This window comes from Pseudophryne corroboree, chromosome 6 (assembly GCF_028390025.1).
Source record: "Pseudophryne corroboree isolate aPseCor3 chromosome 6, aPseCor3.hap2, whole genome shotgun sequence".
In the NCBI taxonomy this organism is placed as follows: domain Eukaryota; kingdom Metazoa; phylum Chordata; class Amphibia; order Anura; family Myobatrachidae; genus Pseudophryne; species Pseudophryne corroboree.
Genome location: NC_086449.1, coordinates 801,729,181 through 801,873,359, shown reverse-complemented (window position 1 = coordinate 801,873,359; position 144,179 = coordinate 801,729,181). Strand labels below are relative to the sequence as shown.

Sequence of the window (144,179 nt, the reverse complement as noted above, 5' to 3'; positions counted from 1 at the left end):
TGCCCGAGGAGGTAGCAGGCTATGAATGAACCAGATGAGGGGGCTGGATATAGTACCTTCGCATGGGACACGGAGCAATGAAGAACGTAGGCGGGGTTTGAGAGTCAATGGAAAGTATTTATTATGTACAGGGCTGAGTTAGGGAACTGAGGCTGAAGCACAATGGTTAAAGACGTGGCTGGAGGTGAAGAACTGCGGACTGTGATTTGAAAGACGAGACTGTAGATGATGAACTGTGGAACTGTGGATGGTAGTTGAAAACGTGGCTGGAGACAAGGACTGTGGACTGTGGTTTGGAAAACGAGGCTTGAAGATAATAATCTGCAGGCTGTGGTTAGTGGTACAAAGGCGTGGCTGGTGAAGGAGATCTGTGGAGTGTGGCTTGAAAGACGAGGCAGAAGACCCGGGGCCGACTGTGCCCAAAGAGTCTTACTGGACCGGGTTTTCCAGGAGCGCTTCCACAGGCAGAAGCAGGCAAGAAACGGCAGGGCTGCAGCAGCAACAGAGAACCGACCAAGCAGGATCAGGAGGAACCAAGATACAGCAGGAATCCTGGGAACACAGGCTAAAGCACCTACAACAGGGTTGTAACTTGAAGCACTGGCATCCCTGTCCTAAACCAGCCCCCTTTTATAGGGAGAGCTTCCCCTGGATTGGCTGGAAGAAACAGGAAACAGGAACTATGCTTAAAACTTGGTCTCCAACATGGCGGCGCCCAGTAATGCAGACCTTTTTGCAAAGCCACATTGCTCACTGCCCCTGGTCTCCAAGCAACGGTTCAGCAAGACGAGCGGACCCCCTCACCTCCGCTACTGCTGCCCACGGATCCGGCGCAGCAGCCCACCTCCGCCGCTGCCCACACAACGCCAAGGAAGCCAGCCCCGCGGCCCCAGCGTACCGGTAAGACTCCGGACGCTGACACTCAGCAGGCACGACCTCCACCCGGGAGAGTGGGGACTTCATCAAGAAGTCTTCATGCAGATTGCAAGTCGGTGAGAACTGCCACAGGTGGACATGATGGCATCCCGCCTCTACAAAAAGCTGCAGAGATATTGCGCCAGGTCAAGAGACCCTCAGGCGATAGCTGTGGACGCACTGGTGACACCGTGGGTGTTCCCGTCGGTCTATGTATTTCCTCCTCTTCCTCTCATACCCAAGGTGCTGGGAATCATAAGGAAAAGAGGAGTGAGAACAATACTCTTTGTTCCGGATTGGCCAAGAAGGACTTGGTATCCAGATCTGCAAGAAATGCTCACAGAGGACCCGTGGCCTCTGCCTCTAAGACAGGACTTGTGCAACAGGTGCCCTGGCTGTTCCAAGACTTACCGCGGCTGCGTTTGACGGCATGGCGGTTGAACGCCGGATCCTAGCAGAAAAAGGCATTCCGCATGAGGTCTTTCCTACGCTGATAGAGGCTACGAAGGATGTGACGGCTCAACATTATCACCGTATATGGCGAAAATATGTTGCTTGGTGTGAGGCCAGGAATGCCCCTACGGAGGAATTCCAGCTGGGCCGTTTCCTTCACTTCCTACAGTCGGGAGTGACTTTGGGCCTAAAATTGGGTTCCATTAAGGTCCAGATTTCAGCCCTATCCATTTTCTTTCAAAAAGAACTGGCTTCTCTTCCGGAAGTCCAGACGTTTGTAAAGGGAGTGCTGCATATTCAGCCTCCTTTTGTGCCTCCAGTGGCACCTTGGGATCTTAACGTGGTGTTGAGTTTCCTGAAGTCACACTGGTTTGAGCCACTCAAAACCGTGGAGTTAAAATTTCTCACGTGGAAGGTGGTCATGCTATTAGCCTTGGCTTCAGCTAGGCGTGTGTCAGAATTAGCGGCTTTGTCACATAAAAGCCCCTATCTGGTTTTCCATATGGACAGGGCAGAATTGCGGACCCGTCCACAATTTCTGCCAAAAAGTGGTGTCATCTTTTCATATGAACCTACCTATTGTGGTGCCTGTGGCTACTCGTGACTTGGAGGATTCCGAGTTGCTGGATGTGGTCAGGGCTTTGAAGGTTTATGTAGCCAGAACGGCTAGAGTCAGGAAAACTGAGTCGCTGTTTATCCTGTATGCATCCAACAAGCTGGGTGCTCCTGCTTCAAAGCAAACTATTGCTCGCTGGATCTGTAACACGATTCAACAGGCTCATTCTGCAACTGGATTGCCGCTTCCAAAATCAGTAAAAGCCCACTCCATAAGGAAGGTGGGCTCTTCTTGGGCGGCTGCCCGAGGGGTCTCGGCATTACAGCTTTGCCGAGCAGCTACTTGGTCAGGTTCAAACACTTTTGCAAAGTTTTACAAGTTTGATACCCTGGCTGAGAAGGACCTTGTGTTTGCTCATTCGGTGCTGCAGAGTCATCCGCACTCTCCCGCCCGTTTGGGAGCTTTGGTATAATCCCCATGGTCCTTACGGAGTCCCCAGCATCCACAAGGACGTTAGAGAAAATAAGATTTTACTTACCGGTAAATCTATTTCTCGTAGTCCGTAGTGGATGCTGGGCGCCCGTCCCAAGTGCGGACTTCTTCTGCAATACTTGTATATAGTTATTGCTTAAATAAGGGTTATGTTGTGGTTGCATCAGGGTTGATCTGATGCTCCGTTGTTGTTCATACTGTTAACTGGGTAAGTTTATCACAAGTTATACGGTGTGATTGGTGTGACTGGTATGAGTCTTGCCCTGGATTCCAAAATCCTTTCCTTGTACTGTCAGCTCTTCCGGGCACAGTTTCTCTAACTGAGGTCTGGAGGAGGGACATAGAGGGAGGAGCCAGAGCACACCAGAATCTAAATTCTTTCTTAAAGTGCCCTGTCTCCTGCGGAGCCCGTCTATTCCCCATGGTCCTTACGGAGTCCCCAGCATCCACTACGGACTGCGAGAAATAGATTTACCGGTAAGTAAAATCTTATTTTTCTCCTTACGTCCTAGAGGATGCTGGGGACACTTCAAGAACCATGGGGTTTATACCAATGCTCAAGAACAGGCGGGAGAGTGCGGATGACTCTGCAGCACCGATTGACCAAACAAGAGGTATTCCTTAGCCAGGGTATCAAACTTGTAAAACTTTGCAAAAGTGTTTGAACCCGACCAAGTAGCTGCTCGTCAAAGCTGTAATGCCGAGACCCCCCGGGCAGCCGCCCAGGATGAGCCCACCTTTCTGGTAGAATGGGCCTTCACCGATTTCAGTAACGGCAATCTAGCCGTAGAATGAGCTTGCCGAATCGTATTACAGATCCAGCGTGCAATAGTCTGCTTGGAAGCAGGAGACCCAATCTTGTTGGGATCATATAGGACAAACAGAGCCTCTGTTTTCCTAATCTGAGCCGTTCTGACTACATAAATTTTCAAAGCTCTGACCACATCTAGAGACTTCGATTCCACAAAGGCGTCAGTAGCCACTGGCACCACAATAGGTAGGTTCATGTGAAACGATGACACCACTTTAGGCAGAAATTGCTGACGAGTTCTCAACTCCGCTCTATCTTCATGGAAGATCAAATAGGGGCTCTTGTGAGACAAAGCCGCCAATTCAGACACCCGCCTTGCAGAGGCCAAGGCCAACAGCATGATCACTTTCCAAGTGACGAGTTTCAACTCTACCTTACGTAAAGATTCAAACCAATGAGATTGCAGGAACCGCAACACCACGTTAAGATCCCATGATGCCACCGGGGGCACAAAGGGAGGTTGGATGTGCAGCACGCCTTTCACGAAAGTCTGAACTTCCGGAAGGGAAGCCAATTCTTTTTTAAAGAAAATTGACAAGGCCGAAATTTGTACTTTAATTTAGTCTAACTTTAGGCCCGCATCCACCCCTGCTTGCAGAAAATGGAGAAAACGGCCCAGCTGAAATTCTTCCGTAGGAGCCTTCTTGGATTCACACCAAGACACATATTTTATCCAAATACGGTGATAATGTTTCGCCGTTACCTCTTTTCTAGCCTGAAGGAGTGTGGGAATTACTTCACCGGGAATCCCCTTTCGAGATAGGATCCTGCGCGCAACCTCCAAGCCGTCAAACGAAGCCGCGGTAAGTCTTGGTACACGCACGGCCCCTGCTGTAACAGATCCTCTCGCAGAGGAAGAGGCCAGGAATCTCCTATAAGCAATTCCTGAAGATCTGGATACTAAGCCCTCCTTGGCCAGTCTGGAACAATGAGGATTGCCTGAACCCTTGTTCTTCTTATGATCTTTATCACTTTTGGAATGAGTGGAATCGGAGGGAACACATATACCGATTGAAACACCCACGGTGTCACTAGGGCGTCCACTGCTATTGCTTGAGGGTCCCTCGACCTGGAACAATATCTCGGAAGTTTCTTGTTGAGGCGAGACGCCATCATGTCTATTTGAGGAATTCCCCAACGACTTGTCACTTCTGCAAAGACCTCTTGATGAAGACCCCACTCTCCTGGATGGAGATCGTGTCTGCTGAGGAAGTCTGCTTCCCAGTTGTCTACACCCGGAATGAAGACTGCTGACAGAGCGCTTACATGCCTTTCCGCCCAGCTGAAAAATGTTGTGGCTTCTGCCATTGCCGCTCTGCTCTTCGTTCTGCCATGGCGGTTTACGTACGCCACTGCTGTTATGTTGTCCAACTGAATCAAGACGGGCAGATCGCGAAGAAGATGTTCCGCTTGTAGAAGGCCGTTGTAAATGGCCCTTAACTCCAGAATGTTTATGTGTATACAAACTTCCAGGCTTGACCATTTTCCCTGGAAATTTTCCCCCTGTGTGACTGCACCCCAGCCTCAGAGACTCGCATCTGTGGTCACCAGGATCCAGTCCTGGATCCCGAATCTGCGTCCCTCTAGGAGGTGAGAGCTGTGCAGCCACCACAGGAGTGAGATTCTGGTTTTGGAAGACAGGATTATCTGTCGGTGCATGTGCAGATGGGACCCGGACCATTTGTCCAACAGGTCCCACTGAAACACTCTGGCGTGGAATCTACCAAACTGAATGGCCTCGTAGGCCGCCACCATCTTCCCTAGCAACCGAGTGCATTGATGAATCGACACTCTTGCTGGCTTCAGAATCTGTTTGACCAGGTTCTGAATTTCCAGAGCCTTTTCCACTGGAAGAAAAACTCTTTGTAATTCCGTGTCCAGAGTCATACCCAAGAACGACAGTCTTGTCGTCGGAACCAACTGTGATTTTGGCAAGTTTAGGAGCCAACCATGTTGTTGCAGAATTGTCAGGGAGAGCGTCACGCTCTGCAGTAATTGTTCCTTGGACCTCGCTTTTATCAGGAGATCGTCCAAGTACGGGATAATTGTGACTCCTTGCTTGCGCAGGAGAACCATCATTTCCGCCATAACTTTGGTGAAAACCCTCGGAGCCGTGGACAGACCAAACGGCAACGTCTGAAATTGGTAATGACAATCCTGAACGGCAAACATCAGGTAAGCCTGATGTGGAGGATATATGGGGACGTGTAAGTAGGCATCCTTTATGTCGACGACACCATAAAATCCCCTTCCTCCAGACTGTAGATCACTGCTCGGATAGACTCCATCTTGAATTTGAAGTTTTTTAGATAGAAATTGAGGGATTTTAGGTTCAGAATAGGTCTGACCGAGCCGTCCAGCTTCGGGACCACGAACAGGCTTGAATAAAAGCCTTCTCCCTGTTGTGATGGGAGCACCGTGACAATGACTTGATTTTTACATAGTTTTTGTATAGCACCGCATACCACCTCCCTGTCCGGAAGAGAAACTGGTAAGGCTGATTTGAAAAATCGTCGAGGGGGCACGTCTTGAAATTCCAGCTTGTACCCTTGGGACACTATTTCTAATACCCATGGGTCTAGGGTCGAACGATCCCAGAAATTACTGAAGAGTAGGAGACGTGCCCCCACTGGTGCGGACTCCCGCAGAGGAGTCCCAGCGTCATGCGGTGGATTTGGTAGAAGCCGGAGAGGACTTCTGCTCTTGGGAACCTGCCACAGCCGATGACCTTTTTCCCTTTCCTCTTCCTCTAGAAGCAAGGAAGGAAGACCCTCGTCCTTTTTTTGTATTTATTGGGCCGAAAGGACTGCATCTGATAGTGGTGCGTTTTCTTTTGTTGTGCAGGAACATAAGGTAAAAAGGATGACTTACCTGCGGTAGCCGTAGATACCAGGTCAGCGAGGCCGTCACCAAACAAGACACCACCTTTATACGGCAGAGACTCCATAGCCTACTTAGAGTCAGCATCAGCATTCCATTGATGAATCCACAATGCTCTCCTAGCTGAGACTGCCATAGCATTGGCTCTTGATCCCAAAAGGCCAATGTCCCTCGCAGCTTCCTTAAGGTAGGCTGCAGCATCCCTGATATGACCCAGAGTCAAAAGAATGTTATCCTCATCCAGGGTATCAAACTCAGATGACAAGTTATCTGCCCACTTTTCAATAGCGCTACTCACCCACGCTGAAGCAACGGCAGGTCTGAGTAGCGTACTGTCAAAGTCGAAAAATATTGCAGAACACACATCACATTCAAACTACACACAGATGGCCTCCGTGCACGTACTTGCTCTGCTGTGCGTGCACATATTCGCAATTTGCGTATGGTTGCTCCAGCGGTCCTGCGCATGAGCGCGTGGTATGGGTATTTACGGTAGAGTTTGTGAGCGCATGGAAGGCTGTCAAAATACATTACATATTTAATCCAAATAGTGCACAATGTACACATAGCCTCCCTGCACCACATCAGAAAGTAACAACAGTTTAAATGGTTTCAGAACAAAGGGATTCACCTTTACAGAATAGGAGGGGACAGAACAAGGTTATAAGGTGGTGTTTGGTATCCAGCTGTAGGGTATTTTAAGGGTAACATTCCGGTGTTGGTTTGAGAAAGATCGCATGTTCCTGCGGATAGGTATGTGCAGGAGCAGAATATAGATATAAACTGTATTTACTGTACATTATGTATGCGGCGGGAATCCAGAGGAGACCACCCACAAGAGCAGTTGGGAAAGACATCGCCTACCTATTCAATCCGACCTATGACCTCTCCTGTACTGTAAATGTGCATCCCTGTGTCCAATGGACAAAGAGATTACAGTATCTATTGTATTGCTTTTTGGAAGAATTGTATAAAGAGAGCCTGCTGCAGGCCTGGTCAGACACAAGACTCACAACGTTATCTATCAGATGACGGAGGACCGGACCGGGTAGCGCAAGCGAATCCACTTACATATGTACCATTAAATGTAGCCATTTACTCTGTTATATTGTATTGTATTATTTGTATTGTAACCCCCTTTCAGCAATAATACCCTGTGGTGTCGGAACCCAGCGGTTTAATTACAATCTGGTGTCGTGTCTTCATTGCCCTGCTAAGGTTTAAAGTGTATTATCATTGCATTGCATTGCTGTAAAAGGTTTAAAGTGTATCTCTGGGTGTGTACGCGTTGTGAGTACTTTGTACCGTCAGCGCGGCATTTGTACGCTAAGTCCGTACACAGCACGGGACTTTGTACGCTAATAGCGTACAAAGTACATAGAGTGTGTATCAAGTACAGCGGCCGCAGCGGCTCCATGGTAAAATGTATTAAGGTGTGTTTAAGGTATAGCTTTCATTCCTAAGGATAAATCAGCATTATCAATTGGGGGCTCTTTCGGTTTTCGTCATACTTACTACCTAACAGGTCACAGCAGACTTAATCTATCAGCAAAGGGTGGACAGAAAGTTATCCTACGTATCCTTTTCTTGGTCGATGGATGCACTGAAAACCCTACTTGATTGTTGATTAGATGGAGTCTGCTCTGTATGGTTTGTAGAGATGCTGGTAGAACTCTTAAGGTAAACAGGAAAAAAGATATTTAAAATCTGTGATTTTTTTTTGGGCGCCAAAAGCGTACACGGCACACATACTTTGCATACTCTCTCACATTGTTGCCATAACATTCAGATTGCTAGATTCATTTAGACCTGTGTGAAACCGGAGATATTTGTTGCTATATAGTTAAAAATAAAATAAGTATTTAAGGAAGTAAGAGTAAAATCACAAAACGCATTTCTGGCCCAGTAGTAAGAGGGTTAAAACGGAACAAGTGTGGTTTGTGTTTAGTGGGCAATAGTAGTTTTATTGCTCACATTTATAGAATTGTATGATTTGTGCTATTGCGGACGTACGGTTTTGTACACGTGTCTCGGACACAGTACGGAACTGCACACGCGGCGTAAGCGACACGCACGGTAGTGTGTTTACGCAAATTGCGTAAGAAGTGCGGTCGCTAAGTACAAATTACACAATAGTTCATTTAGTTTAAAGGTGGGACAGTAGCCACGCTACAATAGCACAAAACTACCCGGTTTCTAAAAAAATTTAGTATAAAAGCAAAATTTAGTATAAATAATTTTTTTTTAATTGCCTCTGGGGGTAAAGCTGCCAACTTGAATGAATCCAAATTTTCTGTACAGAAAAATAAAGTGTATTTGAGTGAGCGAATGCAGGAGTGAGTGGATACTGAACCCAAGAACTGAAGTGGTCTGAAGTGGTAACACTGGGTTAGTAAAGGCCCGGTGGCGTAGGGTTCGCTACCCTGCGTTATTAGGAACTGAAGTGGTATCCCATACAACTGAAGAGGTCTAAAGTGGTCTGGAGTGGTCTAGGCTAAAGTGGTCTACAGCAATTGTAGGGCATATAAATAACTAGTATCTATAGGCTGTGCTATTGCATGTCCGTGTGTTCTGCACAGCACAACATGATACCATTGTGTCACATGTGCTGTGGAAGAGCATACGCAGACGTGATTGAATAGACAAAAGGGGTTTTTCTTTGACAACGTCGGGAAATCTCCCTGGTGGGCTTCACTGGAAAGGGTGAAGGATATTGTTGCAATTACTGAGTCATGGTGCAATAAGAATCATGACTGGGACATAGCTATACCAGGATACAATTTATTTAGGAAGGATAGAATGGGAAGAATAGGAGGAGGGGTAGCAATGTATGTGAAAAAAAGCATAAATGCTACTTTAATGCAAAATGTTGAGGACAAAACTGAGGCCCTTTGGGTCACCACGGAAACTGGGGAGAAGGACATTATTCGCATTGGGGTGATCTATAGACCACCAGGCCAGGGGCAGGATTTGGACAGGAACCTATTGTTGGACATCTCTAAAATGGCTTTAAAGGGAGAAGTTATAATCATGGGAGACTTTAATTTACCTGATGTAAATTGGGAGGGGTCCTTTGCAAGTTCAGCTACAAGTGGCAAATTTCTAAATTCCTTACAGGTAGCATCTCTCAAGCAATTGGTGGGGGAGACCACTCGCAAAGACTCAATATTAGATTTGATTCTTACAAATGGTGACAGGATATCAGACATATATGTGGGTGAGCACCTGGGATCCAGTGATCATCAAGCAGTATGGTTTAGTATAAAGACAGGATCCAACTCCTGTCACACAAAAACAAAGGTGTTGGATTTTAGGAATGCTGACTTTGCAAAAATGGGGAGATGTTTAAGTGATTCATTGGCGGACTATAGGAACTTGGAAGGAGTGCAGGAGAGGTGGGAAAAACTGAAAAGTGCAATACTAAGGGCAACAGACCTTTGTATCAAAAGGGTTAGGAAAAGTACCAGGAAAAGGAAGCCAATGTGGTTCACAAAAGAAGTATCAACTAGTGTGAAAGCAAAAAATATGGCTTTTAGGAAATACAAACAGACTCAAAATAATAATGACAAAGAGGTGTATCTTGACAGATGGAAGGATGCTAAGAAAGTGATCAGACGTGCAAAGGCAGAAGCTGAGGAGACAATGGCCCAGTCGGTAGATAAAGGGGGCAAAACTTTTTTTAAGTATATAAATGAAAGGAGAAAATCAAATGGAGGAATAATAAGACTTAAGACAGAGAGTGAGAATTTGGTGGAGGGAGACAAGGCAATAGCAGATCACCTAAATAATTATTTTTGCTCAGTATTTACTACATAAGGAGAAGGGAAGGGGCCACAGTAATGTTGCAAGGACATTCATAAAAATAAGGTAGATGAAAGTACATTTACAGAGGAGAAGGTCCTAACTGAACTTTCAAAACTAAAAGTGGATAAATCAATGGGGCCAGATGGGATACACCCAAGGATACTAAAAGAGCTAAAAGATGTGCTGGTGGCACCATTAACAGAATTATTTAACCAGTCACTAAATACAGGTGCCATTCCAGAGGACTGGAAAAGAGCAAATGTAGTTCCATTGTACAAAAGTGGAAGCAAGGAAGAAGCAAGTAACTACAGACCAGTAAGCCTTACATCAGTAGTAGGGAAAGTAATGGAAAAACTACTAAAAGAAAGAGTTGTGGAATATCTTAAATCAAACAACTTACAGGATCCAAAACAGCATGAATTTACTGGTGGGAGATCATGCCAAACAAATATTATTGACTTTTTTGAGTCTGTGATGAAAATAATAGATCAAGGGGGAGCTGTAGATGTAGCATATCTAGACTTTAGTAAGGCATTTGACACTGTCCCACATCGCAGACTGCTAAATAAACTTGAAAGTGTGGGGGTGGATTATAGAATAGTTAAATGGATAAGAACCTGGTTGCAGGATAGGAAACAGACAGTTGTAGTAAATGGAGTGCAATCTATGGAGGGAAATGTTACCAGTGGAGTACCCCAGGGATCTGTAGACCAGTTCTCTTTAATATCTTTGTTGGTGACATTGCAAATGGTATTGAAGGGAAAGTATGCCTTTTTGCAGATGATACAAAGATATGCAACAAGGTAGACACACCAGGAGGGGTAAAACAAATGATTGATGACCTAGCTAGGCTTGAAAAATGGTCAAGAACATGGCAACTACAGTTTAACGCAAAAAAATGCAAAATCATGCACTTGGGTCTCAAAAACCCAAAGGCTAAATATAGTATCAAGGGTACTATAATGGAAACTACTGAGGAGGAAAGGGATTTAGGAGTCACTATTTCAAGTGACTTAAAGGCAGGAAAGCAATGCAACAGAGCAATGAGAAAGGCAAGTCAGATGCTTGGTTGCATAGGGAGAGGAATTAGTAGCAGGAAAAGAGAAGTAATAATGTCACTGTATAGGTCATTGGTGCGGCCTCATCTGGAATACTGTGTCCAGTTCTGGAGACCATATCTCCAGAAGGATATAAATACATTAGAGAGTGTACAAAGAAGGGCAACTAAAATGGTGCATGGCATACATCACAAAAATTACCCGGAAAGGCTAAAAGATCTTAACATGTATAGTATGGAGGAGAGAAGGGAAAGGGGAGACATGATAGAAACTTTCAAATATACCAAAGGTTTTAACAAAGTTCAGGAGGGAAACATTTTTCAAAGGAAGAGAAGTATTAGAACTCGAGGACATACACTGAAACTGGAGAGAGGCAGGTTCAGGGGAAATTTAAGGAAAAATTATTTCACAGAAAGGGTAGTGGATAAGTGGAATAGCCTCCCATCAGAGGTGGTAGAGGCTAAGACTGTGGAGCAGTTTAAACATGCTTGGGATAGGCATGTGAATATCCTTACAAGGAATTAAGGTTCAAAGAGGGTTGCGATTACCTAAAGGATAAAAAAAATGGGCAGACTAGATGGGCCAAGTGGTTCTTATCTGCCGTCAAATTCTATGTTTCTGTGTTTCTATAGTTATCTAATTTCTCTGTTTTTCACCCTACAAACAATTCCAGTTGAAAGATACCGAAAAAGGAATTATTCGCTGCATCTCTAAGGAAAATATTCCAAACAGAACTTCCACCGAAATAAATTACGGTGTAAGGTCTGATAGGAGCCCTAAGTTGGGTACATTGCGATCCGCTACCAACAGTGTATCGTTGTACTGGCCAGCATGGGCGAGAGCGAGTGGAAGGCGCTCAGGTATACTTCCACCGTCTACTTATATTGAGTATTTTGGTGTTTGTGGGAATTTTTTTAAAGTTATTAGAAAAGACCCACAAATATGGGAGCCAGTTGCTCAAGTAAGAGACGTTTAGACAGGGTTCAGGCAGAATTGTGGCCAAAAGGCTCAGCAAGGTTTATCATGTGTGAAAAATATGGTTCACACACAGAAGTTTTATGCAATGAGTGGGTATGTATGACTAACAATGATAGGGTACCATTCCCTAGGGTGGGCAGCTTTGAACCAGAGGTATTACAGAACTTAAGGTTAAGGATATGTCTGATAAAATCCAAGAAACAAAGGATTAAACATACAGACTGTTTACATTTATGGCAACAGGAGGGGGATATGCAAAGGGTATTAGCTCGCGCAGCAGGTTCCAAACCTAGCGGGAAAGCTATGGCGACCGCACCACCACCACCATATATTGTGGGGGATAAAGTGGCTACAAGCAATGGTGCATTGGTACAGGATAGGAATGTGATTGATAAATGTACTAATGCTAACCCTTGCCAGTTGTATCCCATTTTAAATTTTCCCCAGGACTGCGAGCAGGAAGATGAGCCCAGCACGATATCGGCACTCTCTCTAGCAGCCACCATACAAGACACTCAGGTGGGCACGGCCCAACCTACAAGAGCAGTAGTCAGGCCTCCTAGGGGAGGGATAAGTGAGGTCGTGTCCACAGGTAAGTACGGTACCATACATTATGCAGAGACAATAGCACCTCACATTGTAGAATCAAACCAGAATGATGTAATTGAATTAAATCCTGTCAGGGTGATTGCAGTCCCCAATGGAAAGACTGACGCTCAGGGAGTCACTCCCATCAGGAACATTGCCATGCATTGTCCTTGGTCCCGGGCAGAGTTAAGGTCAATTATGTCAGAATTCCCCGATCCCAGAAAAGATCTAGTTGCATGCCAGAGGTTCATTAAAGAGTTAGGTAACGCCAACGAACCCACGAACAAAGATTGGTGAACAGTGCTACGGGTATGTTTACCCTCCAATATTGACCCCGTGAAATTCATAACCGACTGTAAGTTAGACGCAGAAGTACCTCTCACTGATGAATACAATCAGGAGAATGTACGGCAAATTAATCTGCAATTAGGAGTATATTTCCCTACTGTTGTCAAATGGAATAAAATCTTTTCCATAAGACAAAAGGAAGGTGAAACGGCATCCAAATATTTCCATCGAGCACTGCAGGAAATGGCTAGATACACTGGGATCGAGGACATTAGAGACAATGTACATCACATGGAGGTAGCTGTTTCAGTATTAATGGACGGGTTGAAGGAGGCACTGAGAACAAGGGTACAGACCTCTCTACCAAACTGGAGAGGTATCTCGGTGGCTGCATTGAGAGAGTCCGCTCTCGAGCATGATAGGAACATCAGTAAGCACAGGGAGTCACAGGGGAAAAAGCTGATGACGATAAGTATACAGGCCCTTACGGCAAAACCCCATCAGCCGAAAACCCAGACCCCTGCTGATTGGAAAAGACCTAGAGTATGCTACGCTTGTAAAAAGGAAGGACATTTTGCCCAGGATTGTAGGAATAGAAGTACACATAACGTAAACCGACCCCCTAGACCAGAATACGGACCTCACTACAATTCACATAATTGGGATCAGGGACCATATAGGAGAGGTTATGAGCCACATGCAGGGGAAACAAGGAGGTACCCACCAAGGAGAGACTGGCAGGCCTCCGAAAACTCACAGCTACCCCCCTCACATATTGTAGCTGCCAATGCGCTGCGGGAGGGTCTCAACACACAATAGGGATTGGGCCACACCTGTAGTCTGCAGCCAGTGAAGTTAATTGCTAGCCTTGGTAGTGAACCTGAGGTCACGGTTGATGTAACTGGTGTACCAATACCTTTTCTCGTAGATACAGGGGTGGCCAGGTCAGTGTTAAATTCAACAGTAGGTATAAAAACCACGGGTAAAACAATTTTGGCAATGGGAGTAACAGGAACTGTGCAGCAATACCCTTTGAGTAGACCGGCAGAGATTACGATAGGGCCCTTGCAAACCAAACATTCTTTTCTGTTGGCTGCAGCGGCTCCGACTAATCTACTCGGGAGAGATTTATTGTGTAAAATGCGGTGTGTCATATACTGTACTCCTGAGGGTGTCTTCTTGGATATACCTGGGAACCACGCTCAAGAAGTGCAGGATATATTAGACACCCCTCAAAGGCTAATGTCGCATTCTACTGTTATAGACAAGTGTCCATCAAAGGTAGAGGAAATTATCTCACAAATACCGGGTTCTCTTTGGACCAAAGATGGACAAGACACTGGATTGATGGCAAATGTAGCTCCAGTAGTAGTGCAAGTAAAAGATGGTAGGATAGCTCCAAAAATCCCTCAGTATCCTCTGAAGCCAGAGGTAGTATTAGGAGTGTACCCCGTCATAGAGCGGTTGCTACAACAGGGCATCCTAGTCAGGACGTCCAGCACTGCCAATATTCCCATCTTCCCTGTGAAAAAGAGTGGGGGGAGGGGTTACAGGCTAGTGCAGGATCTAAGGGGGATAAACAAGATAATTGAGAGCCAATTCCCCGTAGTGCCCAATCCAGCTGTCATCCTCATGCAAATTCCCTCTACTGCAAAATTCTTCACTGTCATTGACCTCTGTTCTGCCTTCTTTTCTGTCCCTCTACACCCTGACAGCCAATATCTTTTTGCTTTTACATACAGGGAGTACAGTACACCTGGACTCGTCTCCCCCTAGGTTTCATTGACAGCCCGAGTAATTTCTCCCAGGCCTTGCATGACTGTTTACAATCCTTTCAACCTGAGAGTGGATCAGTGCTAATACAGTATGTCGATGACTTATTGTTGTGTTCTGGCTCACTCGAATCGTCCTTGAAAGACACGAAACAGCTTCTGTTTCATCTTTCCCAAACGGGACACAAGGTTTCAAAGGATAAGTTGCAGTTGTGCCAGACCAGGGTAAAATATTTGGGACATTGCTTGACACAAGGACTTAGACACCTCACCGCTGATAGAATACAGGCGATTTGCGACATGACTCTGCCACAAACGCAGCAACAGATCCGCACTTTCCTTGGAATGTGTGGGTACTGCCGAAACTGGATTCCAGGGTTCTCTATACTGGCTTTACCTTTGCAAGAAATGGTCTCTTCAAACAAACCAGAACGGGTCTCACACACAGATGAGTCTGAACTGGCCTTTGAGAGACTCAAACAGTGCCTATCACAGGCACCTGCATTAGGAATGTCAGATTATGGGAAGCCCTTTGAATTATACGGTACAGAAAGTGCAGAGTGCGCAGCAGGAGTTTTAACCCAGAGACATGGTGATGCCAGCAGGCCGGTAGCTTACTACAGTGCACAGTTGGACACCGTAGCGCGGTCTCTCCCCACATGCTTGCGAAGTGTTGCAGCGATAGCTTTGCTAGTAAGTAAAAGTGAGGATGTAGTGTTAGGACACAACCTGACCATCCATACACCTCATGCAGTATCAGCCTTACTGAATTCCGCCCAAACCAGACATGTCTCATCTGCTCGGTTTACAAAGTGGGAATTATCACTGATGGCCCCTGTAAACATCACCATTAAGAGATGCAGCTCACTAAATCCTGTAACTTACTTGCCAAGTGTGCCTGGACAGGCACAAAGGGTGGAGGATGAGAATGATGATGAAGGAGGATTTAGTGCAGACACTGATACGCATGATTGTATGAAATACCTGAATCAGACTTTCACTGCGAGACCTGACATCAGTGACAACCCACTGGAAGGGGTAGACTTTACCTTCTACACTGACGGTAGTTGCCACAGACAAACGGACTCGGGAGACCTGTGTACTGGATATGCAGTTGTAGACGACAGAGGTATCATAGAAGCTGAACCCCTGGGCCCACCGCACTCAGCACAAGTTGCTGAGTTGGTCGCCCTAACCAGAGCGTGTGAATTGGCCAAGGGTAAGTCAGCTAATATATACACAGATTCTAGGTATGCCTTTGGAGTGGTTCATGATTTCGGGGCCCTATGGCGCCTCAGAAATTTCATGACGGCAGCTGGCACACCCGTAGCGCATGCGTCCCACATCAAAAGACTTCTAACAGTGATACAGGAACCAGACAGAGTGGCTGTTATCAAGTGCAAAGCACATACTTACAACCAAGACCCAATTTCACTTGGTAACAGCCGGGCAGACGAAGCTGCTAAATCAGCAGCCAGCACCCCCATACAAACGAACATCACATCACTGATGACATTTAACACGATCAACACACAACAATTAATTGAAATGCAAGATTTGTGTTCATTACAGGAAAAGGCAGTCTGGAGGTCAAAGGGATATGGCCAGAAAACCTCAGGACTGTGGACAGGTGGACAAGGTAAGCCAGTGGCCCCCAGTGCATATCGTCCAAGCTTAGCTGAGGCGGCACACGGTCTTACTCATCTGGGTAAAGAGGGTATGTGTAAGCTGGTGAGAGCCTACTGGTGTGCGCCAGTATTCTCTTCTCATACAGGTAAGAGAGCAATGACATGTTTTACTTGCTTGAGGAAGAATATTGGAAAGTCAATACCAACAGAGCCATCCCATATCCCTCCGACAGACGGACCTTTTCAGGTAATACAAATCGATTTCATACAGTTACCACCCTGTAGGAATTTAAAATATGTGTTAGTTTGTATTGACGTATTTTCTAATTGGGTAGAAGCGTTCCCTGCTGCCACAAATACTGCTACGTTCACTGCAAAGAAAATTGTGCAGGAATTTGTGTGTAGATATGGTATCCCTAGAATAATTGAAAGTGATAGGGGTACCCATTTTACAGGTGAAGTCTTGTGCAAACTGATGGGAATTAATAGCAAGCTGCATACTCCGTACCATCCGCAGGCGAGTGCAAAGGTGGAGAGAGTGAATAGCACTATTAAGAACAAGCTGAGCAAATTAATGGCTGAAACTGGATTGTCGTGGCCAGAAGCTTTGCCACTAGTATTGTACAGCATCAGAACCACTCCCAGGTCTCCCCTTAACCTATCACCCTTTGAAATTATTTTTGGTCGACAACCTCATGTAATGATAGACCCCCAGGATGATTTTAAATGTAATAATGAAGTGACTGTGAAATATTTGGTTGGGATGAGCCAGCAGCTGAGAAATCAACAAAGAAATTTAAAGCTGGTGATTCCTGACCTGCCGAACAGTAATTGTCATGACATTGAACCTGGGGATTATGTGATGATTCGAAATTTCTTACGCTCAGGTTGCCTCATAGACAGGTGGGAAGGACCGTATCAAGTCTTGTTAACCAGCACAACAGCATTCAAGGTCGCCGAAAGAGAGACTTGGATCCACTCGTCCCACTGCAAGAAGGTCGCTGACCCGGAGAGAACTCATGACAAAGAGCAGAGGGTAGAGAATCTTGTATCACTGGAGTGTCTGTTCCGGGAAAGTTGAGAAGCAGGACTGTTGAAGGGCATCTGAGCACAGAGAGTAACAAGAGATAGAACGGTTGTCGTACCACTTTCTTTTTTCACCTCCCCCTGCATATCTCCTTTCTTTTCTCCTTATTTTCCTCCTTTCCCCTAACGAAATGGATCGATCACAAGAGACTGCGTTTCGGGTTCTATTAGTAATTCTGGTTTTGATAAGGACAGTTTGTTTTTGTGAGGGTCCCAGAGAGGTCGAGCAGGGATCTGGAATGGGTACTGATGGCAAGTATGAATCTGTAGGATCTCAGGATCAGCACATCATTTTGGTAAAGGCTGGCATCAGTAAGCGCTCTGGTAGTCAGGGAGCTCGGAGGCACTGTGAGGGGTTATTGTCTGATGAATATTGTATTTGTAGGAATTGTGAGAATATAGTTGAGGATGGGTGCATCCAGAGATGTCAGTCCAACCTTAATATCGACATGGACCGTCATCTGCTGAGTGATTATCACTCACTAGTGGGTAAGGTCTTAAACCAGACAGAATGCTGGGTGTGCTCACAGGTACCTCAAGGTCAGAGCAAGTCAGGATTAGTACCGTATCCTTTAGCAATAGATGAGGTACTCGAATTACGGGGTGGGAGACCGGTGGACAAGAAATTCAATATTTCTAGGCCCCCTAGTTTGAAGCTCCACCAGTATCATGTAGACAGATCCTTATTATGTTTTAATATTTCCAATTACCGAAAACCGGGAAATTGGGAAGTGACGTGGAATAACCAGACAATGACCTTTTCACACAGAGCTGATAGGATACCCATAGACTCTGAACTTGTACGCCAAATAGCCAACAGTGGGAGGTATTTTCGGTATAGGTATATTCGTGGAAGCAAGACCATGTGGGTTGGAAAAGTATCGCCAGGGTATTGTGCTCATATCATCCAGCCCGATACTTGTACTGAGCAGATGGGAGAACTAGGGATAGGTTTCTTTACTTGGAAAGTTTGTAATATGGTGATGTTATATTTTGTCCCCTATGTTCTCCCAGATGATGCCTATTTCATATGTGGGAGGAAGGCGTACAAGTGGCTTGCCCCGAGCTCAGAGGGATTGTGTTATATTGGGAGAGTACTACCAGAGGTCATGACCATAACCCATGATAAGATGAAAGACGTTCACCGCAGTGCTCAGGCTCCTTATACTCATACTCACTATGAACACATTATCAAGAGACACCTCATAGATAGGACAGAGCACGCAGCCTCTGATTTGATCCACGAATCCACCGGGATTCAATTCCTTCTCGCATTAGACATCACCCGTATTGCCAGAGGAATTATAAATTATAGGTATATCCATGCGCTAGCGAACTTGATAGATAATATCACTGAGATGTATGACGACACCTTCAGGTATACGGGAAGGGAGTTACAAGCTTACAAGAAGGAACTGATTCAGCACAGGATGGTCCTAAATTATATCACAGCCGTGACAGGTGGGTACTGTGTTACTCTGGCAACTCAATATGGGGTGAAGTGCTGTACGTATATTACGAACAGTACTGATGATCCAACGGAGATTATCGATCAAAAGATGGACGATATCTTGCAGTTGAAGTGGGAGTTCAGGAGGAAACACAGCCTTACCTTGGCGACTGTGAGTAATGAACTGACCGGCTGGGTCTCATGGTTGAACCCACGAAATTGGTTCTCAGGTTTAGGAGAGTGGGCTCAAAATGTTATTATAGAATAAAAGATATGCAAGTGCGCAGCCAACAGCAGCAGGTATGAGGAAGGTCAAATCCTCAAATGAAAAACTATACCGTAAAAAGAAATATATACCAGCGCTGGCTGAACAAATTAGTACAAAGATGGCTTGCTTCTTGTATAAAATCCAAAACAATTTATTAACATATTTTATGTAAAACAATTAAAAAGAAAGGAATTCCTATAACCACTAGGTGGCAGTATAGATTAAGATTATCTTATCTGGATAAACTGATTGAATGATTTTTCACTCTCATATGTTAGCAATGTCAATTCCTTAGGGCTAGGACAGTCTCCCAAAGTGCATTCACTGTGGCCCTCATTCCGAGTCGTTCGCTCGGTAAATTTCATCGCATCGCAGTGATTTTCCGCTTAGTGCGCATGCGTAATGTCAGCACTGCGACTGCGCCAAGTAATTTTGCAATGAAGATAGTTTTTTTACTCACGGCTTTTTCTTCGCTCCGGCGATCGTAATGTGATTGACAGGAAATGGGTGTTACTGGGCGGAAACAGGCCGTTTTATGGGCGTGTGGGAAAAAACGCTACCGTTTCCGGAAAAAACGCGGGAGTGGCTGGAGAAACGGAGGAGTGTCTGGGCGAACGCTGGGAGTGTTTGTGACGTCAACCCAGGAACGACAAGCACTGAACTGATCGCAGATGCCGAGTAAGTCTGAAGCTACTCTGAAACTGCTAAGAAGTTTGTAATCGCAATATTGCGAATACATCGTTCGCAATTTTAAGATGCTAAGATTCACTCCCAGTAGGCGGCGGCTTAGCGTGTGCAATACTGCTAAAATCGCCTTGCGAGCGAACAACTCGGAATGACCTCCTGTGTTAGGTAGATAGTTACCAGATCCACAAAACGATGTGCATCAGCATTAGGACAAGTCCATTTACAGCTGCAGATGTGGATCAAACCAGTTGGGTGCAAATTGTCCAGTGATGGGAGAGGAGTCCAATTGTTGCCGGAGGACGACAGAGATCTCGTAGGTTAATTCAGGGAGTGGAGTCCAGATATATATGGAATGTTATTATGAGTGTAGGGAAGTTTCTCCTTTGTATCCTGGAAGTTGTCATAATTATTGGTTTGATATTTAGGTGTGTTCGAATTCTGACGCGGCGCAAGCACGGCACAAATTTGATGAGTCTAAGGAGCGAGGGCGCTGTTATAGCAGCAGACTTAATTTATGACCCATCCATAGAGACAGTGTTATGATAAGGATTGCAAATGAATTTCATGGCCTGTTTCTTTCACCCGTTTTTTTCTTTTGTTTCCCCCTCTGCCCAGATACATCCATCCGGAAAAGACATCTGCCCTACCCAAAATGTTTATATGAATGTATTTTAGATATGTGTCTTATCTTCACCTCTGCAACCTCCAGTTATTAGCACACATAGTCGACAGGTGATATCCACATATACTAGCACTCACATATGTTTCCCCCTCCATGTATCATCAAATAAATGTGCACCCCATTTGTTTTAACAAGAAGCCGAAAAGAGCTCGGTAGTGTTTGTTGGCTCATTTACAGACCCTTGATACGGGATGAGAAGGATTTAATGTATACTTCGCAATACCTCGAAGCTTATTTAGAACATATACGGCACGATGATACATGCCCCTCAGACATGGATTCATACATACATGCTTTTTACTATCCCACTAGGTCATACATTTCCTACCTACCACTCTCCCCCGACCATCCAAACTTCTGTAGATATTGTGTAGATATTTTTCTGTTTAGTGATTAGATAGTGGCAGTTATTGGTGACTGCCAAAGGGTGGACTGTCAAAGTCGAAAACTATTGCAGTACACACATCACGTACAAACTACACACAGATGGCCTCCGTGCGTGTACTTGCTCTGCTGTGCGTGCACATATTCGCAATTTGCCTATGGTCGCTCCCGCGGTCCTGTGCATGAGCGCGTGGTATGGGTATTTACGGTAGAGTTTGTGAGCGCATGGAAGGCTATCAAAACACATTAATATTTAATCCAAATAGTGCACAATGTACACACAGCCTCCCTGCACCACATCAGAAAGTAACAACAGTTTAAATGGTTTCAGAACAAAGGGATTCACCTTTACAGAATAGGAGGGGACAGAACAAGGTTATAAGGTGGTGTTTGGTATCCAGCTGAAGGGTATTTTAAGGGTAACATTCCGGTGTTGGTTTGAGAAAGATCACATGTTCCTGCGGATAGGTATGTGCAGGAGCAGAATATAGATATAAACTGTATTTACTGTACATTATGTATGCGGCGGGAATCCAGAGGAGACCACCCACAAGAGCAGTTGGGAAAGACATCGCCTACCTATTCAAACCGACCTATGACCTCTCCTGTACTGTAAATGTGCATCCCTGTGTCCAATGGACAAAGAGATTACAGTATCTATTGTATTGCTTTTTGGAAGAATTGTATAAAGAGAGCCTGCTGCAGGCCTGGTCAGACACAAGACTCACAACGTTATCTATCAGATGACGGAGGACTGGACCGGGTAGCGCAAGCGAATCCACTCACGTATGTACCATTGAATGTAGCCATTTACTCTGTTATATTGTATTGTATTATTTGTATTGTAAACCCCTTTCAGCAATAATACCCTGTGGTGTCGGAACTCTCAGGTTTAATTACAATCTGGTGTCGTGTCTTCATTGCCCTGCTAAGGTTTAAAGTGTATTATCATTGCATTGCTGTAAAAGGTTTAAAGTGTATCTCTGGGTGTGTACGCGCTGTGAGTACTTTGTACCGTCAGCGCGGCGTTTGTACGCTAAGTCCATACACAGCACAGGACTTTGTACGCTAATAGCGTACAAAGTACGTAGAGTGTGTATTAAGTACAGCGGCCGCAGCGGCTCCATGGTAAAATGTATTAGGGTGTGTTTAAGGTATAGCTTTCATTCCTAAGGATAAATCAGCATTATCAGTACCCGTAGTGACATAAATGGATTTCAATGTATTTTCCTGCTTACGATCCGCAGGTTCTTTTAGGGCTGCCGTGTCAGGAGACGGAAGCGCCACCTTTTTGGACAGCCGTGACAGAGCTTTGTCCACAGTGGGGGGTGACTCCCACTTTTCCCTATCCCCAGAGGGGAACGGATATGCCCCCGGAATTCTCTTGGGAAACTGAAACTTCTTGTCAGGATTTTCCCAAACCTTTTCAAAAAGAGCGTTCAGTTCATGAGACGGAGCAAACGTTACCTCAGGTTTCTTTCCTTTAAACATACAGACCCTTGTATCAGGAACAGCAGGGTCCTCCGTGATATGTAACACGTCTGTTATCGCCACAATCATGTATTGAATGCTTTTAGCCAGTTTTGGATTTAATCTGGCATCACTATAGTCGACACTGGAGTCAGAGTCCGTGTCGGTATCTGTATCTGCTATCTGGGTAAAAGAACGCGAGGGGGTCTGAACTTGTGACAACACATCCTCCACGGATTTCTTCCATGTCTGGGTCTGAGACTCAGACTTATCCAATCTCTTATTTAATAGAGCCACATTCGCATTCAAAGCACTCAAAACATTTACCCAATCAGGCGTCGGCTGTGCCGACAGGGTCACTCCCACAGTCGTTTCTTTCCCTAATCCAGTCTCCTCCTGGGAAGAGCACTCAGCCTCAGACATGCCGACACCACAAACACACTGGGCATATAGGGAACAGAGGGAAACACAGAGGGAGTTTGCCAGCTCACAACCCAGCGCCTATTCCGGTACTGAAACGTTTTATACAATGCCTCAGACCTGTTAGCGCTTTTATTATTATCAAAACAGCAACAAATTAACTGTGCCCCCCCCCCCCCCCCCCCCCCGTTTTGCACCCTGTTACTTGTACAGCAGTGTAGGAGGACAGGACCAGCGTCTCTGCAGCTCTGTGAGAGAAAATGGCGCTGATGAGAGCTGTGAGGGCTAAGACACGCCCCCTTAATGGCGCACTTCAGCCCCGCTATTTTTCAAATATTTATACTGGCGGGGGTTCAGATTCAGTGCCCAGGCACTATATACCACTTTTGCCAGTTACTTAAACCCTGTAGTGCCGCTGTGTGTGTGAGAGCATGGCGCGCAGCGCAACCGCTGTGCAGTACCTCAAAGCCGTCACTGAAGTCTTCTGTTCTTCTTCTACTCACCCGTCTTCTGACTTCTGGCTCTGTAAGGGGGGTGACGGCGCGGCTCCAGGAACTAGGCGTACCTAGCGCTCAGACCCTCAGGAGCTAATGGTGTCCTGTAGCCTAAGAAGTAGAGCCTTGAAACTCACAGAAGTAGGTCTGCTTCTCTCCCCTCAGTCCCACGATGCAGCGTGACTGTTGCCAGCAGGTCTCCCTGAAAATAATAAACCTAATATAAAGTCTTTTTTTTTCAGAGAAACTCAGGAGAGCTCCTCAGTGTGCATCCAGTCTCACTGGGCACAAAATCTAACTGGAGTCTGGAGGAGGGGCATAGAGGGAAGAGCCAGTTCACACCCCTTTTAAAGTCTTAAAGTGCCCATGTCTCCTGCGGATCCCGTCTATACCCCATGGTTCTTGAAGTGTCCCTAGGACGTAAGGAGAAGTATTTCTACTTGCACCACTGCTGCATGTGGAGATATGGGTGATTTCCGTGCGAATGTATTGACTTTAGCTGAAGTTCATTGCTTATCGGTAACGTGGGAATCACAGTTAAAAAGTTTCGTAAAAGCGGGAGTCTACAGGGAGAGCGAAAGCTTATAGCCGAATAACCATGCCTGTGTAATAGCAACACACAGTTGTTCTCGTTAACCAAGCTGAATTCAGCAGTATTTCTGGCCTTTGCTTTCACACTATTTGATGGTGTCTGCCATTAGAAATGGTAAAACACTACCATCGCAAGAAAAACATTGATGGAGGTAAACCATCAAAGTTCAATGTCCATCCCAAATTGTGAGTGGAGGATGAACCATACAGTAGCTGAGTACAGTATATATGTATATAGTATACAGTACATACTCCACACTCGCCTAATTACCCTCCACGCCGTATTCCACTTAAATTCAGGGAATGTTGGTTCTAAAATAGGATTCAGTATGGGATCCCAACAGCGAGCGCAGTGACTTCCCTCGCTGGCTCGCCAACGCTTCAGATCCGGTGGTGAACTATTCTATTCCCCCTTGGGTGGTGGCATGGACCACCACCCGAGGGCGAATACTGGGCTGTGGTCGGGATTCCGACCGCCGCCGTTTCCCCGGCTGTCAGGATTCTGGTGTCGGGATATTGAACACTGGGATCCTGACAGGCGGTATATTGATTGCATCCCCTAAAACATTGCAATACTTTGTCCGGCTGGCCAGCTACGTCAGCATTCCCTTCTGGCCGGTCCCTACACTCACTGGTCAGCATTAACTTCTGGCCGGTCCCTACACTCACTGTCAGAGGTGGATTGGCCATAGGGCTTACAGGGAAGATCCCCGGTGGGCCGACGCACCCATGGGGCCTGTTTAGTTTGAGGACATGTGGTCCTTTTTATAGACATAATGAATAAGATGCCAAACAATTTGCATATATGAAAATGACTTTGCCACTTAGCCTGTGATTGCAGATGATCTAGTGTATGCTCTGTCTGCCTGCTTGGCTGATATATAAGATTGAGTGAATAGTGATTGGGATACGGTTGGTGTAATAAGCAAGAAAATATATCTTTCTAAAGTATTTTATATAGTTTCCTAAATTCTGAAGGTGTATCATATAATGTGCTCATAATATTTAATTTTATTTCTTTTTAACTTCCCCCTTGATGCTGGACATGCCCACTATTTGGAAAGTCTTGGGGGGAGGGTGCTGCTGCCATGGCCCATGGCTATACCTTACACCTCTGGTGCTGCCCATGTGGGGCCACTAGTACAAATTCTTCCAGGGCCGCTTTTTGTTCCCAATCCGCCCCTGCTCACTGTGCATCATTTGCCACCGATTTTTTTAATTCAATATGGTTGGCCAGGTAGATAAAGTATTGTAATATTTAAAAACCAACATTCCCTGAATTTAAATGAAATACAGTTTGTAGTGTAATTAGGTGAGAGCAGAGTATGTATGGCTTTTTTATTTAAGTTTCGTGGTCATATACATCAGACGCCGCAGTGAGTGCCATGGATTAACACCTCTATCTATGGGTGTAATTCAATTGTTTATCGCTCCCGATCTCACATCTACAGCGATGGGAGATCGGGGTGGAGCGCGATATTAAATTGTGTTTTTTATTGCACACTTTGCGCCTAGTGAGGTCGGGTTTAGCAGTATAAAGACGCTAAACCTGACTGATGCGAAAAGTCCTGTTTAGGCACCCAAACGGGTCACTTTTCGCTCATTTTAGCTCTCCACCCCGGGGGTAGCGAGCTGAAATGCCAGTGCTGGTAGCTGACCGCACCCGTACAGAAATACAATTGAATAGCTCAGCTGGGCACAATCTACTGGCTGCTGGTGCCTAACACAATTGAATAGTGACCTTTGTATGTGTAATACTGTGAAATATTGTTTCTTTTGTACACCAGACCAGCTCTACAGCAGATGCTGTATTGCTACACGCTCCCAGTCAGTCTGCATCTTTTACACCTAGGAGAAATAGAATTACAGCCCTGATGTGTAACGTTCTATAGAGAGAACACTGTAACATTGCAGGTAAGAGGTAAATGCAGGTGATTTAGTGCTGACATGCATTGTGTTTGCTGCTTAGGGATATTTATCTGATACAGTTAACGCAGTCGCACTAAGCAAGCATGAATGTTTATACTGTATATTGACTTATATGTCACAGATTGGACAGCTGTGGTTATACAGCCTGCTCGCTGCTGCCCCCCTCTGGTGTCTAAGTGTAAACATTAAATAAGGCAATGAAAGCTGGTCATCGTACTGTCATGTGGAGGCCCAAAGCTCTCGTCCCATCTACCCCATTGCTAATCTGGCCCTTGGTATGGTATCTCTCACTGAAAGGATCCTGTCACTCAATGCCCTCCTCTTGGATTCTAGCTGTTTGATTCACCCTCATATCATTTATAGAAATAAGGGGAATTAATATACTACATTGATTACTGTGGAACATTCATGATAAGGATGGCCATCGACCATCCATGATTCAAAATCATCGATGGTTAATGGCCGATGCAGAATACTTTTGCCATCTATGGGGGCATACCAGATGGTTTCCCTCCATCGATGGAAAGGTGGAAAGGCCTAACCAAATTTTTTTATTTATGAGGCTCCGCGACACGGAGAATAGCTCCACCCCCCGACGCACGCAACCCCCCGCTCCTGTATTCTGATTGGCCCATGCAGGGCAGTCAAGAGCCGGGCTGGGCCCAAGTACTTTTCAAGGGGCGTGGCCTAATCACAGGAGGTGTGGTCATGTACACTTAGAAAAAAATACTGAAAAAAGTAGTATTTTTGAGCGCCTCCATTGCCACACTGCAGCCCAGTACACAGCAATGTGTGCTGGGCTGAGGAGAAGAGCTGCAGCTACCAGGTAAGGGGGCCTGGGCCCCTACTGGACCCTCACTGGGCCCCTCCATCAGACCTGGGCCCGGGTAATTTGTACCCTCCCCCCCCCCCTCTCTCGGGGACCACTGGGCCCATGGGCCAGTCGGAGAAAAAAACAAGGATGACCATCGATTGTGAGAACCATCCATGGTCATCCACTGTATAGTTGACTGCCATCGATGGCTACTTGCCCTATTGCCATCAATGCCAACCACAGCGATGGCCTGATCCCTAATTCATGTGTCCCCGGTGGGGGGGGGTGAGGTCTAGCCTTTAGCCTTCTCTTACCATTATTGTGCACCGATAGCATCTAAACAGTGCGGGGAGTGAGCCTAGGGGCTGCCCATCAGCTCAGGGATGACAAGGGCAAACACAGGGATGTGACATGAGGCCACTCCCCATTACTGAGGCCACACCCCTTTCCTGGCCCTGCCCGCTCCCATACTTACCCCGTTCAGATGATCTGCCGCATCCTATTCTCTGGCGCTGGCTCTGTCCCGTCTCCTTAGCAGTGGGAAGGGTGGCGTGCACCCCAGCTCTCACTGCATATGCATGGAGACAGGGTACAATCCTAAGAAAATTATTACACAGATGTAACCAAACCTTAACACGTGAACAAGAGAAACAGTCTCCATGTACTAGAGAGCCAGCAAACTAACAACCAAGGGCGCAGGACTGCGGATTATGCCGCACAGACCGGCGCTGTCACTGTGAGGAGCACTGCTAAACAGTTTTAGGATGGGCAATTTATACACAATGCCTAGTATATTGCACAGACATAGCCCCAAATGATGTGACACCTCTTATCCCCAAGTCTTCTCTATAATAGATACGCTATGTACAGTATATAACATATATGTGCAGTTTAAGACCCTAAAGCAGTGATTTTCAACCTTTTTTTTACTCGCGGCGCACCGAACAATATTTTAAAATTGCCAAGGCGCACCATCAGTTCCCCACAGGAAAAAAACAAAAAACACACATTGGCCCTCACAGTAAAAAAAAATCCACACATACATTGGCCTACACAGAAAACACAATCACATTTCTCCCCACATAAATCCTATTACTTCCCACATGAATTATTCACATTGTTCCCCCCCCATTAATCCTTATTCTCCCCACATAAATCCTATTGTTCCCCACAGGAGAAATAAAATAAATATTAGCCCCTACCGGTCAGCTGACCTCCTCCCTGTCCCTCAGTGTCGGGGGTTGTTCATAGTGGAGTGCTGCAAATACTGAGCAGCGGGCGGTCGGGCAGGTGTGTATGTGGGTGGGCAAGGAAATCTGTGGATGCGGGTGGGAACTGGAAGATGTGTATGCAGGCGGGTGGGCTGGCTGGGTGGTGAGATGCGGCGGCCGTGACCTATGATATCACACCGCTGCGTCATCAAGGCATAGGTCACAGCCGGAGCATGAATAATCCTCTAAGAAGAGCCCGGGCCAACAGTTCACTCTGAAGGTGCAGGAAGCTGCTCTGGCTCCACGGCACACCTTGCAACTGGTCGCGGCACGGCACACTGGTTGAAAAAGCCTGATCTAAAGGGAAGAACCACCTTCCTGCCAATAAATATTCCTTTGATACATTCTACATTCATTATAAACATGCATAAATAAGCTTTTTAATGTTACAGGTATATAGTAAGCAGGAGTCCCTAATTGCTGACATAGGAATGGTCTCATACAGATTCGGGAACGGCACGAGAGACCTTCCATATTGTTCTGTATTTTATGTGCGTATTCCTTTTAGTTTGAAAGAAGGACTTGGTAGCATGGATGATCTCCGTTTGCTACAAGTTACACATAACAGGTGAGGGCCGTGTGACTCTGTAACGCCAAGCGTCTTTTTTTGCATACTTTTCCGCAAAAATGCATCTTAGATGCACAGTAACGTAACAGGAATCACAAACCGCTTCTGCTGATTAAATAGATATGCAGCATGCCTATATCCAGTGTCTGACTGCAACTGTATTTGCATACAAAATGCCCTGCTACAGTGCTTTCCTGGAAAACACTGTAACGTGGCATGCCGGATGCAGATACAGCCACTATGACACACAGAATATAGGCATGCCGCATATCATTTTAATCAGCAGAAGCTGTCGTGGAAAAATAAGAATTTACTTACCGATAATTCTATTTCTCGTAGTCCGTAGTGGATGCTGGGAACTCCGTAAGGACCATGGGGAATAGCGGCTCCGCAGGAGACTGGGCACAAAAGTAAAAGCTTTAGGACTACCTGGTGTGCACTGGCTCCTCCCCCTATGACCCTCCTCCAAGCCTCAGTTAGGATACTGTGCCCGGACGAGCGTACACAATAAGGAAGGATTTTGAATCCCGGGTAAGACTCATACCAGCCACACCAATCACACCGTACAACCTGTGATCTGAACCCAGTTAACAGCATGATAACAGAGGAGCCTCTGAAAAGATGGCTCACAACAATAATAACCCGATTTTTGTAACAATAACTATGTACAAGTATTGCAGACAATCCGCACTTGGGATGGGCGCCCAGCATCCACTACGGACTACGAGAAATAGAATTATCGGTAACTAAATTCTTATTTTCTCTGACGTCCTAGTGGATGCTGGGAACTCCGTAAGGACCATGGGGATTATACCAAAGCTCCCAAACGGGCGGGAGAGTGCGGATGACTCTGCAGCACCGAATGAGAGAACTCCAGGTCCTCCTCAGCCAGGGTATCAAATTTGTAGAATTTAGCAAACGTGTTTGCCCCTGACCAAGTAGCTGCTCGGCAAAGTTGTAAAGCCGAGACCCCTCGGGCAGCCGCCCAAGATGAGCCCACCTTCCTTGTGGAATGGGCTTTTACAGATTTTGGCTGTGGCAGGCCTGCCACAGAATGTGCAAGCTGAATTGTGCTACAAATCCAACGAGCAATAGTCTGCTTAGAAGCAGGAGCACCCAGCTTGTTGGGTGCATACAGGATAAACAGCGAGTCAGATTTTCTGACTGCAGCCGTCCTGGAAACATATATTTTCAGGGCCCTGACTACGTCCAGCAACTTGGAGTCCTCCAAGTCCCTAGTAGCCGCAGGTACCACAATAGGCTGGTTCAAGTGAAACGCTGAAACCACCTTAGGGAGAAATTGAGGACGAGTCCTCAATTCTGCCCTGTCCGTATGAAAAATTAGGTAAGGGCTTTTATAGGATAAAGCCGCCAATTCTGAGACACGCCTGGCTGAAGCCAGTGCTAACAGCATTACCACTTTCCATGTGAGATATTTTAAGTCCACAGTGGAGAGTGGTTCAAACCAATGTGATTTTAGGAACCCCAAAACAACATTGAGATCCCAAGGTGCCACTGGAGGCACAAAAGGAGGCTGTATATGCAGCACCCCCTTGACAAACGTCTGAACTTCAGGAACTGAAGCCAGTTTTTTCTGGAAGAAAATCGACAGGGCCGAAATTTGAACCTTAATGGACCCTAATTTTAGGCCCATAGACAGTCCCGTTTGCAGGAAATGCAGGAAACGACCCAGTTGAAATTCCTCTGTAGGGGCCTTCCTGGCCTCGCACCACGCAACATATTTACGCCAAATACGGTGATAATGCTGCACGGTTACATCCTTCCTGGCTTTGATCAGGGTAGGGATGACTTCATCCGGAATGCCTTTTTCCTTCAGGATCCGGCGTTCAACCGCCATGCCGTCAAACGCAGCCGCGGTAAGTCTTGGAACAGACAGGGTCCCTGCTGGAGCAGGTCCTTTCTTAGAGGTAGAGGCCACGGGTCCTCTGTGAGCATCTCTTGAAGTTCCGGATACCAAGTCCTTCTTGGCCAATCCGGAGCCACGAGTATAGTCCTCACTCCTCTCCTTCTTATGATTCTCAGTACCTTGGGTATGAGAGGCAGAGGAGGGAACACATACACTGACTGGTACACCCACGGTGTTACCAGAGCGTCCACAGCTATTGCCTGAGGGTCCCTTGACCTGGCGCAATACCTGTCTAGTTTTTTGTTGAGGCGGGACGCCATCATGTCCACCTTTTGTTTTTCCCAACGGTTCACAATCATGTGGAAGACTTCTGGGTGAAGTCCCCACTCCCCCGGGTGGAGGTCGTGTCTGCTGAGGAAGTCTGCTTCCCAGTTGTCCACACCCGGAATGAACACTGCTGACAGTGCTATCACATGATTTTCCGCCCAGCGAAGAATCCTTGCAACTTCTGTCATTGCCCTCCTGCTTCTTGTGCCGCCCTGTCTGTTTACGTGGGCGACTGCCGTGATGTTGTCTGACTGGATCAGCACCGGCTGACCTTGAAGCAGAGGTCTTGCTAGGCATAGAGCATTGTAGATGGCCCTTAGCTCCCGGATATTTATGTGAAGTGATGTCTCCAGGCTTGACCACAAGCCCTGGAAATTTTTTCCCTGTGTGACTGCTCCCCAGCCTCTCAGGCTGGCATCCGTGGTCACCAGGACCCAGTCCTGAATGCCGAATCTGCGGCCCTCTAGAAGATGAGCACTCTGCAACCACCACAGGAGAGACACCCTTGTCCTTGGTGACAAGATTATCCGCTGATGCATCTGAAGATGCGACCCGGACCATTTGTCTAGCAGATCCCACTGGAAGGTTCTTGCGTGGAATCTGCCGAATGGGATTGCTTCGTAAGAAGCCACCATCTTTCCCAGGACCCTTGTGCATTGATGCACTGAGACTTGGCCTGGTTTTAGGAGATTTCTGACTAGTTCGGATAACTCCCTGGCTTTCTACTCCGGGAGAAACACCTTTTTCTGGACTGTGTCCAGGATCATCCCTAGGAATAGAAGTCGTGTCGTCGGGATCAGCTGCGATTTTGGAATATTGAGAATCCAACCGTGCTGGCGTAGCACTATCTGAGATAGTGCTACTCCGACTTCCAACTGTTCCCTGGATCTTGCCCTTATCAGGAGATCGTCCAAGTAAGGGATAACTAAAACTCCATTCCTTCGAAGGAGTATCATCATTTCGGCCATTACCTTGGTAAAGACCCGGGGTGCCGTGGACAATCCGAACGGCAGCGTTTGAAACTGATAGTGACAGTTCTGTACCACAAACCTGAGGTACCCTTGGTGAGGAAGGGTAAATTGGGACATGTAGGTAAGCATCTTTGATGTCCAGAGACACCATATAGTCCCCTTCTTCCAGGTTTGCAATCACTGCTCTGAGTGACTCCATCTTGAATTTGAACCTTTGTATGTAAGTGTTCAAGGATTTTAGGTTTAAAATTGGTCTCACCGAGCCGTCCGGCTTCGGTACCACAAATAGTGTGGAATAGTACCCCTTTCCCTGTTGTAGGAGGGGTACCTTGATTATCACCTGCTGGGAATACAGCTTGTGAATGGCTTCCAATACTGCCTCCCTGTCTGAGGGAGACGTCGGTAAAGCAGACTTTAGAAAACGGCGAGGGGGAGACGTCTCGAATTCCAATTTGTACCCCTGAGATACCACCTGAAGGATCCAGGGGTCCACTTGCGAGTGGGCCCACTGCGCACTGAACTTCTTGAGACGGGCCCCCACCGTGCCTGAGTCCGCTTGTAAAGCCCCAGCGTCATGCTGAGGACTTTGCGGAGGCGGGAGAGGGCTTTTGTTCCTGGGAACTGGCTGTTTGCTGCAGCCTTTTTCCTCTCCCTCTGCCACGGGGCAGAAATGAGGCGCCTTTTGCCCGCTTGCCCTTATGGGGCCGAAAGGACTGCGCCTGATAATACGGCGTCTTCTTAGGTTGAGAAGCTACCTGGGGTAAAAATGTGGATTTTCCAGCAGTTGCCGTGGCTACCAGGTCTGATAGACCTACCCCAAATAACTCCTCCCCCTTATAAGGCAATACTTCCATGTGCCTTTTAGAATCCGCATCACCTGACCACTGCCGCGTCCATAAACCTCTTCTTGCAGAAATGGACAGCGCGCTAACTCTTGATGCCAGTCGGCAGATATCCCTCTGTGCATCACGCATATATAGAAATGCATCCTTCAAATGCTCTATAGTCAGTAATATACTGTCCCTATCTAGGGTATCAATATTTTCAGTCAGGGAATCCGACCATGCCAGGCCCGCACTGCACATCCAGGCTGAGGCGATTGCTGGTCGCAGTATAACACCCGTGTGAGAGTATATACATTTTAGGATATTCTCCAGCTTTCTATCGGCAGGTTCCTTTAGGGCGGCCGTATCAGTAGAGGGTAGTGCTACCTGTTTAGACAAGCGTGTGAGCGCTTTATCCACCCTAGGGGGTGTTTCCCAACGTGCCCTATCCTCTGGCGGGAAAGGGTACGATGCCAATAACCTTTTAGGAATTATCAGTTTTTTATCGGGGGAAACCCACGCCTCATCACACACTTCATTTAATTCCACGGATACAGGAAAAAATACAGGCAGTTTTTTCTCACCAAACATAATACCCTTTTTAGTGGTACTTGTATTATCAGAGATATGCAATACATTTTTCATTGCTTCAATCATGTAACGTGTGGCCCTGGTGGAAGTCACGTTTGTCTCCTCATCATCGACACTGGAGTCAGTATCCGTGTCTGTGTCTGCCATTTGAGGTAACGGGCGTTTTAAAGCCCCTGATGGCGTTTGAGACCCCTGGACAGGCACAAGCTGAGTAGCCGGCTGTCTCATGTCGTCAACTGTCTGTCGTAAAGAGCTGACACTGTCACGCAATTCCTTCCATAAGCTCATCCACTCAGGTGTCGACTCCCTAGGGGGTGACAACTGTATAATAGGCAATTGCTCCGCCTCCATCTCATTTTCCTCCTCAAACATGTCGACACAATCGTACCGACACACCGCACACACACAGGGAATGCTCTGATAGAGGACAGGACCCCACTAGCCCTTTGGGGAGACAGAGGGAGAGTATGCCAGCACACACCAGAGCGCTATATATAGACAGGAATACCACTATAAATGTGCTTTTCCCTTTATAGCTGCTGTTGTTATCAAACTGCGCCAAATTAGTGCCCCCCTCTCTTTTTTACCCTTTTCTGTAGTGCAGGACTGCAGGGGAGAGTCAGGGAGACGTCCTTCCAGCGGAGCTGTGATGGAAAATGGCGCCTGTGTGCTGAGGAGATAGGCTCCGCCCCCTTCTCGGCGGCCTTTTCTCCCGCTTTTTTGGTGAGTTCTGGCAGGGGTTAAAATACATCCATATAGCCCTGGGGGTTATATGTGGTGTATTTATGCCAGCCAAGGTGTTTTACATTGCTGCTCAGGGCGCCCCCCCCCTAGCGCCCTGCACCCTGAGTGACCGGAGTGTGAAGTGTGCCTGAGTAACAATGGCGCACAGCTGCAGTGCTGTGCGCTACCTTGTTGAAGACAGATGTCTTCTGCCGCCGCTTTTTCCGGACCTTTTCTTGCTTCTGGCTCTGTAAGGGGGCCGGCGGCGCGGCTCTGGGACCGAGCTCCGAGGCTGGGCCTGTGTTCGGTCCCTCTGGAGCTAATGGTGTCCAGTAGCCTAAGAAGCCCAATCCACTCTGCACGCAGGTGAGTTCGCTTCTTCTCCCCTTAGTCCCTCGATGCAGTGAGCCTGTTGCCAGCAGGTCTCACTGAAAATAAAAAACCTAAAACTAAACTTTCACTAAGAAGCTCAGGAGAGCCCCTAGTGTGAACCCTTCTCGGCCGGGCACAAAAATCTAACTAACTGAGGCTTGGAGGAGGGTCATAAGGGGAGGAGCCAGTGCACACCAGGTAGTCCTAAAGCTTTTACTTTTGTGCCCAGTCTCCTGCGGAGCCGCTATTCCCCATGGTCCTTACGGAGTTCCCAGCATCCACTAGGACGTCAGAGAAAATATGCAAAAAAAGACGCTCAGTGCTACAGAGTCCTGCCACGGCATGGCGCGACTTCAAGGGCTGTTTGGCGTGACTGCAGCAAGGATGTAAGAGGACACATCTGTATGGCGCTGCTTATTGCGGTGTCCCTTCAGCAGGGGCAGCGCACACTCATCTCGTTTCTGAAATAATTTACAGCCGGCGGCTAATTATAAGTGCGGCTGAATCCGTAACCCAAATGCTGCTGCTCCCATTCATTACAGGCCAGGTAAGTACAAAAGTAACGCTGGTCCCCCCTCCAAGAAGCCGTGTAAGTGTATACAACCAATTATGTCCATTTCAATTATACAAACCCAATGATATGATTATACGTATAACCAGGATTGCACAATAAGCTGGAAAGCAGAACAGACAACAAACAAGTTCCTTTTATTTAAAAAAAAATTCTGCAGTGGAAACAGAAGCGGACAACTTGGCGTATTTGCTGGGACGAAGCAAGAAGCAGGTGTGAGTGGGAGAGGCAGAGATTGTTGTGTTGAGGCGTGTAAGATCACTAGGAGGAACAAAGCGAAAATCGTTAACTTTTGTTTTTTTTACTTTTTGGTATTTTAAATAACTGCTGTATAGGAGGCGTAAAGAGATGCACCACGGCCGTTTCCTAGCCTTGATGATCATTCTGGCTCTTGTACGCTTCAAATGCCCTCACCGCTGTGATGATCCCCAGCCTGCAACATAACATTACATTAGCCCAATGCCTTAACGGAGAGCAGAACTCCACCCAAGGGAACGGTTCTCCCAGGAAGCAGAGTGATGGGATCCCAGCTCTTATACCGGAGTTGGACAGACTCAGCCGGCTTTAGGTGCCTCCCTCTGCGGACACTCTCCTTGGGTCTATACACTCCTCTGCTTTGCCAACTGCTAGCAGAGTACAGGCATGTAAGTAGCTGTATTGATGTAACAATAAAGGGAAAGGGATCCCACATTTCTGCTACCCTGAGGGGGGATCGTCAATGGGTGTGGATCATAGAATCGACACTATCTAGGTCGACAATGTGAGTCGACCACTGAAGGTCGACAGGAACTAGGTCGACAAGTTCTATGTCGACAGTTCAAAAGATCGACATGAGTTTTTAACGTTTTTTTTGGTGTCGTTTACTCCATACAGTGACCGGGAAGCCGAATTAGTGCACCGTGTCCCCTCGCATGGCTCGCTTCGCTTGCCATGATTCGGGCAAGGTGCCTCGCTGCGCTCCGCACAGGTTACTATTCCCAATCGCAGTCCACATGGATCATTACGTATGAAAAATTTAATAAAAAGATTTTTATTTTTTTTAAACAACAACTCATGTCGACCTTGTGAACTGTCGACATAGACCATGGTGACCTAGGAACCATGTCGACATTCCATCACTGTGGTCAGTGGTCCACTCAAACATTGTCGACCTAGTGTCGACTTTCAGACCGGATCCCATCGCCAACGCCTAGAACAGTTTCCCAAACTCAGCCATTATAGTCCAGGTTTCAAGGATATCCATGCTTCAGCAAAAGTGACTTGGTTAGTACCGCAGTCAATTTGATTTAACCATCTGGACTCAAACATGGATATCCTTAAAACCTGGACTGTAATGGCAGATGTTGGGAAACTGTGAGTTTGCCAGGGGTGGAGTTCCCCTTTATGCAAATAATAATTAAGCGGTGGACTTTAGGGAGACGTAACAACCTGGTAATCAGCTGAAGCACAGTAAGGACTCATGGTAGGTCCAGGTATAAGTCAGGGTGGTGTATGTTCTTCCTCCTTATCGCGGTGTGTGGGTAAATAGACGGTTAGTGCAATAGTCAATAGGACCTCTTACAGATGGATACGGTATCAGCACTGCTGGGACTGTACCTGGTAATGCAGACATTGCCCATAGATCACCGCCCTTCTGTACTAATAAGAATATTTAGTGGTAGATAATATTTTCGGATTTATATCTGCCAAGCGGAGAGTAAAGCGATATATACAGTAATAGGAGACATGACCTACAGAGAGGACTGTGACAGCCTGTATTTGGATATTGCTGGTTGTATAAAGTCTAGGAAGCACATTTTCTGCAAAACGCCAGGATGTAGTTATAGGATGGCAGTCATGTGGCAATTGCTGGTTTCATCTAGGAACAGCGTGCTAAAGACATCGTTGAAGAAGGACGGGTGGTATTTACAGGCCCTGGCGCAGTCCGGGTTGAAGTTCACTTCTAGAATCTGCGGTTGCATCACCCGTTTACCTGTGAAGAGAATAAATAATAATATGTACTTGCTTGCATTTATTTACTGCTAGGAAAGGGAGCAGGCTTGAGACATGTGTCAGCAAGGTGAATCGTGTTAATCTTAAACCAGCTATTGAAAGCTAAGCAGCGCCACCCAGTGGCCAGATTACATTATGAATGGTAGAGAGCTTGATTGCACTACCAAGTCATTAAATACAGCATCTCTCATGGCAGCTATTATTCTTCAAGGGATTTCCCATTTTATTTGTAAAAAGTAGCTAAACCCGTTCCCGTTGGTGCGACCCCATTATATATTTAGTAGGGTACCGGAACTCGCATATTGCCGGGACCTGTGTCGGCAGTAGAAAACGCCATTAACTGCATATCGCGGCAAATACTCTACCGACTATGGGGGTGATTCAGAGTTGATCGAGCACAGTTACGATCAGGCACACTGACATGCGGGCCACAGGGCTAGCCCGCCCCGCATGTCGGTACCTGCTCCGTCGCAGAAGTACAAAAGCAACGCACAACGGCGATGCTTTTGTACTTCAGTAGTAGCTCCCGGCCAGCGCAGCTCCTGCGTGCTGGCCGGGAGCTACTCGTATCTGCCCGGGTCGCAGCGGCTGCGCGTGACGTCATGCAGCCCCCTCCCCCCCGCATGGTCTAGCCACGGACCGTGCCCACAAAACGGCGGCCAAACACCGCCGTGCCGCTCCCTCTAGCCCAGCGACTGCCTTTGCCTGTCAATCAGGCAGAGGCCATCGCTGGGCTACGACAGCCGTCGGCTGTCTGGCATGCGCCGGCGCATTGCGGTGCCGGCGCACTTCTGACCTGATCGCTGCGATGAACGGCCCCCTATAAAGGCAGCTTTGAATCCTAACGGAGGCATAACAGGAATTAAATCGCATTAAGGCCAGAATATAAATCCTCATTTAAAAGTACTTTGGGAGCAAAGTGCAATTAGGATCAGAAATGGCTTGCTGAACGTACAAAGGATCGCTTGTTTCACATTAAAAAAAGTCTGATACCTCCCCCCCACTAATAACACACAGAGGAAGGGTGGGGTTCCTGCCCTACAATATGTGGGCTCTCTGCATGCACATACAGGAATGAAACCTCACGGGATGAGCTGCCCCTAGGTGAGTGTAGAACAGTGCAATCCCAGCATATTACCTTCTCCATCAGTGTCCCACTTCAGCATGAGGTCAATGGCGTAGATGGCACGGGACGACGGGTAGTTACCGATGCCAAGCGGAGCAGGCTTGGATGCAGCTGCTCTGAAGAGTTCTCCAAAGGTTTTGAACAATTCGGCCTGGTGAGGACAGAAAGCTGGAATCAGCCCACTGGGCACACAGAATACGTGGCAGTCAGGGCATCATATATCACTATTGACAGGATAACCCTCTACAAGCTACTTAGGTATTTATTTACTAAGCCTTGGACGAAGATAAAGCACCAGCCAATCAGCTCCTCACTGTCATTTTTCAAACCCAGCCTGTGACATGGCAGTTATGAGCTGATTGCCTGGTACTAAGGGGGATATTTACTAAGTAGTGATAAGAGCGGAGAAGTGAGCCAGTGGAGAAGTGGCCCCATCAACCAATCAGCTGCTCTGTATGATTTTATAGTATGCAAATTATAGATGTTACTTCAGTGCTGATTGGTTGCCATGGGCAACTTCTCCACTGGCTCACTTCTCCGCTCTTATCACTGCTTAGTAAATGTACCCCCTCTCCGTCCACTTTCTCTCCATCCAAGGCTTAGTAAATCGACCCCTTAATACCAAGTGGTCTTTATATTGTGCCTTTACTGATTTTGTAGGACCTCAGGCTGGTAGGCTGAGGCTGTCTGTGGAGTGAATATGGACAGACAGACTGGAGTAGCATACTGTATAACATGTAAAAAGAGGTTATTCTCATTGCCGCCAAACTTCCCCCTGGGCAGCCGCATAACCACACAAAGGAACATTTCTGAAACGTGTGATGACTTTAGTTGGACCTTGGCGGAGTAAGTGAGCAGGGAACAGGTGGAATCGCTATAGACCGCAGCTCGAGAGAGAATTCCTTTGTTTCCTCTTTATGCAAAGCGCTGAGGGGCCGCACCCCGGAATCCTTGTGTCACAGTCATTTTATATCCGCAGCTCTTATAAATCTGCCCAGATGATAACTTCTGAATCTTATTATTTTTCTCCTTCATCCACTAGGGGCCACTGGAGCGTAGTTACAATGGGGAATAGTAGGCAGTAATTGGGAGCTGGCACTTTAAACAAAATTCTAACCCTGTGGCTAGCTCCTCCCCTACTATCTCCCCTCCAAGCCAGTCTTAGTTTAGTGCCCAAGGGAGCTGGTTCACTTGGGTTTAGCTGAAGAAATTTTTATTTTTTCTTTATTATTTTATTTTTTCTCACATACACACACAGACTGGCAGCTCTGCCACTGCCAGTCTGCACCGTGGGAGCTGCCGGCGGGGTCCCATCGCAGCTGCGTGCGGCTAGGGATGGGCCCCGGCTGAGGGAGACACTGAGCTCTCCTGAGTTGGCGGACACCGCTGCGTGCGGCGCGTGTCGCGGCCACTCCATCCAGCAGAAGATTCCGGCAGCAAGGCAGCGGTGAGTATAAAAAATGGTCGGACACCGCTGCGTGCGGCGCGTGTCGCGGCCACTCCATTCGGACACCGCTGCGTGCGGAGTGTGTCGGGGCCACCCCTGAAAGGTGAGTGTGTGCATACCCTCCACCCAGGCATGGGTTGAAGGGGTGACAAGGGGTTTTTTGCTGAGAGCCCTTCTATAGACTAGAGGGTTAGTGCTCCTTCTCTAGCTATAACTAGACTGTCAGTGACTACAGAAGTGCTTCTCCCATAGCCTAATGGTATGGTGCTCCGTATAGCATACACTGGGTTCCCAGCCCCATGATAAGATGTTTCTTAGCACCCTGACAACCCACCACCCCCCCAACCCCCCCCCCCCCCCTCCTCGGATTATTATTATTATTTTTATTCACTAAAAAAAAAAAAAAAAAAAAAAAAAAGCGCTGTGCCGCGCTCACATCCGCCCGACCGCCAGCCGCCCGCTCTCCTCGCTGCTCGGATCCCTGGCAGCGCGGCTCACAGAGCCGCTACAGGGATCCGACATAGGCGCGCATTGCAGTTTTAAATTTGGCGCCGTCAAGGAGGGGGGCGGGGCTTAATCCCGCTCTGCGCGCCCGGAAGTAACAGCGCGCCGGGGACCCGTTCTTCAGCAGCGCGGGACGGAGGCCACGCGTCACGGCAAGAGAGTTACAGTGGGGAAGGGGGGGCACTCGGGGGCACTGCAAGGTACAGGTTTTGTTTATTGCAGCCTGTCACTGCACACAGTATCGTGCAGGACAGATAGGCTGCTGTGGCTACGTTCTTCCCTGCTTCCCTCCCCTCCCTCCCATTCTGCCTATAGCTGTTTACTGTGGGGGAAGGGTATCAAGTTTAGGTGCTGCCATGGCCACTAAAGGCTCCAAGGCAGCTCAAAAGCAGGGTCAGGTTTTAAATGAGGAATCACAACAATCAGCCCAGACCTCCTCGGAACCCCAGAGCGCCCCGACATGGACGACACAACTCACAGAGGTGATGTCCCTGCTGACGGGGGAACTTAAAGCCTCTCGGAAAGATAGAGAGGCGGCCCAGTTCCGACAGCTTGTCCCGGTACCGGTGCCAGAACCTGCATGGGCAGTCTCATTGGCAAAGTCAGTGGAAGGACTTTCCAGGGCTGTAATACCTTCCCAAGCCCCGTCCTTTAGTCCCCCCCAACAGGCTGCAAAAAAGAGATTGCTAGCCTCGGTGTTACAGGACTTTGACGATGATATGCCTCAATTAGATGAGGCGGAGTTAGATGTGCAGGATATACAGGAAGTGGATATCCAGGATACTGACGATCAGGTATATGGGGACTCTGAACCAGTAGCACAGGGTATAGAGGCTCTTATTACTGCTATTCGCTCAGTGTTACAGGTGGAGGAGACGGAAGACACCTTACGCCCTTCAAGGTTTGGCACAGACCAATACCTGCCGGTGACTTTTCCAGTTTCGGAGGAGCTGGATGCGCTCATAACGACAGCCTGGAAGCATCCAGACGCAAGATTTCAGGTATCAAGAAAAATGTTGTCTTCCTATCCTTTTCCCGCAGATAGCAGAACGCGCTATGAGAACTCTCCGATCGTGGATCCTTCGGTGTCTCATCTGTCCAAAAAGACGGTCCTGCCTGTTCCGGGGGCAACTTCACTTAAGGAGGCGCCAGATAGGAAGTTGGAGTCTACCTTAAAGAATATTTACTCTGCGGCAGGGGTTTTGCAGCGCCCGGCACAGGTAGGTTGTTGGGTCAACAAGGCGATCGAAGCTTGGGCGGAACAATTGTCCTCTGGAATTCGTGACGAATTACCGGCGGATCAATTGATAGACCTGGCGGAGCACATCCGTGAATCAGCCCTTTATCTTTGCGAAGCGTCCAAGGACATAGGTGTTCTCGGAGCTAGAATTTCTGCTTTAACAATTGCGGCCCGCAGAACGTTATGGCTCCGAAATTGGCAGGCGGATACGGAATCCAAAAGGGCGGCAGAGGCGTTACCCTTTACGGGTGAGTTTCTGTTTGGTAAAGATCTGGATGCCTGGATCTCTACGGCTACGGGGGGTAAGTCGGCTTATCTTCCTTCTACTGCTCCAGCCGCTCGCAGACCATATAGGGGTCCCTCTTTTCGATCCTTTCGTGCCCCTTCCAGGTTTCGAGGACGGGCCAGGGGTGGAGCTTCTACCTTCCGTGGCCAGAGAGGTAGAGGTAGAGGCGGTGGCAGGGGTAGAGGTTCCGCAGCCTCAACCCAGTCAGACGTTAAGTCTTCTGGCACTGCCACCGCATGACGGGCCTCCCTCCCACCTGGGGGATCACAGGGTGGGAGCTCGTTTGTGGGATTTCAAGGAGGTCTGGATACAGTCCTGCCCAGATGCTTGGGTCCGGGATCTCATCACTTGCGGTTACAAGCTCGTTTTTCGGGAACAACCACCCCAGTGGTTCTTTACCACGGGTTTGCCAGTTTCCGACAACCGGGGAGTTGCCTTACAAACCGCGGTCCAGAAGCTTCTGTCTGCAAGGGTAGTGATCCCGGTTCCCTCGCATCATCGAAAACGGGGCTATTACTCAAGCCTGTTTCTTGTACCGAAGCCGGACGGCTCAGTCAGACCAATCCTGAACTTGAAGGACCTCAATCCGTATTTGAAGGTGTTCAAGTTCAAGATGGAGTCTCTCCAGTCTGTTATTGCGGGGTTGGAAAAGGACGAGTTTCTGGCATCCTTAGACATCAAGGACGCATACTTACATGTTCCCATTTGGCCTCCTCACCAGGCTTTTCTCCGGTTCGCAATACAGGACACTCATTTACAGTTCCAGGCCCTTCCTTTCGGTCTCTCTTCTGCCCCCAGAGTGTTCACAAAGATCATGGCGGTCATGATGGCCCTACTTCGGAAGCAGGGTGTGACAATTGTCCCCTATCTGGACGATCTGCTAATAAAAGCAAACACAGCAGAACGATTACTTCAGAATATCCAGATGACACAGGACTTTCTGATCCGACACGGGTGGGTCCTGAATTTCCCGAAGTCTCACTTATGCCCCGCACAACGGCTGTTGTTTCTGGGAATGATTCTCGACACGGTCCGTCAGAGGGTTTTCCTTCCGCGGGACAAGATACTTTCTCTGCAAACACTGGTAAGACTGGTCCTTCAGCACCATCGGGTGTCGGTATATCTGTGCATTCGCCTGCTGGGAAAGATGGTAGCGGCGTTCGAGGCTCTTCCGTACGGTCGCTTCCACTCTCGACCGTTTCAACTATGTCTTCTAAATCAATGGTCAGGATCTCATCTGTTCCTTCATCAGCGGGTGACGCTATCTCCAAAAGCACGGTCATCGCTACTCTGGTGGCTCCAGTCGACCCATCTGTTGGAAGGAAGACTGTTCGGCATATGGGATTGGACTCTCCTCACCACGGACGCCAGTATGCGAGGCTGGGGAGCAGTGACCCTGGGACATCAGTTTCAGGGGCGCTGGTCAATCCACGAATCCGCTCTCCACATAAACATCCTCGAACTAAGGGCGGTGTACAACGCCCTGCTGCAGGCACATCACCTCCTGCAAGGTCGAGCGGTCAGAGTTCAGTCCGACAACGCCACGACGGTAGCATACATCAACCGTCAGGGCGGCACTCGCAGCCGAGCAGCGATGAGGGAAGTCACCAACATCCTTCTTTGGGCGGAGAAGTATGCTCTGTCCTTATCGGCAATATTCATCCCGGGAGTGGACAATTGGGAAGCCGACTATCTAAGTCGGCAGGACATGCACCCGGGAGAATGGTCGCTACATCCCCAGGTGTTTGGGCAACTGGTCCGCCGGTGGGGAAGACCACAGATCGACCTCATGGCGTCCCGCCTGAACCATCAGTTGCCTCTTTACTACTCTCGGACAAGGGACCCGACGGCGGCGGGCGTGGATGCTCTAACGGCTCCTTGGAATTTCCAATTCGTTTACCTCTTTCCTCCGTTTCCGCTGTTGCCAAAGGTTCTGCAACGCATCAAGAGAGAAGACGCTCTGGTTCTCCTAATAGCTCCAGATTGGCCGCGCAGGGTTTGGTACTCCGCTCTACATCAGTTGTCGGTGGCCGAGCCTTGGACCCTACCACTACGAGACGACCTTCTACAACAGGGCCCCTTTTGTTATCCAGACTTACGCAGGCTACGTTTGACGGCGTGGCTGTTGAGAAAGCCATCTTGACAAGGAAGGGGATTCCTCGTACAGTTATACCTACTATGCTTCGGGCTAGAAAGTCGGTTACATCTTCTCACTACTACCGCATTTGGAAGGCCTATGTAGCATGGTGTGAAAGTCGACAGTATTCTCCTTCCGTGTATAGCTTAGCCCGTCTTCTCCGTTTTTTGCAGGCAGGTTTTTCAGCAGGCCTAAGACTAGGCTCACTAAAGGTGCAGGTCTCTGCTCTTTCGGTTTTCTTCCAGAAACGGTTAGCCTTGCTGCCTGAGGTTCAGACCTTCTTTCAAGGGATTCTTCGAATACAGCCTCCCTTCCGTCCTCCGACAGCACCATGGGACCTCAGTCTGGTCCTGTCCTTTCTGCAGTCTTCAATGTTTGAGCCCCTGGAATCAGTAGAGATAAAATATCTCACCTGGAAGGTGGTTCTGCTCCTGGCACTGGCTTCAGCTAGACGGGTGTCGGAACTGGGGGCTCTCTCTTGCAGGTCTCCTTACCTGGTGTTTCATGCGGATAGGGCCGAGCTTCGTACTCGTATGTCCTTTCTACCAAAAGTGGTGTCTGATTTTCACATCAATCAGCCGATTGTTGTACCGGCCCTCTCAGGGGACTCTCCAGATGTGAGATCATTGGACGTAGTAAGAGCGCTCAAGATCTATGTGGATAGGACTTCGACTATTCGGAAGTCTGATTCCCTATTTGTGCTGTACGACGCTGCCCGCCGTGGTTGGCCGGCATCTAAGCAGACCTTGTCTCGATGGATTCGACTGACCATCAGACAAGCTTATTTGGCGGCTTCTCGGGAACCTCCATCTTCTATTTCAGCACACTCCACACGCTCTGTAGGACCTTCTTGGGCGGCTGCCCGGGGGGTCTCTATGACTACTTTATGTCGGGCGGCTACTTGGTCCGGCCGTCATACTTTTGTCAGATTCTACAAGTTTGACACTTTTGCGGCCTCTGCATCTCACTTTGGCCGAGCGGTTTTACAGGACTCTCAGCGCTCTCCCACCCGTTCTGGGAGCTCTGGGACGTCCCCATTGTAACTACGCTCCAGTGGCCCCTAGTGGATGAAGGAGAAATCAGGATTTTGGTACTTACCGATAAATCCCTTTCTCCGATTCCACAGGGGCCACTGGACGCCCGCCCAGCGCTGTTCTTCCTTGTTGTTTTTTGTTTAACGGTCTGCGGTTCAATTGATGACCGTTGGTTGAGTTCAGGTTAACCTGTTTATGATTATTAGGTTCGATTCCAGGGTTAGTTTGGATTATCCTGGTTCAGTAGACGTCAATAACCTCCTCTACCTTTATAGGTTTCTCTATTACAGCTCTCCTTGGGCACAGTTTTACGTAGACTGGCTTGGAGGGGAGATAGTAGGGGAGGAGCTAGCCACAGGGTTAGAATTTTGTTTAAAGTGCCAGCTCCCAATTACTGCCTACTATTCCCCATTGTAACTACGCTCCAGTGGCCCCTGTGGAATCGGAGAAAGGGATTTATCGGTAAGTACCAAAATCCTGATTTAACCCATTAATGACAGCCGGAATTTTATACTTTAATCATCAGACTTATAAGCTTTTTTTTTTTTCTTAACGCTACACAACGGAATTTCATAGTGTTTAGTTTTAAGACATATAGGTGGTCATTCCGAGTTGATCGCAGCCAGCAACTTTTTGCTGCTGCTGCGATCAACTAGTACACGCCTATGGGGGAGTGTATTTTAGCTTAGCAGGGCTGCGATTGCTTGTGCAGTTCTGCTAAGCTAAAAAAAATTCCAACAAAACAAGACTAGGCCTGGACATACTTACCCTGTGCGATAGATCCAACGATGATGGGTGAGGCTTTGATGTTACTCCTCCGCCATCCGTTCTCCTGGGCACGCCTGCGTTTTACTCACCACTCCCCGAAAACTGCTCCAAACGGTCCGGATCCGCCCTGCACCGCCCCCTTCCTGTCAATCTTCTTTGCGGTCCGTCCTGCGACCGCTCTCTTCTTAAGCTGCGACGTAACCTGGCGACCCCTGTCGCCGGGCAATGTCGCGCACTGCGGCCGTCGCGCATGTGCATTCCGCACCCGTTCGCACAGCAGCGACAAACTGCTGCGTGCAAATGGGTCGGAATGTTCCCCATAGGGCGTTATTGTAGTGGCGCAGCATATCTCAGGGTTTGCTTTAAACTTCAATTTCAACTGCAATATAAGGGAAAATCTAAGCTATGGAAAAGGACCAAGGTTTCACGCAAACCAGGCAATCCAAAACTGAGAATCTAATGGTGACATGCCAACTGTGGGGCTGATTCATAGGAGCAAAGCAAAAAAAAAGGCAAGTAATGTTGCACCAGGGCAAGTATGTTGCAATACCAGAGGGCTAATACATGTATGTGTTTTGCATGCAGGGTAGATACTGTCTGCTTTTGCATGTAGCCCACACATGCTGGGCAGCTTTATTTTTACACTGCAATTAAAGTTTGGACACTCTCCTCCCACATCTAAATCTTTCTAAACATTTTTTTTTTTATCTGACCAAACAAACCCCAAGCCGCCCTTCTCTCCGTCCATAAACCCCCCCATCCAAGGTGCAAAGTAACTTTTTTCTATTGTACTGAGCAGGACATTCAGACCTGATCGGTAGGGTGCGTTTTTTGCGTCCCTGCGATCAGGTAGTCACCGCCTACAGGGGAAGGGAATTACCTTTGTGCAGGTGTGCGAACGCATTTGTTGGAGAGCTGCGCAAACATGAGTTCAGATCTGATCACAGGCCTCTTCCTGTCAGTCACCTTGTGATCACCCGTGCTATCGTTTTTTTTGCACCATCCCGTCGCTATGCCCCGATGCGTGGTGCAGTCGTCCGACGCGCCGACACACTGCGGTCCATACGCATGCGCAGTTCAGATCTGATCGCAGACTGTGAGAAAACGCAGCCTAGCGATCAGGTCTGAATTACCCCCGTTGTGCAATGTTGGGATAGTGTAATTCTCCGTGACAGGGGCAGCCTCACACGGCCAAGAACTGAGGGTCTCCCAACATTTTCTCTTCCATGTCCATTGTTTATAGACTATATATAGACCTGATGGACAGTTGGTATTACAGTCACCTGCTCCAGCAGCTCAGGAAGGCGGCATAAAAGGACAATTTGAATAGATAACATATTCTCAAACTCGGTCCTCAGGACCCCACACGGTCCATGTTTTGCAGGTCACCTGTAGATTTTTCAAATGTGGCAGTTGGTGATACACAGTGCACCTGCCGGGTGACCTGGAAAACGTGAACCGTGTGGGGTCCTGAGGACCGAGTTTGAGAACCACTGGAATAGATTAATCTTAAAACCTGTGGAGGGTTAGCTGGCTTCTAACTGAAAGAGTCCCGAGTGGCTGTGCTCCGGTGATTGGGATATTAGACTGTAAGCTTTGCGGGGGCAGGCGGTGAATGTACAGTATTGCACAATATGATATGTCACAATAATAACGGTAGGTTCACTTTAAAGCCAAATTGGAAGCGGGATGATAAAAACGAACAAATTATCACATTAAAAAAGACACTCGCTAACATGTCATAGTGCACAACACACACACACACACACACACACACACACACACACAGACACACACATACCTCTATAGATTTCCACGGATAGTCCGGATACTGCTTTTCAAACATGGTTACAAATTCCTCACAATGAATCTAAAAGACAAACAGCGGTGCATAGTGTCACATAATGTACATTGGGATTCTCCTGCTTTCCCAAACCATCTGAAATGTTGTAAGACCGGCAATTCACTGTCATCGTGTCACGTCTAGCACTGGAACACAGGAACGTCTATCATTAGGCAGCATACAGCATCTAGTACCGACAGATAAAGTGTCAGCCAATCAGCTCCTGTCATTTTTCAAACTTGCGGTCTATGGGGCTAATTCAGACCTGATCGCTGCGGAGCGTTTTCGTACAGCGGCCCGATCAGGTCTGAACCGCGCATGTGTCCCCATGCGCATGCTAGAGATGCTATCGGCATCTCAGCCCAGCGATCGCCTCTGCCTGACTGACAGGCAGAGGCGTTCGCAGGGCAGGAAGGAGCGGGCTGCCGGCGCTGGGCTGCCGTTTTGGTAGCGTGGTCCGGGTGGGCCGCAGCGGCTGCTTGACGTCACACGCAGCCGCTGCAACAAGTAGCTCCCTGCCAGCGCGCAGGAGCTGTGCAGGTAGAGAGATACTTGCCGCTGTGCGATGCTTTTGTATTTGTGCAGGGGAGGGAGTAGGGCCTGACATGTGGGGTGGACTAGCCCCGTGCTGGGCGTCCCCCCACATGTCCGAGTAAATGTAGCACATCTACGATCAACTCTGAATTACCCCCCCATGTACTAAGCATTGGAGAGAGACAGTACCAGCCAATCAGCTCCTAACTGCCATGTTACAGGATGTGACAGTTAGGAGCTGGTTAATTGCTACTTTATCTCTCTCAATGTTCAGCACATACACCCCAGTCTGTAACATGGCAGACAGGAGCCGACTGGTCGGTACTTTAGCTCTCTCCGCTTTATCTCTCTGCAAGTTTGGACACATACGCCCCATAGAGTGGAAGCAGCCATGTTGCTTTCTGCATACGAGTTCTGCCCATGGATTCGCCACGTAACAGTGTAAGGTCCCTAACGAAGGGTAGAGGCTGCATCCTCATAAACACTGGTTCAGAGAACAGCATGGCTGCCTGACCTGGGTATCGGCAGCCAATCAAAAGAGAAAACCAGGATAGCCTTGTAACTGTATTCGCCTGGAGGGGTTCACTTAGTCCAGTGTCCCAGGCCGATTCCCTCCAGACTGTAAAGCAGGAGAGCTGCGAGATACAGAGGAAGCTGGGCACAGGAGCTAGCTCTCTATGCCCACAGCCCAACCGTAGCGCTATGCACTATGCTCACTCCTGGGCCTGCTTCCTGATTGGTTCTTACCTGCTTCAACTGCACATTCGGAGCATAATTCATAACTGTGAAATGTTTCTCATAGTCATCCAGATCATTAAGTGCAAATGGCCTGTTGGGAACGGAGAAAGACCTGTGAAATCGGTGACGGGGAAAGGTGTGAGCGTCTGTGTTACTGCCAGCTATAAGTACACACAGGGGAGGCCACCGATCCCATTCTGTGCTTTATCATTGGTCAGACCCCTAGAGGTGGAATCAATACGGCTCTCTGAAACATGGGGGAGTAAACGCTAACTGTACCGTGATTGGATGGAGAGCAGGTATGTAAGTTACAGGATCTACCTGTTAGCGAATCGGAGCCAGAAGACATCGTAGACGTAGAGCTTCAGAGGACACACTGAGCGGAGAAGAACTATGTAACGGATGTCGAATTTCACCAGCCCAATGTCGTCACGCTTAAATAACACTGGATCCTCCACGTACTTGGAAACAACCTGATTAATAGGCAGAGAAAAGTGTAGCTTTGAGCTTACTATAAATCACCAACAAGCACTACACAAACATGGATAGAGAGGGGGGGAAGGGGGGAGAGCCAGTGATAGGGGGAGGGCGGAGAGAGAGGGAGAGAAAGAAAGCGAGAGAGAAAGAAAAAAAGAAAGAAAGAAAGAAAAAAAGAAAAAGAAAGAAAGAAGAAAAAGAAAAAGAAAGAAAGAAAGAGAAAGAAAGAAAGAAAGAAAGAAAGAAAGAGAAAGAAAGAGAAAGAAAGAAAGAAAGAAAGAGAAAGAAAGAGAAAGAAAGAAAGAAAGAAAGAAAGAAAGAAAGAAAGAAAGAAAGAAAGAGAAAGAAAGAGAAAGAAAGAAAGAAAGAAAGAAAGAAAGAAAGAAAGAAAGAAAGAAAGAAAGAAAGAAAGAAAGAAAGAAAGAAAGAAAGAAAGAAAGAAAGAAAAAGAGAAAGAAAGAAATACGGGGGGGGGGAGAGAGAGAGAGAGAAAGAGACAAAAAGGGAGAGAGAGAGAGAGAGAGAGAGGGGAGAGAAGAGAGGGGGTTGGGAGAGGAGAGAGAGTGAGCATGGGAGGGAGAGTGAGTGAGAGCATGGGAGGGGGAGGGAGAGAGAAAGAGAAAGAGGGGAGAGAGAGAAAGAGGGGGAGAAAAGGGGGAGGGAAGAAAAAAAAAAAGAAAGAGTTGGTGAGGGGGCAGAGAGTGTGAGATCACAAAGCTAAAAATTACTTTTTTAAATAATTTTGTGGTAAAATAGAGACACTCTCTATGGTGGATGCAGCTGACATAGAAACAGGGTTGAAAGGAAACAATGAACTGGGTGAACAAGCACCCACACTTGTGTACCTACATTAATGCACCAGTTGCCGACAAAGCATGCCGACATTTTGCGGGCTAAACTCCTATTCATTAGAGTATCAGTTCCTTAAGACTCGTCGGCGACAATGCAACTAATCTGTGTGAGCCAGCGACATCACTGAGATTCTATGGGACACTGGTGTCTAGCAAATTGAAAGACTGCATCTCATAAACATTAGTTCAGCACACAAAATGGCCACCTTTACTGAGGGAAGCCAGCAGGAGCACTTATTTATTTAATAATGGATTTACGGCTACCATACAATAATAATATTAAGCCTACATAACATGAAGCTGGTGACAGAGTCATGTGACGTGACAAACCTTCGGCGTGCTCTCTCTCTGGCGGATGATGTAAGGCAGGTTGGTTGTAACGTGTGTATCCAGACTCCTGGCCAGGTTCCACGGCTTGCAGATCCAGTGATTGTCTTCCCCCCTGCATGCACAAAAACAGGAGGGATGTGAAGCAGCAGCTCATCTTTGTTATTCTGGAGCATTCCTACACTGAGGGGGGAGTCGTTGTCCATAGCAACCAATCAGATTCTATCATTTATCCAGAATATTCTCCAAAATAGTAGCTAGAATCTGATTGGTTGAAAGAGAAGGTATTTGAATACAGTTGAAAAGTGACAGATTGTTGGTTGAATTCTCTTGCCCTCACCCTCCAGTATTACATCCATCATGAATTTTAATGGCATCTCCCCATATGTACCCCACAGAGATCAATAACACATTAACGGACTATTATGCTTCCTTCTTACCGCTGTTCGCGTTGCTTAAAGTAGTTAATAAACTGCGGAAGTTCGGTCTTCAGATTGAAAGTGCGTGGCAGCCATTTTGGACCTTCAGCCACGCCAACCCTTCGGGCAATGGATGCCAGGCAATCCTTAACAGTCAGGAGATTCTCACACGGGAATTGGCTGAGCAGGACGTGAGGTCTCTCGGCGCTGAAGGTTCTGTCAAAAATGATCAGCCGTTTCAAAGCTTTCCTCAGTCAGCCTCCTCCATCAAATACATATCTTACAGAACAGTAAATGCACTTATTGGAGAAACAGGACACACTATCTATATAGTAACTGTTTAATAATATAATGTCACTGCATGGCCACTGGTTGGCGAAGTATCCCCAGTATTCTTACACACATTTAATCTATAATACCTTACAGCCACCAGGCCTTGTAGCTATGTGTCAGTGATAGGCTGAATCTTCCGCCTAATGTGGCTCGCTGTAAAAGCACAGTGAAACAGTGGTTAGCATTGCTACCTCACTGCACTGGGGCCACATGTGCGCTTCCAACCAGAGCCGTAATTATGTGGAGTTTGTATGTTCTCTCTAAATTCATGTGGGTTTCCAATAGGTGCTCTGGTTTCTCTATACATATCAGCAGACTGAAATCAGACCTAGCAAGTGTATGTGTGGTCAGAAATTTAGATTGGGACCGAAACATCACTGTATCATCTGGTAACCTTTATATAATAAATGGATAAGACAACAGGTGTATTTAAGAGAGTTGGTTAAACATAAGCAGCCAATGGTTCTCTCTCCCAGGGGATAGCAGGTTAGGCTGTCCTGCAAGAACCTGTGTGACATTAGGTTGCAGGACATGGAGGGGCTCAGTGTTATATTTCTTTAGAGAAGTGTAGCAAAACATTTACATTTTTTTTTTAAACACTGTAATACTTCAATAACTGTCTGCGGTCAGCGGCAACAAATCTGCTGACTGCACGTAGGTTGACGACGTTCTCACACCAAGAGCTTGCTGGTTCCCATTACCATAACTGCACTCACCTATAATCCTTAATGTGAGAAAAGATGAAGAGAATGTCCGCCTCTTTCTCATCGTTGGTGAACACAAATCGGGGGTGGTTCACGCCGCTCAGCACTTGCTGCATATCTGTGTAAACTCTGAACAGAGATAATTATGGATTTAACAACTGTAAATCTTAAGAACGGCTTCTCTGGGGTGTTATACAATGCAGTGCTAGCAAACAGCAGTGCTGTGAAGCTCACCGTGTGACCTGTAACAGTGACTGGGAAATGCAGCGCCCTCATGTGGCCTGGAAACTGCATTTCCCATTTACTACTGTGTGCCAGAATACTGATCTCATAACACAGTGTTCTTCGGACAAGGAAACTGCGGCCATCGTACAGGGCATAAGCCTAAATTGTGTATGTACTGTAGTTGTTTAAAAGGGGACACCCTCCCCAATGTTTATTGGTGGTGTTGGAGGAAAGTAAACGTGTAAGTTTGGGCAAAGACATTACTGTGGGAGAGACCCGGGCCACGAGTGGTCCTCAGTGGTCCTGTCTGCTTCAGCACGCCTTTCCCTACAGAAATGTTTGGTGCAGCCACCTACAGTGCGGAAGTAGGGACGGGTGCAGACTGAGGTGGGCGCAAAGATTGGTATGAGGTCTTATATGGAAAGACCATAAGATGAATGGTGGGGATTCAGATCGGCTGCGCAATCTCACAGTGGGCACTGCCACACGCACAAAGCAATTTCTACATATGTTTTGATAATTCCACTGGAGAAGCGGGAGTGGTATGATAGGTGGACACCATAACGTCACCAAGTTGTGGATGTTGACATGTTCAGAATGTCGAAAAATTAACATTCACAGTTTCAACACTAACAAAGTTGACAAAGCTCTTTAGCTATTGCAGCTCGACATCCTGACTGGGATCCAGAGAAATATGGAAGAGGTTTTTCTGTCAGAAACTTCTTACCTCAGAGTGGTCTGTGCCCCGGTTGTCCTGGTAGCTAGAGCGCTTATTTGACAACCATTTGCTTTATGTGCAAATCAACTGTTTGGTCCACTTGTCCCTGCCACCTGAAGCGCACAATCATGTGACTTTTGTGGGTCAAAGGGGATCTCCGTTCACAATACGTTTTTGCATGAAAAAATGTACCCATCTTATCTATTGGTTTGCTATTATTATTCCTTACATGTGTCCTGGTAGAGGAGTGTGTGTTACACAGGTTACATGACTAAACTAGGCTGGCTACGTCCCCACTCGTTGGACTGCCTGTCCCAGCATGCCTTCTCTGAGGTTTGATGCCATCATCAATCAAGCTAAGAGCAATGCGGGCCAAACATCTCTGGCCCTGATTCCCCGTTCTACCACTCGGCAGACAATGGTGATCGGAGATCCGTTGGAGAATCGGCAAAAAAAAACAGCATGTTAAAAATTTCAGACTCATCGATCTCAATAATTTTTTGGTCGGAATCGGAGAATCAAGGATTTCCAACATATTGGCTTTCACCGATCCTCCAACCCCGGCACCTGCAGAACAGGGAATGGATGTATGGGCCCCATAAGGGCACAGGTAACCACCACTCAGTGATATTTACTCCAGAGAAATGGAGGAGCGGGGCAGCCAGGAAATGAGCGGGGACATACACAACACTCAAACATTAGGCTTTTATAAGGAGAACGTTTAGGTGTAGTTCAAGGTGTAGTTTAGTGCCCAAACTGGCCGGATTCTGTGGTCAGGTTATTTTATAATAAAGTGCAACAGACTAATATCGCAGTCTTGGACGTTATTTAGTGTAATTAGGATCTTCAGGAACGTACTTGAAGACTTTATTCTTGTCGTGTATTGAAGGCTCCACAGGAAGAGGCAACGTCTCCTTATTCTCCTCAAATATAGCCTGCAAGTGAGCAGATGAAGGAGAGAAGTTCTCAGAAGTCCTAGTCATGTATACGTCTGAGGTGACCACAATATAAAGCTTTAACAGACAATGGGGCTCATTTATCAACAAGTGATAAAATTCGCTGTGAATGGTAAACTCGTTGCGTATGATAAATGGTGCTCCAGCCAATCAGCTACCAACTGTCATGTGTTCAGCTCCTGTCATGTGCTTGAAAAATGACAGTTATGAGCTGATTGGCTGGAGCACCATTTAACATACGCAACAAGTTTTATCATTCACAACGAGTTTTATGATAAATGGCTTGTATATTAATATACAGATGAACACAAATCTGTAACACATAATCTCCACATAATCTGCATCCCCCACAACTTTAATAGAGTTTTATTAGGGGGAGATATATCAACGTTTAGAAAGAAATAAAGCAGCAGATTTAATAACGGGTGATATTCTTGTTATCACTCGTTATGAAAGATAAATTGTGCTCCAGCCAATCAGCTCCTAACGGTCATTTCTCAAACACATGACAGTTATAAACTGATTATCTGGGGCACCATTTAAGATTAGTAACGAGTGATAATAAGAATATCAGTCATTGTTAAATGTGTCCCAGAGTACCAACCAATCAGCTCCTAACTGCCATGTTACAGGCTGTGTCTGAAAAAGGAGCTGATTGGTTGGTACTTTCTCTCTCTCCACAGCAGACTTTCTGCTGGTTGAACTAACACTATAACTACGGACAATACCTCATGAATGTACAGTAAGCATCAAGTCAGTGGCTCCTGGCCGACTGTTACCGCAAAACGGCTGCTCCTACTGTGTAGACGGCAGGTCCACTATACAGACCACGTAACGAATGTCTATCGCACATTGAACGTCAGGAATGTGTATTAACCCAATTCATGGAAATATAACCCATCGATTCACGGTTTCCTTACCCCTACGCTGGACTCTGCCGTCTGAATACCCAATGCCAGGAACACTTGGATAATTCCAGTGTGGCCACTGAGAAGCGGGTCACTGTATTCACAAGGCACAGACTCGTCATATAATTCCAGCCCTCATCTCTACCGCATTAGTGGAAGGCATGAAAAGGTTCCTCACCTGGTAATGAGCTTCAGACGGTTCTGGGGTTTGGTGGCTAATGTGGCCTAGATCCAATGGCTGCCACGGAAGAAGCAGACAGCTCCTTATTAAGGGATCGGCCTCTCCATAGGCGTAGTCACGGGTAACCTCCTCTGCGCAGGTCCAATAATAATACATGCTTATTACAACACATCCCACACACATTCTAAGTGCCGCTAAACACCAAATTGCTCTATGTTGAAGAATATCCAGACCCTCTATCACACTGGTCTCTTATTAATAGAGACTGACATATTTACCTTAAATACATTTGCTACTATGAGGACCCATGGACTGGATGCTATGTAGGTCTGCACCCGCTTAGAGAAATTTAATTATTTTTATTTTAACATTCATTTCACCCAACTGATATTAGAACGGGGACATAACTGGCATTATGCCATTCTTGTAGGCTGAGCTAATATTCATGGAACATAACCCATCATCTCGCTAGGAGACTATGGGGGGTATTCATTTGTTTGAAAAGTTATTTGGGTGTCTGTTTTTTCCTATCTAACAGACAGACACTCAACCGACTTTTCAAACAATTGAATTTCCCCCTGTGAGGGAGATGCATCAAGCCACGGAGCAGTGAGACGACAGTTAGAACGTGACTGGTTGATTTTGGAAACGTCTCCACTATATCTGTCTCCAACGCTTGATACATCTACCCCAGTTCCTCATGGATGTAAGGTATCATCACTGGTTCCTGGGTGACGGAGGCATCTCACAATGTTTGAGTAAGGATGTAAATATCTAAGCGATCAAGGACATAAATATGTAAACTGTCATAATAAGGGAATATAAGGAGTTATATTCAGTACAAGATTAGCGATTCTATGCCCACTTACCTCCATTGCTCATGTCCCTGAGTGGCCACAGTATGGTATATGCCAGCTGATGGGGGAGGTAATAAAAAGGAGCCATGTGAAATGTCGCCTCATCTGAATGCTGAATCCTGGACCCAAATTCATCCATAATGTACCAGACTGGGAGCTTCTCCTCTGCAGACTGAAAAATAGGTACATGTGTATTAACCACTTCATGCCAGGAGGACTTTAACTTCTGGGGACTTATTACTTCAGCAGGAATAACTTTTACTTCCTAGTCTACCCGTACAACTTGTTCTTACGCCACAATTTAATGGGATAGCTCTCCCAAGTACAGCGACACCAAATGTACTTTATTCAAGGTCAGACATAGTATAGGAGACCAGTACATGTAAACCTAGATTTAAACTTCGCACCCTACAGCGAGCCAAATCCGCAAACACTTTCGCAGGCTGAGAAAAACTTGGGCAGATGGAGAACTTTTTGGTGAGTTAAGGATAACACGTGTGACACTCATGCAAAATGCATTTGAGCAGCGCAAGGCAGTATAATGCCCGAAGCTATGCAATTATTTAGACATTTCCCCAATCAGTAACACAATGATTCCGCATAAAATGCGCATTACTTGTCATAGGAACATTTTAATGCTATGTTTCCTCGCAGCTCCTGAAGCTGGAAGGAAAAGTGCACCCTCTGGTAATTAACGCTAATTGCATATGCCCCAAAGAGTTTCTTTTTTATATTTCAGAACTGCAAACAATGCCTTGTATTTTAAAGGGAAACTTTTCCCCCCTTTTGTCACAGATGAGACACTAAAGAAGTCTGACTTCAAAAACTACAAAAATATGAAAAACAGAGACGGCTGAGGAATAAATCAAACTTCACAGGAGAATAGTTTATCTACCTTTCAGCAGATGACCTGTAGACACGTGATCAGTTTTTAGCTCAATGGGACATTACGGACTTGTAAATGTTACTATTTCTGTATCATTCCTTGCATCGAGTCTTGTTTCACCTTGTAGATAATTATCTACCTTTATTCTTTCACTTATTTTCCCTGTATTACAGGTGGCGAGTACCCGAAAATTCCTTGAGGCATACCAGAATTATATGTACTGTACATATACACAGTAGCGGCTCTTGCCACGGGCAAGCAGGCTTTTTACCCGGGGCGCCGCTACCCTAAGGACGCCGCCGTGGCAAGAGCCGCTACTAATCCTCTCTCCCTCCCCGCTCCCGGCTGCAGCGAGCGCCGTGTGCGCCTGCTGCAGCCGGCGTCACTGACTCACGCTGGAGGTCAAAATTGACCCCTAGTGTCAGTGCGGCGCTGCTATGGGAGAGACGTCATGACGTCTCTCCCATAGAGAGGAGCCGGCGCCCGGAGACAGCGGCAGCAGCGGTCCGGAAGCAGGAGCGAGGCAGGTAAGTATTGTGATTTTTCTTTTAGGGTTTCAAAGCAGCGCTACTACAGAGGGCACATACTGGGGGCACTACTACTGTGGGCACATACTGGGGCACTGCTACAGGGGGAACAGCTACTGGGGACAAATCAACTGGGGGCACTAATACAGGGGACACTGCTACAAGGGGCACAACTACTAGGGGCACTGCTACAGGGGGCAAATTAACGGGGGGCAAATCTACAGGGGGGCACAAGTACTGGGCACACAAGTACTGAGGGCACTGCTACTGGGGGCAAATCAACTGGGGGGGCACAACTACTTGGGGCAAATCTGGGGGCACAGCTAGTGGGGGCATAATTGTGGCCACGACCTTCCCCTATGAAGCCACGCCCGCTTTGCCGCGGGGGGAGCGCCAGTGGAAACTTTCGCACTGGGCGCCACAATGTGTAGATCCGCCCCTGCATATACAGTATATGTTACTTGTCCAGTTATTGTAAATTAATGCTGGAGCTCCCCCTGGTGGCCATTCCCTGCTAAACTACACTTTGGTTGGTCTTTTCATACTACTTCCGGTTACAGATCTGCAGTTACAAAATGTTCACATAAAAGGAGAAATAAAAAAACGTGATTAAAAATAGGATTTTAATTACCTACCGGTAAATCCTTTTCTCGTACATAAAGTCTTCCCTCTATGCCCCCACCCACAAGCCAGGATGGACATACTTGAGAGAAGGAACATAAGTGCAATATGTGGTGAGATTCATACCAGCACACCATAACACACAAACCAGAACAACTGGAAATACATTTTAACACACTGGCCATAACATGAGGCAACTAGTCTAACAAACAGTACTACTGAACAGGATAACTTGAACAAGAACCTGCAGAAAAACTCCGCACCGAGGAGGGCACCCAGTATCCCATATGGACTACAAGAAAAGGATTTACCGGTAGGTAATTCAAATCCTATTTTCTCTAACATCCATATGGGATACTGGGGTCATTCCTTAATACGATAGGGATGTCCCAAAGCTTCCAAAACGTGCGGAGACGTCTGCAACACAGCCTGCCCAAACTGGGTATCCTCTTTGGCCAGGGTATCAAACTTGTAGAACTTTATAACGTATTCTTCCCCGACCAGGTAGCCGCTCTGCAAAGTTGTAAGGCCGATACTCCTCTGGCAGCCGCCCAGGAAGATCCCACCGCTCTTGTAGAGTGGGCTTTCAGAGACTTAGGCACCGGTAACGCTGCCGACACATACGCTTGTTGAATGGTCATCCGAATCCAACGAGCAATAGACTGCTTTGACGCAGGGCAACCCTTCTTTTGCGCATCGTAAAGCACAAAGAGACAATCCCTCTTCCTAGTCCAAGACTACCTTCGGCAGGAACTGTTGCCGCGTTCTGAGCTCTGCTCTATCCTCGTGGAAAATCAAATAAGGACTTTTACACCACAAGGCCCCCCAAGTCTGAAACACGCCTGGCAGATGCCAGGGCCAGTAACATTACCGTCTTCCACGTAAGGTGCTTGTCTTCCACTGACGTCAGAGGTTCGAACCATGATGACTATAGGAAATTCAACACAACATCCAGCTCCCATGGTGCTGTTGGAGGCACAAAGGGAGGTTGTATATGTAGAACCCCTTGGAGAAAGGTCTGCACTTCAGGCAGAACTGCCAATTTCTTCTGGAAGAATAGTGATAAGGGCGAAATCTGTACTTTAAGAGATCCCAGACGCAGTCCCAACTCCACGCCAGCCTGCAGAAAACGCAGGAAGCGTCCTAGTTTAAAATCTGCATGTGGAAGTCTCTCCTTCTCACACCAGGATATATATCTCCTCCAGATATGATAGTAATGTGACTATGTCACCGGTTTCCGTGCCTGGAGCATAGTGGATATTACTTCATTGTCCAGGCCCTTTTGAGCCAGGATCTGCCGCTCAACCACCAAATGAAGATGCCGTAAGTCCGGGTAGACGAACGGTCCTTGTTGAAGTAGATCCTCTCTTAGAGGTAGAGGCCAAGGATCCTCGACCAACATGTCCAGAAGATCCGCGTATCACGTCCTTCGAGGCCAATCTGGGGCCACCAGGATCGCCTCTGTTCTTTGACTTCTGATTATCTTTAACACCCTTGGGATTAACGGAATCGGAGGGAACAGATACACCAGTCGATAAGACCACCTGGTTGCCAGTGCATCCACTGCCACCGCCTGAGGGTCCCTGGTTCTTGAGCATTATTGGTTGAGCTTCTTGTTGAGCCGAGACGCCATTAGGTTGATCTGTGGACGACCCCACAACGCCACAATCTGATTGAACACTTGTTCATTGAGTCCCCATTCCCCAGGATGGAGGTCGTGACGACTGAGGAAATCCGCTTCCCAGTTGTCCACTCCCGGAATGAAGATGGCTGAAACAGCCCTTGCGTGTTTTTCCGTCCAGGAGAGTATCTTGGATACTTCTCTCATGAGAGCTCTGCTTTTTGTTCCACCTTGACGATTGATATATGCCACCATCGTTGCGTTGTCCGACTGGACCTGGATAGCCTGGTTCCGAAGTAGAGAATAGGCCTGAAGCAGAGCGTTGTATACAGCGCGCAACTTCAGAATGTTGATAGGAAGTCGGGCTTCCAGCGAAGTCCACCGGCCCCGGAACTGGACTTCTTGGGTTACTGCTCCCCATCCCTTCAGACTTGCGTCTGTCGTGAGGAGGATCCAATCCTGAATCCCGAAGCTCCGGCCGGCTAGAAGGTTTAGAGAATGCAACCACCACAGGAGTGACATCCTCGCTTGTGGTGAAAGACGTATGATTCGATGCATATGTAGCTGTGAACCTGAGCACTTGTTCAATACATCCAGCTGAAATGTCCTGGCATGGAACCTTCCGTATTGTATCGCCTCGTACGAGGCCACCATCTTGCCCAGCAAGCGGATGCAAAGATGGACCGAAATCCGAGTTGGTCGCAGAACATCTCTGACCAAGTCCTGGAGGGTTGTCACCTTTTCCTCCGGGAGGAACACCTTCTGTTCCACTGTATCCAGGATCATTCCCAGAAACTGGAGTCGTTGAGACGGTAACAAATGGGACTTCTGTAAATTCAGAATCCATCCGTGATGCGAAAGCACCTGAATAGTGCGGTTGACTTCGAGCACTAGAAGCTCCTCTGATCTCGCCTTTATCAGGAGGTCGGCCAGATAAGGAACCACGTTGACTCCCTGAGTCCTGAGTAGGAGCATCATCTCCACCATCACCTTCGTGAATACCCGCGGAGCCGTGGACAGTCCAAGCAGCAACGCCCGGAACCGATAGTGGTCATCTTGTAAAGCGAACCTTTGGTAAGTCTGATGAGTCGGCCAAATTGGTATGTGGAGATACGCGTCCTTTACTTCCAAGGACGCCAGAAACTCTTTTTTCTCTAACCCGAGGATCACTGCTTTTAGAGATTCCATATTGAATTTAAAAACCCCTAGCTAAGGGTTTAGTGATTTTAAATTCAGAATGGGTCTTACCGAGCCGGCCGGCTTTGGTACCACAAACTGGTTGCAATAATAACCCTGACCCTGTTGTTGGATTGGTACTGGAGCAATCACTCGGGAAGGACAATCTGAGAGTCTTCGTTGGGGAGGAGCTGTGTCGAACTCCAGCCTGTAACCGTGAGAAATAAGATCCCTGACCCAGGAATCTTGGCAAGAGTCTTCCCACACTTGCCTGAAGTGAAGTAGACGCGCTCCCACCTCGAGTGTCTCTCGGGAGGGGGGGGGGGGACACCGTCATGCTGAGATCTTGGAAGCTGCTGCACCATTGTTCTGCTCCTGAGATCCTGTAGTAGCTTACTTCTTAAGCTTACCTCTGGTGCCTCTAACTGCATTGGAGGCTCCCCTCGCTCTTGACCGAAACCTGGCAGACCGAAAGGACTGCTGCGACGGTCCTGGAAAAGAACGCCTGACCTGTGGGGTTCCAGACGGAAGGAAAGTGGATTTCCCTGCCGTAGCCTTGGAAATCCAGTCATCCAACTCACTTCCAAACAACCTTTCACCTGAGAAGGGAAGGGATTCCACGCTGCGCTTTGAATCAGCGTCCGCGGTCCACTGACGCAGCCACAGTGCCCTAAGGGCTGACACTGCCATGGCAGTATTTCTCGCATTAATAGCTCCTAGCTCTTTCTGCGCTTCGCACAGGACCCGAGCGGTATCCTGGATTTGTTTGAGCAATACGCCCGCTCGTGACAGAGACATGTCACCTAAAAGGCCCTCCTTAACCTGCGTTGCCCAGGTATATATAGCCTTTGACATACAGCAACTAGCTAGGACTGGGCGCTGAGATGCCCCGCTCGCTGAGTACATAGACTTAAGCGTAGCCCTCTAGTTTTATATCCACTACATCTTTTAGCGTCGATGCACCTGGGACAGTGAGCACCACCTTCTTTGACAGGCGTGCGACTGAGGCATCCACTACCGGGGGGCTCTCCCACACCTTCCTTCCTGACGGTTCAAAGGGGAAAGCAGATATGAACCGTTTTGACACATGAAATTTTTTCTCAGGATTTTGCCATCTTAAATGTGTCCTCTAAATCCTTTGACTCAGGAAAATATATTTTGGCCCTTTTCTGTAACATAAAAATAAGAATTTATTTACCGATAATTCTATTTCTCATAGTCCGTAGTGGATGCTGGGGACTCCGAAAGGACCATGGGGAATAGCGGCTCCGCAGGAGACTGGGCACAAAGTAAAAGCTTTAGGACTAGCTGGTGTGCACTGGCTCCTCCCCCCATGACCCTCCTCCAAGCCTCAGTTAGGATACTGTGCCCGGACGAGCGTACACAATAAGGAAGGATTTTGAATCCCGGGTAAGACTCATTACCAGCCACACCAATCACACCGTACAACTTGTGATCTGAACCCAGTTAACAGCATGATAACAGAAGGAGCCTCTGAAAAGATGGCTCACAACAACAATAACCCGATTTTTGTAACAATAACTATGTACAAGTAATGCAGACAATCCGCACTTGGGATGGGCGCCCAGCATCCACTACGGATTATGAGAAATAGAATTATCGGTAAGTAAATTCTTATTTTCTCTAACGTCCTAGTGGATGCTGGGGACTCCGAAAGGACCATGGGGATTATACCAAAGCTCCCAAACGGGTGGGAGAGTGCGGATGACTCTGCAGCACCGAATGAGAGAACTCCAGGTCCTCCTCAGCCAGGGTATCAAATTTGTAGAATTTAGCAAACGTGTTTGCCCCTGACCAAGTAGCTGCTCGGCAAAGTTGTAAAGCCGAGACCCCTCGGGCAGCCGCCCAAGATGAGCCCACTTTCCGTGTGGAATGGGCTTTTACAGATTTTGGCTGTGGCAGGCCTGCCACAGAATGTGCAAGCTGAATTGTACTGCAAATCCAACGAGCAATCGTCTGCTTAGAAGCAGGAGCACCCAGCTTGTTGGGTGCATACAGGATAAACAGCGAGTCAGATTTTCTGACTCCAGCCGTCCTGGAAACATATATTTTCAGGGCCCTGACTACGTCCAGCAACTTGGAATCCTCCAAGTCCCTAGTAGCCGCAGGCACCACAATAGGTTGGTTTAAGTGAAATGCTGAAAACACCTTAGGGAGAAATTGAGGACGAGTCCTCAATTCCGCCCTGTCCGAATGGAAAATCAGATAAGGGCTTTTACAGGATAAAGCCGCCAATTCTGACATGCGCCTGGCCCAGGCCAGGGCTAACAGCATGACCACTTTCCATGTGAGATATTTTAACTCCACAGATTTAAGTGGTTCAAACCAATGTGACTTTTGGAATCCAAAAAAAAAACTACATTGAGATCCCAAGTGCCACTGGAGGCACAAAAGGAGGCTGTATATGCAGTACCCCTTTTACAAACGTCTGAACTTCAGGGACTGAAGCTAGTTCTTTTTGGAAGAAAATTGACAGGGCCGAAATTTGAACCTTAATGGACCCCAATTTCAGGCCCATAGACACTCCTGTTTGCAGGAAATGTAGGAATCGACCCAGTCGAATTTCCACCGTCGGGCCTTACTGGCCTCGCACCACGCAACATATTTTCGCCAATTGCGGTGATAATGTTTTTGCGGTTACATCCTTCCTGGCTTTGATCAGGATAGGGATGACTTCATCCGGAATGCCCTTTTTCCTTCAGGATCCGGCGTTCAACCGCCATGCCGTCAAACGCAGCCGCGGTAAGTCTTGGAACAGACAGGGTCCTTGCTGGAGCAGGTCCCTTCTTAGAGGTAGAGGCCACGGATCCTCCGTGAGCATCTCTTGAAGTTCCGGTTACCAAGTCCTTCTTGGCCAATCCGGAGCCACGAATATAGTGCTTACTCCTCACCATCTTATCAATCTCAGTACCTTGGGTATGAGAGGCAGAGGAGGAAACACATACCCTGACTGGTACACCCACGGTGTTACCAGAGCGTCTACAGCTATTGCCTGAGGGTCCCTGGACCTGGAGCAATACCTGTCGAGTTTTTCCCAACGGTTTATAATCCTGTGGAAGACTTCTGGGTGAAGTCCCCACTCTCCCCGGGTGGAGGTCGTGCTGAGGAAGTCTGCTTCCCAGTTGTCCACTCCCGGAATGAATACTGCTGACAGTGCTATCCCATGATTTTCCGCCCAGCGAAGAATCCTTGCAGCTTCTGTCATTGCCCTTCTGCTTCTTGTGCCACCCTGTCTGTTTACGTGGGTGACTGCCGTGATGTTGTCCGACTGGATCAACACCGGCTGTCCTTGAAGCAAAGGTCTTGCTAAGCTTAGAGCATTGTAAATGTCCCTTAGCTTCAGGATATTTATGTGAAGTGATGTCTCCAGGCTTGACCATAAGTCCTGGATATTCCTTCCCTGTGTGACTGCTCCCCAGCCTCGCAGGCTGGCATCCGTGGTTACCAGGACCCAGTCCTGAATGCCGAATCTGCGGCCCTCTAGAAGATGAGCACTCTGCAACCACCACAGGAGGGACACCCTTGTCCTTGGTGACAGGGTTATCCGCTGATGCATCTGAAGATGCGACCCGGACCATTTGTCCAGCAGGTCCCACTGGAAAGTTCTTGCGTGGAATCTGCCAAATGGGATTGCTTCGTAGGAAGCCCCCATTTTACCCAGAACCCTTGTGCATTGATGCACTGAGACTTGGCTCGGTTTGAGGAGGTTCCTGACTAGCTCGGATAACTCCCTGGCTTTCTCCTCCGGGAGAAACACCTTTTTCTGGACTGTGTCCAGGATCATCCCTAGGAACAGAAGACACGTCGACGGAACCAGCTGCGATTTTGGAATATTGAGAATCCAATCGTGCTGCCGCAACACTATCTGAGATAGTGCTACACCGACCTCCAACTGTTCCCTGGATCTTATCCTTATCAGGGAATCGTCCAAGTAAGGGATAACTAAAATTCCCTTCCTTCGAAGGAACATCATCATTTCGGCCATTACCTTGGTAAAGACCCGGGGTGCCGTGGACCATCCCTACGGCAGCGTCTGAACTGATAGTGACAGTTCTGTACCATAAACCTGAGGTACCCTTGGTGAGAAGGGTAAATTTTGACATGAAGGTAAGCATCCTTGATGTCCCGAGACATCATGTAGTCCCCTTCTTCCAGGTTCGCAATCACTGCTCTGAGTGACTCAATCTTGAATTTGAACCTCTGTATGTAAGTGTTCAAAGATTTTAGATTTTAGAATCGGTCTCACCGAGCCGTCTGGCTTCGGTACCACAATAGTGTGGAATAATACCCCGTTCCCTGTTGCAGGAGGGGTACCTTGATTATCACCTGCTGGGAATACAGCTTGTGAATGGCTTCCAAAACTGCCTCCCTGTCCGAGGGAGACGTCGGTAAAGTCGACTTTTGGAAACGGCGAGGGGGAGACGTCTCGAATTCCAATATGTACCCCTGAGATATTACCTGAAGGATCCAGGGGTCTACTTGCGAGTGAGCCCACTGCGCACTGAAATTCATTGAGAACGGGCCCCCACCATGCCTGAGCTTGTAAAGCCCTAGCGTCATACTGAGGGCTTGGCAGAGGCTGGAAAGGGTTTCTGTTCCTGGGAACTGGCTGATCTCTGCAGCCTTTTTCCTCTCCCTCTGTCACGAGCAGAAAAGAGGAACCTTTTGTCCGCTTGCCAACAAAGGACTGCGCCTGATAATACGGCGTCTTATTTTGAGAGGCGACCTGGGGTACAAACGTGGATTTCCCAGCTGTTGCCGTGGCCACCAGGTCTAAAAGACCGACCCCAAATGTCCCCTTTCAAAGGCAATACTTCCAAATGACGTTTGGAATCCGCATCACCTGACCATTTTACTGGTAGAATTGGACAACGCACTTATACTTGATGCCAGTCGGCAATTATTCCGCTGTGCATCATGCATATATAGAAATGCATCTTTTAAATGCTCTATAGGCAATAATATACTATCCTTATCTAGGATATCAATATTTCCAGTCAGGGAATCCGACCATGCCAACCCAGCACTGCACCTCCAGGCTGAGGCGATAGCTGGTCGCAGTATAACACCAGTATGTGTGTAAATACCTTTTTTTGGATACCCTCCTGCTTTCTATCAGCAGGATCCTTAAGGGTGGCCATCTCATGAGAGGGTAGAGCCCTTGTTCTTACAAGCGTGTGAGCGCCTTATCCCCCCTAGGGGGTGTTTCCCAATGCATCCTAACCTCTGGCGGGAAAGGGTATGCAGCCAATACTTTTTAAGAAATTATTAATTGTTATCGGGGGGAAACCCACGCATCATCACACATTTTATTTCTCAGATTCAGGAAAACTACAGGTAGTTTTTCCCTCACCGAACATAATACCCCTTTTTTGGTGGTACTCGTATTATCAGAAATGTATAAAACATTTTCCATTGTCTCAATCATGTAACGTGTGGCCCTACTGGAAATCACGGTTGTCTCTTCACCGTCGACACAGGAGTCAGTATCCGTGTCGGCGTCTGTATCTGCCATCTGCCTGACGGCCTATGAGATGTCTGGACAGGCACAAGCTGAGTAGCCGTCTGTCTCATGTCAACCACTGTTTTTTTATATAGAGCTGACACTGTCACGTAATTTTCAACAGTACATCCACTCAGGTGTCGACCCCCTAGGGGGTGACATCACTGTTACAGACACTCTGCTCCGCCTCCACATCATTTTCCTCCTCATACATGTCGACACACACGTACCGACACCCAGCACACACACAGGGAATGCTCTGATAGAGGACAGGACCCACTTAGCCCTTTGGGGAGACAGAGGGAGAGTTTGCCAGCACACACCAGAGCGCTATATATGTATAGGGACAACCTTACAATAAGTGTCTATCCCTTATAGCTGCTTATATCTGTTATTTTGCCAAATAAGTGCCCCCCTCTCTTTTTTACCCTGTTTCTGTAGTTGCAGGATGCAGGGGAGATTCTGGGAGCCTTCCTACCAGCGGAGCTGTGTGGGAAAAATGGCGCTGTGTGCTGAGGAGATAGGCCCCGCCCCCTTCACGGCGGGCTCTTCTCCCGCTTTTTACTGGAAAACTGGCAGGGGTTAAATACATCCATATAGCCCAGGAGCTATATGTGATGTATTTTTCGCCAACTAAGGTAAATTCATTGCTTCCCAGGACGCCCCCCCCCAGCGTCCTGCACCCTCAGTGACCGGAGTGTGAAGTGTGCTGAGAGCAATGGCGCACAGCTGCAGTGCTGTGCGCTACCTTATGAAGACAGGAAAGTCTTCTGCCGCCGATTTATGGACCTCTTCTTGCTTCAGCATCTGTAAGGGGGCCGGCGGCGCGGCTCCGGGACCCATCCATGGCTGGGCCTGTGATCGTCCCTCTGGAGCTAATGTCCAGTAGCCTAAGAAACCCAATCCACTCTGCACGCAGGTGAGTTCGTTTCTCTCCCCTAAGTCCCTCGATGCAGTGAGCCTGTTGCCAGCAGGTCTCACTGAAAATAAAAAACCTATTTAAACTTTTACTCTAAGCAGCTCAGGAGAGCCACCTAGATTGCACCCTTCTCGTTCGGGCACAAAATCTAACTGAGGCTTGGAGGAGGGTCATGGGGGGAGGAGCCAGTGCACACCAGCTAGTCCTAAAGCTTTTACTTTGTGCCCAGTCTCCTGCGGAGCCGCTATTCCCCATGGTCCTTTCGGAGTCCCCAGCATCCACTAGGACGTTAGAGAAAAAGGGGTCCCCTTCCACAGGGCCTGCTGACGGATTTCCAATACCTCTCTTATAGCCGTAATTAAAGGCTCCGTGCCCTGTGGCAAGGACTGGGACTCCGTAAGCGAGTCCGGTTCCCCCTCCCCTTCTTCCAGCACTTCTTCCTCAGAATCTGAGGTAATGGCTGACAAACCACGCTTACGCGTTTGTCCTGGGGAAGGGGTAAATTTATCCACCCTGGCCGACAGGTCATTTAGGGCCTGTTGCATTTGCTGCGTCAGTTGCTCATGGACAGAAAACTGTGAGGACATTTTGTCTATCATGGATTTTATATTATTAACCCGTGGTGGTTCTTGCGACTCCCCTGCAGAAATCCCACTAAGCGGAGGGGACATGCACTGCTCACATGTTACCTGAGGTAGACATGGGGGAGAATTTTGCACTGCAAACCATGCAAGGAAGCTTTTTGACCATGTTGCAAAAAGTGTACACCCACACACATACACACTTATGCAGGCACTGTAACACCCCAGTGGTATGTGAATGGGAACCCAAAGGGAAGGGGAGACCAGCACACCAAGAAAACCTAGCACCCCCAGTGAGAGTGCTGGCTGCTGTGTTTGTCTATGGGAGCTCTAAATTATATAAAATAGGATTTTAATACCTACCGGTAAATCCTTTTCTCCTAGTCCGTAGAGGATGCTGGGGACTTCAAAAGGACCATGGGGGTATAGACGGGATCCGCAGGAGACATGGGCACTCTAAAGACTTTTCATTGGGTGTGAACTGGCTCCTCCCTCTATGCCCCTCCTCCAGACCTCAGTTATAGGAACTGTGCCCAGGGAGACGGACATTTCGAGGAAAAGGATTTTTGTTACACTAAGGGCGAGATACATACCAGCTCACACCACAAACATACCGTACAACTGGATTAGCAGGAATACCAGACAACAGTATGAACGAAAAAACAGCAACAAGCTGAACATAACCGATACACAACCTGTGTGTACCCGAAAACAACAACTAACAATACAACTGCAAGTAACAGTCCACACTGGGATGGGCGCCCAGCATCCTCTACGGACTAGGAGAAATGGATTTACCGGTTGGTATTAAAATCCTATTTTCTCTTACGTCCTAGAGGATGATGGGGACTCCAAAAGGACCATGGGGTCTATACCAAAGCTCCAGACCGGGTGGGAGAGTGCGGACGACTCTGCAGCACCGATTGAGCAAACATGAGGTCCTCATCAGCCAGGGTATCAAACTTGTAGAACTTAGCAAAAGTGTTTGAACCCGACCACGTAGCCGCTCGGCAAAGCTGAAGTGCCGAGACCCCTCGGACAGCCGCCCAAGATGAGCCCACCTTCCTGGTAGAATGGGCCTTCACTGACTTCGGCAACGGCAATCTAGCCATAGAATGAGCGTGCTGAATCGTATTACAAATCCAGCGTGCAATAGTCTGCTTGGAAGCAGGATTTCCAATCTTGTTGGAAGCGTACAGGACAAACAGAGCCTCCGTTTTCCTAACAAGAGCCGTTCTGGTGATATAAATTTTCAAAGCTCTTACGACATCGAGAGATTTTGGCACCGGCACGGCATCCGTAGCCACAGGGACCACAATAGGTTGATTTATGTGAAACGAAGAAACCACCTTTGGCAGAAATTGTTGACGAGTCCTCAATTCCGCTCTATCCACATGGAAAACCAAATATGGGCTCTTGTGAGACAAAGCCGTCTATTCCGACACCCGTCTGGCGGACGCCAAGGCCAAAAGCATGACCGCATTCCAAGTGAAAAATTTCAACTCAACCTTTCGCAAAGGTTCAAACCAGTGAGACATAAGAAATTGTAAAACACTATAAATTGGAGGGTTCTGCGCAGAGTGTCTTTATTCTATAGCTAGCCGGGGTGTGCTGCTCGTTCTGATTGGTGTTCCAACCCACCTATACGTAAATGGAGAAGCTTAGTGGATATACCACAATAGAACTGCGCTCAACCCCTAAGGTGTGTGTGTTTAGCTAACGAATGCACATCAGATGTAATAAACATAGAAACATAGAATTTGTCGGCAGATAAGAACCACTTGGCCCATTTAGTCTGCCCCCTTTTTTTTTTTTTTTTTAATATTATTTTTATCTCTAACCTTATTTGATCCTTATTTCTTTGTAAGGATATCCTTATGTCTATCCCATGCATGTTTAAATTGCTCTACTGTCTTAGCCTCTACCACCTCTGATGGGAGGCTATTCCACTTGTCCACTACCCTTTCTGTGAAATAATTTTTCCGCAAATTTCCCCTGAACCTCCCCCCCTCCAGTCTCAGTGCATGTCCTTGTGTCCTATTGCTTCTCTTCATTTGGAGAATGTTTCCCTCCTGGACTTTGTTAAAACCCTTGATATATTTGAAAGTTTCTATCATGTCCCCCCTTTCCCTTCTCTGCTCCAAACTATACATATTGAGATTTCTTAGTCTTTCTGGGTATGTTTTGTGATGTAGGCCATGCACCATTTTAGTTGCCCTCCTTTGTACAGTTTCTAATGTATTAATATCCTTTTGAAGATATGGCCTCCAGAACTGAATACAGTATTCTAGATGAGGCCGTACCAATGACCTATACAGTGGCATTATTACTTCTTTCTTTCTGCTGCTGATTCCTCTCCCAATGCAGCCAAGCATCTGACTAGCCTTCCTCATTGCCTTGTTACATTGCTTACCTGCCTTTAAGTCATCTGAAATAGTGACTCCTAGATCCCTTTCCTCCTCAGTAGTTTCCAGTATAGTGCCATTAATACTGTATTTAGCTTTAGGATTTTTGAGACCCAAGTGCATGATTTTGCATTTTTTGGCATTAAACTGTAATTGCCAGACTCTTGACCATTCCTCTAATCTACCTAGATCCTCAATCATTTGTTTTACCCCACCTGGTGTGTCTACCCTGTTGCATACCTTTGTGTCATCTGCAAAAAGGCATACTTTCCCTTTAATGCCATTTGCAATGTCACCAATAAAGATATTAAAAAGCACTGGTCCAAGTACAGATCCCTGGGGTACTCCACTGGTAACATTTCCCTCCTGTGAATGCACTCCATTTAACACAACTCTCTGTTTTCTATCCTTCAACCAAGATCTTATCCATTCAATAATCCTAATATCCAATCCCAAACTTTCAAGTTTATTTAGTAGTCTGCGATGTGGAACTGTGTCAAAAGCCTTACTAAAGTCTAGATAAGCTATATCCATGGCTCCACCTTTATCCATCACTTTAGTCACACAATCAAAAAAGTCAATAAGATTTGTTTGACATGATCTCCCCCCAGTGAATCCATGCTGTTTGGGATCCAGTAAATTGCCGGATTTGAGATAATCTACAACTCTTTCTTTTAAGAATGTTTCCATCAATTTCCCTACTACTGATGTAAGACTCACTGGTCTGTAGTTGTTTGCCTCTTCCTTGCTTCCACTTTTGTGCAGTGGGACTACGTTTGCTCTTTTCCAGTCCCCTGGAATTACTCCTGTAGCTAATGACTGGTTGAATAATTCTGTCAATGGTGCTACCAGCACCTCTTTAAGTTCTTTTAGTATCCTTGGATGTATCCCATCTGGCCCCATAGATTTGTCCACTTTCAGCTTTGAGAGTTCTGTTAGGACCTTCTCCTCTGTAAATGTACTTGTTTCATTTTCCTGAATATCCCTGCAACTTAACTGTGGCCCCTTCCCCTCTCTTTCAGTAGTAAATACTGAGCAAAAATAATCATTAAGATGATCTGCTATTAAATTGTCTCCTTCAACAAGACTCCCAGTGTCCGTCTTTAGTTTTATAATTCCGCCTTTTGTTTTTCTCCTTTCGCTTATATACCTAAAAAAAGTTTTGCCTCCTTTACCCACTGACTGGGCCATTTTCTCCTCAGCTTGTGCCTTTGCACATCTGATTACCTTCTTTGTCTCCTTCTGTCTAACAAGATATATCTTTTTATCTTCATTATTTTGTGTCTGCTTATATTTCCTAAAAGCCATCTTTTTTGCTCTCACAATATTTGCTACTTCTTTTGCAAACCACACTGGCTTCCTTTTCCTTGTGTTTTTCCTAACAGTTTTGATACAAAGGTCTGTTGCCTTCAATATTGCACATTTTAATGTTTCCCACCTCTCCTGCACTGTTTCCAAGTTCCTCCACTCTGCCAAAGAATCGTTTACACATTTTCCCATCCCTACAAAATCAGCCTTCCTAATATCCAACACATTTGTTTTTGTATGGGACGAGTCAGTCTCTGTCTTAATGCTGAACCGTACTGCTTGATGATCACTGGATCCCAGGTTTTCACCCACTTTTACGTCCGATAATCTGTCTCCATTTGTAAGTATTAAGTCTAATATTGCGTCTTTCCGAGTGGGCTCCCTCACCAATTGGTGGAGGGATGCTCCCTGAAGGGAATTTAAAATGTTCCTACTTCTAGTGGAACTAGCAACAGACACCTCCCAGTTTACATCAGGAAGATTAAAGTCTCCCATGATTATTACCTCTCCTTTTAATGCCATTTTAGTTATGTCCTGCAATAGGTTCTTGTCAAGTTCCTCTTCCTGACCTGGTGGCCTGTATATCACGCCAATACGAATAATCAACTTTTCCCGTTTCTATGGTCACCCAAAGGGCCTCAGTTTTTTCTTCAATACTTTGTATTAATGTAGTATTTATGGCATTTTTTTGCATACATTGCTACCCCTCCTCCGATTTTTCCAATTCTGTCCTTCCTAAATAAAGTATATCCCGGTATAGCTATGTCCCAGTCATGATTTTCATTGTACCATGACTCTGTAATTGCCACAATGTCTAGATCATCCCTTGTCATTATTGCAGTTAGTTCTGGGATTTTATTTCCTAAGCTATTAGCATTTGCACACATAGCTTTTAGAGTTTTGCTTGTGCTTTTTCTGTTCCTAGCTATGTTCTTCTCTCTGCCTATTTTTATTTGGTTTTGATCTGAATTATCTTCTGTTGCTGTGGATATGCTTCCTATTCCCTTTGCCTGCAGAAACAATACCTCTGTGTTGGGGGAGCAGATTTCTTTATTCCTGTTTGGTTCACTGCCCCCCTTTGTTAGTTTAAATAGTTCTTGATGAAGCATCCAAACTGTTCAGTTAGTATTCTTGTTCCCCTTGAAGATGGGTGCAGGCCGTCACTTTTGTATAAGCTCCTATCTTGCCAGATGGTGTGACTGTGGCCTATAAATCCAAATCTCTCCTCATTGCACCATGTCCTTAGCCAAACATTGAAGTTCTGATGCAATGAGTTCTGTCTTCCCCTCTGTGTACTGGCAATACTTCTGAAAAAGATACAGTGGTTGCCACCTGCTTCAGAGCAGTCCCTAACTTCCTAAATTCATCTTTTACAGCCATGAGTTCAGCATTTGCCAGGTCATTTGTCCCTAGGTGGACAATGACATCCACCTCCCCATCTTTTCTTCCTGCCTTTACAATTCTTAGCATGCGCTCTTTATCCCTTGGAGCTGTGGCTCCAGGTAAGCACCTTACTTGTTTCTCTACTTCAATTGCATTTCCCAGATGTATTCCTCTAATAATGGAATCTCCCAAGAGAAGTGCAGTCCTTTTTGGAGATGCAATTTTCCTGTTCCATTTCCTGTTCCTATAGTTGGTAGAAGTCCCCATATCCTCCTGTTCTGTAGTGCCTCTATTAGTTGTATCTTCCAGCCCTGCAAGAGTAGCATACGAGTTTTGCAGTGTCACCGCTTGCGGGAGGTGTCTGTGTCCCTCTGGAAAAGTATAATGTATGAACAGACCCAAATATGAGTTTGCACTTGGATATAGAAATCACAAAAATAACAATATGATGCGAATTAATTGTTGTGAGCCACTGTATTTATTGTATACTGGCCAATCTAAAGGTGTGCGGTTAATGCCCAGGGTGGGCGATATTGTCTCTTAGAAAGTTCATGCAGGTTATAATACAGACTGCGGCGTCCCGCACATCTGCTGTTGAAAAGTTGTTAGGAAAAAAATAATAATAATAACAAATGCTGGTGTTGGTAAAAAAAATCTTTAAAACCTTCACGATGCCCTGAGCTTACGGTGGTGGCATAAGTGGGGTATAAAAAGGGGTCTACGGACTGGTTTCCCCTCTCTGCCCCTGCTGCCCGTGGTGCGTCCTTGTTCAGACGCCCCCCGGGTGCAGGTCGGTCAGAGAGGTGGACCTGTCTAGCGGTGGGGAAAGGATTCAGATGCCGCTCTGCAGAGCGGCTAGCTGCGCCTCTCCTACCGCTTACAGAGAACTCACCTGTCGCCCGCTCCAGCCGCACGCCGCGCTCCGTCACCGGCTTCCTCCGCTGTCTGGTATCCTAGCAGCGCTGCTGGCTTCCGGGTTGGTCCGGTCACGTGACCGGGTCTTTTCGACGTGGGAAAGAGTCTTCCTGATGAAGTCTTTGAATCTGTAGTGGTTCTTCCTTTGTAGTTCCTCCAACGCGTTTCAACCTTTCGGTCTTCCTCTGGCAGTGCTTGAAGTGTCTAGATTGACAGGATTTATATGTTTCTGAGGGGGCCATACCAGTTCTGATTGGATGAAGGATTGTATCACTGATTGGGCCTCTGACCTGTCTATCAAACCAGACCTGTTCTGATTTGTATGTTTCTGAGGGGGCCATACCAGTTCTGACTGAATGAAGGATTGTATCACTGATTGGGCCTCTGACTTGTCTATCAAACCAGACCTGTTCTGATTGGATGAAGGATTGTATCACTGATTTGGCCTCTGACCTGTCTATCAAAGTCAGTGTGTTATTTCTCTAAAGTGGTAGGGTCCTATTTCCAAAATTGGAGTATGATGTGACATAGCTGATCTAGTATAATGTTTAGGAGAGATATACAAATAATACAGATATCTTATTTATGTATTTGTTAAATCCATGTTTGTAATGCCTCTGCATCATTATATATTAGAAATAGGTACCCTATATTAATATTTGTAGTTCTCCTGCTGATGGTGTCTAAAATGAGGAAAAGAGGGGTGTACAGTATTCGGAAGATGTTGTGCTACTGTTGTAGTATCGGACCTTATTGTCTTTAAGATTATTTGCAGATGACCGATCGGATCTCATTGTCCATATTGAGACCCCTAGGGGATAGGGTCCCCATACTGACAATCATGCTCAATTCTTCCTTGTTGATTTTGTGAATGAAGTCCCCTCCTCTCCAGTTTCTTTTCACCTCTTTTAGCCCCATGAATTTGAGTAATGTGGGATCTGAATGATGGTAGTCCCTGAAGTGTAAAGATAACGGGTGTTCTTCCGTCCCCTTCGTGATTTCTATATCCAAGTGCAAACTCATATTTGGGTCTGTTCATACATTATCCTTTATTACATCTGATGTGCATTCGTTAGCTAAACACACACACCTTAGGGGTTGAGCGCAGTTCTATTGTGGTATATCCACTAAGCTTCTCCATAAGAAATTGTAACACCACGTCAAGATCCCAAGGGTGGCACAAACGGAGGATGGATATGCAGCACTCCCTTCACGAAAGTCTGAACTTCAGGAAGGGCGGCCAATTCTTTTTGAAAGAAAATAGATAAAGCCGAAATCTGCACTTTGATGGAACCCAATTTCAGGCCTGCATCCACGCCTGCCTGTAAAAATAAGATTTTACTCACCGGTAAATCTATTTCTCGTAGTCCGTAGTGGATGCTGGGAACTCCGTAAGGACCATGGGGAATAGCGGCTCCGCAGGAGACTGGGCACAACTAAAGAAAGCTTTAGGACTACCTGGTGTGCACTGGCTCCTCCCACTATGACCCTCCTCCAGACCTCAGTTAGGATACTGTGCCCGGAAGAGCTGACACAATAAGGAAAGGATTTGGAATCCCGGGTAAGACTCATACCAGCCACACCAATCACACCGTATAACTCGTGATATTATACCCAGTTAACAGTATGAAATATAACAGATGGCTCATAACAATAACCCTTTAGTTAGGCAATAACTATATACAAGTATTGCAGACAATCCGCACTTGGGACGGGCGCCCATCATCCACTACGGACTACGAGAAATAGATTTACCGGTGAGTAAAATCTTTTCTCTGACGTCCTAAGTGGATGCTGGGGACTCCGTCAGGACCATGGGGAATAGCGGCTCCGCAGGAGACAGGGCACAAAATTAAAAGTTTGACCACTAGGTGGTGTGCACTGGCTCCTCCCCCTATGACCCTCCTCCAAGCCTCAGTTAGGTTTTTGTGCCCGGCCGAGAAGGGTGCAATCTAGGTGGCTCTCCTAAAGAGCTGCTTAGAATAAAAGTTTGTTAGGTTTTTTATTTTCAGTGAGTCCTGCTGGCAACAGGCTCACTGCAACGCGGGACTAAGGGGAGAAGAAGCGAACTCACCTGCGTGCAGGATGGATTGGCTTCTTAGGCTACTGGACACTAGCTCCAGAGGGACGATCACAGGTACAGCCTGGATGGGTCACCGGAGCCGCGCCGCCGGCCCCCTTACAGATGCTGAAGAGAGAAGAGGTCCAGAAATCGGCGGCTGAAGACTTCCCAGTCTTCTTAAGGTAGCGCACAGCACTGCAGCTGTGCGCCATTGCTCTCAGCACACTTCACACCGCGGTCACTGAGGGTGCATGGCGCTGGGGTGGGGCGCCCTGGGCAGCAATGTAATTACCTTTACTGGCTAAAAATACATCACATATAGCCCCTGGGCTATATGGATGTATTTAACCCCTGCCAGGATTACAGAAAAAAACGGGAGAAGAGCCCGCCGTGAAGGGGGCGGGGCCTATCTCCTCAGCACACAGCGCCATTTTTCCCACACAGATCCGCTGGTGGGAAGGCTCCCAGGCTCTCCCCTGCACTGCACTACAGAAACAGGGTTAAAACAGAGAGGGGGGGCATTTTTTGGCGATATTATTATATATTAAGCTGCTATAAGGGAAAACACTTACTATAAGGTGGTCCCTGTATAATTATAGCGCTTTGGTGTGTGCTGGCAAACTCTCCCTCTGTCTCCCCAAAGGGCTAGTGGGGTCCTGTCCTCTATCAGAGCATTCCCTGTGTGTGTGCTGTGTGTCGGTACGGGTGTGTCGACAGGTATGAGGACGATGTTGGTGTGGAGGCGGAGCAATTGCCTGTAATGGGATGTCACCACCTAGGGAGTCGACACCGGAATGGATGGCTTTATTTATGGAATTACGTGATAGTGTCAACACGCTACAAGGTCGGTTGACGATATGAGACGGCCGGCAAACCAATTAGAACCTGTCCAGGCGTCTCAAACACCGTCAGGGGCTTTAAAACGCCCATTACCTCAGTCGGTCGACAGACACAGACACGGACACTGACTCCAGTGTCGACGGTGAAGAAACAAACGTATTTTCCAGTAGGGCCACACGTTACATAATCACGGCAATGAAGGAGGCGTTACATATTTCTGATACTACAAGTACCACAAAAATGGGTATTATGTGGGGTGTGAAAAAACTACCTGTAGTTTTTCCTGAAATCAGATGAATTGATTGAAGTGTGTGATGAAGCGTGGGTTACCCCCGATAGGAAGTTGCTAATTTCAGAGAAGTTATTGGCATTATACCCTTTCCCGCCAGAGGTTAGGGCGCGCTGGGAAACACCCTCTAGAGTAGATAAGGCGCTCACACGCTTATCAAAACAAGTGGCGTTACCGTCTCCTGATACGGCCGCCCTCAAAATCCAGCTGATAGGAGGCTGGAAAATACTCTAAAAAGTATATACACACATACTGATGTTATACTGCGACCAGCAATCGCCCCAGCATGGATGTGCAGTGCTGGGGGGGTTTGGTCGGAATCTCTGACTGGAAATATTGATACCCTGAATAGCGACAATATTTTATTGACTATAGAGCATTTAAAGGATGCATTTTCTTTATATGCGAGATGCACAGGGGGATATTTGCACTCTGGCATCAAGGGTAAGTGCGCTGTCCATTTCTGCCAGAAGAAGTTTATGGACGCGACAGTGGTCAGGTGATGCGGATTCCAAGCGGCATATGGAAGTTTGCCGTATAAAGGGGAGGAATTATTTGGGGTCGGTCTATCGGACTTGGTGGCCACGGCAACAGCCGGAAAATCCACCTTTTTTACCTCAGGTCACCTCCCAACAGAAAAAGACACCGTCTTTTCAGCCTCAGTCCTTTCGTTCTCATAAGAACAAGCGGGCAAAAGGCCATTCATATCTGCCCGAGGCAAAGGAAAGGGTAAGAGACTGCAGCAAGCAGCTCCTTCCCAGGAGCAGAAGCACTCCCCCGCTTCTGAAAAGTCCTCAGCATGTCGCTGGGGTCTTACAAGCGGACTCAGGTCCGGTGGGGGGGTCGTCTCAAGAATTTCAGCGCGCAGTGGGCTCACTCGCAAGTCGACTCCTGGATCCTGCAGGTAGTATCACAGGGGTACAGATTGGAATTCGAGACGTCTCTTCCTCGCAGATTCCTGAAGTCTGCTTTACCAACATCTCCCTCCGACAGGGAGACGGTGTTGGAAGCTATTCACAAGCTGTATTCCCAGCAAGTAATAGTCAAGGAAAGGGGTATTATTCCACGCTGTTTGTGGTACCGAAGCCGGACGGCTCGGTGAGACCTATTCTAAGTCTGAAATCTTTTGAACACTTACATACAAAGGTTCAAGTTCAAGATGAAATCACTCAGAGCAGTGATAGCGAATCTGGAAGAAGGGGACTTTATGGTGTCCTTGGACATCAAGGATGCTTACCTCCATGTCCCAATTTGCCCTTCAAACCAAGGGTACCTCAGGTTCGTGGTACAAAACTGTCACTATCAGTTTCAGACGTTGCCGTTTGGATTGTCCACGGCACCCCGGGTCTTTGCCAAGGTAATGGCCGAAATGATGATTCTTCTTCGAAGAAAAGGCGTATTAATTATCCCTTACTTGGACGATCTCCTGATAAGGGCAAGATCCAGAGAACAGTTAGAGGCCGGTGTAGCACTAACCCAACTAGTGCTGCAACAGCACGGGTGGATTCTAAATTTTCCAAAATCCCAGCTGAGCCCGACGACACGTCTGCTGTTCCTAGGGATGATTCTGGACACAGTTCAGAAAAAGGTTTTTCTCCCGGAGGAGAAAGCCAGGGAGTTATCCGAGCTAGTCAGGAACCTCCTAAAACCAGGAAAAGTGTCAGTGCATCAATGCACAAGAGTCCTGGGTAAATGATGGCTTCTTACGAAGCGATTCCATTCGGCAGATTCCACGCAAGAACCTTTCAGTGAAATCTGCTGGACGAATGGTCCGGATCGCATCTTCAGATGCATCAGCGGATAGCCCCGTCTCCAAGAACAAGGGGGTCTCTTCTGTGGTGGTTGCAGAGTGCTCACCTTTTTGGAGGGCCGCAGATTCGGCATTCAGGACTGGGTCCTGGTGACCACGAATGCCAGCCTGAGAGGCTGGGGAGCAGTCACACAGGGAAGAAATTTCCAGGGAGTGTGGTCAAGCCTGGAGACTTCACTTCACATAAATATACTGGAGCTAAGGGCAATTTACAATGCTCTAAGCCTGGCAAGACCTCTGCTTCAGGGTCAGCCGGTGTTGAACCAGTAGGGCAACACCACGGCAGTCGCCCACGTAAACAGACAGGGCGACACAAGAAGCAGGAGGGCAATGGCAGAAGCTGCAAGGATTTTTCACTGGGCAGAAAATCATGTGATAGCACTGTCAGCAGTGTTCATTCCGGGAGTGGACAACTGGGAAGCAGACTTCCTCAGCAGACACGATCACCACCCGGGAGAGTGGGGACTTCATCCAGAAGTCTTCCACATGATTGTGAACCGTTGGGAAAAACAAAAGGTGGACATGATGGCGTCCCGCCTCAACAAAAAACTGGACAGGTATTGCGCCAGGTCAAGAGACCCTCAGGCAATAGCTGTGGACGCGTTGGTAACACCATGGGTGTACCAGTCAATGTATGTGTTCCCCCCTCTGCCTCTCATACCCAAGGTACTGAGAATTATAAGGCGAAGGGGAGTAAGAACGATACTCGTGGTTCCGGATTTGCCAAGAAAGACTTGGTACCCGGAACTTCAAGAGATGCGCACGGAGGATCCGTGCACTCTACCTCTAGACTTACCGCGGCTGCGTTTGACGGCATGGCGGTTGAACGCCGGATCCTGAAGGAGAAGGCTCCGACGGAGGAATTTCAACTGGGTCGATTCCTACATTTCCTGCAAACAGGATTGTCTATGGGCCTCAAATTGGGGTCCATTAAGGTTCAAATTTCGGCCCTGTCGATTTTCTTCCAGAAAGAATTGGCTTCAGTTCCTGAAGTCCAAGCTTTTGTCAAAGGAGTACTACATATACAGCCCCGGTTGTGCCTCCAGTGGCACCGTGGGATCTCAATGTAGTTTTGGGATTCCTCAAATCCCATTGGTTGAGACACTCAAATCGGTGGATTTGAAATATCTTACATGGAAAGTGACCATGCTACTGGCCCTGGCTTCGGCCAGGAGAGTGTCAGAATTGGCGGCTTTTTCGTACAAAAGCCATATCTGATTTTCCATTGGGACAGGGCAGAACTGCGGACGCGTCCTCAGTTTCTCCCTAAGGTGGTATCAGCGTTTCACCTGAACCAACCTATTGTAGTGCCTGCGGCTTCTAGCGACTTGGAGGACTCCAAGTTGTTCGACGTTGTCAGAGCCTTAAAAATAAATATATATATATATATATATATATTTCAAGGACGGCTGGAGTCAGAAAGTCTGACTCGCTGTTTATACTGTATGCACCCAACAAGCTGGGTGTTCCTGCGTCTAAGCAGACGATTGCTCGTTGGATTTGTAGCACAATTCAACTTGCGCATTCTGTGGCAGGGCCTGCCACAGCCAAAATCTGTAAATGCCCACTCCACAAGGAAGGTGGGCTCACCTTGGGCGGCTGCCCGAGGGGTCTCGGCATTACAACGCTGCCGAGCAGTTACGTGGTCAGGGGAGAACACGTTTGTAAAATTCTACAAATTTGATACCCTGGCTAAGGAGGACCTGGAGTTCTCTCATTCGGTGCTGCAGAGTCATCCGCACTCTCCCGCCCGTTTGGGAGCTTTGGTATAATCCCCATGGTCCTGACGGAGTCCCCAGCATCCACTTAGGACGTCAGAGAAAATAAGAATTTACTTACCGATAATTCTATTTCTCGTAGTCCGTAGTGGATGCTGGGCGCCCATCCCAAGTGCGGATTGTCTGCAATACTGGTACATAGTTATTGTTACAAAAATCGGGTTATTATTGTTGGAAGCCATCTTTTCAGAGGCTCCTCTGTTATCATGCTGTTAACTGGGTTCAGATCTCAAGTTGTACAGTGTGATTGGTGTGGCTGGTATGAGTCTTACCCGGGATTCAAAATCCTTCCTTATTGTGTACGCTCGTCCGGGCACAGTATCCTAACTGAGGCTTGGAGGAGGGTCATAGGGGGAGGAGCCAGTGCACACCACCTAGTGGTCAAACTTTTAATTTTGTGCCCTGTCTCCTGCGGAGCCGCTATTCCCCATGGTCCTGACGGAGTCCCCAGCATCCACTACGGACTACGAGAAATAGAATTATCGGTAAGTAAATTCTTATTATTTTCTCTGACGTCCTAGTGGATGCTGGGAACTCCGTAAGGACCATGGGGATTATACCAAAGCTCCCAAACGGGCGGGAGAGTGCGGATGACTCTGCAGCACCGAATGAGCAAACTCAAGGTCCTCCTCAGCCAGGGTATCAAACTTGTAGACTTTTGCAAAAATGTTTGAACCCGACCAAGTAACAGCTCGGCAAAGTTGTAAAGCCGAGACCCCTCGGGCAGCCGCCCAAGAAGAGCCCACTTTCCTCGTGGAATGGGCTTTTACAGATTTAGGGTGCGGCAGTCCAGCCGCAGAATGTGCAAGTTGAATCGTGCTATAGATCCAGCGAGCAATAGTCTGCTTAGAAGCAGGAGCACCCAGCTTGTTGGGTGCATACAGGATAAATAGCGAGTCAGTTTTCCTGACTCCAGCCGTCCTGGAAACATATATTTTCAGGGCCCTGACTACGTCCAGTAACTTGGAGTCCTCCAAGTCCCACGTAGCCGCAGGCACCACAATAGGTTGGTTCACATGAAAAGCTGATACCACCTAAGGAAGGAATTGGGAACGAGTCCTCAATTCCGCCCTATCCATATGAAAATCAGATAAGGGCTTTTGCATGACAAAACCGCCAATTCTGATACACGCCTGGCCGACGCCAAGGCCAACAGCATGACCACTTTCCACGTGAGGTATTTTAGCTCTACGGATTTAAGTGGCTCAACCCAATGCGACTTCAGGAAATCCAACACCACGTTGAGATCCCACGGTGCCACTAGAGGCACAAACGGGGGCTGAATATGCAGCACTCCCTTAACAAAAGTCTGAACTTCAGGCAGTGAAGCCAGTTCTTTTTGGAAGAAAATGTACAGAGCCGAAATCTGGACCTTAATGGAACCCAATTTTAGGCCCGTAGTCACTCCTGACTGTAGGAAGTGCAGAAATCGACCCAGTTGAAATTCCTCCGTTGGGGCCTTCCTGGCCTCACACCAAGCAACATATTTTTGCCATATGCGGTGTTTTTCGATCACATCTTTCCTAGCCTCAATCAGCGTAGGAATGACTTCCTCCGGAATGCCTTTTTCCTTTAGGATCCGGTGTTCAACCGCCATGCCGTCAAACACAGCCGTGGTAAGTCTTGGAACAGGCAGGGCCCCTGCTGCAGCAGGTCCTGTCTGAACGGCAGAGGCCATGGGTCCTCTGAGATCATTTCTTGAAGTTCTGGGTACCAAGCTCTTCTTGGCCAATCCGGAACCACGAGTATAGTTCTTACTACTCTCCGTCTTAGTATTCTCAGTACCTTGGGTATGAGAGGCAAAGGAAGGAACACATACACCGACTGGTACACACACGGTGTTACCAGAGCGTCCACAGCTATCGCCTGAGGGTCCCTTGACCTGGCGCAATATCTTTTTAGCTTTTTGTTGAGGCGGGACGCCATCATGTCCACCTGTGGCCTTTCCCAATGGTGTACAATCATTTTGAAGACTTCTGGATGAAGTCCCCACTCTCCCGGGTGGAGGTCGTGCCTGCTGAGAAAGTCTGCATCCCAGTTGTCCACTCCGGGAATGAACACTGCTGACAGTGCTAACCCATGATTTTCCGCCCATCGGAAAATCCTTGTGGCTTCTGCCATCACCATCCTGCTTCTTGTGCCGCCCTGCTGGTTTACATGGGCGACCGCCGTGATGTTGTCTGACTGGATCAGCACCGGCTGGTGTTGAAGCAGGGGTCTAGCCTGACTTAGGGCATTGTGAATGGCCCTTAGTCCCAGAATATTTATGTGTAGGGAAGTCTCCTGACTTGACCATAGTCCTTGGAAGTTTCTTCGCTGTGTGACTGCCCCTCCAGCCTCGAAGGCTGGCATCCGTGGTCACCAGGACCCAGTCCTGTATGCCGAATCTGCGGCCCTCTAGAAGATGAGCACTCTGCAGCCACCACAACAGAGACACCCTGGCCCTAGGGGACAGGGTTATCAGCCGATGCATCTGAAGATGCGACCCGGACCACTTGTCCAACAGATCCCACTGGAAGATCCTTGCATGGAACCTGCCGAATGGAATTTCTCCGTAAGAAGCTACCATATTTCCCAGGACTCGCGTGCATTGATGCACCGACACCTGTATTTGTATTAGGAGGTCTCTGACTAGAGATGACAACTCCTTGGCCTTCTCCTCCGGGAGAAACCCTTTTTTCTGTTCTGTGTCCAGAACCATACCCAGGAACAGTAGACGCGTCGTAGGAACCAGCTGCGACTTTGGACTATTCAGAATCCAGCCGTGCTGTTGTAGCACTTCCCGAGATAGTGCTACTCCGACGAACAACTGCTCCCTGGACCTCGCCTTTATAAGGAGATCGTCCAAGTACGGGATAATTATAACTCCCTTTTTTTGAAGGAGTATCATCATTTTGGCCATTACCTTGGTAAATACCCTCGGTGCCGGGGACAGACCAACGGCAACGTCTGGAATTGGTAATGACAGTCCTGTACCACAATTTTGAGGTACTCCTGGTGAGGAGGGTAAATGGGGACATGCAGGTAAGCATCCTTGATGTCCAGTGATACCATGTAATCCCCTTCGTCCAGGCTTGCAATAACCGCCCTGAGCGATTCCATTTTGAACTTGAACCTTCGTATATAAGTGTTCAAGGATTTCAATTTTAGAATGGGTCTCACCGAACCGTCTGGTTTCGGTACCACCAACATTGTGGAATAGTAACCCCGGCTTTGTTGAAGGAGGGGTACCTTGATTATCACCTGCTGGAAGTACAGCTTGTGAATTGCCGCCAGTACTACCTCTCCTCAAGGGCAGCAGGCAAGGCTGATTTGAGGTAACGGCGAGGGGGAGTCGCCTCGAACTCCAGCTTGTATCCCTGTGATACTACTTGCAGAACCCAGGGATCCACCTGTGAGCGAGCCCACTGGTCGCTGAAGTTCCCGAGACGCGCCCCCACCGCACCTGGCTCCATCTGTGGAGCCCCAGCGTCATGCGGTGGACTCAGATGAAGCGGGGAAAGATTTTTGATCCTGGGAACTGGCTGTCTGGTGCAGCTTTTTCCCTCTTCCCTTGTCTCTGTGCAGAAAGGAAGCGCCTTTGACCCGCTTGCTTTTCTGAAGCCGAAAGGACTGTACCTTATAATACGGTGCTTTCTTAGGCTGTGAGGAAACTTGAGGTAAATTTTTTCCTTCCCAGCTGTTGCTGTGGATATGAGGTCCCAGAGACCATCCCCAAACAATTCCTCACCCTTATAAGGCAGAATCTTCATGTGCCTTCTAAAGTCAGCATCGCCTGTCCACTGCCGGGTCCCTAATACCCTCCTGGCAGAATGGACATTGCATTAATTCTGGATGCCAGCCGGCAAATATCCCTCTGTGCATCCCTCATATATAAGACGACGTCTTTAATATGCTCTATGGTTATCAAATAGTATCCCTGTCCTAACAGGGTAATAGACCACGCTGCAGCAGCACTATCCATGCTGAGGCAATTGCAGGTCTCAGTATAGTACCTGAGTGTGTATATACAGACTTCAGGATAGCCTCCGGCTTTTTATCAGCAGGCTCCTTCAAAGTGGCCGTATTCTAAGACGGCAGTGCCACCTTTTTTGACAAACGTGTGAGCGCCTTATCCACCCTAGGGGATATCTCCCGACGTGACCTATCCTCTGGCGGGAAAGGGTACGCCATCAGTAACTTTTTAGAAATTACCAGTTTCTTATCAGGGGAACCCATTTTCACACACTTCATTCACTTATCTGATGGGGGAACAAAACACTGTCTGCTTTTTCTCCCCAAACATAAAACCCCTTTTTTTTTTTTGGTACCTGGGTTAATGTCAGAAATGTGTAACACATTTTTCATTGCCGAGATCATGCAACGGATGTTCCTAGTGGATTGTGTATATGTCTCAACCTCGTCGACACTGGAGTCAGACTCCGTGTCGACATCTGTGTCAGCCATCTGAGGTAGCGGACGTTTTTGAGCCCCTGATGGCCTTTGAGACGCCTGGGCAGGCGCGGGTTGAGAAGCCGGCTGTCCCACAGCTGTTACGTCATCCAGCCTTTTATGTAAGGAGTTGACACTGTCGGTTAATACCTTCCACCAATCCATCCACTCTGGTGTCGGCCCCACAGGGGGCGACATCACATTTATCGGGATCTGCTCCGCCTCCACATAAGCCTCCTCATCAACCATGTCGACACAGCCGTACCGACACACCGCACACACACAGGGAATGCTCCGACTGAGGACAGGACCCCACAAAGTCCTTTGGGGAGACAGAGAGAGAGTATGCCAGCACACACCAGAGCGCTATATAATGCAGGGATTCACACTACCCACAGTGATTTTTCCCTTATAGCTGCTATAATACACAGATTTGCGCCTAAATTTAGAGCCCCCCCTCTCTTTTTAACCCTTTGAGCCTGAAAACTACAGGGGAGAGCCTGGGGAGCTGTCTTCCAGCTGCACTGTGAAGAGAAAATGGCGCCAGTGTGCTGAGGGAGATAGCCCCGCCCCTTTTTCGGCTGACTTTTCTCCCGCTTTTTCATGGATCCTGGCAGGGGTATTTTACACATATATAGTCTCTAGGACTATATATTGTGCTTATTTTGCCAGACAAGGTGTTAATATTGCTGCTCGTGGCGCCCCCCCCCCCCAGCGCCCTGCACCCATCAGTGACCGGAGTGTGAGGTGTGCATGAGGAGCAATGGCGCACAGCTGCAGTGCTGTGCGCTACCTTGTTGAAGACCGAAGTCTTCTGCCGCCGATTTTCAGGACCATCTTCATGCTTCTGGCTCTGTAAGGGGGACGGCGGCGCGGCTCCGGGACCGGACGATCGAGGTCGGGTCCTGTGTTCGATCCCTCTGGAGCTAATGGTGTCCAGTAGCCTAAGAAGCCCAAACTAGCTGCAAGCAGGTAGGTTCGCTTCTTCTCCCCTTAGTCCCTCGTAGCAGTGAGTCTGTTGCCAGCAGATCTCACTGAAAATAAAAATCCTAAAATATACTTTCTTTTCTAAGAGCTCAGGAGAGCCCCTAGTGTGCATCCAGCTCAGCCGGGCACAAGATTCTAACTGAGGTCTGGAGGAAGGTCATAGTGGGAGGAGCCAGTGCACACCAGGTAGTCCTAAAGCTTTCTTTAGTTGTGCCCAGTCTCCTGCGGAGCCGCTATTCCCCATGGTCCTTACGGAGTTCCCAGCATCCACTAGGACGTCAGAGAAAAATGGGGGAAACTACCCAGCTGAAACTCCTCCGTAGGAGCCTTCTTGGCTTCACACCACGACACATATTTTCTCCAAATACGGTGATAATGCTTCGCCGTGACCTCCTTTCTAGCCTTAAGGAGAGTGGGGATGACTTCCTCGGGAATCCCCTTACGAGCTAGGATTTGGCCTTCAACCTCCACGCCGTCAAACGCAGCAGCGGTAAGTCTTGAAATACGCAAGGCCCCTGCAGTAACAGGTCCTCTCTGAGAGGAAGCGGGCAAGGATCTTCTATGAGCAATTCCTGAAGATCCGGATACCAGGCCCACCGTGGCCAATCTGGAACGACGAGTACCGCCTGAACCCTTGTTCGTCTTACGATCCTCAACACTTTTGGAATGAGAGGAAGTGGAGGGAACACATATACCAACTGAAACACCCACGGAGTTACCAGGGCGTCCACTGCACTGGCTTGGGGGTCCCTCGACCTGGAACAATACCTCGGAAGCTTCTTGTTGAGGCGAGACTATATCATGTCTATTTGAGGAATTCCCGAACGCCTTGTCACTTCTGCAAATACCTCTTGATGAAGGGCCCACTCTCCTGGATGGAGATTGTGTCTGCTGAGGAAGTCTGCTTCCCAGTTGTCCACGCCCGTGAGGAAGACTGCTGACAGAGAGCTCACGTGTTTTTCCGCCCAACGGAGAACTTTTGTGGCCTCCGCCATCGCCGCTCTGCTCTTTGTTCCGCCCTGGCGGTTTACGTACGCCACCGCTGTTACGTTGTCCGACTGAATCAGGACAGGCAGACCTCGAAGAAGGTGTTCCGCTTGCAGAAGGCCATTGTAAATGGCTTTTAACTCCAGAACGTTTATGTGGAGACAAGTTTCCTGGCTTGACCATTTTCCCTGGAAACTACTTCCTTGAGTGACTGCTCCCCAGCCTCGGAAACTTGCATCCGTGGTCAGCAGGACCCAATCCTGGATCCCGAACCTGCGTCCCTCTAGAAGGTGAGAACTTTGCAGCCACCACAGAAGAGAAATTCTGGTCCTGGAAGATAGACTTATTTTCCGGTGCATGTGCAGGTGAGACCCGGACCATTTGTCCAGCAGGTCCCACTGAAACACCCGGGCATGAAACCTGCCAAACGGAATGGCTTCGTAAGCCGCAACCATCTACCCTAGCACTCGAGTGCATTGATGAATCGACACTCTTGCCGGTTTCAGAATCTCCTTGACCATGCATTGGATTTCCAGAGATTTTTCCGCCGGAAGAAACACTCTCAGCAGTTCCGTGTCCAGGATCATGCCCAAGAAGGGCAGCCTAGTTGTCGGGATCAACTGAGACTTTGGCAAATTTAGAATCCAACCATGATGTTGCAGAACCGTCAGGGAGAGTTCCACATTTCTTAGCAACTGGTCCTTGGATCTCGCCTTTATCAGGAGATCGTCCAAGTACGGGATACTTGTGACACCCTGCTTGCGTAGGAGTACCATCATTTCCGCCATCACTTTGGTGAAGACCCTCGGGCCCGTAGAAAGCCCAAACGGCAACGTCTGAAATTGGTAATGACAATCCTGCACCGCAAATCTCAGGAAAGCCTGATGTGGAGGATATATCGGGACGTGTAAGTAGGCATCTTTTATGTCGACTGACGCCATAAAATCCCCTCCTTCTAGACTGGAGATCACTGCTCGAAGAGATTCCATCTTGAACTTGAAAGTTTTTAAATACGGATTGAGGGATTTTAAGTTCAGGATCAGTCTGACCGAGCCGTCCGGCTTTGGCACGACAAAGAGGCTCGAATAAAACCCTTCTCCCCGTTGGGACGGGGGTACCGGGACAATGACACTCTGGAGACACAGCTTTTGTATCGCAGCACTCACTACTTCCCTTTCTGGGATAGAAACTGGCAAGGCTGATTTGAAAAATCGGTGGGGGGGCACCTCCTGAAACTCCAGTTTGTACCCTTGGGACACTATGTCTAACATACAAGGATCTAGGCCCGAGTAAAACCAGACCTGACTGAAGAGTCGGAGACGCGCCCCCACCGGCACGGACTCCCGTAGGGGAGCCCCAGCGTCATGCGGTGGACTTGGCAGAGGCTGGGGAGGACTTTTGGTCCTGGGAGCCTGACACAGCAGGCGACCTTTTTCCCCTTCCTCTGCCTTTTGACGCAAGGAAGGACGAGCCTCTTCCTTTTTTGTATTTATTAGGCCGAAAGGACTACATCTGATAATGGGGTGCCTTTTTCTGTTGTGCTGGAACATAAGGAAGAAAAGATGACTTACCCGCTGTAGCGGTAGACACCAGGTCAACAAGGCAGTCACCAAACAAGACACTACCTTTATAAGGGAGAGCTTACATAGCTTTCTTGGAGTCGGCATCAGCATTCCATTGATGAATCCACACCACTCTCCTGGCCGAGACTGCCATGGCATTGGCCCTTGATCCCAAGAGGCCAATATCCCTCGCCGCATCCTTTAGGTAAGCTGCAGCGTCCCTGATATAACCGAGAGTCAAAAGAATGTTATCCCTATCCAGGGTATCCATGTCAGATACCAAATTATCAGCCCACTTAGCAATAGCACTACTCACCCAAGCCGACGCCACGGCAGGTCTGAGGAGCGCACCCGTAGTGACATAAATGGCTTTTAATGTCGTTTCCTGCTTACGATCCGCAGGATCCTTGAGGGCAGCAGTGTCGTGAGACGGAAGTGCCACCTTCTTGGACAGCCGGGACAGAGCCTTGTCCACATTGGGAGATGACTCCCACTTTTCCCTGTCGTCAGAGGGGAAAGGATATGCCATAAGAATTCTCTTGGGATTCTGCCATCTTTTATCAGGCGATTCCCAAGCCTTTTCACAAAGAGCGTTCAGTTCATGAGAGGGGGGAAACGTCACCTCAGGTTTCTTTCCCTTATACAGACATACCCTTGTATCAGGAACAGCAGGTACTTCAGAAATATGTAAAACATCTTTAATAGCCACAATCATGTACTAAATACTCTTAACCAATTTCGGATGTAAACTGACCTCACTATAGTCGACACTGGAGTCAGAGTCTGTGTCGGTATCCGTATCAGCTATTTGGGTAAATGAACGCTTTTGTGACCCTGAGGGGGCCTGCACCTGGGATAAGGCTTCCTCCATAGATTTTCTCCACGTTTGTGACTGAGAATCAGATTTATCCAGCCTCTTAGACAATAACGCCACATTTGCATTCAATGTACTCAACATATTTACCCAATCAGCAGTCGGCGGTGCCGACAGAGTCACTCCCAAATCCTTCTCTGCACCCCCAGTAACTTCCTCCGGGGAGGAGCACTCAGCCTCAGACATGTCGACACACCGTACCGACATCCACACACTCACTCTGGCAAAAGGGGACAGACCCACAGAGAAGCCAGTTAGAGAGAACACAGAGGGAGCATACCAGCTCACACCCCAGTGCCCATATACTACTGAAAAGATAATATATGATCACTGCGCTGTTTAAATAGCACCAATTTACTGTGCCCCCCCTCCCTCCCCTTTTGCTCCCTATACTTGATAAGGAGAGTGAAGGTCCAGGCCAGCGTCTCTGCAGCGTCTGTGAAGCGAGAAAATGGCGCTGGTAAGCTGTGAGGGCTAAGCCACGCCCCCTTCTGGCGCGCTGTAGTCCCGCTCAATTTTAAATGTTTATACTGGTGGGGGTCTTATATTTAGTGCCTAGGCACTTAAAATATGCTCTTTGCCAGTGTTAAAAAACCTCAGTAACTGCTGCCCAGGGCGCCCCCCCCCCCCCTCCCCCGCGAGTGCCGTTGGTGTATGTGTGGGAGCATGGGGCGCAGCGCGACCGCCGTGCTGTACCTCCGTTACCGAAGTCTTCTGCCGTCACTGAAGTCTTCTTTCTTCTGAATACTCACCCGGCTTCTTTCTTCCGGCTTCTGTGAGGGGGATGACGGCGCGGCTCCGGGAACAAGCAGCTAGGCGCACCAAGTGATCAAACCCTCTGGAGCTAATGGTGTCCAGTAGCCTAAGAAGCAGAGCCTTTAACTCAGAGAAGTAGGTCTGACTTCTCTCCCCTCACTCCCACGCTGCAGGGAGCCTGTAGCCAGCAGGTCTCCCTGAAAATAAAAAACCTAACAAAAGTCTTTTCAGAGAAACTCAGGAGAGCTCCCCTAGTGTGTGTCCAGTCTCTCTGGGCACAGAGGGGTATATGCAATTGTGGTCGAATTCCCGAAATTGTCGAATTTCGGGTCATTTTCGACCAAAAAAAAAAATTCCCCTATGCAATCCAGTGCTTTCCGACCAAAAAACGGACTTTCAAAATTCGACTTTTTGAAATTCGAATTTTTGCAAATTCGACTTTTCTGCAATGATACAAGTGCTGCAATTCGACCAAAGCATATTCAATTCAAGTTTTGAAATTCGACAGCAGTGCTTTTAGACAGCAAATTCGTCATTTTCAATCCGCCACACTTTGGAGGGTGAAAACAAATTAAAAAATTTTAAACATGTTTTTTTTGGTGTTTTTTTTTTGGGGAATAGCAGATCTATTTATATTAGAAGGGATTAGGTACTTTTTTTTTTTTTTTGGGAGGCACAAATATTATTTATATATTTTTTAAAATATTATTTTTTTTATTTTTTATTTTTTTAATGCTGGAAGGGTAAAATCATAAAAAAAAATGGCGTGGGGTCCCCCCTCCAAAGCATAACCAGCCTCGGGCTCATTGAGCTGGTCCTGGTTCTAAAAATGCGGGGAAAAAATTGACAGGGGATCCCCCGTATTTTTAAAACCAGCACCGGGCTCTGCGCCTGGTGCTGGTGCCAAAAATACGGGGGACAAAAAGAGTAGGGGTCCCCCGTATTTTTAACACCAGCATCGGGCTCCACTAGCTGGACAGATAATGCCACAGCCGGGGGTCACTTTTATGCCGTGCCCTGCGGCCGTGGCATCAAATATCCAACTAGTCACCCCTGGCCGGGGTACCCTGGGGGAGTGGGGACCCCTTCAATCAAGGGGTCCCCCCCCCCAGCCACCCAAGGGCCAGGGGTGAAGCCCGAGGCTGTCCCCCCCCATCCAATGGGCTGCGGATGGGGGGGCTGATAGCCTTTGTGATAATAAAAAGATATTGTTTTTTCCAATAGTACTACAAGTCCCAGCAAGCCTCCCCCGCAAGCTGGTACTTGGAGAACCACAAGTACCAGCATGCGGGAGAAAAACGGGCCCGCTGGTACCTGTAGTACTACTGGGAAAAAAATACCCAAATAAAAACAGGACACACACACCGTCGACAGTAAAACTTTATTTCATACGTCGACACACACATACTTACCTATGTTCACACGCCGACATCGGTCCTCTTCTCCATGTAGAATCCACGGATACCTGTAAAGAAAAGTTCAAAATACTCACCTCAACCATGGTCCAGAGATAAATCCACGGACTTGGCAAAATAAGAAAACGCAAATACCCGCACCAAAAACGGACTGAAAGGGGTCCCATGCTGACACATGGGACACCTTTCCACGAATGAGACCTGTCAGTGACAGCTGTCACTGACAGGTCTCTAAGCCAATCAGGAAGCGCAACTTCGTTGCGCTCACCTGATTGGCTGAGCGCTGTCTGCACTGTGACAGCGCATCGCACAGCTCCCTCCATTATATTCAATGGTGGGAACTTAGCGGCTAGCGGTGAGGTCACCCGCCGGTCAGCGGCTGACCGGCGGGTGACCCCACCGCTACCCGCAAAGTTCCCACCATTGAAAGTAATGGAGCGGCTTTGCGATGCGCTGTCACAGTACAGACAGCGGACAGCCAATCAGGTGAGCGCCACGGAAGTAGCGCTTCCTGATTGGCTGAAGGGACGTCAGTGACAGGAGTCACGTGATGTCCCGGCATTCGGGAGAAAGGGGTCTGATGTGAAAACATTGGACCCCTTTCTAGTCCGGTATGGATCGGTGTTCGGTTTGTTTTTTTGCCAAGAACGTGGATTTACCTCTGGACGTGGATGTACCTCTGGACGCTGGAAGGTGAGTATAATTTTTTCACAGGTACCCTCGGATCGTCGGCGACCGTGGCAGTCGGCGTGTCAACATAGGTAAGTATGTGTGTGTCGGCAGTATGTAATAAAGTTGTACAAGTCACGGTGTCTGTGTCCTGTTTTTATTTGGGTATTTTTTTTCCAGTAGTACTACAGGTACCAGCGGGCCCGTTTTTCTCCCGCATGCTGGTACTTGTGGTTCTCCAAGTACCAGCTTGCGGGGGAGGCTTGCTGGGACTTGTAGTACTAATGGAAAAAACAATATCTTTTTATTATCACAAAGGCTATCAGCCCCCCCATCCGCAGCCCATTGGATGGGGGGGGACAGCCTCGGGCTTCACCCCTGGCCCTTGGGTGGCTGGGGGGGGGACCCCTTGATTGAAGGGGTCCCCACTCCCCCAGGGTACCCCGGCCAGGGGTGACTAGTTGGATATTTGATGCCACGGCTGCAGGGCACGGCATAAAAGTGACCCCCGGCTGTGGCATTATCTGTCCAGCTAGTGGAGCCCGATGCTGGTGTTAAAAATACGGGGGACCCCTACTCTTTTTGTCCCCCGTATTTTTGGCACCAGCATCAGGCGCAGAGCCCGGTGCTGGTTTTAAAAATACGGGGGATCCCTGGCCAATTTTTCCCCTGCATTTTTAGAACCAGGACCAGCTCAAAGAGCCCGAGGCTGGTTATGCTTTGGAGGGGGGACCCCACGCCATTTTTTTTCCGGGTTTTTCACGTTTTTTTCCCGTTTTTTTAAATCGCGGCAAAATCCGCCAAATCGGCCGATTTTCGCCCGCGATTCTGGCGAATCCGTTTTTCATTGAATATGGTGAATCCCGGCAGGCACCTGCCGGGATTCACCTGGCGAATTTGGTCGAATTAAAAAACGGCGATAATTGCCGCGAATTCGACCGCAATTGCATATACCCCTATATCTAACTGAGGTCTGGAGGAGGGGCACAGAGGGAGGAGCCAGTTCACACCCATTCAAAGTCTTATAGTGTGCCCATGTCTCCTGCGGATCCAGTCTATACCCCCATGGTCCTTTTGGAGTCCCCAGCATCCTCTAGGACGTAAGAGAAAGAGCTGTTATCAGCCCTGTTTATATGCTGCCAACTCTGCTTAACCCCTCCACACCCTGTACTCAGCTTGTCTGTAGTGCCTGTGAGGAGCTCGGCGTCCTTGCTGCATGAGGAGAAACAGGAAGGCGCCAGCAGAGCTTCTGGTCCCCCTAATGGTGGCCGGAGCTTCTGTATATGATTATACTGACTATTTCCAGCTTTTTACTGTGTGAAAGTCCCCCTGGTGACTATCACCAACATGCCAGTGAAGGTAGGGGGGAACCCCTCCGGGGGAGTCCGCCGCCCGCCATTTTGCCGCACCTCATCGGTGGGCCCCCCTAGCGGGGTCCCCGGTGTGTACTCACCACTCGACGCATCTTCAGACATGTCCCATGGGCGTGCGGCGTGCTGTGGGTGCAATGCCCAGCGGTAACAAACACCCCCTCAGGACAGTGGTCCTGCAGCAGGGATCGGCTCTGCACCTTAAAAGGCCGGTAACCCTCTATACCCCATCGTATTAAGGAATGACCCCAGTATCCCATATGGATGTTAGAGAAATATTATTTGTACTAACGTGGACCCCAGCATCCTCTAGAACGTAAGAGATATTATTTATATTAGAAAATATATGGACGGGCAGTACGGATGATGTAATGGTTAGCAATACTGCCTCACAGCACTGAGGTCATGGGTTCGATTCCCACCATGGCTCTAACTGTGTGGAGTTTGTATATTCTCCCTGTACTTGCGTGGGTTTCCTCTGGGTACTCCGGTTTCCTCCCACAATCCAAAAAATAAGAATTTACTCACCGGTAATTCTATTTCTCGTAGTCCGTAGTGGATGCTGGGGACTCCGTAAGGACCATGGGGAATAGACGGCTCCGCAGAAGACTGGGCACACTAAAAGAAAAGATTTGGTACTACCTGGTGTGCACTGGCTCCTCCCTCTATGTCCCTCCTCCAGACCTCAGTTAGGATACTGTGCCCGGAAGAGCTGACACAATAAGGAAGGATTTTGAATCCCTGGTAAGACTCATACCAGCCACACCAATCACACCGTATAACTCGTGATATTTAACCAAGTTAACAGTATGAAATACAACTGAGCCTCTCAACAGATGGCTCAACAATAACCCTTTAGTTAGGCAATAACTATATACAAGTATTGCAGACAATCCGCACTTGGGATGGGCGCCCAGCATCCACTACAGACTACGAGAAATAGAATTACCGGTGAGTAAATTCTTATTTTCTCTGACGTCCTAGTGGATGCTGGGGACTCCGTAAGGACCATGGGGATTATACCAAAGCTCCCAAACGGGCGGGAGAGTGCGGATGACTCTGCAGCACCGAATGAGAGAACTCAAGGTCCTCCTCAGCCAGGGTATCAAATTTGTAGAATTTAGCAAACGTGTTTGCCCCTGACCAAGTAGCAGCTCGGCAAAGTTGTAAAGCCGAGACCCCTCGGGCAGCCGCCCAAGATGAGCCCACCTTCCTCGTGGAATGGGCTTTCACTGATTTAGGATGCGGCAATCCAGCCGCAGAATGCGCCAGCTGAATTGTGCTACAAATCCAGCGAGCAATAGTCTGCTTAGAAGCAGGAGCACCTATTTTGTTGGGTGCATACAGGATAAAAAGCGAGTCAGTTTTCCTGACTCCATCCGTCCTGGAAACATAAATTTTCAAGGCCCTGACTACGTCCAGTAACTTGGAATCCTCCAAGTCCTTAGTAGCCGCAGGCACCACAATAGGTTGGTTCAAGTGAAAAGCTGATACCACCTTAGGGAGAAACTGGGGACGAGTCCTCAATTCTGCCCTATCCATATGGAAAATCAGATAAGGGCTTTTACATGACAAAGCCGCCAATTCTGACACACGCCTGGCCGAAGCCAAGGCCAATAACATGACCACTTTCCACGTGAGATATTTGAGATCCACGGTTTTAAGTGGTTCAAACCAATGTGATTTTAGGAAACTCAACACCACATTGAGTTCCCAAGGTGCCACAGGAGGCACAAAAGGGGGCTGAATATGAAGCACTCCCTTTACAAAAGTCTGAACTTCAGGCTGAAGCCAGTTCTTTCTGGAAGAAAATCGACAGAGCCGAAATCTGGACCTTAATGGAACCCAATTTTAGGCCCATAGTCACTCCTGACTGTAGGAAGTGCAGAAAACGACCCAGCTGAAATTCCTCTGTAGGGGCCTTCCTGGCCTCACACCACGCAACATATTTTCGCCAAATGCGGCGATAATGGTTTGCGGTTACTTCTTTCCTGGCTTTTATCAGCGTAGGAATGACTTCCTCCGGAATGCCCTTTTCCTTTAGGATCCGGAATTCAACCGCCATGCCGTCAAACGCAGCCGCGGTAAGTCTTGGAACAGACAGGGCCCCTGCTGTAGCAGATCCTGTCTGAGCGGTAGAGGCCATGGGTCCTCTGATAACATTTCTTGAAGTTCCGGGTACCAAGCTCTTCTTGGCCAAACCGGAACCACGAGTATCGTTCTTACTCCTCGCCTTCTTATGATTCTCAGTACCTTTGGTATGAGGGGCAGAGGAGGGAACACATAGACCGACTGGTACACCCACGGTGTCACTAGAGCGTCCACAGCTATCGCCTGAGGGTCCCTTGACCTGGCGCAATATCTCTTTAGCTTCTTGTTGAGGCGGGACGCCATCATGTCCACCTGTGGCCTTTCCCAGCGGTTTACCAACAGTAGGAAGACTTCTGGATGAAGTCCCCACTCTCCCGGGTGTCGGTCGTGTCTGCTGAGGAAGTCTGCTTCCCAGTTGTCCACTCCCGGAATGAACACTGCTGACAGTGCTAAGACGTGATTTTCCGCCCATCGGAGAATCCTTGTGGCTTCTGCCATCGCCATCCTGCTTCTTGTGCCGCCCTGTCGGTTTACATGGGCGACTGCCGTGATGTTGTCTGATTGGATCAGTACCGGCTGGTTTTGAAGCAGAGGCCTTGCCAGACTTAGGGCATTGTAAATGGCCCTCAGTTCCAGAATATTTATGTGTAGGGACGACTCCTGACTTGACCAAAGTCCTTGGAAATTTCTTCCCTGTGTGACTGCCCCCCAGCCTCGAAGGCTGGCATCCGTGGTTACCAGGACCCAGTCCTGTATGCCGAATCTGCGGCCCTCTTGAAGATGAGCACTCTGCAGCCACCACAGTAGAGATACCCTGGTCCTTGGAGACAGGGTTATCAGCCGATGCATCTGAAGATGCGATTCCGACCACTTGTCCAAGAGGTCCCACTGAAAGGTTCTTGCATGGAACCTGCCGAATGGAATTTTGCTTCGTAAGAAGCTACCATTTTTCCCAGGACTCGTGTGCAGTGATGCATCTCTGAATAGAGATGACAGCTCCTTGGCTTTCTCCTGCGGGAGAAACACTTTTTTCTGTTCTGTGTCCAGAACCATCCCCACGAACAGCAGGCGTGTGGTAGGAACCAGCTGTGACTTTGGAATGTATAGAACCCATCCGTGCTGATGTAGCACTTCCCAAGATAGTGCTACTCCGACCAACAACTGCTCCATGGACCTCGCCTTTATAAGGAGATCGTCCAAGTACGGGATAATTAAAAACTCCCTTTTTTCGAAGGAGTATCATCATTTCTGCCATTACCTTGGTAAAGACCCTCGGTGCCGTGGACAGTCCAAATGGCAGTGTTTGGAATTGGTAATGGCAATCCTGTACCACAAATCTGAGGTACTCCTGGTGAGGATGGTAAATGGGGACATGTAGGTAAGCATCCTTGATGTCCAGGGATACCATGTAATCCCCCTCCTCCAGGCTTGCAATAACCGCCCTGAGCGATTCCATCTTGAACTTGAATTTTTTTATGTATGTGTTCAAGGACTTCAAATTTAAAAATGGGTCTCACCAAACCGTCCGGTTTCGGTACCACAAACAGTGTGGAATAGTAACCCCGTCCTTGTTGAAGTAGGGGCACCTTGACTATCACCTGCTGGGAATACAGCTTGTGAATTGCCTCTAGCACAGCCTCCCTGCCTGAGGGAGTTGTCGGCAAGGCCGATTTGAGGAAACGGCGGGGGGGAGACGCCTCGAATTCCAGCCTGTACCCCTGAGATACTACTTGAAGGATCCAGGGATCCACCTGTGAGCGAGCCCACTGATCGCTGAAATTTTTGAGGCGGCCCCCCACCGTACCTGGCTACGCCTGTGAAGCCCCCGCGTCATGCGGTGGACTCAGAGGAAGCGGGGGAAGAATTTTGATTCTGGGAACTGGCTGACTGGTGCAGCTTTTTCCCTCTTCCCTCGTCTCTGTGCAGAAAGGAAGCGCCTTTGACCCGCTTGCGTTTCTGAAGCCGAAAGAACTGTACCTGATAATACAGTGCTTTCTTAGGCTGTGAGGAAACCTGAGGTAAAAATTTTTCTTCCCAGCTGTTGCTGTGGATACGAGGTCCCAGAGACCATCCCCAAACAATTCCTCACCCTAATAAGGCTCTATGTGCCTTTTAAAGTCAGCATCACCTGTCCAGTGTCGGGTCTCTAATACCCTCCTGACAGAATGGCCATTGCATTAATTCTGGATGCCAGTCGGCAAAATATCCCTCTGTGCATCCCTCATATATAAGACGACGTCTTATGTTCGCAAAATAGTATCCCTGTTTGACAGGGTTACAGACCACGCTGCAGCAGCACTATCTGCAGGTCTCAGTCTAGTACCTGAGTGTGTAAATACAGACTTCAGGATAGCCTCCTGCTTTTTACCAGCAGGTACCTTCAAAGTGGCCGTATCCTAAGACGGCAGTGCCACCTTTTTTGACAAACGTGTGAGCGCCTTATCCACCCTAGGGGATATCTCCCAGCGTAACTTATCCTCTGGCGGGAAAAGGTACGCCATCAGTAACTTTTTAGAAATTATCAGTTTCTTATCGGGGGAACCCACGATTTTTCACACTTCATTCACTCATTGGATGGGGGAACAAAACACTGCCTGCTTTTTCTCCCCAAACATAAAACCCTTTTTTAGTGGTACTTGGGTTAATGTCAGAAATGTGTAACACATTTTTTATTGCCGGGATCATGTAACGGATGTTCCTAGTGGATTGTGTATATGTCTCAACCTCGTCGACACTGGAGTCAGACTCCGTGTCGACATCTGTGTCTGCCATCTGAGGGAGCGGGTGTTTTTGAGCCCCTGATGGCCTTTGAGACGCCTGGGCAGGCGCGGGCTGAGAAGCCGGCTGTCCCATAGCTGTTACGTCATCCAGCCTTTTATGTAAGGAGTTGACACTGTCGGTTAATACCTTCCACCTATCCATCCACACTGGTGTCGGCCCACAGGGGGCGACATCCCATTTATCGGCATCTGCTCCGCCTCCACATAAGCCTCCTCATCAAACATGTCGACACAGCCGTACCGACACACCGCACACACACACAGGGAATGCTCTGACTGAGGACAGGACCCCACATAGCCCTTTGGGGAGACAGAGAGAGAGTATGCCAGCACACACCAGAGCGCTATATAATGTAGGGATAAACACTATCACTGAGTGAATTTTCCCCAATAGCTGCTTGTATAAACAATATTGCGCCTAAATTTAGTGCCCCCCCCCTCTCTTTTTAACCCTTTGAGCCTGAAAACTACAGGGGAGAGCCTGGGGAGCTGTCTTCCAGTTACACTGTGAAGAGAAAATGGCGCCAGTGTGCCGAGGGAGATAGCGCCGCCCCTTTTTCGCGGACTTTTCTCCCGCTTTTTTATGGATTCTGGCAGGGGTAATTATCACATATATAGCCTCTGGGGCTATATATTGTGATTATTTTGCCAGCCAAGGTGTTTTTATTGCTGCTCAGGGCGCCCCCCCCCAGCGCCCTGCACCCTCAGTGACCGGAGTGTGAAGTGTGTATGAGGAGCAATGGCGCACAGCTGCAGTGCTGTGCGCTACCTTGGTGAAGACTGAAGTCTTCTGCCGCCGATTTTCCGGACCATCTTCATGCTTCTGGCTCTGTAAGGGGGACGGCGGCGCGGCTCCGGGAACGAACACCAAGGACGGGTCCTGCGGTCGATCCCTCTGGAGCTAATGGTGTCCAGTAGCCTAAGAAGCCCAAGCTAGCTGCAAGCAGGTAGGTTCGCTTCTTCTCCCCTTAGTCCCTCGTTGCAGTGAGCCTGTTGCCAGCAGGTCTCACTGTAAAATAAAAAACCTAATATATACTTTCTTTCTAGGAGCTCAGGAGAGCCCCTAGTGTGCATCCAGCTCGGCCGGGCACAGAAATCTAACTGAGGTCTGGAGGAGGGGCATAGAGGGAGGAGCCAGTGCACACCAGGTAGTACCAAATCTTTCTTTTAGTGTGCCCAGTCTCCTGCGGAGCCGTCTATTCCCCATGGTCCTTACGGAGTCCCCAGCATCCACTAGGACGTCAGAGAAATATACTGGTAGGTTAATTGGCTCCCTGGCTCCCAACAAAATTAACCCTAGTGTGAATGTGTGTGCGTGTACATGTGATAGGGAATATAGAGTGTAAGCTCCACTGGGGCAGGGACTGATGTGCATGGTCAAATATTCTCTGTAAAGCGTTGCGGAATATGTGTGCACTATATAAATAACTGGTAATAAATAAATAAAAATATTGTAGCATTGCAATATATATCCATCACCTATACACAGAGGCAGTAGCCATTTTGTGGGATGGACCAAAACTCATTAGTCACTAGTAAATTTAAAATTGTGTATCTCTTTTTATTTTCAGCCATCAAAATGGCTGCCTCCATTATAGTCGTACACTGCCAGGATCTAAAACCAATAATAAAAGTGTACCTTACCCCATGTGAGAGCTGGTACGTCTGGTTATACTTCCACATCTCCTTCAGAACATCCTCAACCACCTCCTCATCCGGAAGTTCCCCATGGAACTCAATCCCCATGAGGTTGGCCATGCGATGTAGGAGGCCAGGAACCTCGATCAGCTGCTGACGGGCATGCTCCGTACGGTACGTCCAGGCATGGTCAATGAGGAAAATGCTGCAATTTAAGACGGAAAAGATAACAAAGCAACATTTATCTGAGAGATGGAAAAATGGAAACAAAAGACACACAGTTAATTTTACTGTAAATAACCATAGAAGGAATGGAAATATAATTAAGCATCAACGTATTACTTTTTATCACACAGTTTCCCAATGACCACATAAGGTACTACGTCAGTACTTGCAAATAAATTAGAACTCCATCTTTAAAATGACTCTATGTGATGGCTCATTAAACCATAGCTCCGGGTACTAATCCCTGAATCTATGGGTTAACGCGCGTTAGCCGCAGATTTATCGCACAAGAAAATAAGAATTTACTTACCGATAATTCTATTTCTCGTAGTCCGTAGTGGATGCTGGGAACTCCGTAAGGACCATGGGGAATAGCGGCTCCGCAGGAGACTGGGCACAAAAGTAAAAGCTTTAGGACTACCTGGTGTGCACTGGCTCCTCCCCCTATGACCCTCCTCCAAGCCTCAGTTAGGATACTGTGCCCGGACGAGCGTACACAATAAGGAAGGATTATGAATCCCGGGTAAGACTCATACCAGCCACACCAATCACACCGTACAACCTGTGATCTGAACCCAGTTAACAGCATGATAACAGAGGAGCCTCTGAAAAGATGGCTCACAACAATAATAACCCGATTTTTGTAACAATAACTATGTACAAGTATTGCAGACAATCCGCACTTGGGATGGGCGCCCAGCATCCACTACGGACTACGAGAAATAGAATTATCGGTAAGTAAATTCTTATTTTCTCTGACGTCCTAGTGGATGCTGGGAACTCCGTAAGGACCATGGGGATTATACCAAAGCTCCCAAACGGGCGGGAGAGTGCGGATGACTCTGCAGCACCGAATGAGAGAACTCAAGGTCCTCCTCAGTCAGGGTATCAAATTTGTAGAATTTAGCAAACGTGTTTGCCCCTGACCAAGTAGCTGCTCGGCAAAGTTGTAAAGCCGAGACCCCTCGGGCAGCCGCCCAAGATGAGCCCACCTTCCTTGTGGAATGGGCTTTTACAGATTTTGGCTGTGGCAGGCCTGCCACAGAATGTGCAAGCTGAATTGTACTACAAATCCAACGAGCAATAGTTTGCTTAGAAGCAGGAGCACCCAGCTTGTTGGGTGCATACAGGATAAAGAGCGAGTCAGATTTCCTGACTCCAGCCGTCCTGGAAACATATATTTTCAGGGCCCTGACTACGTCCAGCAACTTGGAGTCCTCCAAGTCCCTAGTAGCCGCAGGTACCACAATAGGCTGGTTCAAGTGAAACGCTGAAACCACCTTAGGGAGAAATTGAGGACGAGTCCTCAATTCTGCCCTGTCCTGCAGGAAATGCAGGAAACGACCCAGTTGAAATTCCTCTGTAGGGGCCTTCCTGGCCTCGCACCACGCAACATATTTACGCCAAATACGGTGATAATGCTGTACGGTTACATCCTTCCTGGCTTTGATCAGGGTAGGGATGACTTCCTCCGGAATGCCTTTTTCCTTTAGGATCCGGCGTTCAACCGCCATGCCGTCAAACGCAGCCGCGGTAAGTCTTGGAACAGACAGGGTCCCTGCTGGAGCAGGTCCTTTCTTAGAGGTAGAGGCCACGGGTCCTCTGTGAGCATCTCTTGAAGTTCCGGGTACCAAGTCCTTCTTGGCCAATCCGGAGCCACGAGTATAGTCCTTACTCCTCTCCTTCTTATGATTCTCAGTATCTTGGGTATGAGAGGCAGAGGAGGGAACACATACACTGACTGGTACACCCACGGTGTTACCAGAGCGTCCACAGCTATTGCCTGAGGGTCCCTTGACCTGGCGCAATACCTGTCTAGTTTTTTGTTAAGGCGGGACGCCATCATGTCCACCTTTGGTTTTTCCCAACGGTTCACAATCATGTGGAAGACTTCTGGGTGAAGTCCCCACTCCCCCGGGTGGAGGTCGTGTCTGCTGAGGAAGTCTGCTTCCCAGTTGTCCACTCCCGGAATAAACACTGCTGACAGTGCTATCACATGATTTTCCGCCCAGCGGAGAATCCTTGCAACTTCTGTCATTGCCCTCCTGCTTCTCGTGCCGCCCTGTCTGTTTACGTGGGCGACTGCCGTGATGTTGTCTGACTGGATCAGCACCGGCTGACCTTGAAGCAGAGGTCTTGCTAGGCTTAGAGCATTGTAGATGGCCCTTAGCTCCAGGATATTTATGTGAAGTAATGTCTCCAGGCTTGACCACAAGCCCTGGAAATTTCTTCCCTGTGTGACTGCTCCCCAGCCTCTCAGGCTGGCATCCGTGGTCACCAGGACCCAGTCCTGAATGCCGAATCTGCGGCCCTCTAGAAGATGAGCACTCTGCAACCACCACAGGAGAGACACCCTTGTCCTTGGTGACAAGATTATCCGCTGATGCATCTGAAGATGCGACCCGGACCATTTGTCTAGCAGATCCCACTGGAAGGTTCTTGCGTGGAATCTGCCGAATGGGATTGCTTCGTAAGAAGCCACCATCTTTCCCAGGACCCTTGTGCATTGATGCACTGAGACTTGGCCTGGTTTTAGGAGATTTCTGACTAGTTCGGATAACTCCCTGGCTTTCTCCTCCGGGAGAAACACCTTTTTCTGGACTGTGTCCAGGATCATCCCTAGGAATAGAAGTCGTGTCGTCGGGATCAGCTGTGATTTTGGAATATTGAGAATCCAACCGTGCTGGCGCAGCACTATCTGAGATAGTGCTACCCCGACTTCCAACTGTTCCCTGGATCTTGCCCTTATCAGGAGATCGTCCAAGTAAGGGATAACTAAAACTCCCTTCCTTCGAAGGAGTATCATCATTTCGGCCATTACCTTGGTAAAGACCCGGGGTGCCGTGGACAATCCAAACGGCAGCGTCTGAAACTGATAGTGACAGTTCTGTACCACAAACCTGAGGTACCCTTGGTGAGAAGGGTAAATTGGGACATGTAGGTAAGCATCTTTGATGTCCAGAGACACCATATAGTCCCCTTCTTCCAGGTTTGCAATCACTGCTCTGAGTGACTCCATCTTGAATTTGAACCTTTGTATGTAAGTGTTCAAGGATTTTAGGTTTAAAATTGATCTCACCGAGCCGCCCGGCTTCGGTACCACAAATAGTGTGGAATAGTACCCCTTTCCCTGTTGTAGGAGGGGTACCTTGATTATCACCTGCTGGGAATACAGCTTGTGAATGGCTTCCAATACTGCCTCCCTGTCTGAGGGAGACGTCGGTAAAGCAGACTTTAGAAAACGGCGAGGGGGAGACGTCTCGAATTCCAATTTGTACCCCTGAGATTCCACTTGAAGGATCCAGGGGTCCACTTGCGAGTGGGCCCACTGCGCACTGAACTTCTTGAGACGGGCCCCCACCGTGCCTGAGTCCGCTTGTAAAGCCCCAGCGTCATGCTGAGGACTTTGCGGAGGCGGGAGAGGGCTTTTGTTCCTGGGAACTGGCTGTTTGTTGCAGCCTTTTCCATCTCCCTCTGCCACGGGGCAGAAATGAGGCGCCTTTTTCCCGCTTGCCCTTATGGGGCCGAAAGGACTGCGCCTGATAATACGGCGTCTTCTTAGGTTGAGAAGCTACCTGGGGTAAAAATGTGGATTTTCCAGCAGTTGCCGTGGCTACCAGGTCTGATAGACCTACCCCAAATAACTCCTCCCCCTTATAAGGCAATACTTCCATGTGCCTTTTAGAATCCGCATCGCCTGACCACTGCCGCGTCCATAAACCTCTTCTTGCAGAAATGGACAGCGCGCTAACTCTTGATGCCAGTCGGCAAATATCCCTCTGTGCATCACGCATATATAGAAATGCATCCTTCAAATGCTCTATAGTCAGTAATATACTGTCCCTATCTAGGGTATCAATATTTTCAGTCAGGGAATCCGACCACGCCAGGCCCGCACTGCACATCCAGGCTGAGGCGATTGCTGGTCGCAGTATAACACCCGTGTGAGAGTATATACATTTTAGGATATTCTTCAGCTTTCTATCGGCAGGTTCCTTTAGGGCGGCCGTATCAGGAGAGGGTAGTGCTACCTGTTTAGACAAGCGTGTGAGCGCTTTATCCACCCTAGGGGGTGTTTCCCAACGTGCCCTATCCTCTGGCGGGAAAGGGTACGATGCCAATAACCTTTTAGGAATTATCAGTTTTTTATCGGGGGAAACCCACGCCTCATCACACACTTCATTTAATTCCTCGGATACAGGAAAAACTACAGGCAGTTTTTTCTCACCAAACATAATACCCTTTTTAGTGGTACTTGTATTATCAGAGATATGCAATACATTTTTCATTGCTTCAATCATGTAACGTGTGGCCCTAGTGGAAGTCACGTATGTCTCCTCATCATCGACACTGGAGTCAGTATCCGTGTCTGTGTCTGCCATTTGAGGTAACGGGCGTTTTAAAGCCCCTGATGGCGTTTGAGACCCCTGGACAGGCACAAGCTGAGTAGCCGGCTGTCTCATGTCGTCAACTGTCTGTCGTAAAGAGCTGACACTATCACGCAATTCCTTCCATAAGCTCATCCACTCAGGTGTCGACTCCCTAGGGGGTGACAACTGTATAATAGGCAATTGCTCCGCCTCCATCTCATTTTCCTCCTCAAACATGTCGACACAATCGTACCGACACACCGCACACACACAGGGAATGCTCTGATAGAGGACAGGACCCCACTAGCCCTTTGGGGAGACAGAGGGAGAGTATGCCAGCACACACCAGAGCGCTATATATAGACAGGAATACCACTATAAAATGTGCTTTTCCCTTTATAGCTGCTGTTAGTATCAAAACTGCGCCAAATTAGTGCCCCCCTCTCTTTTTTACCCTTTTCTGTAGCGCAGGACTGCAGGGGAGAGTCAGGGAGACGTCCTTCCAGCGGAGCTGTGATGGAAAATGGCGCCCGTGTGCTGAGGAGATAGGCTCCGCCCCCTTCTCGGCGGCCTTTTCTCCCGCTTTTTAGGTGAGTTCTGGCAGGGGTTAAAATACATCCATATAGCCCTGGGGGTTATATGTGGTGTATTTATGCCAGCCAAGGTGTTTTACATTGCTGCTCAGGGCGCCCCCCCCTAGCGCCCTGCACCCTCAGTGACCGGAGTGTGAAGTGTGCCTGAGTAACAATGGCGCACAGCTGCAGTGCTGTGCGCTACCTTGTTGAAGACTGATGTCTTCTGCCGCCGATTTTTCCGGACCTCTTCTTGCTTCTGGCTCTGTAAGGGGGCCGGCGGCGCGGCTCTGGGACCGAGCTCCGAGGCTGGGCCTGTGTTCGGTCCCTCTGGAGCTAATGGTGTCCAGTAGCCTAAGAAGCCCAATCCACTCTGCACTTCAGGTGAGTTCGCTTCTTCTCCCCTTAGTCCCTCGATGCAGTGAGCCTGTTGCCAGCAGGTCTCACTGAAAATAAAAAACCTAAACTTAAACTTTCACTAAGAAGCTCAGGAGAGCCCCTAGTGTGCACCCTTCTCGGCCGGGCACAAAAATCTAACTGAGGCTTGGAGGAGGGTCATAGGGGGAGGAGCCAGTGCACACCAGGTAGTCCTAAAGCTTTTACTTTTGTGCCCAGTCTCCTGCGGAGCCGCTATTCCCCATGGTCCTTACGGAGTTCCCAGCATCCACTAGGACGTCAGAGAAATAGGGATTGCAACTGCATAGCTCCATACGTAAAGGTCCGAGGCTACAAGCCCTTTTCTCATGCAAGTATTGCGTCTAATTGAATACAGATGAATGACCAACGCAGCCTTGTCTGCTTCAAACGTGCACTCAGAACACACCTATTCATTAAAGCCTACCAGCTCTCCTCCTAATTGCCACCTACCTCTCCGCCATTGGCCTGCCCTTCTTCCCAATTCACCTGCCAACTGCTCATTCCTTCCCCGAGTGTATAAGCCCTGATGGGCAGGGCCCTCTTTCCTCTTGTCCCTCTCCCTTACCCCTACCCATGCCATCTGTGCTTCTCGTCTTTTGGGGGTCATTCCGAGTTGATCGCACGCTGACGACTTTCGCTGCGATCAGGTCTCTACTGCGCATGCGTATGCACCGCAATACGCACGCGCATCATACGGGTACAATGCGGATCATTGCTGCGCTATGGATTTAACGAAGAATCCATACGTACAGCCGATCGCAAGAAGATTGACAGAAAGAGGGCGTTTATGGGTGTCAACTGACCGTTTTCTGGGAGTAGGGAAAACGCAGGCGTGTCCGGGCGTTTGGAGGGTGGGTGTGTGATGTCAATTCTGGCACCAAAAAGACTGAAGTGATCGCAAGGGCCGAGTAAGTTCAGACCTACTCTGAAACTGCACAAAATGTTTTTACAGAGCTCGGCTGCACAGGCGTTCGCACACTTGCAAAGTGAAAATACTCTCCCCCGTGGGCGGCGACTATGCGTTTGCACGGCTGCTAAAAACAGCTAGCGAGCAATCTACTCGGAATGAGGGCCTTTGTCTCCAAGTCCGTTCAGCAACTCTGACACGGTATGCTCACCCGTACATTGGGTACATGCCTGATCGAGTGCCGATCTGCCTTCTTCCCCGGAGACTTAACACCCCATGTGCTCGCCTTACCTAGTCTGTCATTTTATTATCGAGTGTTATTCCTTGATACATCCGTTACTCTGTACTGTACTCCTGATATGTCAAGTTACACTGTTACTACGTAGTTTCCTTGACCCGTGCAGAGGAAACTTTGTGGCGCTTCAAAAATAAAAGATAATAAGTTATATATAGCTAAAGGCAATTTTTTTTATTTATAACCTACAATACCCTAAATGAAAAGTTGATCTGGGGGGGAAACAAGGAGTCCACCTTAGCCGGACCTGTGGATCTCTAACACTCAAAGTGGCGGCAGGTTGTCTACCTGCAAGCAAATCCGGATTATGAGCCCATGGGGGCCTAGGGACGATATCTGTTTAGGGTCAAATTCCTTTTGTAAAAGAAAAAAATATGCATAAAAATGGGTTACACTAATCTATGCCCCTCATAGGCCATTGGGCCCTAGGCAGGAGCCTGGATTGCATCTATGGATGATCCGACTAAGTTACATGACAGGATAAACAACACTAAAATAAAACCACAGACCACAGTGAGGAGACGAATCCCACAATATGTAATGCAGGAGATTACCTGTTTGGATCAGAGGCACTTAGACCGTTCTCGTTGGTGACAATGACTTTGAAAGACATCTCGTTGCCTGGGTTTTGCTTCTTCTTCATCTCCCTTTCTTCATCCTCCTCTTCCTCCTCCTCCTCAGCTTCCTCCACCTGCATTATTCCGAACATTTCCCCAGCATCGAAAATCTACGACACAAGAGATATTGGGATGTGAGCCAAAAGCGGCCAATCACAGCTGCTTTCATTGCCCAGCATGCGCTTTATCAAAGCAAAGTGCCGATTGGTTATACCCTAATTCCCAGTGTTTAGGTCCAAGAGGAATTATTCAGAGGAATTATAATCACTTCAATATGGACCTGTTCAATATACACAAAGATGGCTGCCTGAGTTACAGCATACTCAAGACTACTGCAGCACATTAAGACACTGGCAAGATCACTTTGTAATAGGTATATGGGCTTAAGGAACTGAGGGAAATGAAAAAAACAGCAAAAAGTTATACAGTACTTTGCTTATATGTGCTATGTAATCTCACGTGGCACATCTGCAGTGACCTATCTGCCAAGAATGAGGGTTCTTGCAACGTGCCAGGGCTGGTACTGTGATTAAACAGGGATTTGTACGCTTACCTTTAACTATTGTTTTTGTGGAAAGTTTTATTATTTACCTATAAATATGCATTCAGCTGTGCCCATGTTTTGTATCTTTAAGGCCCCAGGCCAAATGTATGCAAAATCAGGAACAAGTATAAAAGATGCCGTACCACACCCTAACAATCAAGAAAACCAAATAAAGAACACCTATAGCAATATTTGCAATCCACCCGGGATTATTTGTTCAAACAGACTGGTCTGGCATGCCTCAAATTACCCACAGCTGCTGCCCTTTATAGTGTGGGCACAGCATTTAATAACTGCATACTAATACACAATAAAACAGCATAAAGTATTGTATCTAGTGTCCCCCTACCAGACTTCACCCCTATGCAATATTCTTATAAACATGCAGCTGAAAAAAAATAAAAATAAAATAAAGAACGTTCAGAAAAAAACGCTAGCATTGGCGGATCGTTCTCATACAGCCAGCAGTTGGCACGCACCTGACCGGACCACATGCCTGCACTCTTACACGAAGATGCCCTTACTGCCCTTACTGTACAACTGCACGGTCGCACCCATCTGATGCAGGCAAGTGTAAGATAAGAGGCAGAATATTACACGGGCACATCTGTGTGCACCGCTGTTCTGGGCACGTGTAATAAGAGAGAGTGCGCAAGATATGCCACGTGGCCTAGTATTCCCACCGCATCACCCCTGAAGTCTTCTCTTCCATTGCTACCGTCTTCTTCCCAGCAGCTGATAGACTATACAGGCAGCAATGCTACTAGGAGTGATTTACTATGGTGCATAATACCCACTACCCTGATCACCGAGCCCCCATATCCGGGGGCACACACTCCAGTGCCGATAACCAAGCATCTGCCAATCTGTTCTGATCCAGCTACAATCACCTAGTACTCTACTGATATACTGTATTCATGACGTAGTGACCTCCGGTAAATAGTGACTGAATAATAGGATTTTAATACCTACCGGTAAATCCTTTTGTCTTAGTCCGTAGAGGATGCTGGGGATGCTTCAAGAACCATGGGGTATAGACGGGATCCGCTGGAGACATGGGCACACTATAAGACTTTGGGTGTGAACTGGCTCCTCCCTCTATGCCCCTCCTCCAGACTCCAGTTATAGGAACTGTGCCCAGGGAGACGAACATTTCGAGGAAAAGGATTTATTTAATGTTTTTAAAACTAAGGTGAGATACATACCAGCTCACACCTCAAACACGTCGTATAACATGGCATTCAACAACAACGCATGCAACGGCATGACCAACATCAGTCACAGACTGACTGAACTTAACTCAACATGAGTGTAACCATAACCAAACTGCAGATACAGCCCGCACCGGGACGGGCGCCCAGCATCCTCTACGGACTAAGAGAAAAGGATTTACCGGTAGAAAATCCTATTTTCTCATACGTCCTAGAGGATGCTGGGGATGCTTCAAGAACCATGGGGTTTATACCAAAGCTCTAGAACAAGCGGGAGAGTGCGGATAACTCTGCAGCACCGATTGACCAAACAAGAGGTCCTCCTCAGCCAGGGTATCAAACTTGTAAAACTTCACAAAGGTGTTTGATCCCGACCAAGTAGCAGCTGGGCAAAGCTGTAATGCCGAGACCCCGAGACTTCCGGTTCCGGCGCCCATGTGAGTAGAAGCTGATTGCTGCAGCTCTCCTGCACCCTCGGCAACCGGAGCACACAGCGCCTCCCGTCCGCGGCTTTTCTCCGCGCCTGCTGCACACTATCAGTGGGAAGGTGTAGAGAGCTGGATGGAAAGATTTCTGTCCTCCCCTATGCCCCCTAAAGTCCAGAGATCGAGGTCTGAAAAACGGCCGGGAGAATCCAAGATGGCCGCCGCACCTAACTCACAAACGAGCCTGCAGGCTGCTGACAGCATCAAACAGGCTCCTGCAAAACACACTTCTCCCTCAGGTGAGCCTGACTGTACCCCTGCCTCTCCAGTGACTTATGCTGATGTAGTAAGAGCTGTTAGGGATGCCATGGAGCCTATCATGGATGCACATGCTGCTAAAATGCAGCAAGCAGTAAAAGATCTAAAATCCCAAATTAAGCAGCTATCTAAAACTGTTCTTACAAACGAACAAAGGCTGGGGGAGACTTTTCAGGATGTTGGGGATCTTAAACACAGATATGATGAGCTCCAGAAATCTCACTTTCAACTGCTGAACAAGGTTGACGATCTTGAAAATAGATCGAGGAGATCGAATCTTCGTGTGCTGGGGCTCCCTGAATCATTGAAAGGTCCTGATTTGACTCTGTTTTTGCAAACATCCCTCCTTGATTTACTGCATATCCAGGATGAATGCACTGGCTTAGTTATTGAGAGAGCCCACAGACTGGGTCCCCCACGTTCTGCACCTAATAGCAGACCACGTGTGGTCATATTTAAATGTCTGAACTTTCTCCATAAGGAGGCAATATGGTCGGCATCCAGGAAGCATAGGAATTTACAATGGGAGGGAGCTCGTTTGGCCATTTTCCAGGACCACTCCGCGGAGGTTTCCCGGGCATGTCGAGAATTTACCCCCCTTTTCTCCCGTTTGGTAAAGGCGAATAAAAAATTCGCTCTGCTCTTCCCCGCAAGACTACGTCTGTTTGATGGAAATTCCTTTCGAGACTTTACAAATCTTGCAGATGCAGAGGCTTATGTTTCCGAGGCCTCCCAGGCAGATGACGACTCCTCTCAGGTGGACGACACCCTGGAGAGGGATGGCTGAGTATTGCTCCTGGACTTTTCTGTTTCCGGCTATGTCCGCCAATCTAATTCAAATTAATTATTGCTGTCGAAGCCGCTGCAGGTGTTTCCCCCCCCCCCCAAAAGAGCCTTTGGTCCTATACAACGGGCCGAACCATTTTGCTATGTTTTATGTTCTAGATTTTTCTTATTCATCTGTTGTTTTTTCCTGGATGTGCAATCTTTCTAGAATGCTTATATAAGCTTAGCGGAGATATTTCCCCCTTCTACTTATGTGACAGGCTGCACTTTTCTTTGTCTGTAACAAGCTCTGTGTGCTCTGATATTTTCTGGTTATTTTTCTTATGTATATTTTCATATATTATGTTGCCGAGGGTGGGTAAGGGCGCCCCTCCCCTCACTTTTTCCTCAGGTTATCAAATTCTGGCTGGCTCAGTGGCGGTCTAAGACGGCCTCTGTGCTTGCTCGAACCGGTTGTTCTCGTTTTCTGAAGTTATGATTGTCCTTAGCAGGACTTTCTTCCACAATGTTAATGTTATATTTTATGTGTTTTCTTTGTTTTTGTCCTTCTTTTCTTCTCCCCCTCCCCTTCTTCTCCTCATGTGTCCACCCTGGTATGATTGGTATTCGTTTCTCGGCGACTGTAGATATTATGGTTACTGTGCAGGTTTTCAGGTTCTCCCAGTTCATTTGATGCATGGCTAGTCTAAGGGTCGGCACGTTGAATGTGGGAGGGATCAACTCCCCAGCTAAACGCAGGAAGATTTTACTCTATCTTCGGAAGGTGGGGATGGATGTTGTTTTCATTCAGGAATCTCACCTTATGCCAAATGAGGTGGTGAAACTGAACACTATGGGTTGGTCTGTGGTAGCCTCTTCCTCCTTCTCTTCTAAGGCTAGGGGAGTTATTATATTAGCAAGACACATGGTCCCTATCTCTGTCCAAGCGATTTTAGATGACACTCAGGGTCGGTATGTACTGGCAGAGGTCACATTGTATACATCCAGGTTCCTACTCTGTAATATCTATGCTCCCAATCAGTACTCTAAGCAATTTTACACGAACATGGTCACTAAGCTACTAAATTACTCTGAAATTCCCATAATCCTGGGCGGAGATTTTAATCTATATTCTTCTTCAACCATGGATAAATCCCCTCCCCCTCGCGTTCCCCCCTCGTTACCACGTATTGGTATCCCCTATATCTGTTTGCAGTTGTCTTTAGTAGATGTGTGGCGCGCATGCTACCCATTAGAAAGGGAATTTACATGTCTCTCAGCTGCGCACCACACGTTCTCGAGGATTGATTATCTGCTGTTATCTGACTCCCTTTTCTCAAAAGTGGCTGACTCTAAAATCGAGGATATCTGTATTTCAGACCATGCTTTATGCTGGATGAAATTGATGCTCCTCTCAGAAAAATCCCCTTTTCGCTCCTGGCACTTCCCTTCTAATTTAAGTGGCTCTCTGAAATTCCGCTCCTCATTAGATGCAGCGTGGCTGGATTATCATACGCACAATGGAGAAACTCTGAGCGATGATCCTGCTCTTTTCTGGCAGGCATCAAAATCAGTTATACGGGGACACATTATTTCCTATAGCAAAAAAAGGGATTTAGATTTAAATTCACAATACTTGGAAACCCAGGCGGCCCTTACTCACTCTTTCCAGGAATTTAAATCCTCCTCCTCCCCTTCTACTAGAGAACGATACCTTACACAAAAAAATAAGATTTTACTCACCGGTAAATCTATTTCTCGTAGTCCGTAGTGGATGCTGGGAACTCCGTAAGGACCATGGGGAATAGCGGCTCCGCAGGAGACTGGGCACAATTAAAGAAAGCTTTAGGTCACCTGGTGTGCACTGGCTCCTCCCACTATGACCCTCCTCCAAGCCTCAGTTAGGACACTGTGCCCGGACGAGCTGACATAATAAGGAAGGATTTTGAATCCCGGGTAAGACTCTTACCAGCCACACCAATCACACTGTACAACTCGTGATACAATACCCAGTTTAACAGTATGAAAACAACTGAGCCTCTCAACAGATGGCTCAACAATAACCCTTTAGTTAACAGTAACTATGTACAAGTATTGCAGACAATCCGCACTTGGGACGGGCGCCCAGCATCCACTATGGACTACGAGTAATAGATTTACTTATTTTCTCTGACGTCCTAGTGGATGCTGGGAACTCCGTAAGGACCATGGGGATTATACCAAAGCTCCCAAACGGGCGGGAGAGTGCGGATGACTCTGCAGCACCGAATGAGAGAACTCCAGGTCCTCCTCAGCCAGGGTATCAAATTTGTAGAATTTTGCAAACGTGTTTGCCCCTGACCAAGTAGCAGCTCGGCAAAGTTGTAAAGCCGAGACCCCTCGGGCAGCCGCCCAAGATGAGCCCACCTTCCTTGTGGAATGGGCTTTTACTGATTTAGGATGCGGCAGTCCAGCCGCAGAATGCGCCTGCTGAATTGTGCTACAAATCCAGCGAGCAATAGTCTGCTTAGAAGCAGGAGCACCCAGCTTGTTGGGTGCATACAGGATAAATAGCGAGTCAGTTTTCCTGCTGACTCCAGCCGTCCTGGAAACATAAATTTTCAAGGCCCTGACTACGTCCAGTAACTTGGAGTCCTCCAAGTCCCTAGTAGCCGCAGGCACGACGATAGGTTGGTTCAAGTGAAAAGCTGATACCACCTTAGGAAGAAACTGGGGACGAGTCCTCAATTCTGCCCTATCCATATGGAAAATCGGATAAGGGCTTTTACATGACAAAGCCGCCAATTCTGACACACGCCTGGCCGAAGCCAAGGCCAATAACATGACCACTTTCCACGTGAGATATTTTAGATCCACGGTCTTAAGTGGCTCAAACCAATGTGATTTTAAGAAACTCAACACCACGTTGAGATCCCAAGGTGCCACTGGAGGCACAAACGGGGGCTGAATATGCAGCACTCCCTTCACAAACGTCTGAACTTCAGGCAATGAAGCCAGTTCTTTCTGGAAGAAAATCGACAGAGCCGAGATCTGTACCTTAATGGAGCCTAATTTCAGGCCCATAGTCACTCCTGTTTGTAGGAAATGCAGAAATCGACCTAGTTGAAATTCCTCTGTTGGGGCCTTTTCGGCCTCACACCAAGCAACATATTTCCGCCATATGCGGTGATAATGCTTTGCAGTTACATCTTTCCTGGCTTTAATCAGCGTAGGAATGACTTCCTCCGGAATGCCCTTTTCCTTCAGGATCCGGCGTTCAACCGCCATGCCGTCAAACGCAGCCGCGGTAAGTCTTGGAACAGACAGGGCCCCTGCTGCAGCAGGTCCTGTCTGAGCGGCAGAGGCCATGGGTCCTCTGAGATCATCTCTTGAAGTTCCGGGTACCACGCTCGCCTTGGCCAGTCCGGTACCACGAGTATTGTTCTTACTCCTCGTTTTCTTATTATTCTCAGTACCTTTGGTATGAGAGGCAGAGGAGGAAACACATAAACTGACTGGTACACCCACGGTGTCACCAGAGCGTCCACAGCTATCGCCTGAGGGTCCCTTGACCTGGCGCAATATCTCTCTAGTTTTTTGTTTAGGCGGGACGCCATCATGTCCACTTGTGGACGTTCCCATCGATTTACAATCAGCGTGAAGACTTCTGGATGAAGTCCCCACTCTCCCGGGTGGAGGTCGTGCCTGCTGAGAAAGTCTGCTTCCCAGTTGTCCACTCCCGGAATGAACACTGCTGACAGTGCTAGTACGTGATTTTCCGCCCATCGGAGAATCCTTGTGGCTTCTGCCATTGCCATCCTGCTTCTCGTGCCGCCCTGTCGATTTACATGGGCGACTGCCGTGATGTTGTCTGACTGGATCAGTACCGGCTGGTTTTGAAGCAGAGGACTTGCCTGACTTAGGGCGTTGTAAATGGCCCTTAGTTCCAGAATATTTATGTGTAGGGAAGTCTCCTGACTCGACCATAGTCCTTGGAAGTTTCTTCCCTGTGTGACTGCCCCCCAGCCCCGAAGGCTGGCATCCGTGGTCACCAGGACCCAGTCCTGTATGCCGAATCTGCGGCCCTCTAGAAGATGGGCCCTCTGCAGCCACAACAGCAGAGACACCCTGGTTCTTGGAGACAGGGTTATCAGGCGATGCATCTGAAGATGCGATCCGGACCACTGGTCCAACAGGTCCCACTGAAAGATTCTGGCATGGAACCTGCCGAAAGGAATTGCTTCGTAAGAAGCCACCATCTTTCCCAGGACCCGCGTGCAGTGATGCACAGATACCTGTTTCGGTTTCAGGAGGTCTCTGACTAGAGATGACAGCTCCTTGGCTTTCTCCTCCGGGAGAAACACTTTTTTCTGGACTGTGTCCAGGATCATACCCAGGAACAGTAGACGTGTCGTCGGAACCAGCTGTGATTTTGGAATATTCAGAATCCAACCGTGCTGGTGTAGCACCTCCTGAGATAGTGCTACTCCCACCAACAACTGCTCCTTGGACCTCGCCTTTATTAGGAGATCGTCCAAGTACGGGATAATTAAAACTCCCTTTCTTCGAAGGAGTATCATCATTTCTTTGGTAAACACCCTCGGTGCCGTGGAGAGTCCGAACGGCAGCGTCTGGAATTGGTAATGGCAATCCTGTACCACAAATCTGAGGTACTCCTGGTGAGGATAGTAAATGGGGACATGCAGGTAAGCATCCTTGATGTCCAGGGATACCATGTAATCCCCCTCGTCCAGGCTTGCAATAACCGCCCTGAGCGATTCCATCTTGAACTTGAATTTTTTTATGTATGTGTTCAAGGATTTCAAATTTAAAATGCGTCTCACCGAACCGTCCGGTTTCGGTACCACAAACAGTGTGGAATAGTAACCCCGTCCTTGTTGAAGTAGGGGCACCTTGACTATCACCTGCTGGGAATACAGCTTGTGAATTGCCTCTAGCACAGCCTCCCTGCCTGAGGGAGTTGTCGGTAAGGCAGATTTTAGGAACCGGTGGGGTGGAGACGCCTCGAATTCCCGTTTGTACCCTTGAGATACTATTTGCAGGATCCAGGGATCCACCTGTGAGCGAGCCCACTGATCGCTGAAATTTTTGAGGCGGCCCCCCACCGTACCTGGCTCCGTCTGTGGAGCCCCACCGTCATGCGGCGGACTTGGAAGAAGCGGGGGAGGACTTTTGCTCCTGGGAACCTGCTGTTTGTTGCAGCCTTTTTCCCCTACCTCTGCCTCTGGACAGAAAGGACCCGCCTTTTCCACGCCTGTTTTTCTGAGTCCGAAAGGACTGTACTTGATAAAACGGCGCCTTTTTAGGCTGTGAGGGAACATGGGGTAAAAATGCTGACTTCCCAGCAGTTGCTGTGGAAACTAGGTCCGAGAGACCATCCCCGAATAACTCCTCACCCTTATAAGGCAAAACTTCCATGTGCCTTTTTGAATCTGCATCCCCTGTCCACTGGCGAGTCCATAAGCCTCTCCTAGCAGAAATGGACAGTGCACTTATTTTAGATGCCAGCCGGCAGATCTCCCTCTGTGCATCTCTCATGTATAAGACTGAGTCTTTAATATGCTCTATGGTTAGCAGAATAGTGTCCCTGTCTAGTGTGTCAATATTTTCTGACAGTTTATCTGACCACGCAGCTGCAGCACTGCACATCCACGCTGACGCAATAGCAGGTCTAAGTATAATGGGGGTAATTCCAAGTTGATCGCAGCTGGATTTTTGATAGCAATTGGGCAAAACCATGTGCACTGCAGGTGGGGACAGATATAACATGTGCAGAAAGAGTTAGATTTGGGTGGGTTATTTTGTTTCTGTGCAGGGTAAATACGGGCTGCTTTATTTTTACACTGCAAATTAGATTGCAGATTGAACACACCCCACCCAAATCTAAGTCTCTCTGCACATGTTATATCTGCCTCCCCTGCAGGGCACATGGTTTTGCCCAATTGCTAACAAAAATCCTGCTGCGATCAACTTGGAATTACCCCCAATGCCTGAGTGTGTATATACAGACTTCAGGATAGCCTCCTGCTTTCTATCAGCAGGCTCCTTGAGGGCGGCCGTATCCGGAGACGGTAGTGCCACCTTTTTAGACAAACGTGTGAGCGCTTTATCCACCCTAGGTGGTGTTTCCCAACGTGACCTATCCTCTGGCGGGAAAGGGAACGCCATAAGTAACTTCTTAGAGATTACCAATCTTTTATCAGGGAAAGCCCACGCTTCTTCACACACTTCATTTAATTCTTCTGATGGGGGAAAGACTACGGGTAGTTTTTTCTCCCCAAACATAATACCCTTTTTAGTGGTACCTGGGTTTATATCAGAAATGTGTAACACCTCTTTCATTGCTTCAATCATGCAACAAATGGCCTTAGTGGACATTAGACTAGACTCATCGTCATCGACACTGGTGTCAGTATCCGTGTCGACATCCGCGTCTGCCATCTGAGGTAGCGGGCGTTTTAGAGCCCCCAATGGCCTTTGAGACGCCTGGACAGGCACGAGCTGAGAAGCCGGCTGTCCCGCATTTGGCATGTCGTCAAATTTTTTGTGTAAGGAGTCGACACGTGCACGCAATTCCTTCCATAAGTCCATCCACTCAGGTGTCTGCCCCGCAGGGGGTGACATCCCTTCTATATGCAACTGCTCCGCCTCCACCTCATTATCCTCATCAAACATGTCGACACAGCCGTACCGACACACCGCACACACACAGGGAATGCTCTAACAGAGGACAGGACCCACAAAAGCCCTTTGGGGAGACAGAGTGAGAGTATGCCAGCACACACCAGAGCGCTATATAATGCAGGGATTAACTGAATTATGTCCCCTATAGCTGCTGTTATATATACTGCGCCTAAATTTAGTGCCCCCCCTTTCTTTTTTACCCTTTTCTGTAGTGTAGACTGCAGGGGAGAGCCAGGGAGCTTCCTTCCAGCGGAGCTGTGAGGGAGAAATGGCGCCCAGTGTGCTGAAGGAGATAGCTCCGCCCCTTTTTCACTGACTATTCTCCCGCTTTTTTCTGGATTCTGGCAGGGGTAATTATCACATATATAGCCTCTGGGGCTATATATTGTGGTATTTTTGCCAGCCAAGGTCTTTTTATTGCTGCTCAGGGCGCCCCCCCCTAGCGTCCTGCACCCTCAGTGACCGGAGTGTGAAGTGTGTATGAGGAGCAATGGCGCACAGCTGCAGTGCTGTGCGCTACCTTGGTGAAGACTGATGTCTTCTGCCGCCGATTTTCCGGACCTCTTCTTGCTTCTGGCTCTGTAAGGGGGACGGCGGCGCGACTCCGGGACCGAACACCAAGGCCAGTTCCATGCGGTCGGTCCCTCTGGAGCTAATGGTGTCCAGTAGCCTAAGAAGCCCAAGCTAGCTGCAAGCAGGTAGGTTCGCTTCTTCTCCCCTTAGTCCTTCGCTGCAGTGAGCCTGTTGCCAGCAGGTCTCACTGTAAAATAAAAAACCTAAATATATACTTTCTTTCTAGAAGCTCAGGAGAGCCCCTAGTGTGCATCCAACCTCGGCCGGGCACAAAATCTAACTGAGGCTTGGAGGAGGGTCATAGTGGGAGGAGCCAGTGCACACCAGGTGACCTAAAGCTTTCTTTAATTGTGCCCAGTCTCCTGCGGAGCCGCTATTCCCCATGGTCCTTACGGAGTTCCCAGCATCCACTAGGACGTCAGAGAAACACTGTTTGATACCCTCCTTTCTCAAATGGAAGCGAAATATTCATTTTCAAGGGACTGTAGCATTTACAGATATGGCAACAAGTCTGGCAAACTGTTATCACGTTTGTTAAAAGGCAGGCACCCTAAAGTGGTCATTCACTCTCTGATCACCCAAGGTGGGGACAGAGTGCGGACCTCGGCCGAAATTGCTGAGGTGCTACAGTCTTTTTATACCACACTGTATTCACGTCCTCCTATTAACCAGACACACAAGTCTAGCTTTTGGTCTTCTAATGATCTGCCTCAAATGTCAGAGTCGCACTGTACCTCTCTTCTTGCACCTATCACCACTGAAGAAGTTTCTCTAGCAATAGCTGGGCTGAAGACTGGGAAGACTCCGGGCCCTGACGGTTTCTCCAATGACTACTATAAAATTCTATCTACTAGACTGAGCGAACCTCTCTCTGTCTTATTTAGTTCTTTTATGCATGGTGCTTCCTTGCCCCAATATTTTAATTCAGCCGTCATAAAGGTTATACCGAAGCCTGGCCGGGATCCTGAGTCTCCCAATTCTTATAGTCCGATCTCCCTTTTAAACACGGATTATAAATGATTCACTAAAATCCTCTCTAATAGACTCAAGTTCATAGTCCCTGATATAGTGCATACTGACCAGACTGGATTTATCTGGGGTCGGCAATCAGTGAGCAATATCCGAAAGGTCTTGACTGTTATGCAGGCCTTCCAGCTCTCCAAGCCCACTGACACTAATGTTCTATTATCCATTGATGCCGAAAAGGCGTTCGACCTGGTCACTTGGGACCATTTGTATGAAACGCTCCATCACTTTGGTGCACCTGAAGACTTTGTCTCTCTTACTTCCCGGCTTTATGAATCTCCCTCCACTCAAGTTTTAGGGAATAATATTCTTTCTTCCCCTTTCCTTATCCAGAGTGGCACACGACAGGGCTGCCCCTTGTCACCTTTATTGTTTGCCTTAGCTTTAGAACCCTTAGCTGTTTCCCTGAGAAATTCTTCAGACTTTACAGGCATAAAAATCATGGACACCACGGTAAAATTATCACTGTATGCCGACGACATGCTTCTATTTATTTCTCATCCGGATACGTCCATCCCTGCGATTGTCTCCCTGATTGAACAATTTGGTTCCTTTGCGGGATACAAGATTAATATATCTAAATCCGAGCTTCTCCTCCTTTCAGGGGACTCTTTCCATTTCACCCGGTCCTGTCCCGATTTCCAGTGACCCGAGATAGTCTTAAATATTTAGGAGTTCAGATCCCTACTTCCCTCCCGGATCTATATGCGATTAATTTTGGGCCTATTTTGTCCAAAGTGTCTAAAATACTTACTGACTGGGCGTCTCTGCCCCTATCTCTTATGGGTCGCGCAGAAGTTATTAAATCTGTGATCTTTCCCAAGATTGCTTATTTTCTGCTTATGCTCCCTATTGCCCTCGTTGAGAAAGATGTCCTTTTCCTTAAACAATGTTTCACTAGATTTCTATGGGCCGGAAAACGACCAAGGGTCCCCTACACTAGATTACAGCTATTACGTGAAGAGGGAGGTATGGGAATCCCGGATCCTGTCCTATTTAGCAGAGCAGCGATGTACAGGTATATCACAGACTGGCTTTGGGGCAGATCAGTATTTACGAACCTGACACTTGAACTGGCCGTATTCCATCCTTTCTCCCCTGCTGCACTCTTACACACCCCAAACTCCCGTCTCCCATCTGGGATAAAACATAATATTTTATTTTGGCATACATATCGAGCATGGCAGGCCACACACACCAAAGCACAGAGAAAACCTGACACCTCTCTTCACACTACGTTTTGGGGTAACCCATGTTTCCTTCCTGGCCTTGATAACATTTTTGAGCTGGAGAGAAAAGGGGATCACAGCTATTAGAGACATATACGACCCAGGAGGCAACGTAGTGCTTTCTTTCTCTGATATCCAGACAAAATTTGGTATTTCCCACCGAGAATTTTTTATGTACCTGCAGGCTAGACATTTTGCTCAATCCCAGTCTCATCCTATGATTTCTGAGGCTACCACAGACCCGCTGCGCACCTTAATGGTGCTCACTAAAGATTGTCCTTACCATCTCAGCTACTTCAGAAACACCTTTAGGGTCTCATATAGGGACCGGCTCTGGGACCCTGCGTTGTCCTCGTGGTCCAGAGATATCCCCAATATGGGATCGAGCGCTGAATTGCTAGATAACATTTTACCCACTTTTAGGTTCTTACACTCTGCCTCTTTGCAAGAGGTACACTTGAAGACGCTCCAAAGGGCATATATAGCACCTAATCAGAGGGCACACATGGTCCCAGACGACACTGGCTGTTGCATCAAATGTACTGCGCAGAGTGCCACCTTGTACCACAATATGTGGTCTTGCCGGAAAATATCTAAGTTTTGGTACAAGGTGGTTGCTTATCTCAACACAGTATTTAACTTACGGTTAATGAAACGCCCGAAGGCGTGTTTGTTACTTGATTTTAGGGAGTGGTCTCTTGGGCCTGAAGATAGGGACATTGTTCCAGTACTCTCTGTTATCCTAACAATAGCCAAGAAACAAATTCTTAACAATTGGATCAAACCGTCTGCCCCTTCTTTGATGGCTGTGAAACACATGACCCTCCGGATTATTTATTTTGAGAGGCGTGCTACTCTTCCTGATATTGAATTAGGGGTCAGGCGGTTTGCCAGGAAGTGGGAAAGGTATATTGATACTCTAGACCCGGATATTCAAACGTTCATCTAAAAACTTTTTGAGACCACAACGTGGTACCTATATAGACAAATCGATAGAGCCTCTTGACAACTTAGGCCCATGTACTGTTCTTTGAGATCTCCTGTTCTTTTCCTAGAAATGTAAATATATTAATTTTAATACCCCACGCTGTATGTTTAGTCTGATGCCATATAGGTACTGAACCTTCTCTTTGGTTAGAGTGGCTAAACATGCCTGAAATGCCTCTTCACTAGTCTTACTTAAGATGTCTTTGGACGCCACTCATTCATGAGCTGGATTATACTTGTATTGTCTTCCCCATTTGTCCCCCCTCCCCCCCCCCCCCCTCCTCCTGTCTGTCTTCTTTACTGACCTCTCGGGTATATTGATGTTCTGTAAATCCTCAGGTAGAACTGGGTGCTTGGCCTTAGGTATATGATAATTTCTTATGTTGAGACGTACACCGGCACTGTCTTCATCATTTCCTAGACCTCATGTAGGTTAAGATTGTCCATCCTTTGCCTCTTACCCAAGCTTACAGGAGCGCAGGAGACAAAAAATGGCGACGGAGCAGGCTAAGGGGGAGGGACGCCGTGCGGCCCGCGGGCCAACGGCGGGAGAAAGGGGGGGACGGGCAGGTATGCCCGGCACTCCCCCTTTCACACCTGGGGATCAAGCGGCCAGTAAGAAGCCGCAAGGGAGGGGGCGGCCCAGAAGGGGTTAAAAGGCGGGGGGACGGGAGGATTCGTACGGCAGCACTTCTTGTTTTTCTATAAAAAATCTAATAAAAATTGTTGAATTAAAAAAAAAAATGCCGAGACCCCTCGGGCAGCCGCCCAGGATGAGCCCACCTTTCTGGTAGAATGGGCTTTCACCGATTTCGGTAACGGCAATCCTGACATATAATGAGCCTGCTGAATCGTATTACAGATCCAGCGCGCAATAGTCTGCTTGGAAGCAGGAGCCCCAATCTTGTTGGGAGCCCACAGGACAAACAGAGCCTCTGTTTTCCTAATCTGAGCCGTTCTGGTGACATAGATTTTCAAAGCTCTGACCACATTGAGAGACTTTGATTCCGCCAAGGCGTCAGTAGCCACTGGCACCACAATAGGCTGGTTTACGTGAAATGATGAAACCACTTTTGGCAGAAATTGCTGACGAGTTCTCAACTCCGCTCTATCAGCATGGAAGATTAAATAGGGGCTTTTGTGAGACAAAGCTGCCAATTCAGATACCCGTCTTGCGGATGCCAAGGTCAACAACAGGACTACTTTCCAAGTAAGGAATTTTAACTCAACCTTACGTAAAGGTTCAAACCAATGAGATTGCAGTAACTGCAATACCACATTAAGATCCCACGGTGCCACAGGTGGCACAAATGGAGGTTGGATGTGCAGCACGCCTTTTCACGAAGGTCTGAACTTCTGGAAGGGAAGCCAATTTTTTCTGAAAGAAGATTGATAAGGCCGAAATTTGTACTTTAATGGAGCCCAGCTTTAGGCCCGCATCCACACCTGCTTGCAAAAAATGGAGCAAACGCCCCAGCTGAAAATCCTCCGTAGGAGCCTTCTTGGATTCACACCAAGACACATATTTCCTCCAAATACGGTGGTAATGCTTTGCCGTTACTTCTTTTCTAGCCTTAAGAAGTGTGGGAATTACTTCGCTGGGAATACCCTTTCGGGCTAGGATTTGGCGTTCAACTGCCATGCTGTCAAACGCAGCCGCGGTAAGTCTTGATACACGCACGGTCCTTGTTGTAACAGATCCTCCCGTAGAGGAAGAGGCCAGGGATCTTCTATGAAGAACTCCTGAAGATCTGGATACCAGGCCCTCTTTGCCCAGTCTGGAACAATGAGTATCGCCTGAACCCTTGTTCTTCTTATAATCTTTATCACCTTTGGAATGAGTGGAAGAGGAGGGAACACACAGACCGACGGAAACACCCACGGTGTCACTAGGGCGTCCACCGCTATTGCTTGAGGGTCCCTCGACCTGGAACAATATCTCGGAAGTTTCTTGTTGAGGCGAGACGCCATCATGTCTATTTGAGGAATTCCCCAACGACTTGTCACTTCTGCAAAGACCTCTTGATGAAGACCCCACTCTCCTGGATGGAGATCGTGTCTGCTGAGGAAGTCTGCTTCCAAGTTGACCACTCCTGGAATGAAGACTGCTGACAGAGCGCTTGCATGTCTCTCCGCCCAGCGAAGAACTTTCGTGGCCTCTTCCATCGTCGCTCTGCTCTTTGTTCCGCCCTGGCGGTTTATGTACGCCACTGCTGTTATGTTTTCTGACTGAATCAAGACGGGCAGACCGCGAAGAAGATGTTCCGCTTGCAGAATGCCGTTGTAAATGGCCCTTAATTCCAGAATGTTTATGTGTAGACAAGCTTCCTGCTTTGACCATTTTCCCTGAAAATTTCTCCCCTGTGTGACTGCTCCCCAGCCTCGGAGACTTGCATCTGTGGTCACCAGGATCCAATCCTGAATCCCGAACCTGCGTCCCTCCAGGAGGTGAGACCCGTGCAGCCACCACAGAAGAGAGATTCTGGTCCTGACAGATAGGATTATTTTCCGGTGCATGTGCAGGTGAGACCCGGACCACTTGTCCAACAGGTCCCACTGAAACACTCTGGCATGGAACCTGCCAAACTGAATGGCCTCGTAGGCCGCCACCATCTTCCCCAGCAACCGAGTGCATTGAAGAATCGACACTCTTGCCGGTTTCAGAATCTGTTTCACCATGTTCTGTATTTCCAGAGCTTTTTCCTCTGGAAGAAAAACTCTCTGTAATTCTGTATCCAGAATCATACCCAGGAACGACAGCTGTGTTGTCGGAACCAACTGTGATTTTGTCAAGTTTAGGAGCCAACCATGTTGTTGCAGAATCGTCAGTAAGAGCGCAACGTTTTTCAGCAATTGCTCCTTGGATCTCGCCTTTATGAGGAGATCGTCCAAGTATGGGATAATTGTGATACCTTGCTTGCGCAGGAGAACCATCATCTCCGCCATAACCTTGGTGAAAATCCTCAGAGCCGTGGACAGACCAAACGGCAACGTCTGAAATTGGTAATGACAATCCTGAACACTAAACCTCAGGTAAGCCTGATGTGGAGGATATATGGGGACGTGTAAGTAGGCATCCTTTATGTCGACCGACACCATAAAATCCCCCTCCTCCAGACTGGAGATCACTGCTCGGAGAGATTCCATCTTGAATTTGAATTTTTTCAGATAGAAAATAAGATTTTACTCACCGGTAAATCTATTTCTCGTAGTCCGTAGTGGATGCTGGGACTGGGCACAACTAAAGAAAGCTTTAGGACTACCTGGTGTGCACTGGCGCCTCCCACTATGACCCTCCTCCAGACCTCAGTTAGGATACTGTGCCCGGAAGAGCTGACACAATAAGGAAGGATTTTGAATCCCGGGTAAGACTCATACCAGCCACACCAATCACACCGTATAACTCGTGATACTATACCCAGTTAACAGTATGAAATATAACTGAGCCTCTCAACAGATGGCTCAACAATAACCCTTTAGTTAGGCAATAACTATATACAAGTATTGCAGACAATCCGCACTTGGGATGGGCGCCCAGCATCCACTACGGACTACGAGAAATAGAATTACCGGTGAGTAAAATCTTATTTTCTCTGACGTCCTAAGTGGATGCTGGGACTCCGTAAGGACCATGGGGATTATACCAAAGCTCCCAAACGGGCGGGAGAGTGCGGATGACTCTGCAGCACCGAATGAGCAAACTCTAGGTCCTCCTCAGCCAGGGTATCAAACTTGTAGACTCTTGCAAAAGTGTTTGAACCCGACCAAGTAACAGCTCGGCAAATTTGTAAAGCCGAGACCCCTCGGGCAGCCGCCCAAGAAGAGCCCACTTTCCTCGTGGAATGGGCTTTTACAGATTTAGGGTGCGGCAGTCCAGCCGCAGAATGTGCAAGTTGAATCGTGCTACAGATCCAGCGAGCAATAGTCTGCTTAGAAGCAGGAGCACCCAGCTTGTTGGGTGCATACAGAATAAATAGCGAGTCAGTTTTCCTGACTCCAGCCGTCCTGGAAACATATATTTTTTCAGGGCCCTGACTACGTCCAGTAACTTGGAATCCTCCAAGTCCCAAGTAGCCGCAGGCACCACAATAGGTTGGTTCACATGAAAAACTGATACCACCTTAGGAAGGAATTGGGAACGAGTCCTCAATTCCGCCCTATCCATATAAAAAAATTAGATAAGGGCTTTTGCATGATAAAGCCGCTAATTCTGATACACGCCTGGCCGACGCCAAGGCCAACAGCATGACCACTTTCCACGTGAGGTATTTTAGCTCCTCGGATTTAAGTGGCTCAACCCAATGCGACTTCAGGAAATCCAACACCACGTTGAGATCCCACGGTGCCACTGGAGGCACAAACGGGGGCTGACTATGCAGCACTCCCTTAACAAAAGTCTGAACTTCAGGCAGTGAAGTCAGTTCTATTTTGGAAGAAAATCGATAGAGCCGAAATCTGGACCTTAATGGAACCCAATTTTAGGCCCTTAGTCACCCCTGACTGTAGGAAGAGCAGAAATCGACCTAGCTGAAATTCCTCCGTTGGGGCCTTCCTGGCCTCACAGCATGCAACATATTTCCGCCATATGCGGTGATAATGGTTTGCGTTCACTTCTTTCCTAGCTTTAATTAGCGTAGGAATAACTTCCTCCGGAATGCCCTTTTCCTTCAGGATCCGGCGTTCAACCGCCATGCCGTCAAACGCAGCCGCGGTACGTCTTGGAACAGACAGGGCCCCTGCTGCAGCAGGTCCTGTCTGAGCGGCAGAGGCCATGGGTCCTCTGAGATCATTTCTTGGAGTTTCGGGTACCAAGCTCTTCTTGGCCAATCCGGAACAATGAGTATAGTTCTTACTCCTCTCCTTCTTATTATTCTCATTACCCTGGGTATGAGAGGCAGAGAAGGGAACACATACACCGACTGGTACACCCACGGTGTTACCAGAGCGTCCACAGCTATCGCCTGAGGGTCCCTTGACCTGGCGCAATATCTTTTTAGCTTTTTGTTGAGGCGGGACGCCATCATGTCCACCTGTGGCCTTTCCCAACGGTGTACAATCATTTGGAAGACTTCTGGATGAAGTCCCCACTCTCCCGGGTGGAGGTCGTGTCTGCTGAGAAAGTCTGCTTCCCAGTTGTCCACTCCGGGAATGAACACTGCTGACAGTGCTAACACATGATTTTCCGCCCATCAGAGAATCCTTGTGGCTTCTGCCATCGCCATCCTGCTTCTTTGGGCCGCCCTGTCGGTTTACATGAGCGACCGCCGTGATGTTGTCTGACTGGATCAGCACCGGCCGGTGTTGAAGCAGGGGTCTAGCCAGACTTAGGGCATTGTAAATGGCCCTTAGTTCCAGAATATTTTTGTGTAGGGAAGTCTTCTGACTTGTCCATAGTCCTTGGAAGTTTCTTCCCTGTGTGACTGCCCCCCAGCCTCGAAGGCTGGCATCCGTGGTCACCAGGACCCAGTCCTGTATGCCGAATCTGCGGCCCTCTAGAAGATGAGCACTCTGCAGCCACCACAACAGCGACACCCTGGCCCTTGGAGACAGGGTTATCCGCCGATGCATCTGAAGATGCGACCCGGACCACTTGTCCAACAGATCCCACTGGAAGATCCTTGCATGGGACCTGGCGAATGGAATTTCTTCGTAAGAAGCTACCATCTTTCCCAGGGCTCGCGTGCATTGATGCACCGACACCTGTATTTGTATTAGGAGGTCTCTGTCTAGAGACGACAACTCCTTTGACTTCTCCTCCGGGAGAAACCCTTTTTATCCTGTTCTGTGTCCAGAACCATACCCAGGAACAGTAGACGCGTCGTAGGAACCAGCTGCGACTTTGGAATATTCAGAATCCAGCCGTGCTGTTGTAGCACTTCCCGAGACAGTGCTACTCCGACGAACAACTGCTCCCTGGACCTCGCCTTTATAAGGAGATCGTCCAAGTACGGGATAATTATTTCGGCCATTACCTTGGTAAATACCCTCGGTGCCGGGGACAGACCAACGGCAACGTCTGGAATTGGTAATGACAATCCTGTACCACAATTTTGAGGTACTCCTGGTGAGGAGGGTAAATAGGGACATGCAGGTAAGCATCCTTGATGTCCAGTGATACCATGAAATTCTCCAGGCTTGCAATAATCGCCCTGAGCGATTCCATTTTGAACTTGAACCTTCGTATATAAGTGTTCAAGGATTTCAATTTTAGAATGGGTCTCACCGAACCGTCTGGTTTCGGTACCACAAACATTTTGGAATAGTAACCCCGGCCTTGTTAAAGGAGGGGTACCTTGATTTCACCTGCTGGAAGTACAGCTTGTGAATTGCCGCCAGTACTACCTCCCTTTCTCCGAGGGCAGCAGGCAAGGCTGATGTGAGGTAACGGCGAGGGGGAGTCGCCTCGAACTCCAGCTTGTATCCCTGTGATACTACTTGCAGAACCTAGGGATCCACCTGTGGGCAAGGCCACTGGTCCCTGAAGTTCCCGAGACGCGCCCCTACCACACCTGTCTCCACCTGTGGAGCCCCAGCGTCATGCGGTGGACTCAGAGGAAGCGGGAGAAGATTTTTGATCCTGGGAACTGGCTGTCTGGTGCAGCTTTTTCCTTCTTCCCTTGTCTCTGTGCAGAAAGGAAGCGCCTTTGACCCGCTTGCTTTTCTGAAGCCGAAAGGACTGTACCTGAAAATACGGTGCTTTCTTAGGCTGTGAGGAAACCTGAGGTAAAAAAAATTCTTCCCAGCTGTTGCTGTGGATACGAGGTCCCAGAGACCATCCCCAAACAATTCCTCACCCTTATAAGGCTGAATCTCCATGTGCCTTTTAAAGGCAGCATCACCTGTCCACTGCCGGGTCTCTAATACCCTCCTGGCAGAATGGACATTGCATTAATTCTGGATGCCAGCCGGCAAATATCCCTCTGTGCATCCCTCATATATAAGACGACGTCTTTAATATGCTCAATGTTAGCAAAATAATATCCCTGTCTATGGGTATTAATATTATCTAACAAGGTATCAGACCACGCTGCAGCAGCACTATTTATGCTTAGGCAATTGCAGGTCTCAGTATAGTACCTGAGTGTGTATATACAGACTTCAGGATAGCCTCCTGCTTTTTATCAGCAGGCTCCTTCAAAGTGGCCGTATCCCAAGACGGCAGTGCCACCTTTTTTGACAAACGTGTGAGCGCCTTATCCACCCTAGGGGATATCTCCCAACGTGACCTATCCTCTGGCGGGAAAGGGTACGCCAGCAGTAACTTTTTAGAAATTACCAGTTTCTTATCGGGGGAACCCACGCTCTTTACACACTTCATTCACTCATCTGATGGGGGAACAAAACACTGGCTGCTTTTTCTCCCCAAACATAAAAACCCTTTTATGTGGTACTTGGGTTCATGTCAGAAATGTGTAACACATTTTTCATTGCCGAGATCATGCAACGGATGTTCCTAGTGGATTGTGTATATGTCTCAACCTCGTCGACACTGGTGTCAGACTCCGTGTCGACATCTGTGTCTGCCATCTGAGGTAACGGGCGTTTTTTGAGCCCCTGATGGCCTTTGAGACGCCTGGGCAGGCGCGGGCTGAGAAGACGGCTGTCCCACAGCCGTTACGTCATCCAGCCTTTTATGTAAGGAGTTGACATTGTCGGTTAATACCTTCCACCTATCCATCCACTCTGGTGTCGGCCCCACAGGGGGCGACATCCCATTTATCGGCCTCTGCTCCGCCTCCACGTAACCCTCCTCATCCAACATGTCGACACAGCCGTACCGACACACCGCACACACACAGGGAATGCTCTGACTGAGGACAGGACCCCACAAAGTCCTTTGGGGCGACAGAGAGAGAGTATGCCAGCACACACCAAAGCGCTATATAATGCAGGGATTAACACTATAACTGAGTGATTTTTCCCCCAATAGCTGCTTGTATACACATATTGCGCCTAAATTTAGTGCCCCCCCTCTCTTTTTAACCCTTTGAGCCTGAAAACTACAGGGGAGAGCCTGGGGAGCTGTCTTCCAGCTGCACTGTGAAGAAAAAATGGCGCCAGGGTGCTGAGGGAGATAGCCCCGCCCCTTTTCCGGCTGACTTCTCCCGCTTTTTCTGGAATTCTGGCAGGGGTATTTTTACACCTATATAGCCTTCCTGACTATATATGGTGTAGATTTGCCAGCCAAGGTGTATTATATTGCCCTCAGGGCGCCCCCCCCAGCGCCCTGCACCCATCAGTGACCGGAGTGTGAGGTGTGCATGAGGAGCAATGGCGCACAGCTGCAGTGCTGTGCGCTACCTTGTTGAAGTCTTCTGCCGCCGATTTTCCGGAACACTTCTTGCTTCTGGCTCTGTAAGGGGGCCGGCGGCGCGGCTCCGGGACCGAACATCAAGGTCGGGTCCTGTGGTCGATCCCTCTGGAGCTAATGGTGTCCAGTAGCCTAAGAAGCCCAAACTAGCTGCAAGCAGGTAGGTTCGCTTCTTCTCCCCTTAGTCCCTCGTAGCAGTGAGTCTGTTGCCAGCAGATCTCACTGTAAAATAAAAAAAACCTAAAATATACTTTCTTTCTAGGAGCTCAGGAGAGCCCCTAGTGTGCATCCAGCTCAGCCGGGCACAAGATTCTAACTGAGGTCTGGAGGAGGGTCATAGTGGGAGGAGCCAGTGCACACCAGGTAGTCCTAAAGCTTTCTTTAGTTGTGCCCAGTCTCCTGCGGAGCCGCTATTCCCCATGGTCCTTACGGAGTCCCAGCATCCACTTAGGACGTCAGAGAAATTGAGGGATATTAGTTTCAGAATCGGTCTGACTGAGCCATCCGGCTTCGGGACCACGAACAGGCTCGAATAAAAGCCTTCCCCCTGTTGTGACGGGGGTACCGTGACAATGACTTGATTTTGACACAGCTTTAGTATTGCAGCGCATACTACCTCCCTTTCTGGAAGAGAAGCTGGCAAGGCCGATTTTAAAAATCGGTGAGGGGGCACATCTTGAAACTCTAATTTGTACCCTTGGGTTACTATTTCTAATATCCAAGGATCCAGGCCGAGTGAACCCAGACCTGACTGAAGAGTTTGAGACGTGCCCCCACCGATGCGGACTCCCGCAGAGGAGCCCCAGCGTCATGCGGTGGATTTGGTAGAAGCCGGAGAGGACTTTTGTTCTTGGGAACTTACCACAGCCTGTGCCCTTTTTCCCCTTCCTCTTCCTCTCGCAGCAAGGAAGGAGGACCCTCGCCCTTTTTTGTATTTATTGGGCCGAAAAGGACTGCATCTGATAGTGAGGCGTTTTCTTTTGTTGTGCAGGAACATAAGGTAAAAATGATGACTTACTCGCTGTAGCCCTAGATACTAGGTCAGCGAGGCCGTCACCAAACAAGACACTACCGTTAAACGGTAGAGACTCCATAGTCTTCTTAGAGTCAGCATCAGCATTCCATTGATGAATCCACAATGCCCTCCTAGCTGAGACTGCCATGGCATTGGCCCTTGATCCCAAAAGGCCAATATCCCTTGCTGCTTCTTTTAGATAGGCTGCAGCATCCCTGATATGACCCAGTGTCAAGAGCACGCTATCCCTGTCCAGGGAATCTATCTCAGATGACAAGTTATCTGCCCATTTTCCAATAGCGCTTACTCACCCATGCCGAAGCAACGGCAGGCCTGAGCAGCGAACCTGTAGTGACATAAATGGATTTTACTGTATTTTCCTGCTTACGATCCGCAGGATCCTTTAGGGCTGCCGTGTCAGGAGACGGAAGCGCTACCCTTTTGGACAGACGCGATAGAGCTTTGTCCACCGTGGGGGTTGACTCCCACTTTTCCCTGTCCCCAGAGGGGAACGAATATGCCACCGGAATTCTTTTGGGAACCTGTATCTTCTTGTCAGGATTTTCCCAAGCCTTTTCAAAAAGCGCATTCAGTTCATGAGACGGAGGAAACGTTACCTCAGGTTTCTTTCCTTTAAACATACAGACCCTTGTATCAGGAACAGCAGGGTCCTCCGTGATATGTAACACTTCTTTTATCGCCACAATCATGTACTGAATGCTCTTAGCCAGTTTAGGATTCAATCTGGCATCACTGTAGTCGACACTGGAATCAGAGTCCGTGTCGGTATCTGTATCTGCTATCTGGGTAAATGCACGTTTCTGTGACCCCGAAGGGGTCTGAGCTTGTGACAAAGCATCCTCCATGGATTTTCTCCATGTCTGGTTCTTAGACTCAGATTTATCTAATCTCTTAATCAACCAAGCCACATTTGCATTCAAAACACTCAACATATTTATCCAATCAGCCGTCGGCGGTGCCGACACAGTCACTCCCACAGCCTTTTCTGTCCCCACTCCAGCCTCCTCCTGGGAAAAGCACTCAGCCTCAGACATGTCGACACACGCGTACCGACACCCACAACCACACTGGGGCTATAGGGGACAGACCCACAGCAAAGCCTGTTAGAGAAACACAGAGGGAGTTCTGCCAGCTCACAACCCAGCGCCTATCCTAGTTCTGAAGCGTGTAATATACTGCCCAGACCTGTTAGCGCTTTTAAATTCAATAAAATAGCACCAAATCACTTGTGCCCCCCCCTCCCCCGTTTTGCACCCTGTTACTTGTTCAGTAGTGTGGGAGGCCAGGCTCAGCGTCTCTGCAGCTGTGAAGAGAAAATGGCGCTGGTCAGAGCTGTGAGGGCTAAGCCACGCCCCCTTAATGGCGCGCTTCAGTCCCACTTATTTTTATATATTTATACTGGCGGGGGTCTGTATTTAGTGCCCAGGCACTGTATACTCTTGTGCCGGTCGCTATTGAGGTTTTATGCTGCCCAGCCCCCCCCCCCCCCCCCCCCCCCGCTGCGACCTGCACCCTGCAGTGCCGTTTTGTATGCGGGAGCATGGCGCGCAGCGTGGCACCTCAAGAGCCGTCACTGAAATCTTCTGCCGTCACTGAAGTCTTCTGATCTTCTTCTACTCACCCGGCTTCTGACTTCTGGCTCTGCAAGGGGGTTGACGGCGCGGCTCCGGGAACTAGCATCTAGGCGTACCTAGTGATCAGACCCTCTGGAGCTAATGGTGTCCAGTAGCCTAAGAAGCAGGCCCTGAAACTCACAAAAGTAGGTCTGCTTCTCTCCCCACAGTCCCACGATGCAGGGAGCCTGTAGCCGGCAGGTCTCCCTGAAAATAATAAACCTAACATACAGTCTTTTTTCTCAGAAACTCCGGAGAGCTCCTCAGTGTGCATCCAGTCTCACTGGGCACAGAATCTAACTGGAGTCTGGAGGAGGGGCATAGAGGGAGGGGCCAGTTCACACCCCTTTTAAAGTCTTAAAGTGCCCATGTCTCCTGCGGATCCCGTCTATACCCCATGGTTCTTGAAGCATCCCCAGCATCCTCTAGGACGTATGAGAAATATAGTAACACAATGAGGCCCATTATATAGCGGGTGACCCCCAATATAAAGTGAGAGGGCGCACCAGTATATATGGACTGAAACCCAGTATATAGTGACCCCCAGTATATAGAAACATAGAATTTGACGGCAGATAAGAACCACTTGGCCCATCTAGTCTGCCCCTTAATATATAGTGACAGTGACCCAATATATAGTAACACAATCAGCCCCATTATATGGACAGTGTCTCAGTATATAGTGACCCCCAGTATAAAGTGACAGTGAGCCTCAGTATATGTACTAACTCTTGGAGAGAGATAAAGTGGAGAGAGATAAAGTGGAGAGAGATAAAGTCGGGCCAATCTGCTCCTAGCTGCCACGTTACAGGCTGTGTTTGAAAAATTAATGAGCCGATATCTCTGTTCACTTTCTTTCCAAGGCTTAGTACATAGACCTCCATAATGACACAGTGACCCCGTATATAGTGACCCCCATTACATAGGGACAGTGAACCAGTATATAGTAAGCCAGGTATATAGAGACAGTGACCCCAAGTATAAACAGACAGAAACCCAGTACAGGTTGAGTATCCCTTATCCAAAATGCTTGGGACCAGAGGTATTTTGGATATGGGATTTTTCCATATTTTGGAATAATTGCATACCATAATGAGATATCATGGTGATGGGACCCAAGTCTAAGCACAGAATACATTTATGTTACATATACACCTTATACACACAGCCTGAAGGTAATTTTAGCCAATATTTTTTATAACTTTGTGCATTAAACAAAGTTGTGTACATTAAGCCATCAAAAAACAAAGGTTTCACTATCTCACTCTCACTCAAAAAATTCCGTATTTCGGAATATTTGGATATGGGATACTCAACCTGTATAAAGTGACCATGACCCACAGTAAATAGGGACAGTGACCCAGTATATAGATATACAGTGACCCCCCAGTATAAGGACAGAGTATATAGTGATGTAGTGTCACAGGGACCCAATATACACTAACACAGAGACACTCAGTATATAGTGTCACAGGGACCCAGTATACACTAACACTCAGTATATAGTGATGTAGTGTCACAGGACCCAGTACACACTAACACAGAGACACTCAGTATATAGTGTCACAGGGACCTAGTATACACTAACACAGTGACACCCAGTATATAGTGATGTAGTGTCACAGGAACCTCGTATACACTAACACAGTGACACCCTGTATATAGTGATGGTGTCACAGGAACCCAGTATACACTAACACAGTGACACTCAGTATATAGTGATGTAGTGTCACAGGGACCCAGTATACACTAACACTCAGTATATAGTGATGTAGTGTCACAGGACCCAGTACACACTAACACAGAGACACTCAGTATATAGTGTCACAGGGACCCAGTATACACTAACACTCAGTATATAGTGATGTAGTGTCACAGGGACCCAGTATACACTAACATAGTGACACTCAGTATATAGTGATGGTGTCACAGGAACCCAGTATACACTAACACAGTAACACTCAGTATATAGTGATGTAGTGTCACAGGGACCCAGTATACACTAACACAGTAACACTCAGTATATAGTGATGGTGTCACAGGAACCCAGTATACACTAACACAGTGACACTCAGTATATAGTGATGTAGTGTCACAGGGACCCAGTATACACTAACACAGAGACACTCAGTATATAGTGATGTAGTGTCACAGTACACACTAACACAGAGACACTCTGTATATAGTGTCACAGGGACCCAGTATACACTAACACAGTGACACCCAGTATATAGTGATGTAGTGTCACAGGAACCCCTTATACACTAACACAGTGACACCCTGTATATAGTGATGGTGTCACAGGAACCCAGTATACACTAACACAGTAACACTCAGTATATAGTGATGTAGTGTCACAGGGACCCAGTATACACTAACATAGTGACACTCAGTATATAGTGATGGTGTCACAGGAACCCAGTATACACTAACACAGTGACACTCAGTATATAGTGATGTAGTGTCACAGGGACCCAGTATACACTAACACTCAGTATATAGTGATGTAGTGTCACAGGACCCAGTACACACTAACACAGAGACACTCAGTATATAGTGTCACAGGGACCCAGTATACACTAACACAGTGACACCCTGTATATAGTGATGGTGTCACAGGAAGCCAGTACACACTAACACAGTAACACTCAGTATATAGTGATGTAGTGTCACAGGGACCCAGTATACACTAACACAGTAACACTCAGTATATAGTGATGGTGTCACAGGAACCCAGTATACACTAACACAGTAACACTCAGTATATAGTGATGTAGTGTCACAGGGACCCAGTATACACTAACATAGTGACACTCAGTATATAGTGATGGTGTCACAGGAACCCAGTATACACTAACACAGTGACACTCAGTATATAGTGATGTAGTGTCAAAGGGACCCAGTATACACTAACACAGAGACACTCAGTATATAGTGATGTAGTGTCACAGTACCCAGTACACACTAACACAGAGACACTCAGTATATAGTGTCACAGGGACCCAGTATACACTAACACAGTGACACCCAGTATATAGTGATGTAGTGTCACAGGAACCCCTTATACACTAACACAGTGACACCCTGTATATAGTGATGGTGTCACAGGGACCCAGTATACACTAACACAGTAACACTCAGTATATAGTGATGTAGTGTCACAGGGACCCAGTATACACTAACACAGTAACACTCAGTATATAGTGCTGTAGTGTCACAGGGACCCAGTATACACTAACACAGAGACACTCAGTATATAGTGATGTAGTGTCACAGGGACCCAGTATACACTAACACAGTAACACTCAGTATATAGTGATGTAGTGTCACAGGAACCCCGTATAGACTAACACAGTAACAATCAGTATATAGTGTAGTGTCACAGGGACCCAGTATACACTAACACAGAGACACTCAGTATATAGTGATGTAGTGTCACAGGGATCCAGTATACACTAACATAGTGACACTCAGTATATAGTGTCACAGGGACCCAGTATACACTAACACAGTGACTGACAGTATATAGTGTCACAGAGACCCAGTATACACTAACACAGTGACACCCAGTATATAGTGGCACATGGACCCAGTCATTAGTGACAGTGCCCCCCCAGTATAAGTCTATACACAGCCCCCTGCCCCAGCACACGCCCCGGGCCGTACCTCCCCCTCCAGCTTGCAGTACAGACTCCCCCAGTACAGCGGGGGGACCCCGGACGCAGTGAGCGCCGCCTGGTGCAGAGCCACGAACTGAGAGTAACTCTCATCCTGCTTCTGGGAGCCGGGCTCGGCCATACTGCCTACACCGCCTGCTGCTGCCTGGGACGGGGTCTGACCGACTGAGCATGCGGGAGGAGGAAGCTGCAGATGGTGTGGGCGGCTCCTCCCGAGTCCCGGGCCTGCCAGGCTCTGTGCCCTCCCTACCCCCGTCACCACACAGCGTGCCCAGCTCCACCTGCATGCCTCTAACAGCCCACCCCCTGTCCTCCCTACCCCCGTCACCACACAGCGTGCCCAGCTCCACCTGCATGCCTCTTACATGCTGCAACACAGCCCACCCCTACTGCGCTCTCTACCCCTGTCACCACACAGCGTGCCCAGCTCCACCTGCATGCCACCTACATGCTGCTACATACACAGCCCACCCCTACTGCCCTCTCTACCCCCGTCACCACACAGCGTGCCCAGCTCCACCTGCATGCCTCTTACATGCTGCAACTCAGCCCACCCCTACTGCGCTCTCTACCCCCGTCACCACACAGCATGCCCAGCTCCACCTGCATGCCACCTACATGCTGCTACATACACAGCCCACCCCTACTGCCCTCTCTACCCCCGTCACCACACAGCGTGCCCAGCTCCACCTGCATGCCTCTTACATGCTGCAACTCAGCCCACCCCTACTGCGCTCTCTACCCCCGTCACCACACAGCATGCCCAGCTCCACCTGCATGCCACCTACATGCTGCTACATACACAGCCCACCCCTACTGCCCTCTCTACCCCCGTCACCATACAGCGTGCCTAGCTCCACCTGCATGCCTCCTACATGCTGCAACACAGCCCACCCCTACTGCGCTCCCTACCCCTGTCACCACACCGTGCCCAGCTCCACCTGCATGCTTCTTACATGCTGCAACACAGCCCACCCCCTGCCCTCCCTACCCCCGTCACCACACAGCGTGCCCAGCTCCACCTGCATGCCTCTTACATGCTGCAACACAGCCCACCCCTACTGCGCTCTCTACCCCTGTCACCACACAGCATGCCCAGCTCCACCTGTATGCCTCTTACATGCTGCAACACAGCCCACCCCTACTACCCTCTCTACCGCCGTCACCACACAGCGTGCCCAGCTCCACCTGCATGCCTCTTACATGCTGCACCTCAGCCCACCCCTACTGCGCTCTCTACCCCTGTCACCACACAGCATGCCCAGCTCCACCTGCATGCCACCTACATGCTGCTACATACACAGCCCACCCCTTCTGCCCTCTCTACCCCCGTCACCACACAGCGTGCCCAGCTCCACCTGCATGCCTCCTACATGCTGCTACACAGCCCACCCCTACTGCCCTCTCTACCCCTGTCACCACACAGCGTGCCCAGCTCCACCTGCATGCCACCTACATGCTGCAACACAGCCCACCCCTACTGCCCTCTCTACCCCGTCACCACACAGCGTGCCCAGCTCCACCTGCATGCCTCCTACATGCTGCAACACAGCCCACCCCTACTGCCCTCTCTACCCCCGTCACCACACAGCGTGCCCAGCTCCACCTGCATGCCTCCTACATGCTGCAACACAGCCCACCCCTACTGCGCTCCCTACCCCTGTCACCACACCGTGCCCAGCTCCACCTGCATGCCTCTTACATGCTGCAACACAGCCCACCCCCTGCCCTCCCTACCCCCGTCACCACACAGCGTGCCCAGCTCCACCTGCATGCCTCTTACATGCTGCAACACAGCCCACCCCTACTGTGCTCTCTACCCCTGTCACCACACAGCATGCCCAGCTCCACCTGTATGCCTCTTACATGCTGCAACACAGCCCACCCCTACTACCCTCTCTACCGCCGTCACCACACAGCGTGCCCAGCTCCACCTGCATGCCTCTTACAGGCTGCAACTCAGCCCACCCCTACTGCGCTCTCTACCCCCGTCACCACACAGCATGCCCAGCTCCACCTGCATGCCACCTACATGCTGCTACATACACAGCCCACCCCTACTGCCCTCTCTACCCCCGTCACCACACAGCGTGCCCAGCTCCACCTGCATGCCTCTTACATGCTGCAACTCAGCCCACCCCTACTGCGCTCTCTACCCCCGTCACCACACAGCATGCCCAGCTCCACCTGCATGCCACCTACATGCTGCTACATACACAGCCCACCCCTACTGCCCTCTCTACCCCCGTCACCACACAGCGTGCCCAGCTCCACCTGCATGCCACCTACATGCTGCAACACAGCCCACCCCTACTGCGCTCCCTACCCCCGTCACCACACAGCGTGCCCAGCTCCACCTGCATGCCACAACACAGCCCACCCCCTGCCCTCCCTACCCCCGTTACCACACAGGGACTCAGCAATTAGTGACAGTGCCCCCCAGTATAGGTCTACACACAGCCCCCTGCCCCAGGCCGTACCTCCCCCTCCAGCTTGCAGTACAGAATCCCCCAGTACAGCAGTGTGCCGTGTTCCAGCTCCCTGCCTCCTGTGTGCCGTGTTCCTGCTCCCTGCCTCCTGTGTGTCGTGTTCCAGCTCCCTGCCTCCTGTGTGCCGTGTTCCTGCTCCCTGCCTCCTGTGTGCCATGTTCCTGCTCCCTGCCTCCTGTGTACCATGTTCCTGCTCCCTGCCTCCTGTGTATCATGTTCCTGCTCCCTGCCTCCTGTGTGCCGTGTTCCTGCTCCCTGCCTCCTGTGTGTCGTGTTCCAGCTCCTTGCCTCCTGTGTGCCGTGTTCCTGCTCCCTGCCTCCTGTGTGCCGTGTTCCTGCTCCCTGCCTCCTGTGTATCATGTTCCTGCTCCCTGCCTCCTGTGTACCGTGTTCCTGCTCCCTGCCTCCTGTGTGTCGTGTTCCAGCTCCCTGCCTCCTGTGTGCCGTGTTCCTGCTCCCTGCCTCCTGTGTATCATGTTCCTGCTCCCTGCCTACTGTGTGCCATGTTCCTGCTCCCTGCCTCCTGTGTATCATGTTCCTGCTCCCTGCCTCCTGTGTGCCGTGTTCCTGCTCCCTGCCTCCTGTGTGCCGTGTTCCTGCTCCCTGCCTCCTGTGTGCCATGTTCCTGCTCCCTGCCTCCTGTGTATCATGTTCCTGCTCCCTGCCTCCTGTGTGCCGTGTTCCTGCTCCCTGCCTCCTGTGTGCCGTGTTCCTGCTCCCTGCCTCCTGTGTGCCATGTTCCTGCTCCCTGCCTCCTGTGTATCATGTTCCTGCTCCCTGCCTCCTGTGTGCCGTGTTCCTGCTCCCTGCCTCCTGTGTGCCGTGTTCCTGCTCCCTGCCTCCTGTGTGCCGTGTTCCTGCTCCCTGCCTCCTGTGTGCCGTGTTCCTGCTCCCTGTCTCCTGTGTGCCGTGTTCCTGCTCCCTGCCTCCTGTGTGCCGTGTTCCTGCCTCCTGTGTATCATGTTCCTGCTCCCTGCCTCCTGTGTATCATGTTCCTGCTCCCTGCCTCCTGTGTATCATGTTCCTGCTCCCTGCCTCCTGTGTGCCATGTTCCTGCTACCTGCCTCCTGTGTGCCATGTTCCTGCTACCTGCCTCCTGTGTGCCATGTTCCTGCTCCCTGCCTCCTGTGTGCCATGTTCCTGCTCCCTGCCTCCTGTGTGCCATGTTCCTGCTCCCTGCCTCCTGTGTGCCATGTTCCAGCTCCCTGCCTCCTGTGTGCCATGTTCCTACTCCCTGCCTCCTGTGTGCCATGTTCCAGCTCCCTGCCTCCTGTGTGCCATGTTCCTGCTCCCTGCCTCCTGTGTGCCATGTTCCTGCTCCCTGCCTCCTGTGTGCCATGTTCCTGCTCCCTGCCTCCTGTGTGCCATGTTCCTGCTCCCTGCCTCCTGTGTGCCGTGTTCCTGCTCCCTGCCTCCTGTGTATCATGTTCCTGCTCCCTGCCTCCTGTGTGCCGTGTTCCTGCTCCCTGCCTCCTGTGTGCCGTGTTCCTGCTCCCTGCCTCCTGTGTGCCATGTTCCAGCTCCCTGCCTCCTGTGTGCCATGTTCCTGCTCCCTGCCTCCTGTGTGCCATGTTCCTGCTCCCTGCCTCCTGTGTGCCATGTTCCTGCTCCCTGCCTCCTGTGTGCCATGTTCCTGCTCCCTGCCTCCTGTGTGCCGTGTTCCTGCTCCCTGCCTCCTGTGTATCATGTTCCTGCTCCCTGCCTCCTGTGTGCCGTGTTCCTGCTCCCTGCCTCCTGTGTGCCGTGTTCCTGCTCCCTGCCTCCTGTGTGCCGTGTTCCAGCTCCCTGCCTCCTGTGTGCCATGTTCCTGCTCCCTGCCTCCTGTGTGCCGTGCTTCAGCTCCCTGCCTCCTGTGTGCCATGTTCCTGCTCCCTGCCTCCTGTGTGCCGTGCTTCAGCTCCCTGCCTCCTGTGTGCCATGTTCCTGCTCCCTGCCTCCTGTGTGCCATGTTCCTGCTCCCTGCCTCCTGTGTGCCATGTTCCTGCTCCCTGCCTCCTGTGTGCCATGTTCCTGCTCCCTGCCTCCTGTGTGCCATGTTCCTGCTCCCTGCCTCCTGTGTGCCGTGTTCCAGCTCCCTGCCTCCTCGTGTTCCAGCTTCCTGCCTCCTGTGTGCCGTGTTCCAGCTTCCTGCCTCCTGTGTGCCGTGTTCCAGCTTCCTGCCTCCTGTGTGCCGTGTTCCAGCTCCCTGCGTGCCGTGTTCCAGCTCCCTGCCTCCTGTGTGCCGTGTTCCAGCTCCCTGCCTCCTGTGTGCCATGTTCCTGCTCCCTGCCTCCTGTGTGCCATGTTCCTGCTCCCTGCCGCCTGTGTGCCATGTTCCTGCTCCCTGCCTCCTGTGTGCCATGTTCCTGCTCCCTGCCTCCTGTGTGCCGTGTTCCTGCTCCCTGCCTCCTGTGTGCCGTGTTCCTGCTCCCTGCCTCCTGTGTGCCGTGTTCCTGCTCCCTGCCTCCTGTGTGCCGTGTTCCTGCTCCCTGCCTCCTGTGTGCCGTGTTCCTGCTCCCTGCCTCCTGTGTGCCGTGTTCCTGCTCCCTGCCTCCTGTGTGCCGTGTTCCTGCTCCCTGCCTCCTGTGTGCCGTGTTCCTGCTCCCTGCCTCCTGTGTGCCGTGTTCCAGGTCCCTGCCTCCTGTGTGCCGTGTTCCAGGTCCCTGCCTCCTGTGTGCCGTGTTCCAGCTCCCTGCCTCCTGTGTGCCGTGTTCCAGCTCCCTGCCTCCTGTGTGCCGTGTTCCAGCCCCCTGCCTCCTGTGTGCCGTGTTCCAGCTTCCTGCCTCCTGTGTGCCGTGTTCCAGCTTCCTGCCTCCTCTGTGCCGTGTTCCAGCTTCCTGCCTCCTCTGTGCCATGTTCCAGCTTCCTGCCTTCTCTGTGCCGTGTTCCAGCTTCCTGCCTCCTGTGTGTCGTGTTCCAGCTTCCTGCCTCCTGTGTGCCGTGTTCCAGCTTCCTGCCTCCTGTGTGCCGTGTTCCAGCTTCCTGCTTCCTGTGTGCCGTGTTCCAGCTCCCTGCGTCCTGTGTGCCGTGTTCCAGCTCCGCCGTGTTCCAGCTCCCTGCCTCCTGTGTGCCGTGTTCCAGCTCCCTGGCTCCTGTGTGCCGTGTTCCAGCTCCCTGCCTCCTGTGTTCCGTGTTCCAGCCCCCCTGCCGCCTTTGTTCCGTGTTCCACCCCCCCTGCCTCCTGTGTGCCATATTGTGTTCCACCCCCCCCCCCCGCCTCCTGTGTGCCATATTCCAGTTTCCTGCCTCCTGTGTGCCATATTCCAGTTTCCTGCCTCCTGTGTTCCAGCTCTCTGCCTCCTGTGTGCCATGTTCCAGTTTCCTGCCTCCTGTGTGCCATGTTCCAGTTTCCTGCCTCCTGTGTGTCATGTTCCAGCTCCCTGCCTCCTGTGTGCCATGTTCCAGCTTCCTGCCTCTGCTGCACCATTTTCCAGCTCCCTGCCTCTGCTGCACCGTGTTCCAGCTCCCTGCCTCTGCTGCACCGTGTTTCAGCCCCCTGCCTCTGCTGCACCGTGTTTCAGCCCCCTGCCTCTACTGCATCGTGTTCCAGCTCCCTGCCTTTCTGTGTTGTGCAAGAGCCCAAATCTCTGTCCCTGCTGCATCATATTCCAGCTCACTGCTTCTACTGCGCAAAAGCCCAACTTCCTGCCTCTGCTGCGTCATGTTCCAGCTCACTACCTTCTCCACTCCAAAACACAGCTCACTGCCATTGCTGTTCCAGAGCCAAACTGTCTGCCTCTGCTGCTCCAGAGCCCAACTGTCTGCCTCTGCTGCTCCAGAGCCCAACTGTCTACCTCTGCTGCGTCATGTTCCAGCTCACTACCTTCTCTACTCTAAAACACAGCTCACTGGCTCTGCTGTTCCAGAGCCCAATCCTCTGCTTCTGCTGCTCCGCACCCCAAATCTGCCCCTGCAGCTCCAGAGCCCAACTCCCTGCCTCTGCTGCTCCATGTCCCAGCTCCCTGTCTCCGCTGCTTGGTCATGTTCTGAGAAGAATATTCTATCTAGGCCTCCTCCCAAAATGAAGGTTCATCCGGAGGAAAGGGTACTATGTCCCTGATCCAAAGATGTGCGCTAATGCATTCACAGCTGAGATACTGGGGTGTAGAGTAGGATCTTGATCCGAGGCACCAACAGGCTCAAAGCTTTGACCTTCTTCCCAAGATGCACAGCGCCGCCTCTTATATCACCCCGCCAGAACTCCTTGTTCAGGGCCCTTGTGTTTACCAGGACTTGGCCCGTCTGGCTTTGACGGCATGGCTCTTGAAGCTTCCGTCCTGAGGGCCAAGGGTTTTTCTAAGGCGGTCGTTCAAACTATGTTGAAGGCCCGTAAGCCGGCTTCTGCTCGGATTTACCATAGGGTCTGGAATGCTTACTTTACTTGGTGTGCGTCTCACAATCATGACGTTTTCAAGTATAGCACGGCCAAACTGTTGGCCTTCCTACAACAGGGCCTGGAATTAGGCCTTTGTCTGGCCTTCCTCAGGGCTCACATTTCTGCCTTGTCGGTTTGGTTTCACAGAAAGATTGCTGCCCTACTTGATGTTCATACATTCACTCAGGGCGTGTTGCGGATTCAACCTCCTTATGTAACACATGTGGCCCCTTGGGATCTGTCGGTGGTTCTGGTGGCCTTGCAAGAGTCTCCGTTTGAACCTATTGTCTCTGCTGACCTTAAGTGGCTTTCCCTTAAGGTGCTGTTTTTGCTGGCTATTGCTTCAGCTAGAAGGGTCTCGGACTTGGGTGCCTTATCCTGTATGTCCCCCCATCTGATTTTTCACAGTGACCGGGCGGTTCTTAGAACGCAACTGGGTTATTTACCTACGGTGGTGTCTTCATTCCACCTTAACCAGGAGATTGTGGTTCTGGCCTTCAATTCTCCTGAGTTGTCTTCCAAAGAATGATCTTTGGATGTAGTACGGGCTCTCCGTATCTATGTGAAGAGAACATCTTCCATTAGGAAATCTGATTCTCTTTTTGTGTACTGTCTGGTTTTCACAAACGTGGCTGGTTTGCTTCTAAGCAGACCCTGGCTAGATGTATTAGAATGGTGATTGCACATGCTTATGTACAGGCTGGTCGTCCAGCTCTTGCTACCATTAAAGCCCATTCTACTTGGTCGGTAGGACCTTCTTGGGCGGCCCACCGTGGTGTGACCCTTGAACAGTGGTGCAAGGCGGCTACGTGTTCCTTAGTGAACACGTTCATAAGGTTCTATGCCTTCAATACTTCCGCCTCCCAGGATGCTTCCTTTGGACGCCGGGTTCTTGTGCCCGCTACAGTGCGTCCCCTCCCATAAGGAACTGCTTTAGGATATCCCTGATGTTAATACTTGTGGAGCCCAGTGTACCCCGCAGCAGAAAACGAGATTTATGGTAAGAACTTACCGTTGTTAAATCTCTTTCTGCGAGGTACACTGGGCTCCACAAGGCGCCCACCATGACGCACTTAGCTTCTTTGGGTTGGTATGGCATTAGCCGCTGACACCCTCTCCTGTGGTGAGTGTGTGGTCTATGTGGCTACTCATGTTTGTCGTCTCTGGTACCTGCTACTGCATTGGGCTGGTTAACGAAACTGAGCTCCTGTGCACGGAGGCGGGGTGATATAGGAGGCGGCGCTATGCATCTTGGGAAGAAGGTCAAAGCTTTGAGCCTGTTGGTGCCTTGGATCAAGATCCTACCCTACACCCCCGATGTTTATCCTTGTGGAGCCCAGTGTACCTCGCAGAAAGAGATTTAACAACGGTAAGTTCTTACCATAAATCTAGTTTTTTTTCTCTTATGTCCTAGAGGATGCTGGGGTCCACATTAGTACCATAGGGTATAGACGGGTCCACCAGGAGCCATTGGCACTTTAAGAGTTTGAGAGTGTGGGCTGGCTCCTCCCTCTATGCCCCTCCTACCAGACTCAGTTTAGAAAATGTGCCCGGAGGAGCCGGTCACAGCTAGGGGAACTCCATAGGAGTACTTTTAGTTTTTTTTTATTTTGAATAGAGTTTAGGCACAGGGAGGCTGCTGGCAACAGCCTCCCTGCTTTGAGGGACTAAGGGGGGGGAGTAGTGTCTGCCCTGCAGGGTCTGAGCCACTATCTCCAATGACAGGACACTGAGCTCCTGAGGGGATCGAACGTTCGCCGCCACAGGGGATCGCTCACCCCAGGAGCATGCCGCCACCCCCTTACAGAGCCAGAAGATCAGTGGCAAGTTAGTCACTGGCCCCCCTGGCAAGCGGGGAGCCGGTGTGAAGATGGCAGCAACAGGGTATGGAGCGCAGTACTAACTCAGCGGTACATAGTGTGGCGTTGTGAGGGGCACCCTGAGCCAGCGCCTACACCCTACACTGACCAACAAGCCTATCAGGGTCCCAGGATCACTGCCAGCACTTTTCCTCAGGCCAGTATAATCTTCAGAAGAGCGGGAAGCAGCGCCATGAAAGGGGGCAGAGCTTCTCCTCAGAGCGGACCCAACAGTGTTCAGCGCCATTTTCCTGCCTGCAAAAGCGCTGTCAGTGAGAGCTG

General features: G+C 48.7%; 1 protein-coding gene across 1 annotated transcript; it reads right to left on the bottom strand.

Moving 5' to 3' along the window:
- Positions 1–34,701: 34,701 nt before the first annotated feature.
- Positions 34,702–135,385, bottom strand: TTLL12 (tubulin tyrosine ligase like 12). Its single transcript, XM_063928927.1, has 14 exons — positions 135,185–135,385; positions 106,734–106,906; positions 99,400–99,598; positions 55,201–55,360; positions 54,329–54,462; positions 53,145–53,221; positions 51,356–51,472; positions 50,328–50,522; positions 49,891–50,002; positions 48,554–48,705; positions 48,242–48,323; positions 46,919–46,987; positions 37,714–37,852; positions 34,702–36,555 (listed from the first exon to the last, which is right to left on the bottom strand). The coding sequence occupies exons 1-14, from the start codon at positions 135,314–135,316 to the stop codon at positions 36,404–36,406; spliced, it is 1,893 nt and encodes a 630-aa protein (XP_063784997.1). The 5' UTR covers positions 135,317–135,385; the 3' UTR covers positions 34,702–36,403.
- Positions 135,386–144,179: the final 8,794 nt, after the last annotated feature.

Coding starts and splice junctions, on each gene's coding strand:
- TTLL12 (XM_063928927.1), bottom strand. CDS start 135,316: ATGGCCGAGCCCGGCTCCCAGAAGCAGGATGAGAGTTACTCTCAGTTC. Junction 106,907..135,184: donor ACTGCAAGCTGGAGGGGGAG/GTACGGCCCGGG, acceptor CTTGTGTCGTAG/ATTTTCGATGCTGGGGAAAT. Junction 54,463..55,200: donor CAGGGACATGAGCAATGGAG/GTAAGTGGGCAT, acceptor GGACCTGCGCAG/AGGAGGTTACCCGTGACTAC.